General features: G+C 42.9%; 4 protein-coding genes across 9 annotated transcripts; 2 read left to right on the forward strand and 2 right to left on the reverse strand.

Annotated features, from left to right (window-relative positions):
• The first annotated feature begins 6746 nt into the window (after positions 1-6746).
• Positions 6747-52398, forward strand: ZDHHC20 (zDHHC palmitoyltransferase 20). Of its 5 annotated transcripts, XM_086621495.1 has the most exons (14): positions 6747-6891; positions 25715-25741; positions 30501-30595; positions 34190-34310; positions 35700-35769; positions 37007-37039; positions 37864-37984; positions 43110-43145; positions 44293-44425; positions 46046-46172; positions 47423-47512; positions 48651-48766; positions 49208-49285; positions 51329-52398. In XM_086621495.1, the coding sequence occupies exons 1-13, from the start codon at positions 6774-6776 to the stop codon at positions 49243-49245; spliced, it is 1125 nt and encodes a 374-aa protein (XP_086477621.1). In that variant the 5' UTR covers positions 6747-6773; the 3' UTR covers positions 49246-49285; positions 51329-52398. The 5 variants fall into 5 exon arrangements, with proteins under 5 accessions (XP_086477621.1, XP_086477612.1, XP_086477595.1 ...); XM_086621486.1 differs by lacking the exon at positions 43110-43145; XM_086621469.1 differs by lacking the exons at positions 43110-43145; positions 49208-49285; positions 51329-52398 and having other exon boundaries at positions 48651-49008.
• Positions 52399-58096: 5698 nt separating this feature from the next.
• MRPL57 (mitochondrial ribosomal protein L57) lies at positions 58097-59908 on the reverse strand. Of its 2 annotated transcripts, none has more exons than XM_086621522.1 (2): positions 59858-59908; positions 58097-58578 (listed from the first exon to the last, which is right to left on the reverse strand). In XM_086621522.1, exon 2 carries the CDS (start codon positions 58571-58573, stop codon positions 58262-58264), a length of 312 nt encoding a protein of 103 aa, XP_086477648.1. In that variant the 5' UTR covers positions 58574-58578; positions 59858-59908; the 3' UTR covers positions 58097-58261. The 2 variants fall into 2 exon arrangements, with proteins under 2 accessions (XP_086477648.1, XP_086477639.1); XM_086621513.1 differs by lacking the exon at positions 59858-59908 and adding an exon at positions 59174-59431.
• A 349-nt stretch (positions 59909-60257) lies between these two features.
• SKA3 (spindle and kinetochore associated complex subunit 3) lies at positions 60258-73517 on the forward strand. Its single transcript, XM_086613370.1, has 9 exons — positions 60258-60360; positions 61471-61535; positions 62405-62570; positions 64274-64694; positions 67778-67878; positions 68650-68837; positions 69034-69246; positions 69437-69546; positions 73346-73517. Exons 1-9 carry the CDS (start codon positions 60258-60260, stop codon positions 73377-73379), a joined length of 1401 nt encoding a protein of 466 aa, XP_086469496.1. The 3' UTR covers positions 73380-73517.
• Positions 73518-84811: 11294 nt separating this feature from the next.
• On the reverse strand, positions 84812-88568 carry SAP18 (Sin3A associated protein 18). The gene is made up of 4 exons (XM_086613382.1): positions 88456-88568; positions 88204-88313; positions 86002-86124; positions 84812-85305 (listed from the first exon to the last, which is right to left on the reverse strand). Exons 1-4 carry the CDS (start codon positions 88525-88527, stop codon positions 85149-85151), a joined length of 462 nt encoding a protein of 153 aa, XP_086469508.1. The 5' UTR covers positions 88528-88568; the 3' UTR covers positions 84812-85148.
• Positions 88569-113674: the final 25106 nt, after the last annotated feature.

Here is a 113674-nt window from a genome sequence, read left to right on the forward strand (position 1 = left end):
AACTGGAGTGCCCTAGCGCTGTCCTCGGGAGCCACGCTGCCGCTCCTGCACGCCAGCCTCCGCAGGGAACCTGCTTACCAGTGCACCCGCCTGCTGGGTTTAGAAAGAACACCTCATGCCCTGAAAAGCAACAAGCCCTGTTTTTCCACCCCGCATACCCAGGGTGAAGCTTGTCCTCTCCTTCTCTGCCCCTGGCTGAGGGTGGCCTGCCTTTCCACTTTGACCAGGTGGTGGAAGTAACATGGAAGCAAGAGGCTGTGGGAGCACGGGTGCTGCACCTTGGAAAACGTAGGGTTTACCTTGGCCCCATTTCTGACACACAGATTTGAAAAGCTGGGAGGAGGGATATTCTGTAGTTAATGCATAGGAATGTGTGGGAGTTTTTCCTCGTGATTTAAGACACCAGCTAGCTGCTCTGAAACATCCTCTGGAGGACCTAGCCTTTCTCCATGAACTGCAAAGGGTGCCCAGAAGATGAGCTTCGCTGGACTAGACTTGTATTTTGTGAATGCCATCTTTCTTCATCGTCTTTAACCACCTGTTCCTGCTAGATCCCGCCAGCTGTACCAAGGGGCTCCTCATGCAGCGTAACTCCTCAGTGGAGGTGGGGAACAAATAGTCCCTCTGCTACCTCACTGCCTTGATGTTGTCCTTGTTTAATTCAGCTCCTGTCAATATGGAAACATCATACAGAAACGTTACTGGACAACAGCTGGTCAAAAATCATCTGTTCTGGCCTAGGTTTATGCAGCTGTCACTGGCTTTCTGTCCTACCCAAGGCATTGGTCTGACCCAGAACAGAAATACTGGCCACGTCACCGCTTCCAGCTTTGCTGGCGTCAGACTCCTTCCAAACCACGCATGGTGGCTGTTCCTGCAGCTCACTACTGACATGTGCTAAAAGGGAGTCATGTCAACATGCACGTGATCCCACCAGTAGCCCCTCAGGTAAAGCTGGTGTCAGCATCAGCAAAGACTGGGAGAGAGAGAGAGAGTCATGTTGGATCACCTCATATCTTCCCTGGCACAGTGAATCATTTGCTAGTTAAGCCTATTTTTATTCATGGCTGTGCTGCTTAGTCTTCACGTTAGGAATTGTGCTTATTGTGAAGGGTCATGGGATTTTGTTACGAAAGTTGGCGGGAGCGGGGATGAGAGGAGGGTCGGTGTACAGTAACAGCCACACGCCGTATAAGTTGGTAAAAGCTGTTCGTACCTTTACTTCCCAGGTCCAGCTCCCTTCCCTTGAGATTGCAGGCTTGATTGAGAGCACAATGTTTATTCACTGACTACACTACTAAGAAACTAACACAGTGATTAAAAGCACACACAACTATAAAACTAATTATTGTTCTTAAAACTTGCGGATTACACCAATGATATTGCATTTCAGTCCTTGCCCCTTGTCTCCCCACTGCTCAGTATCAGGGTCCAAGCCTGTCGTTCCTCACTCTACCCTCCCACACCAGGTCCTTTGGGCAGAGAGCTGATGGGGAGCCCAGCAGGGCCATCCAAGGGGGTTCCTCCTGGTGTCCTGGTGCGTTCGGGTCTGCAGGTCAGCATCCCTGTGGCGTGGAGGCATCCACTCTCCTATCATCAGAAGATCCCCCTCTGTTGTTCTTACCTTTCCCCATTTTCTCTATTACTGGACTCACTTTTTCACTGCCCTTGTACCATCCTTTCTCCACCCAGCTCCTCCCAAACAAACACTCTGCTTGTGTTATCCTCCCACGCCACCACTAGCAGTAAGGCAACACACATACAACCCTTGCTGTTACCAAATACCACTGGAGTTCTCATTCTGCCTCCTTCCCACCGACACGTGGTGATACCCATGGTGATGTGCAGGGTTCAGAAGGTGGTGCACATCATGCATGCTGTGAAGTTGTTCATTTCCAACAATGGTGGTTAGACATAAGGTCTTACCATATGCACATGTTCCCCTTGTAAATCAGGTTCCCACAGCACCATATCCAAGACTTTCAGTAGGCTAATGCAAGGTTTTATATCCCACTGTTCATGTCCCTCCTTCAATACATCCCCAAACCACCACCCTGTCATTAAAGATCCATCCCTTTCCCAGGACAAAAATTGGCACCACTCCTCTGGTGCCCTCCTGACACAGGACTCTGCTGTATTGCCCATGAGAAAGGAATTAACTCCTTACAAAAAGCATCTAACCACTGGTTCACCGTTTCAGTCGCCAGCAGTTGTGCCTGGTACAATAAATAGCCAGAGATACTGTTTGAATGAACACCTCAGAGGTACCTTCTGTTAGCTCGGCAGTCGCTCTTGCCACATGCCACTTTTGGCTACCACAGGTGGTGATAACCACTTGTCGCTCCATCAGATAACAATCCCAAGTTTGCTACTGAATGACTTCAGATGGGTGTCGTGGTTTAACCTGGCCAACAACTAAACGCCACGCAGCCACTCGCTCACCCTCCTCCACGCCCTGGGAATGGGGAAGAGAATTAAAGGGGAAAAGGGAAGGAGACTCGTGGGTTGAAATAAGGACAATTTAATAATAATAATAATAATAATAATAATAATAATAATAATAATAATAATAATAATAATAATAATAATAATAATAATAATAATAATAATAGAATATATATGTAATGAAAATAATATGTGCAAACAAGTGACGCACAGGGCAATTGCTCACCACCCAGTGACCAATGCCTGTCCCATCCCAGCAAATGATCCCAAAACATGTAAGTCCCGACAATGCAAGCCTGAACAAGCAAGAAGCCTGAAAAGAGAGAAGAGAACTTCGAGAGACCGAGATTCCGGGAGAGTCCTCAGAAGAGAATTCCCAAGCTTCCCGGCCAACTTTCATCTGTATACCAGGCATGACATTGCATGATATGGAATATTCCATTGGCCAATTTGGCCCCCAATCCTAAATTGAAATCATAAGAGGAGTTGTGGGCTCTTTGTCCTGGCCGTGCTTCCCCTCAGCATGTTGTGCTCCTGCACACTGGCAAAACATGGGAAGCTGAAAGGTTCTTGATATCTCAGCACCAACTATAAACATCAGTGCGCCATCAACGTTCTTCTCACAATAAATCTCATACTAAATCCCAAATGCAGAGTTCTTCTAGCTGATAAAAAAAAAAATAACCCTGTCCCAGCCGAAACCAGGACAATGGGATTCAAAATTCACTCCTCTACTCTGATCACCCTGAGTTTAGCTGAGAGCATTTCAATATCAAATCAATTTAGGATCGTTAAATGTCAGATGTGCCCATACCTTCTACATTGTTTGCATGATGTTTGCCAGGCAGCCAGTATGCCAGGCAAGTTTTGCCAGGCAGGCAATACAGAAAAGGTACGCTCTGAATATGTTCCAGAATAACTAATTTCTGACATTCCCTATTTCATTCCATATATTACAGGATTAATACCAGGCTTTGTTTGGATATGCTCAGTGTCCCAAACTAACCTGCAGCATCTATAGGCTGATATAACTGAGTCCCTCTAGTATTACTTTGGTTGCAAAGGTACCATGCGGACTCCATGTAACTTCTGCAGCCGCCCCATGTTGTGCTCCAATAGAAAAAAACTGACTCATTTCTTCCATTCTTGCTCATTCCACACCTCTTTAAAGGTAAAGTCAGTTACTTCTAAAAGGGCTATTAAAAAATACTCATTACTTGGACACCAAGCATTTAAATGTTTCCATTGTCTTGAGGCTAAATGTTGAAACTCCCTTGAGATCTTGAGCGAAAGCACACGTCAGCAGCTGTTGCATGTTTTTATGCCTTTAACAAACAGAACAAAGATTAGAGGAGCTGCAATACTTTAGCAATATCCTCCATGTGCTAACCAGCACATCAGCCCAAGATTTTTCTAGTTCAAGTTGTATTCAAACTATTGTATCCTTGTTAGTACTTCTCTAGAGTGACTACTCCCCGTAACCAAGATGCCATCCATGCAATCAGTCACTCCTCTCACACCTTCCAGCTCTCTGCCAGGTATGGGCCAGACCAAGCTGCTCCACCAGCTCTCTCCCTCTTCTGTAAGCCCTTTCTTTAACATCTCTGGCATTATTATGTACAATTTGGCAATCCCCGTTCCTTACTGTCCTGGTCCTGCTCCCATGTTCCAGCATGCCCATACACTTAGAGTTGACCATAGAATCATAGAACGGTTAGGGTTGGAAGGGACCTTAAAGGTCATCTAGTTCCAAACCCCCTGCCATGGGCAGGGAAACCCTCCGCTACACCAGGTTGCCCAAAGCCTCAACCAACCTGGCCTTGAACACTTCCAGAGATGGGCCATTTACGGCTTTTCTGGGCAACCTGTTCCACTGCCTCATCACCCTCAGAGCGAAACTTTCTTCCTTATATCTAACCTAAATCTGCCCTCTTTCAGTTTAAAGCCATTACCTCTTGTCCTGTCACTACACGCCCATGTAAAAAGTCCCTCTCCAGCTTTCCTGTAGGCCCCCTTTAAGTACTGGAAGGCTGCAATAAGATCACCCCGGAGCCTTCTCTTTTCCAGGCTGAAAAGCCCCAACTCTGTCAGCCTGTCTTCATAGCAGAGGTGTTCCAGCCCTCAGATCATCTTTGTGGCCCTCCTCTGGACCCGCTCCAGAAGCTCCATGTCCCTCTTGTGTTGGGGATTCCAGAGCTGAATGCAGTATTCCAGGTGGGGTCTCACAAGAGCAGAGTAGAGGGGCAGAATCCCCTCCCTCGACCTGCTGGCCACGCTTCTTTGGATGCAGCCCAGGATATGGTTGGCTTTCTGGGCTGCCAGCACACATTGCCAGCTCATGTTGACCTTCTCATCAACCAGCACTCCCAGGTCCTTTTCCTCAGGGCTGCTCTCAATCCATTCTCCGCCCAGCCTGTACTTGTGCTTGGGATTGCCCTGACCAATGTGCAGGACCTTGCACTTGTCCTTGTTGAACTTCATGAGGTTCTCACAGGCCCACCTCTCCAGCCTGTCAAGGTCCCTCTGGATGGCATCCCTTCCCTTCAGCGAGTCCACAACACCACACAACTTGGTGTCATCTGTCAGCTTGCTGAGGGTGCACTCGATCACTGACCCCTGAGGAACACCACTCATCACTGGCCTCCACTTGGACATTGAACCGTTGACCACAACTCTTTGAGTGCGACCGTCCAGCCAATTCCTTATCCATTGAATGGTGCATCCATCAAAACCATGTCTTTCCAGTTTTGAGACAAGGATGTCGTGTGGGACAGTATCAAACGCTTTGGATAAGTCCAGGTCGATGATGTCAGTTGCTCTTCCCCTATCCATCAATGCTGTAACCTCATCATAGAAGGACAAAACCATCTTTCTATGGTCCTGGGGCACATCTCTTTGCTCCAAATCCAGGACACACAGTCGTTCTGTATATGTCAAGCTTAAAGGTCACTGTGTTCTTCCTCTACTCTGATGCCCTGATGAACAGAGACACATACGCACATTCCCACACAAGCTGGTGCCACTTTGGCATTTGCCCGGGGTGTCCCATCCTCCCCCCATTAGCTCTTAGAGCCTCACAGTCTTCTCAATTCCTGGTCACTCGGCTTAGCATCTTTTTCCATCATCTCACCAGCAGGCAAGGCCATAGCAGTTGCCCCTGCCTTCTGCCAAGACAATGCTGCCGCCGCTACCACCCGCTCAGCCTCAGCCCGATCCCACAGCCCAGGCTCTGCCCGCCCCCGCCCGCCATGCCCCCCTTGCTCTCTTTTCCAAACCTTCTCCTTTCGGGGCACCCCGAGCCGCACTTCTGGGCTGTTAACGCCTCACCCCTCGCCCGATGGGTTTTATCCTCCCGCCGCCGCCGGGGCCGGAGCGTGTCCCCGCGGCCGGAGCTCCCGGCTCCGCCCGGCGGTCCGGCTCAGCCCCGCCGGCCCCTCGCGCCGCCGCCAGGTGGCGCCGCAGCCCCGCGGGAGCCGCCGCCGGGGCCGCCCGCGAGCCGGGGGCGCGCACCCGGCGCGAGCGCCCTCCGGTTTTGGAGAGAAATGGGGATTTCGACTGGCGACGGGTCCTCCCGACGGCGGGATCCCCGGCGACAGTAACGCTACAGAAAGGCTAAAAGTTTCAACCGTTAAAAACGTCCGCGTTAAGGAGGATCAGCCCCGCGAAGCTGCGGCTGTGGCGATGGCTCCCGGAAGATCGTTGTGGTGCGGCCCGCAGTTGTCAGGCGTTCACCGAAGTTCGGGAAGCAGCATAGTAAGGTGTTTATAAATAAACATTGCTGCATCCAACAAACTATTGGAGCCCTATAAGTGCATGGTCTTGGTGAGGAGGAGGAGGAGGAGGTAATAGCTTGCCAGGGCCTGGGGTGTTGCTGCCCGGACCCGTCCCGGCGCCTGCGTGCCCAGGACGGCCGGCACCGACCCGCCCGCCAGGTCACAACCGCAAAAGAGCAACGCGGAGGTTCAAGACCATTTTTTTACGGCTGGAGGAGGATCCTGCTCAGAAACGGCCTGGCCGGTGAGGGGTGAAACCCCCGTGGCCGATCTCTCCCGCGAAAGGAGCACCCACTCGCTCGCCTCCCTCCCGGAGAGGGGCGGCGGGAGCAGGCAGCGGAGGGAAGCCGAGGCGTTCGGGCGCCCGCGGGAAGGAGGCGGTGGCGGACGCCGGGGCCGCCCCTCTCCCGCCCACTGCGGCCCGCCCAGGGCCTGCCCGCCCGCCCGCCCGGGGCCGGCTCCGCAGCGGCGGCCGTAGCTGCAGCCGCCGCCGCCGCCGCCCGTTGCAGCGCCGGCGCCGATGCCGATGCCTCCTGCGGCGACCCGGCAGGGAAGATGGCGCCGTCCCACGTCCTCAAGTGTTGCCAGAGGGTGCTGTCCTGGGTGCCCGTGGTCTTCATCGCCCTGGTCGTGGCCTGGTCCTACTACGCCTACGTGGTGGAGCTGTGCGTGTGTGAGTGGACGGGGAAGGTCGGGGCGCCAGGAGCTGCCAGCCGGGCGGGGAGCCACCCTCACCGCCCGCCGCCTGCAGGGCCGCCTTCTCCCCTGCGCCCCGGCGGGCTTTCCTTTCCCGTCGCCCGCCTCGGGCTTTCCTTCTGGCGGGCGAGAGGAGACCCGCCCCTGAGGTGCCCGCTCGGGGGCCGGGCTGACTTGTCGCCCCCCCGCCTCGGGCGCTCTCCCGGGGCGGCGGGCAGGGCGGTGGGAGCCCGCCTTCGGGTGCCTCATGGCGGCGGGGTCCCGGCCCGGGGTCGTCCGTGGGGAAGCGAAGGAGGGGGACAGGGAAGCAGAGGCCCAGGCGGTGGGTCGGGGGCGCTTCGTTTGGGCACGGGCCCCGCGGGGAGGCGGCGAGGGGCAGAGACGCTCGTGTGTCCCCCGGAGAAGTTTCCGCGCTCTGTTCTCCTGTCGTTAATCCGTCTTCCTGATGTATCAGATGATAACTCCTTGACCACCTTAGGACTTATTTATTCCCCCTCTCCTTCCGATTAAGAAGTCCAGTGTCATCGAAGCCTAATGAGGCTGGAAACATCCCGACTAAGCGGGCAGGGGAAAGGATTTAGGGCTTACGGGGTTTTGTCAGGCCGTGTCAAGGCTTTCTGGACCAGGGCTCGGCGTTACGTAAATCTTGACTTGCAGACAGTGTCCATCAGGATGATGTTTACCCTTTTCTGTCTTCAGGAGGGAACTTGGTTCAGAAGATGTTGGCTTTTTCCAGGCAGGGTAAATGGAGCGGCACGGTGATGCGCAGTATTTGTCAGAATTGGTAAAACATGGAAGCAGTGCAGGAAAACTAAGGAATGCGTTACTGAGCGTTCGGCATGTTTAAGTAAGGAAGTTGAAATGAAAAAAAAACCACAACCCCTCACAAAAGTACAAAGAACTATTTTAAACTACACGTAGGTCTAGTGGTGTCTGTAGGTCCTTGTACTTCTTGCTGTTTGTGTAAAATATGTGCTGCGATATCCTTAGCTAGAAATAAAAGGCTTATATTTTATATCTGGGCAAACTTGTGAAGTATCATCCTTCCATGATAAATCATCTGTTACTTTTTTTCTGCAGGACTTGGGTTTTCTATAACGTTTCTGAACGTTTGTGATATTTCACAGCCTTTTGTGTTAGCTTTACATATGGACTGGAGCTTAAACCACAGGCAAAAAGTTATTCAGACTTAAAATAGGAGAAATACAGTTGTAAAATAACACTTTTGGAGATATTACGTGAAAAGTTGACATGAGAGAGTTGTAAATGCATCAGTGTAGCCAATCTTGCCAGATCGCTATGGTTTAGTAGTCTGTTTGTGTGAGTAAATAGTACTGATTTTCTGGGACAATCTTGCTTATAACTGTAAATGCTTGGAACCAAATTTTAGACAGGCTTTAATCCTGGAGGTCTGGGGCATGGGTATTTGTTACAGTAGTCCCGAGAGGGGCTGTGTGAGGTTGTAGACTCGCATTTTGCAGGTGTGACATGAAGGTTTTCTGTAGCCATTACACTCTGACAAGTATGACAAAAGGCAGATTAGGGCTATGCATTTCTTCTTTTAAGCAAATAACAAAAAAAAAGAGAGTAAGAGACTTGTCCAGGGTCACAGATGGTCTCAGGCTGAATTGGGAACAGAAACTCCACCTCCCAAGTCCCAGCTCTGTGTCTTGATCGCGGAGTGGGTCAGAGCTGGGTGCTGGTGAATAATTTCTCCTTTGCAGGCATAGAGAAGCTGCTAAGAGTCCTTCTGAGTTCATTAGGGTTTCATTTGTGTGAAAATTATTGGAAGGGCTGGCTCCTGTTTATGTGAGAACTTTCACATCTAATAAATCTGGTTTCCAGACGTCTGGCACTTTTTGCTCACAAGTCTGCTTTGTGCTTAACGTCTGCACATACAGACTATTATGAAAAAGATGGTCATTTAATAAGAAAATTACTTACTGATTTTTATTGCTGCCACTAAATTTTAAAGTTGTTACCTGTCTAAATACGTGATAACCAAGGATTTTATTTTGCTGTGAGTTTTTTCTGTTGTGGGTTGTGGGTTGTGGGGTGTTTGTTTTTAATCTGTTGAATTTTCTTTACAGTCTTGATAAAAGGTAATCTCATCGAGAGAGAGGAAAGGGAGTTTGTGTTTGAGGTTTTTTTATGTTGGTTTTTTTTTTCCTTTGTATGCTTTTCTTTTACACTGCAGTTGAGTTCAAACCAGCACAGAGAGGTTTTGTAGCAAAATAGAGGATTTTATGTTTCTGTTGGTAGGTATGTTTACTTTCTCACGTTGTTCCTTATGTTTTGGTTTGATTTGAGAACGGTACTGTGTACTATGAAGAAGAGCAAGGATGTGCCTTTAGATATGGCTAATGAATGAGGGGATGTTGGTCTCTGCAGATGTTTGTATACGGCGGGTGCAGAAGCAGGGCTTATGGCTTGTGCTTCTATGGCTTTGGCAAAGGGCGCAGTATGCAGCTGATATGTGCCTGGGTAAAGGAAAGACTGATGGAGGAAGGGAAGATTTACAAAAGAGGAGACAAAACAGAAAATTTCTAGTAAATAATGAGAGTAAAGAGAAATTTAAACTCCACAGACACCAGTGTTTTTTTCAAAGGTTATTCTTAAAGGTTAAGTAACTGTTGAGATGTGAAGCTAAACAAGGAAACAGGAAGAGAGAAAGCCTTCATTCCCCCAACTATTTCTTTTTCCTGTTACGTTTTTTTTTTTCCTCCTTGTAGTCTCTTCTCATGTATTAAAGGTTAAACATATGTATTCAGTTAGCAGATCGAGTGGGAAGCCAAGCTTAATGTAGTATCATGAAAGATTCCTAATAATCAAAGTAGAAAATGATATAATAAAGTTTGGGCTGCTTCTTTCATCACATCACTCTTTTCCTGTCAGTTTTGCTTCTCTGTGCGGCTTGCCCCACCCTCCTCTGCTTGAGGTGCTGGCATATTGCTCAATGTCTTGCTTTTGGTGCCCAATGCACTCAGTCTTACTCTGTAATTCACTGCAAGTATGTATGTACTCACTTGGTTATGCCTCTTCTATAACCCTAAATTATATTACTTACATACTGGCTGTGAACACTGAGGAGGACTGGTGTGGGTAAGATGAAAGGAGATTCATGAGCTAGTCTATTGTTTTCCCGTGGAAACTGCCAGTGTTATTTTATCTCCCTGAAGCATTGCTGTTGTATGCTGGTGAACACTGGGTTATTTAGACCACTATTGCTGTGTAGTTGTGATCCATCAGGTAAATTAGCTATTAAGCTGATTGGAAAGGTGAAAACAGCCCTTTCTCTCCAAATGCATAAAAGTTGAGGCAATGTCAGCAGAGTGGAAAAAAAAAATCTGTGAACACGTGTAACTGAAGGAACTGCAGAAGACTTGAGGCAACATCTTATTCAGATTTTTTTTAAATGTTTTGAAGCAGAAAAACATGACTGAATGCTTTTCTTCCTAGATTATTTCTTCCTTTCACACATAACTTGCCCAGAGCTCTGTTTCCAAGAAAGCATACCTAGAAATATATAAAGGATATTGTAAAATGGCTTTTCATTAGTTTAAGACCATTTCATGTGTTCTTTCTTGTTATCAAAACATGTTTTCCTTTTAACATTGCTGTTGTAAACAATGGCTATATTATGCTGTTAGTGAATTGAACTGATTGTGTCTGTTTACCACATCCCTCAGAAGCTCAGAAAGAGTGGAGCTGTTCTCTTGTGGTTCGTTTTCACTTATGGCTGACTTCTTATTACCTATCCCGACCGTTTTTGTAGGATATCAGCTGTAATACAGACTGGCTAGGCGACGGTCAGAAGACACTGCTTTGACACACGTAGTAGGAGTCGGTGGATGAAGCCAGCCTGTTTCCTACAGGCAACTGTTTTGCTAAAACGCTAACAGAATTTGGTAGTGCAATCTGCACTGAGAAGAAGAGAAATAAACTAATTTTGGCTGAGTTGTCTGCAGATTGTAACTAAGGTGTATTGGCTGGTTTTATTAAAAAAGAAATAGAAAAACCTAACAATCTTGCTCAGGTTAGGATTTTACTTCTATAGGGAGAACAATATGCTCTAAAAATTGCAGTCCTGGCTCCTTTTCTGCGCTGAGAGCTGTAAGGGGAATTTTTTTGTTTACATGTTTACTAGTCTTGTAAGTGTATGAGTGTTTTCATGCCTCAGACTCCACAAAGTATGGAAAAATGTGATTTTGAAAGCTACAGGAGTAACTAGTTGTATGTTCTTTTCATAGCATCTACTTACAGAAAGATTTGAGGTTTTTTAATACAGTATAATGTCTAATACATCTAAAATCCTGGCAAACAAAGCAGTTTGTAATTTAGATTTCTTAACTTCATGTTAATGGTACAAATTGAACGCCTTACTCTTCCGGGAGACTGCAGTAGCTCTTGTCAGTCAGGAAATAGCTCTGATTTTCCCCAAAGCACAGTCCACATGAGAAGCACATGGTGATCTGTTGTAATGTTCTCGTTTGAAGAGTCTGTTGCATAAACAGAGAGAAGGTAATTCCATCTGCCTCATCCAGAAGAAGTCTCTAATGAAAATGCTAATGCAGTAGCTATCAAGCAATGGCAAGGTGATATTAACAGCGGTATGTCAGTAACTTCTGGTTTCAAACTACAGAAAAAGCTGAAGTATCAGCACTGAAGTACAACATTTGCATGTTAAGCATGCAAAAAGTGTTCCCGTAGGAAAAGAGGGTTACCGTTCAAGAAAAGGAACAGCAAATTAAACAGGTTAGATCATTAATAACAGTTAACTATGTTTATGTGCCTCTCATGAATTTAAAAATAAAGAAGTTGAACCACTTTAGATGCAGTTAGTTCTGTTGCAGTGTCTAAGCTTTTGCATACATGTTATCATCTTAAATTAGAACCTTTTCTGTTATTATAAATAAGTAGAATTCCTGTTGAAGTGCTCAGACTGGATACAAATGTATTGGAAAAGTAGACGCTCAGCTTGAGTAGAAAGATTATCTGTCTTATATGGTGCTTTGCACTGCATTGGTCATATTAGTTTATAAGGACGGGTGGGTGTGTGCCCTTTATATGGCATGAAATCTGCTCTCTTGGCAGTCCTATGATGAAAAAATTGTTCCAAGAGCAACAGAACTAGTCAGCCTGATTTCTTGGAGAGTCGTCTTGTGTCTGCTCTTCCTACTCTTCTGCCAGCAGAAGGTCTACATCTGCCTTCTCCCTCCCAGCCCTCTATCTGCAGTGCCCACCCCAGCCCCAACCCTCCGTCATCGGTTTTCCCCTGTATCTGCTAAACCATTCATGACAGCTCTGCAGTAGTTGGCATCTTTCCTTGATCTCTAGTTACCATTGGGTCAAAAGGAGGTGTGGTGTGGTGGCCAGTTTGGTGGTATTGATTAGCTTGCCAGGGGGCCGGGCAGAAAATAAGCACCTGAGCTCAGAGCAACTATTTCCTAACAGGGAGTGTGCACCTGTCTGTTCTACCCATGCAACAGCTTTGGTGAAACTTACTGGCATATATATAGTGCAGAACCTCCACTGAGCTTCAAAACTTGGCCGAAACTGGTCCGTGGGCAGGATGGCTTTGGAGTAGGGGAGGGAAGGGGCTTAGGGAAAGCAGGGAGCTGAGCACAAGTGTCTACACCCGCAGCAGGAACTCTGCTTGTGGTGTTACTGTCTTCTTGAAGCTGGGATCGCTCTTTGCTGCAGCGCTTCCTTACTGCCTTTTAGATGTGGACTATAAAGCTTTTGTTCGTAGTTGGAGGGGGCTTAGATAATATGGGTATTTAAGGTTATGAAAAATAACTTCTCTCAAATTTTTCTGTGGTAACAACAGTAGGAGCTTTCTGTATGGCTTTAGAGTTAGAAGAGTGAACTAAAAAGTCACTTTCATTTTTAATCAAGGGTTTTACGTTACTTCATCACTTACTAGTCTCCCAGTTTTCCTACAAGACACTATGGGAAAAGGACCAGAATTTCATATGTACGTTTTCAGTAGACATTACTTTGAGGTCATTGACCCTCTGCATACTGTGAACTTCAGGTTCTGCTGTCTATTGAAATTTAAGTAAGTAAAACTTTGTTCTCTTGAAGCTTATATTTTTATGAGTTAATGTAGACATGCTTTCCATAATCAAAGAATTTACGGTGTTAAAAAGATGGCTATCCGAGCTGAGTTCTCATACATCTGTGGCAGGTGAGACACTTGGATGGCACTGTATCTGCTTTTACTTTTAGAACTTCAGATTGCCTGTGATGAAAAAAGGGAGCAGGATAAATCCTGGTTGTCTGTCTAAAATTGGGCACGTAAATGCTGAGGGTTCGTGGCATTTGTTTTTCACCGATTCAATACATCAGTGTTTATCCAACTCTTTTTGTTCAACAGTTTCTTACAACTGTAAGAGTTTATGCTGGTTTAACATGTACTTTCCTTACAAGAGTTATGAACTATAGGTTCCTGAGTTTGCTGAAACAGCTTTTCTGGAATTTTCAACTCAGTCATGAACTCCTTTCTATCTGGTGCATATTCTTCCTGTAACAGGACAAGAGTATCCATTTTTCTCTCATTAGTATGTATTAAATTTAATAGAAACATTTGAGAATTAACCACAGGCCACTTTTCTCAGTGAGCTCAATCTCCACCAAGGTAAATGACGTATAAAAGGGGTAATGATACCACAACAAATACTTGTATTCTTTTAGCCACTTCCTCAATATTAACTCCTTCTGCTGTCACTAAATTGTTTTCTGTGGGATGTGCTTAACTCTTCCTGCCCTGGGTCAAGAAAAAAACCCAGATTTTTCCCCCCTCTTCTGCTCCCTCCACCCAATCCTCAGTCGAGTGCCTCCTACGTAACCTTTGACTGTCTTCTCTTATCTGTGCTAAAAAACAAGTTCCCTCCTCTGCAGCATTTCAAGCCTCTGCTTTTCCTTTTTTTCGAAAGACCAAATGGCTCATCCGTTCCTTATTCATGTTCCCTTTTGACTATTAAAATTGTCTTAGGAGATTGTGGAAGAGAACTGGATCACATGAACAGCGTGCTTTGCCTTAGCAGTTCCTGCAGTGCGCTCTCTGATGCTATATGTGGTGCAGCATTGTCTTAAATGTGAAGCACCGAACCATTTTAATCATATGATTTTCAGAGAGATCGAGTGAGGATTTTATGCAGGGTTTTTTTGTTTGTGGTATTTTTGTTATGCATCCTGATGTGTGTTTGTCTCCAGAGTGAGGAATTATTATGCATATTATTTGAAGTGCTAAGCAGGGAAATAGCTGTTTGAAATAGCTGTTTGTTTGGGGTTTTTTTGGTTGTTGCTTTTTTTTTTTTTTGTAGCCTATTTAGGGCAAAAAATTTTAGAGATGGACATCATAATTCATCTGTAATTAGGCCAGCTGCCATTGCAGAGAGAATGTAACAAAATTTAGATTAGATCTAAGCAACCTTGAGAGGAAAAGACATTACTTTGAAGAGACCTAAGCAGACAGTTATTTTATAAGCTGGTTTGCAGTTGTCTGTGGTAGACTTAAAACTTAGATTAAGTGCCTCGGCTACTGCCTTGTCATGGTGTGGGTGCAGAGAACCTGTTACTGTACCATGCTTCTTGACAAGTAGCCACAGCTTTTAGGTTTGTCAAGTTTGGATTAGAGAAACAGAGAAGTGAAGTGTATTTCCATAATGCCGGTATTGATGGTACCTGAAGGCTTTCACGTCTGTGAGTTTGTGACATGCAGACTTACCTGAACACTGCAAAGGAGCCTAAAACAGCAAAATTTGATTTCTGTTCTGTTTCAAAAAATCCTATGTAACTAACATGCAGGTCTTTTTTTTTATAGTATCTGGAAAAGGATGCAAGTTGTGCATAGGATTTTTGTGTGTATATATATTTATCGGTTTAATCTGTTGCTCCTTAATGATTATTTTTTTTTAATAATTATATATAAAAAAATGCTTGAGTTCAGTCTGGTAATTGCATACAGAGATTTTGTTGTGTTGCAGGGTAGGTACCTGCTGAGATAAAGCTAAAGCAGTAACTGGTGCAGAGGATAGGCTTCAACTTTTTAAATAAATCATAATTTAGACAAAGGGAAAGTTAGAGACCATTGAGCACTAGATTCAGCTATTTTCTCTTTGTGTGGCTTTTTTCTATTGACTTCCTCAAACTTGTAAAGGTCCTGTGTTTCTCCTTTCTTCCCACACTTGCAGAGCCACTTGGGAAACTGTTGCCAAAGACCTGTTAGGACTGGAAACAGGGATCTGTTTGCAAGCAGAAACGCACGTCTGGGAGAGCTCTTAGGCACATAGAGGGCATCGGGAGCAGTGCTGCCATGCCTCAGCTGCCTGGTTTTGTGATAGTCTCCTTTCCTACTGTGTGACAGTGCTCTCCTCTTGCTGCATGGTTTCTCTGGAGTCTTTAGGCAAGTCACTGCACCTCCTGATCCCATCCTGGTTTATGTTTCTGTGTGGCTTCTCAGGAGGCAGCAGGTTTAAGGGTCTGGGCCACCTTGCCCTTAGTAGTACATGTTTAGAAGTAGTCACTTTCCTGATCTAACTTTCCATAACGGTGTGGTTCCTGACTTATGTGCTAAACAAGCAGCAGTAAGCTCTTGTTCTTCACAAACATTATTTCCCACCAGTGTACCGCTCTCAAGTACTTCACCTGCAAACGTAGATTATCTTACAACTGTATTGCGAAACGTGATATCCTAGGAAGATGACAGCAAAAGTTAATTCTCTTGGTAAGTGTCATGCATACATCAAACCGTACTCATTTCTTGCTAGGCAGTTTGCCAGTCCTGCTGTGTTACATCCAGCGCTTTGCCATGGGAGCCCTAATGCATCTCTGAGGTGCAGTAGGCAGTGCTGTTTCTTCCCCTGGCACACATTGCATTAGGATTTACAGTGTTTCAGCTGAGCTCTTCACAGAGTCTTGAATTGATGCTTCCAAGAACATGTGGTGAACTGTCAGCAGGCAGGTGAGCTCTGAGGATTTTATTTATTTATTTATTTATTGGAAACAATATTTACTGAATGAGAGCCATATGGATGATATGCTATGCTCTTTTGTATGCTTCTCTGTTTGCTCTGCAGTACTTTTAAGTTCTAGTATAGATCTTCTAGGGTATCCAAAAATCCCTTTGCAGTGGCTTGTGCAGTCTTTGTGCTGTCACTTTTTCATGTTCCTAAGTGGTCTGGTAGTTAAATGAGATGCAGTGCAACAAAACCACGTCCTTCTCATCCTATTCTCTGGCCAAAACTTGCTGTCCTGTTACTCCTGATGTTTTTTTCCTCTCTGCAGCACCTGGTTCTTTTGTAATGTTCCTGGAGAGTTGCTGGTTATGTCTTCCTTTTTGCAAATAAACTAGAAGAAGTAGCTTTAGCTACAGTCAAGGTTTGTCCTGAGATATTTAAATCCAAGTAAGGTTTAATGAGTGACATTTTGTTTTGCAAGAAGAATAAGAAGCAAAGCTTCCAGCATCAAAAGATGGCAGCATTTGTTATCAACCAATTTGATAAGCCATATATGGACAGATTCTCTAAATCGCCATGGGAAGTTTTTGAACCTTTATTTATTTCATAAATAATTTAATAATAAACATAAAGTATTAAATATTTATTAATATTTACAAATCTGGTATGTTGAAGACATGAATTCTGCACCATTAAACTTTCCCACAACTCTTAGACATGTTTTTAAATGACATGTTTTTCAAAATAAAAATTCCTTAACGGGCTCTGTTCAAAAGCTTGGCTTAGTAGTACCTTGATAAGAGTTCATGTAAATTACATTACTGGCTGCTATTAATGTGTTTTTGGCAGAAAATTAGCTCTTCCTGTCACGGGTAGTTCCACATTTGATCTCAAGTGGCAAATACCAATCAATCTTGACCAGTGCTACAAAAAAATTGAACTTAAAACTTCGTTTGAGGAATCCAGTGACCTAATGCATGAGAGGAGGTCAGCTTGCTGGGCAGTTTAATTTCTCCCATTAGCCAATGAACTTGGCAGCAGCAGCAAAATCCTTCTCTCAGAAAACAGCGTGCCTAATACTTTGTAATGAGATTTCCAAGGAGGTTTTTATCCGTGGCGTTTTGCACAGAGATTTTTATCCGTGGCGTTTTGCAAGGAGGTTTTATCCTAATATTTGAGGAAACACTTGTTGCAAGCAGGGTCAGTAAGTAAGTAAGGAGGCAACTGGTTTTGGAAGCTTCTGAAGGCAAATGCAAAGAAGGGTGCCTGATTAACAAAGCGGATCCCTACCGTGAGCTGATGGATCTCACCACCAAGCAGTGGTTCACGTCTGCAGGTCACAGCAGCCGTGTCTGGAATTTTTGTTCCCCGTGAACTGACGCTTGTGCACTCCTGCTGTCATACCTCACAGCTGTGTGGGATAGTTAAATAAAGACTGTCACTCTCTTTTCATCTGTCTAGAATAGAAGTAAATGGATTCACTAGTAGCGTCCTGAGCCATAAGACACTCAGCTTTGAGTGACCTTAACATTCAAGGCAGGTATTGACTGTCAGTTAAAACCACAAGTTAGTGAAAGTGTTCTCTTTTTTTGAAAAGAAATGATAACTCCTTAATTACCTGAAAAATTCTGTTACAAGAATGAATTGTATGTTGTTGTTTTTTTCATTGGATAGGGTTTTTTGTTTGTTTGTTTTACTTTAAATATACTGATGGTTTCTAGCATTACCTGCAGAACACCTAATCTTTTGTATAAGACAACTCTGTACCACACATAAAACTAGCATTCTGTCAACACCAGCTAATTATCATGTTTGTGTCTCTGTCTCTTGCAAGTCTTAACTAGTGGAGTTAGTTGTAAAACAAAAAGCCCTTTCACAAATCCAGATACTTGAATGTAGTGTTACTATGAGCTTGATCTGGCCTGCCTGAGTGTAAATACCCCTCCTTCAAATGTAAATGTAATTAATTAGTGATGTGGACATAAGCTAGCTCCACTCAGATGCTTCTGAGTTTCCATGCCTTTCTGCCGATTCTGTTTTTTTCCCATTCCCCTTGTGCCAGAGGGAGCACAGCTCACTGACTTGTAAGTAAGAGCTCTCTTTGTCTTTCAAGAGGCAATATTGGAAACAACTTATGTGCAGCACTTCCAAATTACTGAGCGATGAAGCTGTTATTGTTATGATAAAGTGGAATTTTTCGGAAAGATCTGAATGAACACAGTCCAATAATTCCAGTAAGCAGCTGAGGAAAGCGTGTAGAAGTAATGCTAGGGCTTACAAATCCATCAAAATGCAAATGGAATGAGCAGTGGCAATAGTGATTAAATAGCTGAAGAAAATCAAGTTACATTAGGTTTCTTTGGGCAATTATGGTAAATTGAAAGTCAATAGTGCTTCTCAGGGAATAGGGCTTTTCAGGGACAACAAACCTGGTATGTTGCTGCAGCTGAATGCTCACTTCATATGCAGAAAAAAAGCCTTTAGTTATTTGGGCCCATGCATCTCTTAATACATTATGGTTCTTAGTGCGGACACAAGTGTGGGACTGTGAGGTTAAGACCTGGCAACACTTCCTCCTGCGTGCTAACCAAGTGTAACTCTTGGTTTTGAAATTGTTTAAAACATGCAGACGCTCTAGGTGAGAAGACCATTAGGAGGCTTTTGGTATATCTTTTAAGAATGTTTTGCAGAGGCAGAGGTAAGGAGTCATCTGTAGGATTTTATGGGTTCCAGAAGTCAGCTGCCTTCATAGCTGTGGTTTTGGACAGTGGAAGTGGTAGCACAGAATATTCTTTTCACAGAATATACAGCAGAAATCTTCAGTTTTCATAGCTTAATTCATCGCTAAATGTAAGTCGGTACCCCAAGGAGTATCTTGCATTGATTATGCTAATTTCTGCTGTAGCCCTGTTTGTATTTATGCACATGCTCTCTGCATTGAGGATGAAAAGACCTTGGCTAAATAAAAAACTCCTTTGTTACTGTGATAAGAGAACGTTTTCTGCGCAGCAAGCCTCTGGCTGCTCTAAATTACTCGTTACAGTGAAACAATTGTGTTAATATTGTTTTAACCATATAACAAATTGTAAGGATGGCTGGTAACAAATAACAAAGGTCTGCAGTGCAGCTTGAGCTGTCTTATTAATTCATTTTAGCTCTCCCTGTGATAATGCTGCTTTGAATCCTGTAGCAATGGGCATGGCGGTCATGACCATAGAAAACGTGGGGCGGTAAACAACAGACCTTCCCCCCGGCCCCGGCAGCAAGGTGTCTCTGCCCTGGCTGCATTTTCTTCCTCTCTTCTTCTCCCACCTCAGATTTCTCCCCCACCACGCTCCCTGCGGTGCCTTTGAAGGCATCATCTTGTGATCACTTGAAATGGCAAAGTAGTTCGCTGAAGTGATGTTGCTGCACACACTGTGCATGAGGAGTTTGGGCTCCGGCTCCTGTGCTTGTGGAAATGGCTGCACCGCTTGAAGGCCTGGGTGGCCCTGGCAGGGTTTCTTTTCCCTCCCATGACTGACTGTGCGTAACCCAGGACAGCATTCCCCCTTTGTCACTGCAGTTCCCTGCTGTTTGTGGTCACTGAGACTTGCCTTCGTTGGTAGCTCAGACCTGAGCTGAAGCGTCTGAGAAGGCAAGTGCCCGCTTCTGCTGTCTGTCTGCTGGAGGGGAGTGGGAAGATGGTTGATAGAGGTAACTTCATACACCCTTGTGCAAGAGTTGTCCACTGCAGGTCATGCCTCTGAGACAAGTGTTGTGTTAGACCTGGTGATGGTGCATCCGTGTGGCAGACCAGCCCCCGGGCAGTGCTACCTTAATTTCTGAATGACCTGGCAGTGCATTGAGGGGAAACCTGTGTCCTGTTCCTGGAGTAAAAAAGTGCATCAATCTAGCACCATATGAAGATAAAACAGTTCTAGGTTTGTATGGCTCAAATTTCTGCAGAGGGTGTTCGTTCCAGCTGGTGGCAAGTCACGTGTGCAGTTCCTGGGCCCCCGTAGCCTTTTGGCAGGGACCTGGCAGCATCTTCCTGCGTTGGCTTTTGGCTACATTATGCTGTCAACGCAGTCATCTTGAGTCATTTGTCTAAAAACAACTCCCTGCTGCCTAGTGAGGAAAGCACCTAGTGGGTGCCTGCCAGTCAGGAAATAAGAAATAGCTCAGTGTGGAAAGGTCACAGAATTACGACTTTGAGAGAACAGTGGAGCAGTGCTGAGGTCTTCATGCTCTGGTGCTGCCCCATTACAGAAGTCAGATGAGTATTTGCTCAAGGAAATTCACTCATTGTCCCACTTGTGTCAGTAAGTAATGTTTCTACCATCTTCTTGTGAGTGATTAAGGTCTGCATTTGCAAATGCAAATTACATTACCATAAATCTAAGTTTTGCTTTCAATTAAATGCCATTCTCTGAACAAATTAAAAACTTGGGATAATGTCAGTGGTGCTTGCCTTTGCAGATAGGGTAATGCCTTTGGGGAGTTTCTGTTGAGTTTAAGTACTGGTAACTTCTGGAAACATATATACGTGTGTGTGTGCGTATGCATGCATATATATATATATATATTAACCCTTTTCCTTAAAAACTGAGAAATGTTAAGGCTGTATGCCTGGTGAAGGGATGGAATTGCATGTTTTATCACTCTTTCTTCCCACCCATGAGTAATGTCAGCCAAAATTTGAATGTTACTCTTTTGATTCGTGGAAAAGGCTGTAATATCCGAAGTATGACTCCTGCTAGGAGCCATTGTGGGAGGGGATGGGGTGAAATAAACATAGCACATCAGTAACAAGATCAGTTCTTTTCCTTTTCTATACTTCTACATGAGTTGTTGAATTTCTTGCTCTGCAAGGAGCATATCTGACTTTGATTGGAATATGTCTTTTAGGAGAGATGTGGTGTGTGGGTTTTGTAGAGTGGTGAGTTTTTTTTCTTCCAAGGTCAAAGGCAAGGTCTTGGCAGATCATTCCACCTCTGCCTCAGAATAAAGAGATTTTCATTTTTTTTTCCTATTATGCAGTGATTTGGAAGGTGCTTGAATACTTCATAGCAATCCTGTAAATAAGCCTGAAACTGAAAGCAAGCCAGCTCCTTAAACATTCTTATTCTTCCAAGATTTCTGGGAGGTTTCCTTGAAACAGCTTTAAAAATTCTCCAAAGCTTTCTGAAACTTGCACCACTGTCAGTTCATATTCCAAGAAGAATGCTTCCGACAAATGACATTTTTCCCCCCAGTCTCATTTGTTATACAACTAATGATGTCTCTATGTCTGCAGGATTGTTTCCTGTGATAATCTGTAGGCTTCCGTGTCTCATTCCTGTGACATAGGTGAGATGAAAGATAACAGACAACAATGTAAGGAAGAGTATCTAGAAAGAGGTGCAATGGACAAGTAGGGTCACGAAGGAAAAAGTTTCTTTGCTGCCAGGGGTGATGCTAGATGTCTAAATCAAAACTAAGAGAACTTTTTTCCTCTGCTGAGGTCAAACCTGGAATTTCTGCTTGTCCTCTAAGCTGACTAAGTTAAAAAGTACATTTGAATCTAGCCTAATAAAAGGCTATCTCATATATTTTCGAGGTAGTAGTCTGTAGAAAGTGAAACCACATACTTAGTTTTGTGTGCTTCATATTGCAGTGGCCCCAGAGCGTTGGGAGGTCCCACGTGTAAGCTGCTCAGCGGTTCAGGACCAGCTAGCAGAGAGTATCAGCCCTGTATGTCCCTGGACAAGATGCAGCAGCGTGAAGTTCAGTGTAGGCCAGTTTACCTGTCTTCACAGGCAGGCTTTGCTAAGCCCCTTCCTTAGCCGGGTTGGTTTTGGGAACCCTGGAGGTGGCCAAGGTAAAGCTCTGTGCTGCAGTCAGGCAGACGGGGCTCATTCACGTCATTGGACTTGCTTGGTGCTGTAATGCTGAGACATTGAATCCTTTGCAGTTATGAGGCCGTTGTGGAAACTGTGCGCGTGAGCATGTGAGTGCCTGCTTCTGAGCTCTTTGCAATGAAGTGAACTGCAGCTTTCACTGTCTAGTCTTGTTTTTTTATCCTTCCCTAGCAATATCTGGCTAGAACTTTGTAAGTCTGATTGAGAAACCAGAAACTTAATATTGAGAAGCCCATCCTAAGAATATTTTTGCTCTTATTTTTTCTTTTGTGGTTGAGCAATAGACTGATGTCGTGGTTTAGGCCGCTTCAGCAACTAAACTCCTCACAACAGCTTGCTTACCCTCCCCCACCCTAGGGATGAGGAAGGGAAATAAAGGAGAAAAAGAAAAGAGACCCGTGGGTTGAGATAAGAACAATTTACTACTATTGCTACCTATATATATACAGATATATAAAATGATAAATATATACGATCAAGTGATGTACGGTGTAATTGCTCACCACCCCTTGACCGTGGCCCGTCTCGTCCCGAATCCCAAAACAGATGAGTCCCGATACCGCAATCCTGGACAAGCGAGAGGCCTGAGAAGAGAGAGAGAGCAAGACAGAGCACTCCGAGAGTCCGAAAGTGAGAGTCCCGAAAGAGCAAAGGCCCTTCTTTCCAGCTGACCCTCATTTTTATACTGGGCATGATGCTGCGTGATATGGAATACTAATTGGCCAGTTTGGTCTCAATCCTAAGTCTAAGTACAAATCGTAAGGAGAGTTGTGGACCACCTGTCCTGGCTATGCTCCCCCCCTATCCTGTTGTGCTCCTGCACACTGGCAAAAACATGGGAAGCTGAAAAGTCCCTGAGACCTCAGTGCCAACTGTAAACATCAGTGTGCTGTCAGCGTTCTCAGAGCAAGTCTCAGACTAAAACCAAAACACGGAGCTCTTCTAGCTGCTAAAAAGAAGAGCTAACTCTGTCCCAGCTGAAACCAGGACAGCTGATATGGGGATATATTTTAAAATCCTCAAGAGAACAATGCTTACATTTCTGAAATATGTACAGGTTTGTGTTGACTGCAGAGCTGAAGACACTAACTTGTGCGATACATCCAAACATGTAAATCATATGCAGTGCTTATTTCCCCCACCCCACCCCTTAAACAAGAAACTGTGTTTTAGAAATGTTTAAAGTGAAAATGCTGTTAATTTAGCGGAACCTGATGGCAATGTCTAAGTAGTTAGAAACAGCAGAGGAGAAAAGCAAGAGAGCTATGCTTGCAACTGAAACTACAGGCCAGGAATGGTAGGACACAATGATAATGTCTCGTTCTGTGTTTGTTTTTCCTGAACCAGAGTTCAAAAGCTATAATTGATTTCTTGATGGTATAAAGCTGCTTGTTACATTGCCAGCCTAGCAAATACTTAAAGGTCTGGTTTATGTAAAGATTAAATATTAACTTACTTAAAGGAAGGCTTTGCTTTGTAGTATGAAGATCCTGTAAAACTGTTGATTTGCCATTTGCTGAGTGAATTTGAACAAGTAGTAGGATTGTTGTTCATTTAATCTATCTGGTAATGGGAATAACAATGGTGAAAGGAATAGAAACAAACACTTGCATGAACTTCTGAGGCAGAAGAAAACTGATCATCTTTTATTTCATTCAAGGAAGATAATATAGGATGAAAATCACAGGTATTTCAGTGTTGGCTTTTACCTCAAACTGCAGGAGTTTGCCAAACTACAGTTGTTCTGCACAGTCTAATAACTGCATTCTGACCTAAGGGACCTAGGTATGAAAGCAAAAATTATCTTCCTGGTGCTATGAAGCTTTAATTAATTTTTATGAAGTTTATTTAGGGAACTTTTTGATGAAGTCTCACAGGTGATATAATCTTAAGCTTTTTTTGTCTGCATATAAAAGACTGTTCATTATTTTGAGTCTTCAAACATCAAATTTGGCTCACAATGTTGTTTTGTACTGAGAGCAGAAATGAGGCTACAGATTATGAAGTGCTTTAACCAGAATTACGTAAAAAAAATTTCCTGTAGTTTTATAGATAACGATGTTCTCTCATCCCGTTAGAGGATAATTAAGAATTTTTTAATTTCTTATCTAGGGAAATATGTTTGTCCAGCTGTGTGCAAAGGTGTTTACTTAAGATATATGAGGAGCCAAATACAAAGCTTAATCAAAATTACTTTTAATTTTTTTTTTTAAGTTGAGCAAACAACCCTACTCAGCAAGCTTGTTTTACTTTTCACTGTTTTAATGATTTCATCTTCTGCTTGTTTTGTTGAAAAAGTTTTAACTGGAGAACTAACACATTAGTAACATTTCAAGCAAAAACACTCCTGGGATTTGCTTTAAAAGAAACGCGGCTTCTATAGCGTGCCCTTAAGTAGTACTGAGACTGTATCATGATACAACTGGACCTGTTCTTATATTTACATGCATACTTTGCAGGTAATTGGGTGCTTCGGGTCTGTTTTTCTGTGTGCATTGTGTCCCTGTTTCCGACAGAAACACGGGAGGAGGATGTGCAAGTATGCGTAACTAATGTGAAATTAAGCTATTCTTTAGGCTTGACCTCCTTTAGGTTGAAGACAACCTTGTTCTCTTCTGAATGGTAATTTCTTCCTTCTTTAGGTGGAAGGAACCAGAACCTTTTTCATTAAATTTGTAGAGGCTTCCATGGACAGAGTGGATAGTTTAAGGAAGGGGGAGGGGGAGAAAGAAAAAGAAAAAAAAAAAAAAACAAACCCACAAAAAACACCCTACATATCTGAACAAAAAGGAGTCATCTATACATTGAGATATCACCTCATTATGCCTCTTGTGGACTATAAAAAGAGGCATGGTTGCATAATATAGTTGCAGGCCCCTTTACTATAGATATCTGCAGTTAAGTGAGATATATGCCACGTCTGTGACAAAAGCAACCCTTCAGAAGGAACTCTGCAATGCATACTGAAGCCAGGCAGATTTAAGACTCTGGCGTGCATCAGGAAAAAGCTCCTTTGAACTGGCACAGAGTGACGATGGTAGAAACGTCAGAGCTGAGAGAGAGGATACAATGTGGAGTGAGGTCAACTGCAGTAGACGAGGTGTGCTCTGTTAACCTTTTTGCTCATGCTGATGACCAGAAGCTTAAATTTGCTGTATAAGAAAAAGAGTCAGGTAAATATCCTTTCCTCATAGAATTTCAGGAATTCAGTGTCTAAAGAAGAGATCCAGCAAGGGGAGTGATACGAACAAAGCGACCCATTAAGTACAGCAGCTCTCTGTTCAGCATCTTACCTGAACTGATGAATGAAGCGTGAAGGTTTTGGAGAAGCCTGAAGGCAGGAGGATGTACTAGTCAGGCAGTGTACAAGGTAGATTTGAACAATAGAATTTGCTGGTGGGATAAAAGGAAATGAGGATATAGGAGAGAAGGAAGTGGAGAGGTTTAACTATGTCTGAAGAATTCAGGTCAGGGGAAAAAAGTCAAAAATAGCATGTGACAGGAAGAGAGAAGTGGTAGGAAAAAAAAGAAAGGGGAGTAGCTTGCATATAACAGTTTCACAGGGACTTCTATAAGAACAACTTTTATTCCATTTTCTGCTTTCCAATGGTACATTGTTGGCCTAGTTGTTGACATGCCTCAGGAAACTGCTAGGTGCAGATCTGATGAGAAACATGCATAAATTATTATCTAATTAATGTCTGTGAAAAGGAGCGTGCTCACTTGGTTAGCGCAGGGAGCTGGATCTCTTCAGCTCTTCCACTGACTCACCCAGGCTGAAAGGCTGGCACTAGGAACAGTAACTCCTCTTTTATCCCAGAGGAGGGTAGGGAGGCTCTGCTGACACCTGAAGTACTTTTTGGAACAAGTCAGCTATGTTGTATACCTCACTTCTAGCCAAACTTTTGATTCAATATGAATTTACTTACCATGTATCTTTTTTTTTCTCTTCCAGTTACTATTTCTTCAACTGCAGAAAAAGGTAAATTTTTTTTTTTTTTGAAGATGTGAATAGTTTTGTTGCACACAAGTCTTAAGGGACATAGATTTTAAATGTACTTCTTTATGTGTTAGCTCTGTGTAGTGAGTAGAATAGTGCTAAGAAACAAGGTAAATATTGTGAGGTTGAGTCTGTTTAGCTTCTAGTACCACAAGCTTGGAATGACAAGAAGACTGTGAGTAACGCAACTATAAGTTAGGTTTGCAAATATTTTTAAATGGGTACCTTCTAAGAACAGAAAAGAAGAGAGGAGCAACTGCAGCAGATCCAAAATTCCACTTTCTGTTTATTCCTGAAGAGACTCTATGACCTGAAAGACTTTTGGAAGAGGAAGAATTGTTGTTCTACTGCTTGCTGTTTTCCAAACAGCTTACCAAATTCTTCGGAACTCTGTTCTTTAGGACTGGTTAGAACTGTGCAAAACACAGCCATTTCAAAAGTGGCTGCAGATAATAATTTCCAATTTCCAGGTGAAGTGGCTAAGGCCTTGTTTTGACAAACGTTACTTAAGTCTCTGTATTGGCTTTGGCAAGTGTACGCCACAGTGGGTAGTACTTATAGGGATACAAACTGACCAAAAAAGTCCCAGCATTCTTGCTCTGCCACTTCTTTTAATTGAGAACAAAAAGTAGTATAAAGGATGATTCCAGAAGTTCAAAATACAAAGGTTTTCAATAAAACTGTTTTTTTTCCCCCTGTAGAAATACAAATGATTGATGGGATATCTGTTTGGGAGTTATTTCAGCTTACTGGGGGACATTAATGGTAGATTAAGCATAGATTTACATTTTGACTATCCACAGAGAGCTGTCTTCCGAGTGTGAGACCGCAAGTAAGAGGCTCTCATCTCTTAAATATTTTTGCAAAAGAGCATAGAATTCGGAGCTAATCTAGCAGTTTTCTTCCTGGTAGGAAACATCCAGGAGAACACTGTGAAAGGAAGGAAGGAACCTTCATAGAATCTATCTTCTTTCATCTTCTAATGAAGAAGTGAAAGAGTGGGAAAACATTCAAAACAAACTATAGGCCGTTCAAGATGAGACCTTTGTCTTACCCCAGATTTTTACATCACTTTGCACAGCTGGGCTTCACCTAGAAGTCACAAAATTCTGCAGATTGCTGCTGTGCTTTACTGTTGACCTGTATAAGAATCAGTTTCACTTTCTAGTTTCTTCCAGAAAGGCAAGATCCATGTCTTAGTTAAGGAAGCCTGGCAGAGCAGTGGTGTTGGTGTTGCATAGTCAGATCTCTGGCTTTAATACAAATGTGGTACCTGCCTGACTGAAGCAGGTGCTCTTAAATCTACCAGAGAAGAAAAATGCTTGACTAATTAATGATACTGACAGTACTGTTGGAATCTGACTATGAGGCTTTTAATAGCTGTCACCTGCATGCTTTTTGCACCTTCAGTTCTAAAGCATGTCACAGGCATCCTGCATGCATTAATTTCTTTACCATGGAGATTGATCTTCAAATGAGATGCGAAGTCTTTTTTTTTCATTTGAAATGAAAGCTATCATAAGTTTTGTAAAGATCTTGTAAGATAACTCACAATAGCCAGGAAATAATGTCAGAAGAGTCAAAAGGCCAAAGTACCAGTAACATTGCTATGAAAATCAATAAAGTGCATCTTAGCAAATATATTTTGCTCCATATTTCGGTGTACTGTGTTCAAATCCTTTTACTCCAGGACTTAATTACAACTTTTGATTAAATTAGTGGCAATTTCTTCACCTCGTTAAGGCAAATTGTTTCTTTAATTTCATATTCTTGTGTAGATTTATATCCATTAGGATAGGGGAATAAAGTCAACTCTGAATCTCTCTTAACAATGTAATAAACTTCTGTTATATATTATTACATCTCTGTAATCTGACTCTGTCTTGAAAGTAGTATTAAGAATGATTCAGAAAAGGATGTTAAGGACAGGTCTTAGGAGGGCTATTTTAGGAGCATATTTTAGGAGGATTCTAAGAGCATGTCTTAAGACATTGTCCTCCTAAAGGCATAAATTATGATTTAATATGCATTGGTGCTTTTAAAGAGAAGTGTCTCCACTTGGTCACAGCATGGCACCAAGAATCCTTGATTCCCTTATGACATTATGACAGGCATTCCTTATGACTCTAAGTCTGGCTAAACTGGCAGATATTGGGTTGTGAGGTTTTCAACATATTTTCCATCTAACTTGTAATTAGAAGAAAGTGAGCTGAATAGGAATGAGGTTGGTTTATATTTGTGTGGGAAACTAATGCAAGAGAGTTGGGGCTGTTCAGCCTGGAGAAGAGAAGGCTCTGGGGTGATCTTATAGCAGCCTTCCAGTACTTAAAGGGGGCCTACAGGAAAGCTGGAGAGAAACTTTTTACAAGGAGTATATGGTGATAAGACAAGGGGCAATGGCTTTAAACTGAAAGAGGGCAGATTTAGATTAGATCTAAGGAAGAAATTCTTCACTCTGAGGGTGGTGAGGCACTGGAACAGGTTCCCCAGAGAAGCTGTGGATGCCCCATCCCTGGAAGTGTTCAAGGCCAGGTTGGATGGGGCTTTGAGCAACCTGGTGTATTGGAGGGTGTCCCTGCCCATGGCAGGGAGGTTGGGACTAGATGATCTTTGAGGTCCCTTCCAACCCAAACCATTCTGTCATTCTATGCTTCAGGGATTAGTCCGCAGAGGAGATACTGCTACCCAAAACAGTGGGTAAATGGACTGCCAATAACTAAAGCCTTCAAAAATGGTATCTTCCCTGCCTCTCATTTCTTGGGGAGCACTGACAGGACGGATACCTGTTATCACAGTACAAATGGCAGCACAGGAGGGGGAAAAGAAGCAAGAATTTACTCAGTGCGGGGCCAGTGTGGACTGCCAGTTGCAGGCTCTTTCTCTAGACTGGGTGGTGCCTGTCACTGGTGCAGCTGTGAAAGTCTTGCTCTTCCTTGAGTTGGCCCTTGGCTTTTAATGATGGTGACAGATTGCAAGATCTCAGTTATTGCAAGAGCACTTTAAGAGCTGCCTCTCTCTAGTAAATACTGCTAGCAGTGGCGTAGATCCTTACCCTTGCTGCAGCCGGCCTTGGTGCCTGTTACTCTGTGTGGTGTTGGGGCATTTACAGCCTGTGACAAGACTTTGATGTTCTGCTATTTGGAGTATTGTGTGTGCACTAAAAATAATCCTTCAAAAGAATCTGAATTCTGGGTGTGATTTTTATGGACAGAATAGAACTGTTTACTGCGTAAGTTTTGCCGTGCCCTGCCCTCCCGTGTCTCGTTTTCTCTTTCCTTCTATTCCACTCCTCTCACTCTTTTCTCTTCTGAAGCTCTGATCTGTGCAGCTGATTCCACTCTAATTTTGAGTCCTTTTCTCCTCTTTTCCAAACCATTTTCTCATGCTTTAATTGCTTAACCACATTATGTTGGAATGTATATGGTATGTTTTTATTAAAAGACAATTTCTAATTATGCAGTGCCTGGTATAGGGATACACAAGTTCTTTCCTATCAGGATGACAATTTTAGGATGGCTTTAGAAAAAAGGTTTTGTTTCTTCCCTTTTCAGTCAGCTCCACAGCTGAAAATTTGCCAAATCTGACTGTAAGGTTGGAGGAGTCAGAAGCAAAGGTAAAAAGCGTAATTCTGTGAAGAAAGCTCAAATACAGTTTGTTTGGGTTTTTTACTGCAACAAGCAATGAGTATCCTGAAAGATGATAAATTAAGACCATGTCTTCTGTGACTGTGCACAAGCATTTTCTGAGCTGTTGGAAGTTTCCAAAGTTTTGATCCTGTTCTGCCATCCATGAAGTATGTCATATGGCTTCGTAAAGGACTCCCTTTATGTGCACGGGAAAGTAGGTCAGGTTTCCTTCTTCCTGCAACTGAAGATAATATAAGTGAAGATAATGTAAATATTTAGTATGATGACTTTTTTAAGGCTTACTACTCTGGCACAACTGATCTGTTTCCTCTTGACAAGTGGTAAAAGAAACTGTTAGAGGAAACAAGATTGGAAGAAGCTTACCGGATCATAAGGTCTGGGTTTCTAGTCTTTAAGGCAACCGTATCACACAGACCCATTCATAAAGTGATTGAGCTCTCTACTAAAGCCATCTACGTTTTGTTGCCACTGCTGTAATAGCAGGACTTTTCTGGATTATATTCCTCTGACAATTTGAAAGAAGATACTTGGACAATTTTTAACTTGCAGACAGCTCTCATCCCGGCATGCAGTCCTCTCCAAACCCCCGGTTTGGAGTTTTTACTGTCATTGATGACCAGTGCCTTCTACAATGGCATAATGCTGTGCTGTTTCTGTTAGAAGTAGAAATTAAATTGAATCCTATAGGTCAATTATCAAATACTTTACTATCATCTAGAATGGAATTGTAGCATTTTCTTTATCCAAAAAGGATAATCACTTACATGCCACAGGTGAAGACGTGTTCAGTTCTGGTTTTGTTGGGGGTTTTTTTGGTCGGTTTGGGTTTTTTCCCTTCGAAGTCTGTTTTGGAATCATAAGTAAAAGCATATTATTTCCTTGAGGAACAGCAACCATCACATTTGATGATTTTTAATTTTGTTAAAGTGACCACTCCTAGAGTGCTAAGTCTACTTAGGGAAAAGGGTTTAATATACCTTAATTTTATCAGGTGATTCATAGTGTGGTAGTTTCGCGCTCATCAAAGATCAGGGATTTTATTTCTTGTTCTTTTCAGCTATATTCACTGAACTCTTATTTGTATTTTATTGCAGTTGTCTACCTGGTGGTTTTTCATCTGTCGTTTGTCATGTTTGTTTGGTCCTATTGGAAGACAATTTTCACATCTCCTGCATCCCCCTCTAATGAGGTAAATATAACATTAGAAAAATACCAATGCCTTTTTTATAAATAGCTGATCTGTTTTCAGTGATGAAACTTGTTTGCAGTACTGCATGATTCACCTTTCCCTTCTCTTTATCTAAAATAGAACAGCGTGACAGTGTATCATAAATGAAAATTATAAAATTACTCTTAAAATACTGGATGCGTTGTGTAATGATGTTTCCTTATATGAAATGTGTGTTTAATTCATCACAAGTTTGACAGTCATGTACAGTGCTTTGCTGTGAAGTAGCTTGCATGAAACCTGGAATTTTTAACATGGACAAATACAGTGTCATCATTTTTGTATTTCCATTTTAGGCAGTTTTGGCCTTTGTTTGACTAAGATAAAGTAGTAATGCAATGTATACTCATAACCTGGAGGACTGAACCGCTTACTACTAAGTCAAGGGTTAAGAGTTAGTGACAATTGAGAATCAGATGCATAAAGGAGCTTTACATATGGCAAAAGAATGCATGATGACTGTAAGAAGTTTTGTTTTGAAAAAGAACAGTATTAATTGCAATAAGCCTGAGACGGATTTACAAGGATTACCTTGTTTTCTATTTTGTCAAAGGGGGGTGTGTGTGTAAGGATTAAATACTGGCACCAAATTTAAAATACTTCCCTTCCTTGTCTTTTTAAAGCTTTTAAATTGGCTAAACTGTTTGAGGTTTTGGTTGCTCTATGGGGGTTGAATTTTTATGCTGTTTTTGGCAAGACTGACTTTCAGTGCTAATGTCAACCCTAAACATTTTTGAAAAGAGTTAAAACTATGCTTCGAAGGAAAAGCAGACACTGCTCTGCTTTTTTGGCTTAGAGTTCTGTATCATAGAAAGCTACAGAATATAAATTGAAAAAAGCTAAAGGCTATTCTGCTGTTTAGCTAAGCAAAAAGAGTAGTACTGAATTATTAAACCTAAAAATTCAACGGGACTTGTTTTCAGGGTAGTTTGTTTTGGCTTTATCTGGACGGTTCCACAGAAAAATGATGAAGTTAACCAGGTTAGCTAATTGAAGTGTGGTTGGAACCATGTTAATCAGGTTTTGTAAAGCTATATGAGCTAGAGCTGCTCATAAAGCTAATGCCTAGTAACTTTTACTGTCTACATGGATTCTTCAATAATGAAAAACTTCTTCTGACAGTACTTATCCTGTGGTTACAGTAATGTTGTAGCAAGCTTTTCATATTCGGTGAGTGAAGGGGACAGTTTGGGCATATGACATGTAATGAATATTTCCTACATGAAACGTGGGGGTAGATCAGATTTAACACAATTTTCTTCTACAGCTAGCTTTAAAAAGAAAAAGAAAAAAAAAACACACACCCACAACAACAAACAACACACACCAAAAAAAAACCACCAAAAACCAACCAACCAAAAAAAAAATCACCATTTTTTTTCTCTCTGGGCAAATCCCTTCTGTTCGTGTACCAGTGAGTAATTTATGCTGGTTTTACTTAAAACCTGACTTCAGAATCTCCCCATTGTATGAGAGTGCGAATGTATATATTTTTAGTTATTCAAATTAGCCATTCTTGCAAAACAAATAGCATCCTGTGATCTTACTATTGAACTAAAAAAATATTTTGCAGCTGCTGTTGTCTTAGTGTAATCCCTGTACGTTTGTCATGAGAAAGAACAATCAACGTTACACAAGATCCAGAAAGAGGAAGGAAACAAAGGGACTCTTTCTGTTTTCAATAAGAACTGCTGGAACCTCATTGGAAATTCTCTTAGCTATGTGGTAACAGACAACTTTTGATGCCTTTGAACATATCCTGCTATTGTCCAGAGAGACTGTGGTCTCATGACTGTATTAATTTCTGAAACTAGAACAGAAATCTAGCTTTTCGGAAAACCAAAATCTTACTCAGAGTTTTTTGAGCAATATTATGATGTTACTTGGACAAATTAAAAAAGTTTAAAATCTTGTGATTTAGTTCCTTGTCTGTGCATTAATGGTTTGCCATAGAAATGTCATCTAGAAGTAGTATTTCATGTTTAATGCAACCTCTGCTTGATTGCAGGTCATGGAGACAGGCATTTGGTCACCTAGCAGACTCACAAGGGTGACAGGGAGGAAGGCATATTGCAGCTCAGTTTGGTGCTTCATATCTGTCTTAAACTTTTGATGTGAGCATCTCCAGTTTTCATATTTGAGTAAATATCTAGCTTAGGGACAGATATTAAAAGATTAGGTCAAACTCTTGTCGATGACTGAAATGCTAAAATTTAATTTCACTCTTTGCATAGTTTGATCCTTGTTTCTGATTATTTAAAAGGGGAGTATGTTTCATGTTTCACCCTTGAATGGTGGGTAGGCTCAATAACTGGCATGATACTGTATGTAACAGGAGACTTAACTAGGTTCTGAGACATGAGGCAACTTATTTGCATTAATTATTGAGTTAAAAAATAACGCGGAGAAATTGCAGCAATGTCGTCTTGCTTCCTCCTTTCTGTAAGTGGAGTCTTCATTGTTGCTTGCCAACTGACACTAATCCAAAAGAGGAAAAAGTACAGGCTGAGAGGAAAGTCCATGTGAAATAATCATATATGTTCTTGGTAGGAAAATATGGTCATATTAAACCACACTAAGCCAGTTTTTGTTCCAGTTGCACACACAGCATTTTCCACTCACTACCATGAATACTTTATGTGTGCTCATAAAAAGGGCTCTTGTAGTCCATGCGGGAAGCTCAGAGTTTAAAAATGCTTCAGAACAGAAAAATACCAAAGGAAATAGTGAGTTCAGCCCCAACTCTGCAGGGGCTTGTCAGCACACTGGGTTTTGTGGGGCTTAATGGTAAATCTGATAATTTCAGTGGATATCAAATGAGGTGTCTCACGAGTGGGTGAGAGCTCTCCAGGTTCTTCTGGTAAAGCTTTACGTTTCAGTGAGGCTTCAACAGGAATGGTCCTCATGCTTTACTCAGAATTGTAACTCTCTCTGAAACTGTACAGGCTTTGCTGAAATCACTTTCAATACAGCTCATGGATTTTGAGAGCTCATGGATTTTGAGACTAGTTCTGACTACTCCCAAGTAAAAATTCCAGTTAAACTCTTAACTTCTGTGTTGAAGCCATGAGGGCTCCCTCCCTTCCTTTCCCACTCTTCTATCTTGTACCCCTTTATAAGTCCAAGAAAGGAAGTGGGATAAGAGAACTTTAGTGCCCTGTAGCAACCAAGGACTGTTGCACCTTCCTCTTGTTCACAGATGGCTTAATTTATGCATATCAGGAGTTAAAGGAAAGGTTGCATCATCTTAAAACTCTCCTGAGTCTCTGGCTACCTTTGTGTTGAAGGGAAAATGCCATAGATAATGGAATAGAGATAAAGATTACTTTCTTCAAAACATGCTCGGGGCTGTCATGGAGTTTTGAGGATTTCCTGTAATTCCTGTAGCATTCTTTTTTCTTTATGTGGGGTTTTTGGGGCTGGTGGGTGGTAGTTGTCCGAAGACATAGGGTTAAGATACATAGCATCTTTTCCTTGGAGCTCGACACAAGTATTATTATTACACAAGTAATAATTAATCTCTTTCCTTCATTCTATTTTCTCCCTCTCTCCTAGTTCTGCTTGTCAAAAGCTGATAAAGAACAATATGAAAAAGAAGAGAGACCAGAATCCCAGCAGGAGATTTTGAGAAGAGCTGCTAAAGACTTGCCTATCTATACGACAACAGCATCGAGAGGTGAGATAGAAAGATAAATCTGTGCTTCTGAAGCTGCTAGTTTAATTCAGTGAAATTCATTTGATGTCACTGAATGTACAATCTATTAAGCGCATATTGCAAAGGCCATGACCCTGTTTTCTGATTTGTTTGGGCTGTTTTCTCTCCCTGCAAGAGAAACTGGAGTCCTTTGTTTGGGGATCTCAACATGTAGCCAGTATTTGGAATTAAAAAAAAACACAAACAAAAACCAAACAAATCCTCTTCTAGCAAGCAGATAGATGACAACATTTATTTCTAATTGTGGCTATAAAAATAAACACAGCAGAGAATACAGTCAATACAGCTAGAAACAGAGAAAATTCAACTTTTTTATACTCAATTTTATATAATCATTCATATTGCCCTTTAAACTTCTTTTTCTGAGCTGTCTCAGTTCAGCAGGAGCAGAAACGTCATACTTAAGGGTAGAATTTAAGAACAAAAACGTGTTGTTTCGTTCCCATCTGTAATTCAGTACAAAGCTAGTTATGGGCTATTTCTGTATTTGCCTTTAAAATATGTATAGGCATTTTTATTCCAACTTCTATATGAATGATCTGTGAAACTGCTGTCTTATACATATGTATATTCTTCAAAAAATCTAGCTTTTATACATATATATGTTTCTCTTTCTTGAAACTAGCAATGCTGTAGAGTTTTCCAAAAACATAAACTACTCAGAATAACTGTTACCAAAGTTTACTGTGACTTTCCAAACAAAGTCTAAGGACACCTGGCTTTTTTTAATACAAGCTTCCCTTTAAGGGAATACCAGTCTTAAGTTCCTGGAGTGGTCTGGGAAGCTCTTGCCAGCTCTTAGCAGTTCTGCTTAGCTGTAGGTGTTGGCTTTCCTCCTCCTTTCAAACTGCCTGGGCTGGTGTCTTATTTCCATTGAGAAGAGCCTGAAGGCTTGTTTAAAAATATCCAGGAAAGATGAGGAAGAGCTCATTTGCTCAACAGTCTGCTAGTTCCTGTTTGCTGAAGAGGATAAAGAAAGCTAATGCAGAAAGTTGGCTTGCTGAAAGAGTGTAGTTTTACATTGGGATGCCTGAGTACCCTATCCAGAGGTGAAAGAAAGCAAGCGATAGGGGATCAGTGCCAGAGGATGAAGGATGGGAAGACTGGGGAGCCAAAGAGTAAATGGAAATGGACTCAGTACAGTAGTAATAGATGAAAATGTTTCATATGTTACATTTCTGAAAAAAATCAAAAGTACATATCATATGAGAGTGGGTGTATCAAAGTCTGTGAGAATAGGTGTGGCAGGGGAAGGCAAGACGCTCTTCAAGATTCAGTTCATGTTAAGGGGGAAAACCTTTGTAAAATTGAATGAGTTCTAATGACTTGACCCTTGCCACTTGAATGCAGCAATCAGATACTGTGATCGATGCCAGCTAATCAAACCTGACCGCTGCCACCACTGTTCTGCATGTGACATGTAAGTTACCGAATCTGAAATGATGGATTTTCTCTCTCCTGTGATCATGACTTCAGTGTGTTCATGTCTTCAGTTTATCAGCCCTTGCTCAGACCCTCAGTACTTGCATTTTGTGAAAGTGAAGTTCCTCCTGTTGGTGCAATATTATTATTGCAGCCCCATTATCCAAAGTGGCAGAACTTTTTAGGAAACCTGCTTGTAGCTTTGTAAAACAGTGCTTATATTTAAAAAAATCAAAAATTAAAAAATCAGCTATTGAAAGCAAGGAAAGGCAGGTCTAAGATACAAGCATCAGCAAATGCTTATTATAGAACTCTTTTATTGTATCTTGCTTCTGCAGCCTTGAAATAGATGTGTGCTAATAATGCTAAAAATCTTTATCTCAAAGATTGACAGTGGAATTACATGCCTTAACCATTTCAAAGACATCACTGCTATTTCCTAACCTCATTCTGAGTCATCAGAGGAGTCTATAAGGGCACTGACAACTGAGGCTATGAGTGAGACTTCAGTAGGCTGAGCTTGAGGAGATCTAGTGAGACTGAAGAAGCTAATACACATCTTTTGGCTAAAGTAAAATTTCTTAGAGAATGCAGTGAATGTCTGTGTGTCTGAATGTCTAGTATCTGTCCTTATACTAAATCTGGATGAAAATACCATGTGGACTATTTAAATTACCCACTGCGCTGCTCTGTTCCTCAATTAGCTTGAAAAAACAAACAAGCAAGCAGGAAACAAAAAAAGGTAGCAAAAGTAGCTCTAAGGTAAACTTAGTTGAAGTGAATGCCAGGCAAATAATATACCTTATCCACACAACTCTGAAGGGTCCTTTTGGATTTGTTTTCTCTCAGTGTGCACATAAAACTAGTGTGGCTTAATGAACTATTACATAGTGTTGCTCAGTAATGCTCCCCATGTTAATTTAAGAGACTCTCTTCATAACTCTTCTGAATCTTATTTGGTCCTTTTGAGTGAAAGGATGGCTGCTGTAATGCAGAGAATTGGCATGATTGAAAAGGATTTCAAAAAGATACAGTGGGGCAAAATACTTAAAAACAAACAAACAAACAAACAAACAAAACCAACCCCAACAACCAAAAAAACCCAACCAAAAAAAAATCACCACCACCAAAAAAAAAAAAAAACAAATAAAACAATCCCTGAATCTGTAGAAGCTAAAAGTCTTAGAAAGAAAATGTAATTTTTGCTTTAACTTACTGGAAATTATCTCTTTCAGATGTGTACTAAAAATGGACCACCACTGTCCGTGGTAAGTTTATAAAAACAAAAAAAAAAGATTAGTATAACAATGATGAATGAGATCCTACATGATGCTGCTTCAAAAATGCAACTTTGAGGTAAAATTGGATTTTCACAGAACTTCTTTAGGCTTTGATATTTAAAAATAAATCTTGTTCCTTATGTTCTGCAACATAGAGTTGTAGACCCAGTGACCCAAATCATGCAGTTTCTCCTTGTACAGAGAAACCCTGGTGTTAACAAGGCCTACGAGAAATGGCATTTCTTTCTTTTGCTTAGTTTGGTGTTGTTACCAGCAGAGGAGATATCCACTACGCTGTGAAAATCAGGTCTCGATTCTAGATAAGACCCACTCGGACAGTTACTCTTCTGCAGTTTGTGTTCACCGGTAGCCAGTAAAACACTATCTGCTATCACCGTACATGTACTGCTCTCAGTTGTTGACTTGAAGGTGGTTTTGTAACCCAAGCAACATCCACTGGAGGTGATGGAGAGGCTCGTATTATCTTCCACGATGACTGCAGTTAGTTCAGAGTGTGTGAGACGCTTTCTGTACAGACTGTCTGTACCATACGCTTTGCCAGCTCATGTCCTGTCCTGTAGAACTTCATGGGGGGCAAATTGATGTGAGGGGCCCAGATCATTTGGCCTGGGAAAAGAGACTTCATTCAAAATGGTGGCTTAAAATGCTTCTGAAACACTAGTGACAGGCTGTTTTGGACACACCACTGACATCATACCCGTTATGCTCTGCAAAAGCTGAATGTATTGTGTTTTATTTCATTTATTTTGTGTATATCACAGTAACCTCTTTTCTCTTTCCCCTCCTTCTAGGGTGAATAATTGTGTGGGATTTTCTAACTACAAATTCTTCCTCCTGTTTTTAATGTATTCCTTACTGTACTGTCTGTTTGTTGCCGCTACAGTCTTGCAGTACTTCATAAAGTTTTGGACAGTAAGTTCTAAGGCTTTTTTTTTTAAGTTGTTATTCATTTGTTTAATCTCGCATGTTTTATTAGAGGCTGCATCAGCATGTTGTCACTCACCATTTACTCTGTTCCATAGTTCATTACAGCATCAATCAAAGTGACTGAAGCAGGAGAACCTTCTAAATATTAATGAATTAAATGTGTTACACTGGCCAGGATGAGTAATTGGGGGAAGAAGTTCCAATGAGCACACTGTGCAATTTCTGTGCTCCATCAAAATCGAGTGGCACAGCTCAGGTTTTTTTGAGACTATTGCATATAGATACATAGATACAGAAAGAACTGGCTATATCAATTACATATATTTGTGTATATATGCACACGTATATATAAAAAACACAAACATGAAAGATAAATAACAATTTAATATCTTTCTAGACTTGTTTATAGATAATCTACTACCAGATAAGGCAGATTAATTTCTTGGGAACCGACCAAGCTGCTTTGGAGTCCCTATGTAGGCGTGTCTGAACTTCATAGTAGTGGCTTTTATCAATCTGATATGGGTAGAATGCAGAGATAATAACATACAGTGTTAACGATACACATCTTCCTTGCAACTGTTACCAGTTGCCAAATGATGAATGCACATACATGCCTCTTACCAGATTTAATAAAATTTATGTGAAGGACAAGTGTCCTTGTATGTCAGTGTTATATTCCTCCTATCAGTTTTGTCCCAGTCACATTCCAGGCTGAACAGTGTCTTCTGGTGTTGTTCCCTTTCATCTCCAAAACCTTGTACTGTGCCATCCTGTCTCCAGACAGAAGAGCTAGCATCAGAATTCTCTTAATCAGTTTCCATTAACTAGCATGGGGAAAATCAGTGTGAGTGGAACGCTCTCCATCACATAAGTAAATAACAGCACATATTTCTTAGATGCTAGTTGCTATCAGAGTAGCTGGGAAAAGCAGTCATTATTTATAGCTGGAGAAATAAGCTTTATTGGAGCAAAAAGATGTTGCCACGTCAGGGTAAGAGGAGCTTGATCATGTGTTTAGAATAGCTGTGCTTTGAGACAGTTGGCATTAGACAGGTAAGATGAATGGTGCAAAAAGTGTGTTTGTATTCGTCTAAGCCTATGGGTCTGATCTGCCAAAGTACTGTGTTTCTCTTAGTCTGACAGTTCTGTATGGCAGCCTGTCACTGGAGAGCAGGGAACTATGTGGGAATTGAGCTGTCATTATTGTGTGAGATGAAAGCCATAAATGTATTTACCAGTCATATCTGTGTCTTGACAAATAATTTCAAATTAAATGGTCTGATTCTGCTGTTCAGTCTTGCGTGACTGTAAATAGTTAAATTTTTAATTTGTGAATGTGCCACTCCCAAACATCTGCCTGGCTCCTTTCCAGTGCTTTGTATGCCATTTCTAATGAAACTGTAGATGTGCTCTTACATATTTACCAGTAAGTGCTTGAGCAAAGAAAATGAATTTGCTTTGTCACCTCACTTCATAAGTGTTAGCGCAACAAAAGTCCGCAGGACATCTGACCACAATGAACATTAATATGAACATCTGGAGCAAGCCTCTTCCAAAGCCCATCTGACACAATATGAAAGTGGACCCTTGAGCAGAGGAAGTAAACTGAAGAGGGATTTGATATACATATGATTTAGTTGTTTAAAATGCTTCCTGCAAGAATGGGCTACTTCTGAAATGTGACAATAGACAATGTAGTTGTGTGCTTGCACTTGTTGCTTTCATTTCCGGTTACTTCCAAGACAGAATCTGGTGATGCCATGATCTTATCATTAGAGTAGGTCTCTGACTCACTTTACTCATATTAAATCACTCATTTCACAAAGCTAATGTTCCTCTGATCTTACAACAGCCTGATTAAAGTCGACTTCCAGAAAGAGGTGGCAGCACCATAATGTTGTCGGCTTGCCTGAAAGCTTACATACTAGAGACACACTAAATTTCACAAGTGCTGTTGACTGCAGAATAGAGTTTTGGAAGCATCTTTCTACATCTGTATCCAGGTCAGAGCAGAGTACTGCTGACACGTGCTGTCTATAGACTCCTTCAGTATATTGCTAATGCTCAGCTTTGTCTGCTGCACCATTGGACAGATTACTGTTTTGACGTTTTCTGTTGAGGCTCTCTAGATTTTTTTTATTTTTTTTTATACCTCTAATGCTTGGCTATCAGTAATGTTGCAGTATATCTGAATAAGGTAGTGTTTCTTTTTTGCTTTCTCATAAATGTTTTTCAGACAAAGTGTACAACAAACTGCTGTATATATCCAGTGTTGAGATCAAAGATGAACTGCTTCTTGAGGAGTGTAGCCTTGGTCACTTCAGAACTTGTAGTAATGAGGTTGTGAAGGTGTATGTGCTAACTACATAAATTTTAGCAATCCATTGTTTTGCACTGTTGATAATTCTTGCATAGAGCCACGACACACATATGCAGATACTTGCAAACATTGTGAGACGTGCACGCCTACCTGCCTCTTCTGTTGAAGAAAGTCTTTGTACTTTCCACTTGCAAATGCAAGACTTCTGCACAGCATCTTTCATGCTCTATGCAGAAGTGCTGAAGAAAGGTCTCGATACTGTTTGTACAGTGGTGGAACAACCACACTGGCTGTCATGTTTACTGCAGGCTTACATAGTGATGTGGATGTTAAAGTCTGTTTTGTAGATCAAGGGAATTTGAATGACTTTTTTTTTTTAATGCTCATAACTACTTTTCCTATACTCATGAAATTTTTATTTCTACCTAGGAAGTTGTCAAAGATGAGCAAATAAAACCTCAGTTTAACCAAACGTATTTGAGACAAACACCAGCCCTGGCTGAACGCCCAGTCCTTGATGCCTTGTTTACATAGTGCATGGCTGTACTTCCCAGTGTATTTGTATCCACTCACATACTTGCTGCACTCCCTTGCCCTTGAAACCTGTATATTTTCCAGATGTTCTCAGTGTCTTTCATTGTCCTCCAAATTATTTTGGCAATCCTGAGTATAGCTAATTGAAGGATGTGATGGGTGTTCTGGATAGATGGCACACGCTTCTGCAAAACTTTGGTTGTGTTAACAAAAAACAAACAAACAAAAAAAAACAACGAAAAAAGGAGAGTGATTCTAGCTCCTTAGTTATAACTCAGTCCTCTTGCCATATACACAGAAGGACATATACCAGGTCTCCTGAGTTTTTTCTAGATTTAAGCTAGACCTAGTTACTAAAAGATGAATAATGAGTCAGGCTCTGACAGCGCTTTTTTGTTGTGGGTTTGCAGGTTTTTGTGACCTGATACATGCTCTAATGACTCTGTGCTTGTGAAGGAGTTTGTAGGGAACTCCTTAGAATAGTGACTGGCTTCGGGCTATTAAATGTGCTAAGTAGCCCAAATTTAATTGTGCAAACTGCTTCACTTTGTAAGCTCTGCAGCTCTCTTAAATGCAAGTCTCTGCTTCTGTGCTGCCACTGCACATAATGATTTTAAGTAACTAATGTCTGAAGTTTCACTCTATTTTCACATGCTGTGGCATGTGGACTGCTGCTAGAACACAGCTGTGAATAAGCCTGTTAAACGCACTCATAGCCTGCATGCTTCTCTCCAGGAAGGAATTTGCCTTTTTTTGAAAGACACTTCAGTTCTGCAACTGTCGTTCAAGAACTGAAAACCAGTGGCCGAAACTGGGAAGTCAGACACGGTAAATGCTTCCTGAGGATCATGCAGATTAATTGTGCATAATTCAAAAAAATCCTTCTCCGGGTTATAGAGCTACTTAAGACAATGCAACTGAAATAAACTTATATTTTCTGGCTCACAGAAAACACAAAAACTAAGCTGATACTGCTCTTAGAGCTTCAAAATCAACTGGCCTGAGAAATCTTTATAGAGAACTATTTTGTTTAAATATGCAATTCCAAAAGAGTCATAGAAATAGAAATTACAAAAAATAATTAGGAAACTAGGAAACACTGCAGTGTGCTCTGAGGTAGAAGTCATAGCTTTAACATGAAGCTTAGAAATAAGCGGCAATTGAGTATGTAGTTTGCTAGCCTTGATTTCAAGGGATCACAAAACACAACATATCCCTACAGCAGGGGAGAGAGGGACTGTTGCACAAACTATCTAAGCAAAACTGCATTAAAAAGAAAAGGTAGTAATAAGGAAACTGAACTTACACGGCAGTTCAGAGAGCTGGACTCTGCTATCATTTACTTTAGCAGGACCTGATGGTAGCCAGCATTTTTGAAAATGCTGCCTGTATCTGCCTGACCCCAAGGTAAAAGCTTGGACCTTCCCTAGGCTTTCTGCACAGATTAACGTAATTTAAAAGCCATGCATCTTGCCTACAACTTTACGTCATTAAGTGCTAACATCTTAGCTAAGACGGCTAATACCACTCTGTAGGTATAAAGTTTGGAATTCAGCAGCTGATTTAAACTAAGCTTTCCTGTTTCTTGCTTTATTTTCTGAAGTACCAGTTCAATTTCAGATGTTACACTAAAGATACATCCCACAAGCAAATCTCAATATTGAAGGATATTAGGAAGTAGAAAAACTGTACTGATGTGTTGTGGGTTGTTTTTTTAAACAAAGAAAATTGTGCAAAGAATGGCTTTTTTTTGTTATGTTTTTTACTGAAACTACATCTAATGGTAATATATATGTTCTGAAGTCAGAAAGATTTTGTAATTTATAAACCATTGCTTTATACCTCTGGAGTATTCTGAGCTTTTCAGATCTTTATGAGTGGTTTCTTCATATAGAATATTCACATAAACCTTACTTGTGATGGAAACGACTAGCGAAGAACGCACGTGGTGTAGTCATGCTGTTCAAGCTAAGGAATTGCTTGAAAGTGATCCATCCACAATCTTAGCAGCAATACTTGTATGCTTCAGTAGAAAACTCCATGCCTTAGAAGTTAGTAGTGTGCTCTTTTGTGCTCTGTCCTCCATTTGCTTGGAGAACAGGGGCTAAGGCTGCTGATGGGCGTTGGAACTTGGCACGTCCGAGAGCACGTGTGCACACCAGCCATTTCTTTCTTAACAAAGCCTGTGCTGTTTTCAAACATTCGTCTTAACATAATACTAGTGTTTAATAAATTGTCTTTGTTTGCGCAAAGCTTTGCCGCAGGAAAGCTGCAGAGAATTGTCCAAAGGTAAAATCCAATATTGCTGTAATTATTTAAATACTGTTCCTAGTATAATTTTTCTAATCCGGTTATTCATATTAGATATTTACCCCATTAAGGAAAGGAGATTTGTAATCTGTTGCCTATGAATACAGGCAGTGTGCAGGGATATAGATACCTATATGCACTCGATCTTAATTGACATGTGTTTTAGACTTAAAAAAAATCAGCCTTAGATAAGTGGGTGTATTGAATGAGCTAATGGAAAAAGTAATGGCAATAATGCTAACCAAATAGGTGAATAAAAATAGCCTCTTTGCTTTCGTAGTGCTGTTAAAGGTCTGCTTGTTAAAAGTACTGTGATTTTTGAGGATATAGAGCTGGAGTAGTATTGTTACAAATCCCATTGGCCTCTTGAAAGTGCAGTCCTAAAAATAGTTGGGGTTAGGGGTGGAATCAACTATCCAATATGGGTGGGAGGTTATTTTTTATATAGTGGTTGCACTGAAATTGTTGTTCTTTATGTAGATCTTCTGGTGAATCACTTCTGCCAGATCAGACATGGCAAATGTCTTTTGCTAGGTGCATGCTGGTTGTTGCCTAAACTTTAGAGATCATCAAAAATTGAAGATCTGTCCTAGGTCTTGTCTAGGAGTTGTTTGGTCTTAGAAGCACAGTATATAACCGTTTCCCTTTTATGTTCCTTACACCGGTTCAGGAGTAGGTTCAGTATTATTACCTAGCCAGGAAAGGGTTTGGAAGTTTTTGCTGTATTTTCTTTCCTTCAAATAAAGTCATTTTGGACAATTTTTCCCTGTGTCTCCTTGGGTGTGGCTGCACAGTTAGCATTTTTGAGTACAGGAATTTTTTTTCCTTGCCTCCTACTGTGCATTTAAAAACCAGGCCTCGATTATACACAGTGCTATCAAACAGATGAACTTATGCACTCGTGCTATGAAGCTCAGGTGGAGGGGTACCCATCAGCGCGAAATGCTGTTACACGCCAGTTTAGCATGACATGGAAGGAAAGCCGGGCTTGCGCTTTTTTTCCTTTGTGAAAAGTGAGGTGAAAGACCTATAGCAGAATGGGTGTGGCAGAAAATGTTTAGCAATAATACTGCAGTAGTTGCTAAAAAGTGTTAATGTATTAATCTCTTTCTCTCTTTCTCCCCAGAATGAATTGCCAGATACCCATGCAAAATTCCACGTACTATTCCTTTTCTTTGTGGCAGCCATGTTCTTCATCAGCATACTGTCACTCTTCAGCTACCACTGCTGGCTAGTTGGCAAAAACAGATCAACCATAGGTCAGTTAATTAGAATATGGAACTGTTCCTTGTCCAGAAAACCAACAAGTCGATGAGAATGTGAGGCCTATAGGATATGCCATGACATATAAAAAGAATTTTTAAATATTGTGCAATAAGAAGCATATCTGGTGAAAGTAATTAAAAGTGAAACTTATGGGAAAATGAAGCATGTGTAAGGGTCCTCCAGTGGAGCTAAGCATGTAGATTCATGACGAATGTTAATTTCTTTTGTTTGTGTTTTTGAGATCCCTAAGCTGCTGAGCATTTTTGTTGTGTTTTTATATATTTTTAAGTATATAACGCAATTGCTACTTGCCAGTTACCCCACTGGTATAATACTTTGAGTATCTGGGTGGCCCCAACCAAGGTGAAGGCTCTACTGTATGTGAACGTACTACATTTGGAACCAGATCCAAAAGAGTATTTTTAAATCCTGTGAAATAAAATGGATCTTGCTATTAGGAAGTGGCTTGTAAAAGCAATGCAGTAAAAATGGAAACACTGATGCAAGTTTCCTAAATAATAAAAGAGATTTCTGTAATTTCTATGCCTAAATGTTTTAAATAGCATTGACCGGCATAAGCAAGTTATGTGCATTAGTTAAAATATCCGAAGTTCTTGCTAAAGCATTTTTGAAAGTGTTTTTTGTGGGTTGGGGAGGACGGGAACTGGTGGGTATTTCCACAACTAAGTAAGTCAAGACCTTTTGCCTTTCAATGGAAGTTCAATTTCCATCCTCAAAAATAAGTAGGTTGATTGAAAGTGAAATCATGTTCAGGTTGCTAGAATTTTTTGATGGAGAAAAATGCATTTTGATTGCTTGACAGGAGGGTCGTTTGAGTCCTTTTTCTTTTGACATATCTACAGCTAAGGAATATTCACACTCTTTTTTAGCTTTGAAGAAAATTTTAGCACGTTCCTTGCCCAAAAGTCAGTGGTCATAACTGGCAACACAGTCAGTACTTTCTGGATCATGATTGTAAAAAGAAGAGCTGTTGATATGGAGAGAGCAGTGAATCCTCTCAGTTCTTGGCCAAGGGTGTAACCCAACTGACTAGAAAAATGGTGGTGGTTTGCCGTAGTTCGTGGTGCATCCATGTTTCTAATTTAATAGAGATCATCTTTCTCTGATACCACAGGATGCTCATAATTCAACTTCGGACCTTGGCAGTAGTGGAAAAAACTATCCTGTATGGGTTTAGGTCCAGTAGTGTTTATGGTAAATTGCTTCTGGAAGAGGAAGTCTTCTGCTCAAAGGTGGCTTCGCAGGTCAAAGAGCAAGCTAGCCATCCATGAATAAGGGATGTGTATCTTTCACATGATGATGGTACTTGGCTCTGTCTCAGACCTTATGTTAAATGTAAAGAGAGAAAGATGACTGTTACGCTTACATGAAGTTTGTTATCTTTCATTTCTATTTTTGTCATTAACCCTGTGATAATTTATTTTTTAATGCTCTCTGATTACTTGAGGCGAATTTTTTTTTTTTCCATAATACACATCAGGATTGTCTCAGGTTGCCCAACACTGTTCTCCCAATAGAGAAGTTTGAGTCTGTTTATTCATCTTCCCATACTCCTTAACGCTTTAGAGATATTGGATATTTTTCTTTTACAGAAACATTCCGTGCACCCACATTTCGAAATGGCCCTGATAAAAATGGCTTTTCTCTTGGATGCAGCAAAAATCTGAGGGAAGTTTTTGGAGATGAAAAGAAGTATTGGCTGCTCCCTATCTTTACCAGGTATTCAGTCTGAATGGGAATGAACTGGGGAACAAGTTGATTCCATGACTTCCACCTTGCTTCCCTTTCTCCTAAAAAGTAAAGCACAACTGAAAAGCCAACTTGTAAATCCTGCACGATGAGTATTGGTGAAGGGAAAACGCGCGGGAGAAAACTGAGCAAACTCTGCACAGTGTTTTTATTCAAAGACAAGGGCCTCATTGACAAGGACCTTCTGAAAACAGAAGTTTGGAAAGCTTGAGAAGCGTATTTCAAAAATTGTACACCTTTTGGTAGTAGCATTAGTGTCTGATTATAGCAAAGAAATCTGCAACTCAGAGATCCAAATGCTTGAACTTCAGCTGTGTTGAAGCAACATCAGTTTTAAAACACTCCCTCTTACGGCTTTCCTTTTGTTGTAGGCAGCAGTTTCCATATTGAAAGCTGCCTGAGAAAGTGCATGTAAATAAGCAGCAGTGCAAAAAAAAAAAAATTCTGATACAATGCAAAATACTGGGTTTAAAACTTCATCTGAGTCAGTGTTAGGGAGTTGCAGATAAGCATCAGAGAAGCTTTATGAAGCAAGACTGACCTGCTGCCTGCTCCCACCACTCCAGAAAGTGGTGCTGTGTTTCAGCATTGCTTTCTGTGGGGGGTTGTGTATCAGTTCAAAATGTCGGTGAACCCATTCGTGAAGCTGAGATCTGGTAGCAAACAGCAGAGATAATAACAAGATCTTAAGTTGTCTCAGCTGTTTGCTCAACTACCGTGTTTTCATGTGATGATAAAAAAAAAAAAGACAGAAGCTATATTGTAGATGGATCAGTCTGTTTTGCCACCACATTTTATCCTGATTAAACTTGCTTTAAAAGAAGGCTTAGCTAACCTCAGAACGATGGGTGGAGGGGAAAGCATGGCCACCAGAATATTATGCTACAGCTTCTGGAGCTGTAAATACCAGATAGTCTACCTGTGCACAGTGGTTTGGGGGAAGACTCGTGCTATAGTCTACAGAAACACAGTGATGTTTCTGAAATGCATAAACTAGTGCTGTGCTCAGCAATCCATACTGAGTGATAGGGTGGGAATCATTTGGGCTTGAAGATTTCATTAACTGATCATCCAGCTTAGTGGTAGAACTGCCTGTCTGGAGTTCAGCGCTGCACTCGGTGATTGATTGGAGCCTGTAGCATTTGCTTTTTATGTGGGTGCTTGTTCAGTTCGTTTAATTCAGTTGCAGACAGTGATTTGAATCTTTGTTTCTGGTTTAGTTTGGGCGATGGGTGCAATTTTCCAACTCGTTTGGTAATTATGGATCCAGAGCAACTTACTGTCTCAAGCCAAAATGAACCTGCCAAAAGGTAACTATAGCATTTAAGATACTGATTTTGTGCTGTTACATACTTCATCTGGAGAAAAAATTGGTTCAGAACTTTTTTTTTATACTTCTTGTCATCTTTAGAGCGAGTTCGTAAGTCTTTATAGAAGAATAAAGACTAAAAAATGGTGTTGCTTGATGCAGAAAGGCTGTTTCTTGGTTTTGACCTTGAACAGAGGATATGGCTCTGTTGAAGTAATGCAGAAAGTAAGAGAGCTTACTGGCTCCTAACAGCAACCAAAAAATTCCTAAGGAAGACTGAATAATGGTCCATAGAAAAAAAAGTTTTAGGTATTTTTTGGAATGAGAGAAAGGCAAGGTGTATGTGTTATTTGTATTTCACCTCCTCTAGCATGCTTAAACAAGGGATGCTGAGACACAGTTTGCAACAGAGAGAGATCGCTGTGGCTGTTACTGGTCTTCAGCACTGGAGGGGTTTTAGCTCATTACTTTTTATCCTTTTTTTTTTTTTGCTTTATTTTCAGGAAGCCTTCTTTAGATTCAAAGACACAGGAGTATATGAAACTTCTAGGGCTGTTTACACTTGCCATTTTAGAAGCCTTCTGTAAAGTTTGGTGAATTTGTAGCTGAAGGTTGTTGTCAACAGCAGTCACCTGAGTTATCAGGCATTAGGGGGTTTCAAAGGCAAGACTGGAAAGAAGTTGCTTCGAGTGTAGCATAACCTCTGGAATTTACACAAGAGCAGGACCCTTGTGCAAACAGGAGCGTATCCTTTTGCATTAGGAAGATGTTCAGCAGAAGGCCCTAGCATTTACTAATGGGATAAGATGGCATTAGGTTGTTCTCCAGACAGTACTGATTAGGTTTTCTTTTTAACTGTGTGGCAGTAGCATTGTTGTCAGCATGCCACTCCTTGTCTATCAATCCATGCTTTTTTTCCATTAGAACTGTGAGTGGCCTGTGTCAGGGAAGGGTTTAGACTGATGAATGGAACAATTCTCCTCTAGGAGAATTAAGTTTGGGGGCAGGGAGGCATTTTTAGTTGGCAGTGTACAGTTTTTTGTTTGCTTGACTCTGAAGTAACTTCACTACGCTTAAAATGTCTGAAATAAGCAGCTGCTGCTATTACAGAACTCCTGTTGACTTTGCTTACTTTTCAGCTCTGGAGCCAATCAGTCCTTTCCTACTCGACCACTCAGTGAATCACAAAATCGATTACTAGCCAGTGACAGTCAGTGGGTGGAAAGTGGCCCTGAAGAGGAAAATGTTAAATCAGGTAGCCTGCACTGTAACACTTCTGATGATTCTATGGTTTTCTTTGTGGTGGGTTTTTCCCTTTTTTTTTTTTTTCCCCTCTTCAGCCTAAAAAATCCTTAGGGATTGGTTAGAGGCAAGTAGAAGAAAATTTGTTCCGTAGAATCAACTCAGCATGTTTCTAAGTTAAGGCTAACTTGTGTCTCATGCTCTGCTCCAAACTGAGGGATTACACTAAGGTAATGGATAGATAATTCCCATACACTAAGGTAAATGGATAGATAATTCCCACTTTCACACTTCCTGTTTCTGAGATTTTGGATCTTTTTACGTTTGATTAGGGGGACCAAAATATTTTTCTAAAATAGATACAATACAATAAATGTGCTTTCTAGTTTGAAGTCTCTGCTATTTGTTGTGAAAATCTGCAAAAACACATAATTGAGATTCTCTCACATTTCAGGTGCAAAAAAGCATATTATAGTTTCATTGGAAAGCTGATCTCAGCTTATTACTAACCAACCATCTCAATGGGAAACAGGTAAGACCAACATCATTGATTACCATTTCTGTATACGTATGAGTAAACTAAAATAGACATCTTGAAGTCAAAAGCCAGTAGTCATGGAATGCAGAGGAGTCCTCTGATGTTGGATGAGTAATAGAAAAGTCTAAGTAAAGCTCAGAATGGCTGTCCAGAAGACAAGAACGGGAGTAATGCCGTAGTGCAGGAAACATAGGCTGGCTAGATCAGAGGTGAGTCAGACTAATCCTGTCATTTAGATGGATGTGTAGTGCTGGATTTGTTACCTGACCAGGGAAAAGAATCTAATCTGCTAAACAGGCAATTTCAAGATAAAATGTTGTCTTGAGGAAGCACTGTTCTTAAGGAACAGCTCAACTGTCTTTTTTGTGCTCTGCTTTTATACTTTAAGAAGCTGTGTGTGCACAAGGAAGGTCAATAGGTAAATATAGGTGTCTGCATATGGACTGCTTCGTCACACCTGGAATTGACAGTGATCTTTCATGTAAGGGCTCTGTGCACACTTTGCTTTTAGGAAATACAGTCAGTGCTGCTGCATTTACGAAAACTTCCCATGGTGTATTTCCAGTGACTAAATTACACTTCTCTTATATTGACTTCTTATTGTGATGAGCTTATAAGATCCCATTACATTTTTCTCTCTAGAAGACAAAACAAATCTTATTTGGACAACTAGCAACCATAGATGCTATAGGCTGAGTCATTCACCTCCTCTGCCTTTGTTCTTGTTTCCTCCTTGTTCTTGTTTCCTCCTTTTCTCTTTTTTGTTAGCTTTCAAGAAAAAAAATCTGTCTAAAAAGTCTTTGTGAAGGATGGTGTTATGCTTGGACTGATGTTGGTCAGACTGCTCAGTGTAAACTCTTCCCAAACCAAAATTAGACTATCTAGTGGTACATCTGAAAAACCTACTCAACCATGAGAACCCACCAATGATGAGTTTTCCCTTTGCAACTTTCCTTAACACTTTATATAAGAATGTCCTAAGCAAGGGACTCTTTACAGCCTCTAGCTGTATAAAAACTAATCTGATCTAAACAAGTTACTAAGGCTTTTCTGTTCTTCATAGGAAGGAGCAGATATCTTCTGAGAGCAGTTCATCCCAGCAGCCTTTGACAGAGTACTATAGAAAGGTCTTAATCTTTCTTTCCACTGACCTAGGGAAAGGGAGCATAAGTGACTGTCTTAGGCTAGACAATTAACTGGTAATAGTTGGGGATTAATTTCTTTTCTATCCTCCCTCTCTTTCTAAAGTCAGACCAAATTTAATAAAGGAAGATTGTGTACTTCGTGTCACACTTGTCCAAACTGCTGTAGTTTTAAAAGTTGTATAAATAAATAGTGCATAATTGCACGCAACACAAAAGTATTTTAGTATGTGTTATCCCAAATAATGGTTAACTCAGTAGCACAATATTTCAGCCGTTCTGAGTTCAGTTAGATTTGATCACAGTTTCTGTAGGTCAAGGTGGTTAATTCCAGTCCCTCTGCAGTTGTAAGCAACTATGCAATAGCTGTGAGATCCAACATCTGTTCCGTGTACTTCCATGTACTCTGTAACAGACTGATAGTTGTATTTTTCAATGTTATGCCTATAACACACAGCAGAAGCAATCAAAGTTATGGCTGATGAGGAAAATTCCTGGATTATTCTAGACAAAAGAGCATGATTTCCAAAAGAAGGCCAGTCCCCCAGCCTCACCTAGGCAAATATGATTTATGTCCCCATTTCTATCAGTTTAATTCAAAATGAATGAGCAGTTCTTGCCAATCTGGGAACCAAGAGACTTAAGCCACAGGTCAGTGGTGATGGATTGATGTTCTTAGTGGAGATAATCTTGTAAAACATAAGAGGTTTAAAACAAAACAAAAAACCCCATACCTCCCAGAAGGCTAATTATGAGTCGAAGTTACCTTAACTGCTGTTCTCAGCCAGCAATCTGTAAATTACATGTTACCTAGCTGCATTCCTGTAATACACTATGGTCTGGTTTTTCAAAGCTAATGGTGTAATTCCACTAATTACCTTTTTTGTTTCACTAGGTTTCTGCAACACATTTTGTGCTTGAATATCTCTTAATTTTGTTTGGAAGAAGTTGATCAGTAAAAAATGGAACATGAACATTTTAGGAAGAGACAAGAAATTCACGTTTCTGCACAGTACAATGGATTCTTGTAAGCACTATTGCAGAGCAGGGAAGTTAAGACAGATGCCTTAAGATTCTTAATGTGCATTTATGCAACACTGAATTATATACTGCTACCAAAGGGCCAAATCCTGAAGTGCCCTGCTTGGATGCACAAGGTCCAGAGTGGGAACTATGCATTTCTGTTATGCTGCAGTGTTGAGGATAGATTGCAGAGACTCCTACCTCCTCACGGGCAAACTTCACACCTTAGGCACTGCAGAAGTCACTTCCACAGCAGGTCTCCTGGGTACAGAAAAAAGGAAAAGGGAGAGAGAAGAAAGGGGGGAAAAAAAAAAGGGAGGGGGGAGTGGGGAAGAAAATTCAACATAGAGCATGGCCGGTGAGTCTGAAGTGCGACTATACATAGCGCCAACACCAGGTGATGGGGAAGGCACTGGATGATGTCTTCTCCTCTCTTCCTATTAATCAATCTACCCCATGATCATAGCTCTCCAAGTCTTTTGGGCCTGAGGATTCCTTCTGCTATCTGTGCTTTGGAGCAAGGCAATGCTGACAACGTAAAAGCCTTTTACTTGGATGTTGCTCTTTTTTATATAGGATTGAGCCCTCTCATCATTTTAACTTGATTTATTTAACCATACCAAGAACAGAGCTCAAAGAAGCAAACTTGTTTTTTAGTTGAAAAAAGATGAATTATTGCTTTCCAACAATTGTCTCTCAACATACAAAGAGAAGCCAATCAAAAAAGGAATTAACAATTGGTATGTTTTCTGTTAATGTCTGTAGTGTTCTGTATGAGGCAGTCACTAAATGGTAAAGTACCCCGGAGAAAAACTTTATTGCAGTTGTGTGTTGTTAGAAAATGGAACTGGAAGAGTACTGCTTTTTCTATGGGACTCTTGATGGTTTATAAATACTGTTTTATACTTTTGTTTATCTTTTTAATAAAGGCACAAGGTTTTATTGGTTCTGAAGTACCATTTAAACAAATAGGAAGTACTTATGAGCAAGTTAGTGTTGGATCATACATCTGTGTTAACACACTGAAAATTTGTCTGCTTCAGTCTGCCACTTTCAAGTCCAGTTCAATTGTCGCTGAAATTGCTAAAGATTGAGTGCTTTGTGCAGTGGTGTACCTGTTCCCAAAAGGCAAAATGTGTTTCTTGTGTGAGGAATAAAGTCCATCCAAAGCTCAAGACCCACAGCAAACAATGTGGGGTTTTTTTTCCCCTCGCTCTGCTAACTCATCTTTGGAAGGTACTGAAATTTCACACCTGGAAACAGTGACACATACTATTTTCCTGTCTGTAACTTCTCTGATGCTCAGCTGATGCTGACTGCGAACAGACATGAGCCCTTTTGATACAGACTGGCAGTAGCCGAGTTGATCTGGACAAAAAGAACCTGTTTGGTTTCTCTTGCAGACTGATTGCTACAGAAATCAAATATGTTTATGATGGAAATACTAAGGAATCAAATATACTGTAAGGTTTAAAACAAATATTTTTTTGTCTTTGGAAAGAATAAATTTTGCTTTAATAGTAACCTTCTAGAACAAGAACTCTTTGAGAACCTATGAATGTGATTTGGCCACTGTTGGATGTTCTTGAGACAGAAGTAATGGTCCAAACTTGCATGTTTTATAAAAGTTGCAGAATATTTCTTCAAACTTCATACAAGAAATTTTGCATTTGCTAATTTCAAAACTTACAAAAACGTTTGCTACACATTAATCTGAAAGGCTTAGCTTTTTCTTCTCAAATGTCAAGTGAGAAGCGGTCATCTGAATATAAGCTCTCAGCAGTACTGCGTCAGCAAAATTTCTTGGGGAAGACAACAGAGACAGAAGACTGCAAGTTCAAACGGCCTATTCTGAATACCAAAATTCACAGCCCCAAACGCTGGTGGAACTGTAATGGAGGGCCCGGGATATCATCTGGCTTTTAGTGCATCGATGTATTACAGCTGAGATAGCTCATACATGCATAGACATCATCTAGCACAACTGTAAGCAAAATCTGTGTCTCTAATATGGTAAATACCACTGATTCAGCAATATAGGCTCTGCTCCCCCCACCCCCAAAGTGCTCGCTATACCCCCATATGAATGTCTATATACTGTCAACTAACATCAGTATAACTTGTTTGCATTCTTAAGTCAGGATAGTTAATCTACAGAAAAAAATGCAAGTAAACAGACAGGGCTAAATCCATGTGTTCTCCAACAAGTGCTGGTCTTCTGCAACCAGTTGTTTGTTTATCTGGTGGCTGTTTTTGTGGCTTTTCATGAAGCGCTGATGTTTCTGATATCTTCATGCAGATCACGGGTATGTTTTGTCCCGGATTTTTCTCATGTTTCAGATGAGAAAAGGAGGAGAGCAGTGTGCTCAGGATACTCTTGAGGCCAGAGTTACTGTTGGTGTAAAAGCAGGCATTGCTGAAAAGTCACTTTTGAGAAATATGAAATGTAGTAAAATGATTCAAATATGATTCTTCCAAATTCACCACCCCCAACCCCTCCTGGTTTTTTTTTCCTCTCAGAGAACTGGTTACTAAGAGAAACTCCAGACTGATAGAAAGGAATTAAGTTCTCTACGGGAATTGTATTGATGTACTCCAAGGGCACACCAGTGAGTGGGATGGGGATGCCAGGTTTTCCTGGCAGGCCCTGGCTGTGGAGAAGGTATCACATCTAAGGTGGCAGGACAATGTCTTCTGTCTTTCCGAGTTCTGTCCTGACAGCTCCCTCGCCATAAGCAAGGGCACTCTGTGCGGTATCAAAGAGTAGGCTAGGCAGGACAAGGGAGCGAGACAAGAATTAAGAAGGAGGTGAGGACCAACAGCTGTTTCGCTGTTGAGCTGCAAGCAGACTTGGGTATCACTGCCAGCAGAGGCAGGGGGGCTGTAGGGCGGTACTCCAGGAAATAGGTCCTTCCGGCCCATGGACTGAAGAGCTGAAAATTTCCAGTGAATGCAGCAGGAAGAGCAGCCCTACCTGTTCAGGAGGCCAGAAGGGCGATTGATCCTGAGAAAACAACTGTTTAGGATGCTGGGTTATGTTGTATGTGCCGGTTTTGTGCTTTGACCTACTCTGTGTCAGCAAGTCCTGAAAATACCTAGATGGTCACTAAAAATAACAGCCCTTAAGCTTTTAGAGCCATCAAAGTAATTCCTATTGCAAGCCATAAATAGTCTTATCGTTACCGTAGGATAGTTGACACTGGCTGCAATTACAAACTATGCTTTAGTGCTTCTTACTGCCTTTTCCGTTTGAAAAAATCCACATCCACTCAGGAGTCATGCACACAAAATGACATTAAACTCCCCGTGTGAGGACGGAAGCCTGATTTAGGGCAAGATTTCAGTGTGATTTCTCCTCCAGGCTTCTGAAATGTCTTAAGATAAAATCTGTTCCTATGAAGACATGGCAAGGAGATCCATAAATAGAAGAGTACTTAAAACTACACAGCTAATACTGGGGTTTTTTTTCCTTAAGATGATTTACTCACAGGCTGTACAACATACACATAATTGCTGCTCCTACCAAAGGTGTGTTGTGGGAAGAGGGGCAGGTTTCTCTTGTAAGTTGTTTCCTACAGTATTATCCCAAGATTCCAGTGTAACAAGTTAGATGTATCATAAGCCTTTGACTGAAAACTTCCACTTTCTGTATTCAGAGGGTTATTTTAGAGGGAGTTCAGGCACTTTTATTTTTAGTGATTTGAGTAGAAATTACAGTACCATTTTTGTTAAAGTTGCCCCTTGAGTGTGGAATTCACAGGTACCGAGCTACTTTCAGTATGCTCTTCTTAGAAGCTGGTCCTGTTCTCCAGAGTGCTCAATGCCTACAGTTTCAGGTACTGTTTCTTGCCCTGTTTGATCTTGTGTGGCTTTTCTGTGTCATAAATAATCTTTTGGGGTTCGGAAGGTTTGGTTAAGTTCCATGCTATTCGATATCCACTCGAAGAACTTCTTGATGTGTCTGAGGTACAGTCTGGTTGCAGCTCACCAGGGCCCCCAGAGGAGGAAAAAAGCGGCGTTTGCAGCAGCATTAGTGTCTGGCAGATTCACCAGGAGACGCATTGACTCTGACATACATTAACCACATCTGCCTACATTTGGAGCACTGACTGACCGCATTTATTAAATATTTTTTAAAAACAAACTTTGAGCTTTGCAGTGTATGTTCGCTAAGGACACTATCTAAAATCGCACCCAACTGGGGGATTCCAGTACACATTTGCAGAGGCTCCAAACAGCAGCTACTTTAAGAGCAGACTGAGAACACATCTTTCAGGGTACCTAAAGAATAGCTAGTGTGCAACATCAGAGGCTCTTCTGTCCCTAAATGGCACCAAAGAGAGCAGCTGCGTATAAAGTGATGTGTTACAATACTGAACAGGTTTACTACACTCATTTCTATCAATTCATTTTGTATATATAGACAGCTTTTTATATGCATTTTTCTTAACTACATAATTGTCATGAAATGTGATGATGCTACAAGTTGTAGTTAGTTTTAATGCTGATTAAAGCTGGTGTTTGGCTGTTTGTTTTCTGCAGCAATTACTTGAATCTTGTTTCCATTAGGTAGTGAAGTCTGATAATGTTTACAGGATTGATTGCTTCATTTTGGGGAGGGGTTTCCCCATCTTTCTTCCCATCCCCTGCCCCAAGAAACAGCACATATTCAGCAGTCAAGCAGATGTTGGGGATGAAGATATTGGGATGACCTTTATTGGCACCAAAGCATTAACAGTGACAGGCAGATTCCCTTCCGTTTACATTGCTTAGCTGACAACTTACATGCTTAGCTTGTTCCTCTCTGGTTTCTCGTGTCCTCTACTCTGTTGCTATCAGCTTTACTGTGAGAAACATCTTTCTGAACGAGTTTACAATCATAAAAACACCACAGAAAAGAGGCAGCATTCCCGCTGTTAAAAATCTGCCCACTCTCCCTGTCCCCTTTTTAACTTCAATGAATTAAACATCTCTGCAGTTATTTTTGTATTTGCCAGCAAGGGTCATCAACATTTGCACTAATCACAATGTCCCAGCTGTTCCACTTCCACAGTTATTTTTAATTGTGCTGCCGAAACTTGTATTTAAGTTTGAGGTGAAGTGTTAAAAGATGTATGTAATAACGACACATTTATTGTAATTTTTTTGTATGTTACAGATAGGACTAGTCCTATGCACAGAGAAAACGTGTTGCCATTTATAGTTTAATACTTGAAGTAACTTTTTAAAATGGGCTTTTATAAATGAATTAAATACAAAATCACATTGCTTTGCCTGGAAGTTCCTTCATGTTTTAATTGTATCGTGCAGTTTCCTCATATGTATACTTTTCCGTAAATGTTATCTTAAGCCATTTATAACCACTGAAAGTGCATTCAAGATTTTGTACATCAGTGTTCAGACCTGTTCATACTACTCTGAAGTATAATTCATGTTTAAATAAAAAAGTTGTACCATTTTAGGCCTCTTTTCCAAAAATGATAAAATACAAATGGACTCGACACTTGAATTCATCAGTGAATACAACATCAACTTAATAAAAGTCTGTGAAAGAATCTGAAAATTGCTTAGCTGTAGCATGTGTGTATTGGATCAGTGAGGAAATACTGCCTACCTGGGAAATGTTTTGTAGCTGTGCCAGTTTTTACACTCCGGTTGCAACAAACCTGAGATTACACTCACTTCTGACACATCTTCCAGGTCACTTGGTCTTGGGAGAGGAAATAAAAAACCTAACTTGTGGCTGACTGTATTCCTTCAGGACACTAAACATGACAGAAATCAGGCTGCCACTCAGCCGTGTTCCTTTTACATCAGAAATAATCTGTAAGAGAGGGCAGTAACACCCAAGTTGACACTGACAAGACAATGATGCTGGCATTTAAATTACACAGAATCACAAGAATGTTAGGGATTGGAAGGGACCTCAAAGGATCATCTAGCCCAATCCCCCTGCCTGAGCAGGACCACCTTGATCAGATCACACAAGAACGCGTCCAGGCGGGTTTTGAACATCTCCAAAGAAGGAGACTCCACGACCTCTGTGGGCAGCCCGTTCCAGTGTTCTGTTACCCTTACTGGGAAGAAGTTCTTCCTCATGTTTAAGCGGAACCTCCTGTGTTCCAGCTTATATCCACTTCCCCTTGTCCTATCATTGGATGCCACTGAGAAGAGCCTGGCTCCATCCTCATGACAGTCACCCTGTCACCCAAATTCAACAGTTCTTTCCAGAAAGTTTAAAAAATGAACATTTTACAATCCTTCATGAGTTCCTGCCTCACACACCTAACTTTGTAATCCTAGTTCATTTTGGTCCTTGCATGCTTGATGAAGCAAGCACTGTGTAAGTCACATCAGTTGTGTCTCAAGTATTGATGCATACAGAAGTACCCCTTCAGAAGGGAGAGCGACCACTAAGAGCCACCTGGTCAGTACCAGCAGATAATCCCTTCCAACAGAGCACACGTGTTGTTGTAGCTTTCAAAAGGAAATCAGTGACACTATACATCTAGTTCAAATCACCATCGTTGCACTTGCTGACTCACTGTTTTACGAAAAACCTCTCAAGAACAGAAGGCAGATGGTAGAGAGCCCCAGAAAGAAGTGTCTTTCTGTAAAGAGACAATAATAAGAAAACATACACTGTTCTGTAGGACTACTTTTAATGTAAGACTTTGTATACCATTGCAAAGTCTCATTTGTCACCCACCCTTGCTATACTGAATTACAAAACTCGCGTAATAGGTACGACAGCAGATCCCATGGCAGTGCAGAATACATGCCCAATAGAAATACGCCGTATCGTTCAAGACGTCCACCTTTTCGTGACATTTAAGTGGTTTAAATGATCGCTGATATATCTATGCTCAGGGAACTTGGCTTTCATCCGGCTTTTGAAAGCTTCCCATCTTGCACATCTCTCTTCTGTGTTATGTTTGTACTCCTGCTCCCGTGTCAGGTAAGGTCGACTCAGCCAATATTCATTCTCTGCTTCAATTTCCAGCCTTCGGATCATCGCTTGCTTCATTGAAAGGGTAACCACTCTTGGTCGCCTGTATTTTCCAATCCATTGTTTTCCAGGAATTCTCTTTCGGAGTAATACTGTTGTTAAAAACATTATGCCTTAAAACATAGACAAGAATACAAAACGCTCATTACATTAGGGACAAAAATTAAAAATTTGACAAGACAAATGGAAAATCTGCACACACTTACTCTACTGCCTTTTAGCTGGCTATTTTGAAGTTTGACGTTCCAAACCTGATACTCACAACCAACCGTTATGTACCATAGTCAGTACAATGAGACTGGAAACTTAAGACCAGAGAAGGGAGACAGGAATCTCTGTTTAGCAAAAGAGTTTACTGAGTTATCTTTACATTGAGATTAAAGCTTGCCCTCCGTAAATTATTTATGAAAAATCAGGTCCCAGACACTATTAAACAAAGGATTCACTCTTTTCATCTCTGCTTCGAATAGCTAACTGCATTGTCGAAACAGGGAATATTCCCAGGTCCATCCGCTAGATGCAGATCTGGCCTTTCCTCAGTATTAAGTTTTGAACAACAGTCTCTCCATAAACTTACTAGAACACAATTACCTAGTCTTGGTTTTGAACTAGGGGAAATCAGGCTTGTAGAGAAAAACAACATCCTACATTAGACCAACTGATGTGTCAAGTCGAAAGCACGAATCCAGTCTCCAACGTAATACCCACGTGTGACAAAGGCAAGAAAGGCCCAGCGACGTTTAGATTTGAGGGACGTGCTCTCCATTAACCTGCTGATTAGTCCTGAACACGGAGGTGTCTCATTACGCCGCACCTTCATCAAGCACTAAGTCCGCCAAGCACCTGAACCCGGCACAAACAGCACGGCTGCTGACAAAGGCCACCCCGCCGCGCTCCGTTCCCGTGGTGCACCTGCACGCTGCTGTTCCGCTCGGATCCACTTTGGAAGTGACGCTGCAGAGCTCCGCGGGGCACTGCTCCCTCCGCCGCCGGTTCCCCCGGCAGGAGCGCAGGGCGGAGCCGCTCGTCCCGCGGCGGCCGCCTCTCAGGCCGGCGCTCGCCGCAGCCTCGCACGGACCGAGGCGGCGCGGCACAGCAGCCCGCCGGGGCTCCCCAGTGCCGCAGGAGCCACCCGGGCGGCTGAGCGGCCGGCAGCTCCGGGCTGGTTCGGTCCACGCGGCTGAGCGCTGCTGCCCGGGGAGAAGGGACCCTGCCCGCTGCCCGTCAGGGCCATCGCCCGGTCAGGGCCGCGACGGCCCGAGCGAGACGGGGCCAACCCGCCCGCAGACACCCCTCGCCCGGGGCGAAGCGGCACTCCGAGAGGCTACGGCAGCGCTCCGAGCCTCGTAACGAACGAGCCCCTCCCCTCCCCTCCCCTCCGCCCTCACTCACCGGCTCCGGTAAGCGCTCCGGCCCCCGCGGCGGGCAGCAAGATGGCGGCCGGCAGCGGCGCGCGACCCGTCTCGCGAGAGCTCTTTGGGCGGGCGGGGCCTGGCGGCGCCAATAGCGCGCGCCGCCCGCGGTTCGAAGGCACCGGCGGCGGCAACGGTGCTGCGCGCTTCAGGGCCGCTCCTGGCGCTCAGCCGCAGCCCCGGGGCAGTCGTTAGCGGCCGTCCGCGCGGCCCGGGGCCGGTCGGGAGGAAGAGCGCTCGGGCGGCCCTCGCTGGGTGCCCTCGCTGGGTGCCCTCGCTGGGTGCCCTCGCTGGGTGCCCTCGCTGGGTGCCCTCGCTGGGTGCCCTCGCTGGGTGCCCTCGCTGGGTGCCCTCGCTGGCGCTCTCCTTCCCCGCGGGCCATGGACGTGTCGAGGGACTTCTTCGGCAAGCTGCGGGCCCTCGCCCTCACGCTGGAGAAGGAGGCGAGGCAGCTCGAGCGGGCCCTGCGCAAAGAGGACCCGGGTAAGCGCGGCCTCGCCTCTCCTTCCCGCGGCGGCCGAGTCCGCTGGGGCCTCTCCAGCTCCGGGGCTCCTGCTGGCGCGGCCGTCCCACCCCTGGCAGCAGGACCCCGAGCTCAAAAGGTGGCCCGGAGAGTCTCTCCCGGTGACTCGTGGTGGTGGCCGTCACAGCTGGGCGCCGGGGCTGATGGCCCTGCCGGGACGGGATGAGCGAGGGCAGCGGCTGTTCCGCGGGGGTCCTTGGTTCGGGTTCCCGCCCGTCCCTGTGTCCTTCTGGGCGTGCGAGGATGGGCCTTCGGTGGGCGGGTGGCTCCGGGGAAGGGCCCGGGAGTAGCTTGGCAGCATGTTATCCCTCGTATCGTTGTGTCCCTGAACTCCTTTGTGGGTGAGCTTTTATGGTGGGGGAAAGATGGAATGAAGCAGGAATCGCGTTCTTGCTTTTACTCTTTTCATGGATTGAGACAGAAAAGTGCGTTTGCAGGGCTTGTTCTCTCTCTCTCTCTCTACACAGAGAGCTCAAGCTTCTAATTTAAGTAATCACTGTGCTGTCTTGTCACGTAGCAGATGTCCTCTTCTACGCTATTTGCATTAACCTTCATTTCTTACGAAAGAAGTAATGACTGCTGCATGCGTGAACAATACTAATATCTGCCTGTGTGCAAATGAGGTGGAAGAATTCAGGGGTTTGCTGTGTGTTTTTTAAATGGTGTCTATATCACATTTTTAATTTTTTATTATTATTTCAAGTTCAAGCTCTTTAAGGATAAAAACTTAGCATAAATAAACCTTGACAGCCCAAGGACCTACCTATTGCCCCAAAATCTGCAATGCATTAATTTCTACAGTATTAGCTCCAATAGTAAAACAGAAGCCTGTGCAGTTTCTCTGTGTAGTTAAACATACTGGGCAAACTGCAGTCTGATGCTGTGCAAGACACCCGATATGAACGAGTTTCTCTTTGGTTTTCTGTATCTTGACTCTCTTTTCTCTAACGTTTGACTCCAGCATCTCTAATACAGGAGACAAAGTTCTGATGTAGAATGTACTTGCATGCTAAAATACCAATATCCCTTTTTTCTTTCCACACCCTTTTATGTGAACATGCATATCAAAGACTATGAAGATGAACCTCCAATAAGAGTCTTGCGTGACCTCCATTGTGAAATCAGGTCTCTGAAGGTAATGTCTTAAATCGCTTCCTTCTTCAAAAACTGCGGGGGGATGTTCCATAATATGGTTCTATTTTGATCATTAAGCCACAATACAACTTTGTTAGTCAGCAGTTCTAACTCTTATTTTTATTCATTTACCTCTAAAGCCTCATAATGGCTGTGGATGTCAGGATAGTGCCCAAAAAACTTTTGGGTGACTTAATTAGTCCGCAATCACTGTTGTCGCTCAGATCAGCAGGGGACAAAGGTAACAGGGAAGTTGTAGCTGTGCCAAAGCACAGGTATAGAGGAGAAAGATTCAGGAGCAGCAGCTCCCTGGCTTGTTTGTGTTCTATGACTAGCACTTAAAATAAAGAAAAATCTTCACAGAAGTTTCAGTACTTTCAGCCATTCAGTTAAACTGGTGAAGAATGTTCTTTATTTCTTTAATAGAAGTAGGAAAATGGGCTTAGAGAAATGAGCAAGTGTAGAAATAATTGAGAGGTAAGCTAGGATATAAACTTGAGGTTTCCCATCTTCTCTGCACTAATTCTTTGTACATAAGGAGTAAGAGTCCAGACTAATTGCTGTTATCCCATATATTTTTAAGGAGTAAAAACATATTGTTGTTTGAGAAGTTACTAGTAAGTAGTTATCATACTGTGTACTGTCATCTTTGTTTAACTTTTGTAAGTTTTTGTACACTTATGCCCTATATATTCCTGATATTTTGTAACCTAGTTTTCGGGTATGGATAAGAGTTAAATTTACTGCTTATCCATATCTGAATTGAAGTTCAATACTTATTCTGAAACACTTCATGTGTAAACAACTGCTACGTGGTGATTTCAAAACTAATATTTCTATGTTTCTGTCCCCTCCCTCCCACCCCCAAAGGAAGATGTTAATGCCAGTCTTGGTAAGAGCTGCTCTGAAAAACAAGCAATTCATGACTTTATGAAGGCAAGTGAAATATTGATGCAAAGAAATGCAGCAGATCTTGGAAAAATAAGAGAGCTGTTCCAGAAATATGGCTACAAACCACATGTCAAGGACCCTACAGGTAATATTTCTTGGCAATGCTGTATGTGAAGACAAATGTTATTTTCTAAAATATTTCTCTTTAGTATGTTATTTGCCTTATAATGATATCTAGAGGGTAAAAGATTCTGTTGTGGTTGGTGCCATAAGAATAAAACAAAATACAAAAACTTGGAGTTAGATCTCCTGGCATATTTTTAAGTTAGCGTAGTTTTTTGGGGTAGTTTTTTTCGGGGGGGGAAGGGGGGGGGGGGGGGGGGTCTTCCAGTAATAGTTATATTCAGAAAACATGTTAGCAAACATGTTTTCATAACCCAAAGACTTATGCTGCTTCAGCTTCTCATGCATGGGAATCTATTGTAGATGCATCTCAATTAGTTTCTATTCATATGTGATTACTATATTAACTTAAATTGCCATAAAGAAAATCTGAAAATAATATGCTCCATAGCACGAACGGGACAAGAGAAGCGTGTGTGGGGATTAGGTGACATGTGGCAATCTATGAGGCAGTAGTAGCTTGATCATTGGAAGGAGGCAGAGATCCTTAATCCAGTCAGAAAGTGCATACACCTGTGTGAAAAATCCAGGTATGCCAAATGAGATCCTTAATCCAGTCAGAAAGTGCACACACACCTGCGTGAAAAATCCAGGTATGCCAAATGAGTTTAAAATACTACAGCTGTCAGTACTACACGTACCCCTTTCAGTATCAAGGGCCCAACTGATCTTCAGGAAGCCCTTGTCAGGGCACACCTTAACCTTCCCCTGAGCATCATCCAGTCCTCACACAAAGCAAAATTGCCATCATGGACCACGTTCACTTCCAAGTGAAGCTACAACAAGTGTTTTACAAATATATGGCAGAAAGCTCTGATTTTATAGTACCTTCCTTCCTGTCTTCTCTCTGCCTTCAAAGAAGACTCCAAACAGAACTACAAGGTTAATTTATTTTTAAGGTATATTTTTAACATAAGTGTATCTGAATACATAATGCTAATGCTCATAAAAAGGTAATGCCTCTGCCATATTATTTTAAATAGCTTTATTTTTCCCCACTCTGCTGCTTACATCATGCAGAAATTCACAAATATTTTGGGGTGTTTCAGTTTAACTACAGAAATGTACAAATTACATGTTTGTTTATTTCTGCAGTGGCCTCTTGTTATTTAAAAAGCTACCCTCTTTCATGAGTTTTCAGTTGCTGCTTCATAACCTTTCTTCAATACTGTTTTTTCTGAAAAATGAGCATTCTAGCACTATGTGCAGCCTTTGCTCTTTCCCCAAAACCATTTTCAGTCCTATACAAATTTTGGTTTCATTGTTGTTTACGTTGTGCATTTTTAATGAATTTCCACTCCTGCACTGAAATGAAAATAAATATATTTAAGATGAGCGCTTTCTGCCTGCTCCATGATGGGAGATGAATTCTATTGAAAATACGCTTTTGTAAAAATCTTTCAATTACGTTTTTCCTATAAATAATATCTACTAATACAGTGAAATTCAGTAAATGTGCAAGCTATATTATAAATATAGCTTAGCCTGATACGAGCTTTTGATATCTGTTGTAGCTTCAGGTCAGTGCTTTAAAATGAAAGCAAGAATCTATTTTTTACAATAATAAACTTAAAAATTTGAATTTGAGGAAGGGAGGTCCCCATTTATTTTATAAATTCTTAAGACAGACTTCTGACTTTTTTTTTAATTACTTTTCTCAAGCAGAAAAGGATGAAGAAGTTAACAGTGATTCGAAAGTGTCCATCCAGAATAAAGCTGATGAAGAAAAAGCAGATGTACCCCATCTTCCTGCTTGTACTGAGAAGACACTGGTGCCCGAAGACCCACTGCGTAACCCCCAGCTTTCTGATTTTGGTCTTTCCCAATATGCTTTCGCCAGGCCATGGAGTGCAACGAAAGGTCGACAGGCAACAAATACATATCAAGAAAATGCAAAGAACAGGACTCCACTGAAAACACAGACCCCCTGTGTTTTGCCCAAAACACCAAAATGCATGCTGAAGATGGACGATTATGAGTGTGTAACACCAAAACTTGAACACTTCGGCATCAGTGAACATACCATGTGTATGAATGAAGATTATACGATGTCGCTCATGCGTAAAACTGCTCAGGCAAGCAAGAAGTGAGTAAATTACTAAGTTCAGAGTGTTTCTCTACTGAATTTTCTGTAGTTTCTTCTTGCCGTACTAATTCCTTGCTGCTATTGCCCTTCTCTTTCTCTTCGAGTGGGTGATATGTTGTTATCTACCAGCTGGTTAGTCCCATGTCTGTATTCAACTATCTACGTTTCTTTCCACGTACCCTTTGCAGTGCCAAATGGTGCCATAAAACACATCTCCGATGGGCCCGTTCCCTTGACTGCACCATGACACGAATTTTCAGTACGCAGTCTAGTTACAAAGGGGAAAACGCACAGTGTATCTCTGATCTTTTGCTTTCCTTAACTTTGGATTTGGATTTGAGGTGTGCTGTCTGCAGTAGATATTACGTAACAAATTTAAAGGTTTCAAAAGCTTTAGGAACACGGACCCAGAAAAAAATCCTAATGCATTCAGTAAAATGCCTCATTGTATAAACACGGTGTATTATCTCTTACGTTATCCATTTCCACCTCTTTTTGCTCCAGTCTTCTGTCAAAAAGACATCTCCAGGTTTTCACTGTTCTAATTAAAAGAATTTACAGCAGTGAGGAATAGAACACTTCAGTAGCAGAAGTGTTTTTCTGTACTTCTAAAGTAATGTAAAGGTAGTTAGTTCATGTTTTCATAGTTAGTATTAGCAACATGTTCAATTTTAAAAGCTAACAGTATTTAAAAGAAGCTCACTGTTCTACAGCTAAATATTAGGTATTGAGAAATTGTTCAAAACCCGAACCGTATTCAAAATAAGTTCTGGAATTAATCATTGAACTTCTTTTTTTTTAATCTCTGATATTTGCAATATAGACACAGGTGTGAAGTTTTTCACAGCGACGCCAACTTCAGTGATTTTGTCCCCAAAAGATCCAGTTTACTGCAATGGTTAAATTTTGAGTGTCTTTTTTTATTTTAAGATTACTGGGGTGAAAAAAAGTAAAAGTGAAAAGATACATTTTTCTTTTAAAATAGTTTTGAGATCTCTCCTTTTGAATAGTTACGTAAATACTATAATGTCTACAAAGCTTTATAGTATTGGAATTGTAATAACAGGAAAACTGTTACTGACTCCTGAGAGATATTAATTTAAAAATCATTCTCTCTTAAATGATAGCTTTATCTTATCACACAATTTAAGATCTTTTGTTTTCTATAACTGTTTGTGGTTTCGTAATGAGAACTGTTTTAAATGTGATTTTCAGCTTTAATGATGGCTATAACTTATAAATGGGTACATACACAAATGTAAATTCTATTTTTGTGGCTTCTAGTGAAATGATTAGACAGTCCACTAGAGGTGTTATATATAATACACAAAAAAACACACTAGCAGTCTTCCATACCCCTAATGATAACATTAAAATTCTGTAGAGATTTAATATATCATGATTGTTCTTTAATGCATCATCATTACTAATGACCCAAAGAGATGGACATACATTAATTATGACTCAAATTAAAGCTGCATATGGATTCAGAATTGGTGGCATGTGTGAGAGGTCATGACATTAAGTCATTAGAGTTAAAATGTTGCTTTACCATCTTTTAGCTTATTTGTTTTGTTTATTTTGCGTCACTAAGTTAGAGGTAGCTTGTGGTTTGATCAGAAAGGTTGAAACAATTAAACAGCTTGTTACCCCCAAAAAGCACTCATCTCGACTCTTCTAGTGAGAAGGCTCAGCATGTTAAATGGGCAGAGCGCTAAGCTAGCAAAATAAATAAAAAAAAATTATAAGAGAAAGTTATTTTTTCACTGCATAATAGGCAGAATCTCCCGAGGATCAGATAAGCAAAAAAACTAGTACAAATGAGGTAGCCATTATACCCATAGTTTCCACATACAAAGACAGGTAATAATTCTGACTTTCTTGGAGACAGCCCTGCTCTTTCATATCCCTTGCTTGTGCTAGCCAGGTCTTGTGCCTACTTGAAATCTGTCTAGAAGCTGTGCATTGTGTGAAAACCACTTGAAAAATTTATCTCAAAGTTCTTAAAAATATTAAGTAGATCTCAACTCCTTTAACTTTTTCACATTTTCAGTTTCGAAGCAGCTGAAAAAAGCCATATACTTTGGTGCACCTACTACAAAACTGAAACCAAAAGTAATTAGGAAAGAAAAGAAGAAGAGGGGGGAAAAAAAAGTGCCTGAACAAAAGTGGTTATTGTTATATGTGTTTTTCTCCCTTGTAAAAACTAAAAATCGTATGATTTCGGGTATCTATAATACTTCCAAAGCAAAACTGACTTGAAAAATTACTTTCCTTTTTTTTAACTCAAAATTTGAGATCTGTTCATTTGAGTAAAATATACTGCCTCAAATGGATTGTTTGGGGGTGTTTTTTTTAAGCTTAGGCTTTTTGTAGAGAAGCTCCGTATCTGGTTCTCATAGTCAAGATAGCTTTTTTGAACATGTAAAATCATCATCTTATAGACACATTTTGTGTAAAGTTTAGGTAAGCTTGCACTTTGTCTGGTATTGTCTCTTAACTGCCTACACCCTTCTTCCACTAGAAATCTTAGATATGAAAAAAGAATTTTTTAAATTTTAGTTTCTAGTGTAGTGGAGTTGATATTAAATGTCTTTTGACTCTGAAGTCAGCTAGTGATTAACACAAGTAATCTTACTCAAACTTGAAAATTGAATTAAAAATCTTTTAGTGTTCACAATAACATTAGGTTAAAAGCTAAAACAATTTCCTCTTGTTGTTTCGAATTTTGTAGGCAACAGGCAATTCAAAATAAAAAAGACTGTACCTACCCCTAACACAGAATTGATCAGGTGGGACAAAAAAAAAATTGATCCTATCCTGGACACTTGTTTTGCTTTGTTTTTTTTAATGCCTTGGATTGACATCTCTATATTTGATAATTTGTGGATGGACTGAGCATTCTACAAACTGCTACAGCAGAATCGTAGATGAAAAATCTATAAAAAATTATCTTCAAGGAAATAAATTTTTGACTTGCATGTTGATGAGCAAATACTAGAAAAGTGATCAGGTTGACAGTACTCCTTTAACTGTGTTTTCTTCGTGTTACTTGAGAGCTAATGGAGAGGTTTGGTTTTCAGGCTGGTTAAAAAAGATGATCATGAAGTGAATGTACGAGAAATGGCATCCAGGGAAATCATGGTTACTCCTCGGCCAAAACCAAAAGTGGCAGCTGAGAATGGTAAGATAAAAATATGTGAAATATATTCATGCACTTTTTACATAATGCATGTGTAAATGCATTGTAAACACATGGTAAACTTTTAAACTGTTTCTTGTTAAATACAATTAATCCAGGTCTAATCATGCTATGAGAACTAATCTAGAAAATGAAATGTTGGTGGCTTCTATGGGAAAGTTTCTCAGTTCATTATATATCTTCACTCATTCTTCTGCTCATATCAGTCTAGAATTATGCAGAGGGATCCATTATTTTTTAACTGCAACTTATCCTTATTTGAAATAAAAATACTGTTTTGCCAACTCAGGCTTTTCTCCTGACAATACCCGTTAGATCTGTTTAAAGATAGCCTCTTTCAAAGCAATTTATTTCCTAACGAGACAGTAACTTGGATCTTTCAAGAGCACTGCTAAAACTTTGAGAGATGTAATATGTTCTCTTAAAAATGTGTGAAGATCTTGGGACAAACATAGTGACAATTGAATATATGAGATGCTAAACAATGCTGATTTAAGTTGGGCTTTTTCAGTTATATTCAGTAATGGGACTAGATTTATTACTTTTTTTTGCATTTGCTGCTTTTATGGAATTCTGTACTTTGGATAGTTCTTCATACTAAAAATGTCAGCTAAAATGATACCGGTGTTCTAGAATATGTAAATCTGTGAAAAGCTAATAGACATAGAAAACTAAACTGGGGCACTGGAACTGATAATATTTACATATGTATGCCTATGTATATATTTTTATTCCTCTTACCTTTAATTTCAGCAGCTGACTGGATGGCTTCTCCTATGATATTTGTGTTCTGTACTCCTGATGTGAAAATCTCTTCCAGAACAAATAGCACCGTGTTATCCAAGTCACCAGAAACAAATGAACTGCCTCTTCCCAGTCGTACAGAAACACCACAGTTTCCAGATTTTGAAACAAGATGGCTAAAAACAGATGCTAAGGTAGTAAATACCTGTTATATAAATTTTCACACACTTCTTATGATAAGCAGTTTTTCAAATGTCACTTTGGAGTTCCTTTCCAGTACTACTTATGTCACTGTAGAAGATCTTTCTAATAGTAATTTTGTAAGAACACTTAATAAATACTTTATCTAAGATTAAGTAAATTAACTGAAGGCATTTAATACCTCTTTTGCAGCTGGTAAAGCAGGGGGAGAAGATTGAGTCGGTGAAAAAGAATGATGCAACAGATAAAAAGTACATAGAAGATAGCATTCCTTTTGCGCTGAACTCTGATGAGTATCTTAAACACTTTGAAGACCCTTCTCCTCCCAAAATAAAACACTATGAGCAGTTACTCAATACTCCTCCACCTCCAGAAATAACAAGGATACCAGATGATGTTCTACAGGTTAGCTTATATACTTCTTTTCCAAATAGTTTTAGTAGCAAAACAGTAAAATGAAAAGGGCTTGGTTCAGTCGAATTTTGTTCTTCAAAAAACAAAAGAGTTCTCTGCTATTTATTAAAAATGTATAAACTCCAATCCAGTTTTGAGTTCTTGGATAATACTTTTTATTCCCTTTTAATGTTTCCTGTAGATTCTGTCCAAGTATAATCATAAAGTAGACTCTTCTAAAGCCAAGGAAATGGAGACCAAGGCTACAAAACATGAAAGTGATTTCACTGATGACTGCAACAAAGAGAACAGGTATGATTAAATTTTACAAATTTGGTTAAGTAATTTTATTTGGAGAAGCTACAAAGATGCTTTAACGCACTTAGGAATTCATGCAGCTGCTTGTTCTTCAGCTGCCAAATTAGCTCTTGTTGTCATGACTAAATAGTTAATTTTTAGGCATGGTATCAGACTTTATTGTAAAGAACAAATATTGTAATTGACTGTATGTTTGTATCTTCCCAACTTTAAGAAATAATAAATGAAGGTAGAGTCTTACTGTTTTATCTGCACATGTATTTTGCTTCATGACAATCAAAGCATCAGTGAATACTTTCTTCTGAGTAAGTTATGCAAAAAAAATGAAGGAATTGGGGAAAACTAAATAAGTGAAACAACCAATTTTACAGTCTTTTTTGCATTTCAAAGAACTCGACTTTGCCAAGCCACCTTATGAATGATACCCAAGATACTCATCATAGACTGATTTCAATCTTTAAAGCTGTTATAGAATCATAGAATAGTTTGAGTTGGAAGGGACCTTAAAGATCATCTAGTTCCAACTCCCCTGCCATGGGCAGGGACACCTTTCACTACTTCAGGTTGCTCAAAGCCTCATCCAATCTGACCTTGAACACTTCCAGGGATGGGACATCCACAACTACTCTGGGTAACCTCTTCCAGTGCCTCATCACCATCACTGTAAAAAATTTCTTCCATCTAATCTAAATCTGCCCTCTTTCAGTTTAAATCCATTGCCTCTTGTCCTATCACTACATGCCCTTGTAAAAAGTCCCTCTCCAGCTTTCCTGTAGGCCCCCTTTAAGTACTGGAAGGCTGCAATAAGATCACCCCGGAGCCTTCTCTTCTCCAGGCTGAACAGACCCAACTTCTCAGCCTCTCTTCATAGGAGAGGTGCTCCAGCCCTCGGATCATCTTCGTGGCCCTCCTCTGGACTTGCTCCAGCAGCTCCATGTCCTTCTTGTGTTGGGGGCCCCAGAGCTCAACACAGTATTCCAGGTGGGGTCTCCTGAGAGCTGAGTAGAGGGGCAGAATCACCTCCCTTGACCTGCTGGCCACGCTGCTTTTGATGCAGCCCAGGATATGGTTGGCTTTCCGGGCTGCCAGTGCACATTGCTGGCTCATGTTGAGCTTCTCATCCACCAGTACTCCCAAGTCCTTTTCCTCAGGGCTGCTCTCAATCCATTCTCTGCCCAGCCTGTACTTGTGCTTGGGATTGCCCTGACCCACGTGCAGGACCTTGCACTTGGCCTTGTTGAACTTCATGAGGTTCTCACAGGCCCACCTCTCCAGCCTGTCAAGGTCCCTCTGGATGGCATCCTTTCCCTTCAGTGTGTCCACAACACCACACAGCTCGGTGTCGTCAGCAAAATTCCTGAGGGTGCACTCGATCCCACTGTCCATGTCACCAACAAAGATGTTAAACACCACTAGTCCCAACACCAACCCCTGAGAAATGCCACTTGTCACTGGTCTCACTTGGACATCAAGCCATTGACTGCAACTCTGAGTGCAACCATCCAGCCAATTCCTTATCCACTGAGCGGTCCATCCATCAAATCCATGTCTCTCCAATTTGGAGACAAAGATGTTGTGTGAGACAGTATCAAGGTCTCAGGTGGATAACATCTGTTGCTCTTCCCTTATCCACCAACACTGTAACCCCATCATAGAAGGTCACCAAATTAGGCAGGCAGATTCTGCCCTTAGTGAAGCCATTTTGGCTGTCACCAGTCACCTCCTTGTTTTCTATATGCCTTAGCATAGTCGCCAGGAGGATCTGCTCCATGATCTTGCCGGGCACAGAGGTGAGACTGACTGGCCTGTAGTTCCCTGGGTCGTCTTTTTTTCCCTTTTTAAAGATGGTGGCTATGTTTCTCCTTTTCCAGTCATTGGGAACTTCACCTGACTGCCACGATTTCTCAAATATGATGGATAGTGGCTTAGTGACTTCATCTTCCAGTTCCCTCGGGACCCATCAGGTCCTGTGGACTTGTGCACCTTCAGGTTCTTCAGATGGTCTTCAACCTGATCTTCTCCTACAGTGGGTGGTTCTTCATTCTCCCAGTCCCTGCCTTTGCCTTCTGTGACTTGGGCTGTGCAGCTGGAGCTCTTGCCAGTGAAGACTGAGGCAAAAAAGTCATTGAGAACCTCAGCCTTCTCCATATCCTGGGTAACCCAGTCTCCTGTTTCATTCTGGAGAGGGCCCATGTTTTCCCTAGTCCTCCTTTTATCACTAACATACCTATAGAAGCTTTTCTTGATGCCCTTGGCCAGATTTAACTCTATCAGGGCTTTAGCTTTCCTAATCTGATCCCTGGTTGCTCAGACAATTTCTTTGTATCCCTCCCAGGCTACCTGTCCTTGCTTCCTCTCTCTGTAGGCTGCTTTTTTGTTTGATTTGGTCCAGGAGCTCCTTGTTCATCCATGCAGGCTTCCTGATATTCCTGCCTGGCTTCCTCTTTGTTGAAATGCACTGCTCCTGAACATGGAGGAGGTGATCCTTGAATATTATCCAGCTTTCTTGGGCTTCTCTTCCCCATAGGGCTTTACTCCATGGTACTCTACCAAGCAGATCCCTGAAGAGGCCAAAGTCTGCTCTCCTGAAATCCAGGGTAGTGAGATTGCTGAGTGCCCTCTTCACTAGCCTGAGGATCTTGAACTCCACCATTTCATGGTCACTACAGCCAAGGCCGCCCTTGAGCTTCACATTCCCCACCAGTCCCTCCTTGTTGGTGAGAACAAGGTCTAGCATAGCACCTCTCCTCATTGGTTCCTCTACCACTTGGAGAAGGAAGTTGTCATCAATGCATTTCAGGAACTTCCTGGATTGCTTCTGCCCTGCTATGTTGTCCCTCCAACAGTTATCAGGGTGGTTGAAGTCCCCCACGAGGACCAGGGCTCGTGAACATGAAGCTGTTCCTATCTGTCTATAGAGGGCCGCATCCACTCGGTATAGCTGGTCAGGTGGTCTGTAACAGACCCCCCACTACAATGTCCCCTGTCCCTGCCCTTCCTTTAATCCTGACCCATAAGCTCTCAGCTGGCTCCTCCTCAGTCCCCAGCTGCAGCTCCATGCACTCCAGCTGGTCTTTGACATAGAGGGCCACACTCCCTCTTCCTTCCCTGCCTATCCTTCCTAAAGAGCCTGTATCCTTCCATTCTGACACTCCAGTTATAGGATTCATCCCACCATGTCTCTGTGATGCCAATAAGATCGCAGCCCTGCAGGCGTGCATTCATCTCTAACTCCTCTTGTTTATTCCCCATGCTACATGTGTTTGCAGAGAGGCAGTTAAGTTGGGCACCCGATGAATCTGATTTAGTGTCTGGAATTCCTTTCTGCTTCTCCTAGGTGCCCTCAGCTTGTCTTGATTGACAAAGCCTGATATTATCCCCCTCCCCCTTCAAATTTAATTTAAAGCCCTGTGAACGAGCCCCACTAGCTGTTGTACTAAGACCCTTGTTCTTCTTTGAGAAGGGTGAATCCCATCTGGTACCAGCAAGCCTGGTGCTGTGTAGGCCATCCCATTGTGGGGGGGGAAAAAAAAAAACAAAAATTGTGATAACACCAGCCACAGTGATGATAATCACAAAAACCCAGGATGAGACTGATAAAAGTAGGTATCTTGATAAACTTGGGGAGGGAACCCGTTTGAGTAATCAAATACAGCAAAGCTCTTACTTTAGCTGACTCTGCTTTTTTTTCTTGTCAGGATTATTTTTAAAAGTTTTCAATGTTTGTGTATTCTGCTAATTCAAAATATAATTGAAATAATAAGTTCATTAACTCTTCTGGATATATTTGCAGAGGATATCATGGATGTTTCAAGCCAAACATCTGAACTCAAGCTGAAGACCATGTTGAAACTGTTCCACATTCTTGGATCTGATCACTGAATCATAACAAGCTCAAAAAGCAAAAGAAAATACTGGTGGGAGGCAAGAGTCATACAAAAGAAGAACTTTTTTGGTGGAGAAAGTTTGGTGTGGATAATAAACTTCTTTGAACTAACAACTTGTGCTTAATTTTTAATTGAAGTTATTGGCAAAATATACTGAGGGCTTTTAAATATATGTGCTTCAAAGAGGAGTGGGGTCATGGATGAAGCATTCCTTCTGTTGTGTCACCTGATTCTCTTGTTTGTTGTGTGTGCTCGCATTTGCAGCAGGCTGTAGGGAAGTGTGGTGAGGTGGCATAAGGGGAAGGTCCAGTGTATGGCCCTAGAAAGTGAGTATCTCTGGCTGCTCGGGTGACACTGTACATCTTTTCAGGGATGAGTCTCAAGTGTAGGACTTCAACAGTATTTGATATCTTCAACAGAAACAACTCTTTTTTTTTTTTTTTTTTTTTCTGTGAAGAGTAAATCCTGCTTTACTGTTTGAAGTACTTCTGTGCTATTAGTCACTTCTGCAATGCTAAGTCATATCAGACATATTCCTGCATCAGGCTCTGTTATCTGTCTGACGGACAGGTATTTCTTATGCTGCTACTTCTTTCTTACAGGTTTTTTTTGCGTCCATGTCCTATTAGGTGCTATACATTTTCGTTTTGACAGTCTAACCTCTGTAGCTCTAAAAGGTGACTCTGGCTCGAATATGAAGTACTTGAAAATATACTGTGCAATTGGTACTGGTTTCGTATATATGTCTTAAATTGCTGGAAAGATTTGCTGGTGGGCATGTAGGTGATTATGTTCTCTCCTGTGCTGCTGCCACTTCTAAACATGCACATCTATCCCTGTAATAGCTGACCAAGCTTAAGTCCTCAGAGCAGTTAGGCACTTTTTTTTGGTATCTAGTAGTCATAGTAATTGGGATTTTTTTTTTTCCCACCAGAGTTTTTACTTTTGTCCACAAGAAATCCCAACTACATATCCTTGTTTGGAGCCAGTTTGTTGTTTCCATTGTCAGCTATTCTTCCAAGTGGCTCCAGGACTGCTATTACCAGCTGTACGTGGTCTTCCTGTTGATGGCTAAAATTCTGTCATTTGTATGAGGGCAAGCATGCAACACATAAGAAGGGAGAGACTCCCCCAGGAGATGGGGAGAAGTGTATGCTTTTCTGAACAGAGCTCCGCACTTTTTTGGAGTCCTTAGGGTATGCAAACATCTGGAGATGCCTGGAAGAAGTGTTTCTCCCGTTGCTTAGACTGACTTTATCCTGTCCAAAACCTAGCAAGTACAGGAGCGTTTTTTCTGCTGTTCCAGTGATTCTCTAGGATGGACGTACATCGAGTTAACTGGAGAAGCTGGTTTTCTACTAGTTCTGGCCTGAGCACATTGTCATTTTTCTGTGCTAGCTTCTGTTTAAAAATGTGTCATAATATGTGTTATTATGTGTCAGTCTTTGAGCTTGATCAACGCTTTTGAATTCTAAATAAATCTGTCTCAGGTGCTTGGTGGCTGCTTGGAAAACTATCTACTGTTATAAAAGCAGTTACTTGTTCTGCCCAACTGCTTCAGAGAGTGAAGGCCAGACCTGCTTCCAGCTAAAACCATTTAATGGGCTGGATGCTAGTAATGGAATTTCATGGTCTTAAAAAAGTACAGAGTATTCTGCTGCAGAGCATGAATCTTTCAGCCAGACAAATTTACCAGCACTAAGCAGGAGGGGTTTCACAGCCTGCATTCTGCTCCCACAGCACTTCATGGCTGCTTTCTTGTCCTGAAGCAATCCAGTTATCTTGAAAGACTCCATTTAATGAAATGGAGCAAGGAGCACTACTGTCCTGGACCTTGCTGTATTCCTGCCCCACCTCACCCTTTCAACTAACGAAATTCCAAAAAGGGCTTATAAATGTCTTTTCTCTAAACTCGAGAACAACTCTGCACTCGACTGTCCTTTCCTCCATTACAGAACTAGAGTTGTATTTAGCAGTGCTTGAGATTCTCACCATAAGCCACTTGCATCATTTTTCTGGCCTGTTAATGTTTTCTGCTACATTTCATAGCTATTTCACATGAAAGGGATTCAATTAATATTTTGCAATACAAATTATTTCAAGATGACAATTGAATCTTAAAATCTTCAGGTCTACTCAAGCTATTATGACATGATGCTGGCATGGGACTTTTTGGAATCTAGAAGTGAAGTTTTACTAGTTAGTTTTGTTTTCCTTGCCCACAATATTACCCTAATACAAGTAGTGTTGATGTTTGTATTTATGTTCTTTATTGCAGGACCATTGCTCTGATGCGGATATTATCAGAGCAGCAAAGCAAAAACTAGTTTTAGTTTGTCATGCTTTACCTTTGAAAGCTTTTTAGGTTTCAGTAAGGAGTAAGCAGTAGTTTGAATATTGAGGGTGGGGGAGAGGAAAGTTGGCAGAAGTGAAAGCATAAGCAGTGTTGGTAACTGGTTTGTATTCAAAATAAGCTGAGGAGGGGGTGGTGGAAAGTTTTGTGGTTTGATTTTTCCTCCTCAGATCAGTTCTCTCATACAGGTGGCTGCGTGGCCATCTGATAAACTGCGCATGTTCAAGCACTGGAACAGCCGAGGATGTAGCCACGGGGCTGGAGCAGGTTAAGGCTCCCCTTCAACCAGTGTTGCTGCTGAAGAAAGGCTTGCCCTGCAGCACGCTGAAGCGGTATGATGTCAGAGTGGGAATAATGCGAGAGAACTTGAAGTTGCAAGTCGTGGGATGAATCCGATCACAGCATTTGCCTGTCAAAGTGCAGTTTGGATATAACAGCAGCTAAATAAGCAGCAAGTGGAGTAGTTCTATAAGGGGCAGTTGTCACCTGAAAACAGTTGGAGTTGACTCAGACTGCAGTTCTGTGTTGTCCTTAAGCTGGTTTAACTGGGGACTCCTTCCACTAGAGACTGTTTCACCACTTCTTGTGCACAGAATGTGAAGGTCCTGCAGTTTTATGATGGATTCCTTCTATCTGCTGAGCCACTGAAAGACTAATTAATTTTGTTTCGTTTTCTAGCTTATCTTCCCTAGCAGTAATCTCAAACTTGGCTTCTGCCTGTGTGATCACCAGATGAGATGTAAGGGAAAGGTGAGAACAGTATCACATCTTCTAGCAGCAGCCTGCAGTCAGAAAAGATTGAACCCAGCACAAAATTGCACTTCAATATTTAGGGACATCTGGGAAGCAACCAAAAAAGCATAGCCTTTAGTTTTCCTTCATTTGCTGTGGTTCTTAGTGTTTTTTTTTTTTTATTTGTTTAGGTATATCAAATGTGTCAGCTAACAGAAGCTTCTCTCTATGATCCCGTTTCTTGTCAAAGGAGCATCCCAATTGTTCTTCCTTGGAACCTCTGTAAAGTGGTCAATGCTTTTTCATCTTAGAAATATTTTGCCCGAGGTTAAATTATAAATACAGATCTTGCAGTGAAATGAAACTTCCCAGATGGCTGTCAAATGGATAAATGACAAGCGTTGGTTTTAGTGCTTCCTGTTGTGCTTTTATGTATGTTTTTATAAATCACTAGAGCAATAACTGGAGTCCAGGCTTCCTTGGTTATTTAAAGCAACATAGATGCTTTAAATTTTCTGTAAGATGTGATATTTGCTTTGTTCCCTGTTGTCATTACTCAGATGTTCCAGTACTCATGGTGCTTGCATGTGCTCAATCAACAGCTGTAGTTGATGCTGGAGCCGCCTTGTGTTTTGGAGTACCCTGTTTCCTCATTTGACAGTAATACTGATGTTTATGAGGAGCAATGACAACATCCAGTGGCCAGACTATGGAATCGCATGTACAGTCCACAGGAATGCAATTTTCTACTAAGAGGACATCAGTCAATTCTGTCTGTGTTTTCTACCAACTTAAATACAAAACCTCATGCTGTTCTTACGGTAATATCCGCTTTTACAAAGAGGCAGTTGACTTCATGGTAGGGAGCTGGACAGGTCCGTGAATCTCTTGTCTAATTCAAGTTGAAGGGTTTAAAAATAAATAGCACAAATGTGCCCATGCAGGAAATGGTCCATGGAAGAAGATGCTGGGCTACATGGGCATTTCTCCTGGGGAGAGACCAAGCAAAGGATAGTTTGCCGAATACCCAGCAGGAAGGTGTTCAAATACTTTCATGATTCCTGGCTTAAAGCCCTGCAGTTACGCTCCCTAGTGATTGCTTACACAATTGTTGTAAACCAATCCAAGGCCTTGCTGCACAGTCCCGCCTTTCCTCTCCTCCAGCTGCAGGTCCCACACCCTCCATTGCGTCACTGCAGTCGTGGCTGCACGAGAATCCGTTCCTGCTTGCCCAGCCACCAGGAACTAATTGTTGTTTTCCAAGGTTAAATTATTCACAGGCTGCACGCTGACCCAAATCTCTCCTCACCTGCAAAGGCACTGATGGGTGTTGAGGCAAGAGAAAGGAAATGGCAGGGGGAGTGGGAGCCAGAGCATCCTTCACTGGCAAGTTAAGCTGTTCGGGGCTTTGGTGAGGTTTCCTGAGGCTGTTATTCCATGTGAACTTCCATGGCAGCTGAAGCAGTTCCTCTTCTTCACCCCACCACCCATCAATCCTGCTCCTGAACCCTCCCTGAGACAGCTGCTTGGGTGGTTGTGTGTGAATTAGGCTGGAGGTGACACAGCTGCTATGGCAAACCTCACCTTTGGAAGATGGCCCTACGGGTGCTGGGTGGTGTGGTGCGTTCATGGCCACGTAGGCTGTTGTAGTGCTGGTGGGACTGTATTTCAGACCTTCAGTACTTTCAAATGCACCTGCTACACTTCTCCCTGTCAAACAAGCCTCCGGCTCTCCAGTGCAGTTCTCAAACCAAAGGCAGCAGGAGTGTGGCATGCTCACCAGCAGGCCCTGAGCTAGGCAAGCGCTGTGGAAGGGTGTGCAGCCCCAGCTGAGAAGGCAGGTAGTGAAGGGTGTTGGCTGCAGGACTCCTGGGTCCCTGGGTGCTGTTCTTCAAATGCCCTACCTGGAACCACTGTTGAGAGTCTCCCTTCTTGTCCTCTGAAGCCTGGGATATATTCATAGAATCATAAAATGGTTTGGGTTGGAAGGGACCCTAATGATCATCTAGTTGCAACCCCTCTGCCATGGGCAGGGACATCCTCCACTAGGTCAGATTGCTCAAAGCCTCATCCAACCTGGTCTTGAACACTGCCAGGGATGAGGCATCCACAACTTCTCCGGGCAATCTGTTTCAGTGCCTCACCATCCTCATTGTAAAAAATTTCTTCCTTAGATCTAATGGAAATCTCTCCTCTTTCAGTTTAAACATGTTGCCCCTTGTCCTATCACTATAAGCTCTTGCAAAAAGTCCCTCTCCAGCTTTCTTGTAGGCCCCTTTTTGGTCCTGGAAGGCTGCTAGAAGGTCTTCCTAGAGCCTTCTCCAGGCTGAACAACCCCAACTCTCTCAGTCTGTCCTCAGAGGAGAGGTGATCCAGTCCTCGGATTATCTTCTTGGCCCTCCTCTGGAACTGCTCCAGCAGCTCCATGTCCTTCTTGTGTTGGGATCCCCAGAGCTGAACGCAGTACTCCAGGTGGGATCTCACAAGAGCAAAGTATGTGCTTTGTGGCCTTCAGCTAGAAGGCCTCAGCAGAAGATTAGAAGGGTCAGCTGTACTTGCTCCTACCTCTTTCTCAGCAACGGAGTGGTGGCAGGTCTTCTCCCAAATGTGCACTGAGGACCTGAGGACTCACAAAAGGAATACTTGGATTCAAACAGCATACACAGCGAGGTTGCCTGGGGCAGGTGCAGATTTCAGGCCCTTGTTAAAGACCTCCAAGCCTGAAGACGCTAACTCATGTTTGCCTGAAGCATGGGATGGGGAGTTCATGCCTCAGCCAGCACTGAGGAGCTCACCCAGAGGTGCCCTTGAAGCTGTCACTTCCAGTGTTCACTAGATTTTCTCACTTAGCGTTGAAGAGGTCGAGTGAGTTTTTGGGCCAGGATGTCTCCACTAAAGCCTGTCAGTTCTGCAAGACTGGAAATACTCCAGGGACAGTCCTGAGGACCCCAGCCCCTCTGACCCCAGCCCTTAGCCATTTTTTATCCAGCAGCTTGCCCCAGTATGGCAGCCCAGCACCTCCGTATGGCCAACAGGTTGCTGTGGCCAGGCACGGTGCCGGCTGTACACCACACAACAGGAGCGTTTTGCAATTGACGTTCCTCAGTGTCCTGTTCTGCCAGAGGGACTGACAGCTTTTATTGACCCCGCCGACCTGCTGTAATGCCTGGGCGTAAGGGCTAAGACGAGAGCACCAGGTAATCGTATCGCTTGGTTTTGGCGGGTGGCATCTTAGCTGTCACATTACTCACAGCATGGCTCTGTTGAACATAACTATGGCTGCTGATGTTCATGTGTTCTGACACAACAGGGTTTCTGAAACCTTCTCATTTTTCCATGCTTTCCATAGTAAGAGTGAGGACTTACTGATAATGCTTAATGTTTTCTGGTTGTATCATGACTTTTTGCTTTTTTCCAGAGCCGTAAAGCAAAACTTAAGTCTTCAACCTGCTCCGGTCAGATGGAGAAGGCAGTTGTGGAGTGAGGAGCGTGTTTGATGCAGCCCAGGTTATTGACAGTGTGTGCAAACCTTGTCCTCGCTGCTGAACTACGGAGGCAATTAACCCAGACACCAGCTTCTCCACCATGGACACAGCCAGCTGCTCCCAAACGCACTGCGGAAAAGGTTTTGTAAGAGTCCTGCTGCCATCTCAGGGAAGGAAACAGCTGCTCTTCTGCGGCTGTGCTCTGTTCCTGTGCATAGGTACGTCGGTGTGTACACACACATGCGTGAACCTGTAGTGGAGGTGTGGTGGAATCGGAGAGGGACTGTGAAAACGGAGCCCTTAGTTTAAGGCCTGAGCATGTCAAGAGGGATCTCTCCCCAACCCCCCTGCTGTGTTACATGAAAGCCTGGCTAATGATCAACAGCAGCAGCAAGATTTAGGTAAGGTGTAACAAGGTAATGGGGGGGTGTTTCTTGGTGTGGAAAAAAAAATAGCATTTTCAATACACTTTTTTTTGTTTATTAGATTGAAAAAAATGTTATTTAGGTGAACAAAATGAGGGGAGAAAAATAGTTCTAAGAACCAGGTTTGCTTGGGGAGGCAGAGCAGAGAGTCCTTCAGGACAAATCAAACCTGGACAAGCAGGAAAGGCACACCAGAAGGAACATGGAATCTGAAGCCACATCTATGGGAGCAGAGCAGCCTGTGGAAGCTGCTACTGAGAGCTGGAGACCTGCATGGGTGGCCTAAGTGTTTGTCACTGGTTAAAGGCAGAGAAAAACCGAGCCCCTCTCAGGAAGGACAGGGACAAGGTGAGACCTGGAGGGTCACCTACATGGGGGAGAGAGTAGGTGTGGTATCCCTGGAGGGGCCTGGGCAGGGAGTGAGAGCTGCCTGCTAAGTGCAGTGCTGTGCATGGGGTTTACCTCTAAGAAATGACGTCAGGAAACCTTTCGTGAAAACTATCATCCTGGTTCTTCACCTTATGCAGGTGGGAGATAAAAAGAGCTTTGAAGGGGTGGTTGCTGATGAAAGTGAAAAGATGAAAGGGAGTTGTTGTCTGTTAGGGCTTTAAGCATCCAAAAAGAAAAATGGAAAAAAAATGCATCTCACCCAGCTGTCTTGATAAGGGACAAAAATTCCTCATGCAATTGCTGCATACAAAGCAAGTCCTGTGGATTGACATCTCTGGATGTAGTGTTGTCTACGACTGTTTCCTGAGCATATGCGATTGCTCAGCTGTTGAGTTTTGAGACTGTGTTTTAATTTCCCAAACCACAGTGCTGTTCATATTTTTCGCTTTTAGGGACTGACATCTTTTCTCAGCTTTTATAGTTGCTTTGAGAGAGACACACAAGCTCGTTACTGTGAGTAAATTCCCTCCTGTGCAGTAGGAGCTCCACAGGTGACAACTGTCCCTTACCATTCCACGTCTTGGAACATCTGGATGGCTGTACCCTGGCGCTATCTGCTCTCAGAACTGCTGACTGTGTCCCAGTGTCTGAGTTCAAAGCTGCTGCTGTTTGCCTTGATGGCATAGTGCATTTTTGATGTAGGAACACGCACTGCACTGATTTCTCAAGTGTCTTTTCTCGTAAAAGTACAAAAAGTTGAACGCTCTTCACTTCTGCATTACCTTTCTGTGTGAAGTGCAAGTGGTCAAGGGCACATCTCTTTCTAGAGAGACATTTAGCCCAAAGCAGCTGGGGATGAGGTCAGCTGAGGTTTATACTTCCATGGGAGTCATGTGAAGGTGAACTCCACACCTAAGCACTCAAGCTGAAGGATTTGCTATGGAAGGCAGTTCTGCATGTTCCATTTCCTGGTGATTTTGCTTCATGGGCTGCCAAAGATAAAGCGATAGATTGTTCCTCTTTTTCTCTGAAATGTGTGAAGACCTGCCCCAGGCTGGGTATGCACTGGGCCATGCCTCTCATTCCAGCAGCAAAGCCAGGCCACCTCCCAGAGCAGCTGAGTCACAGACCCAGGCTCACTTGCTGCATATATTGACTACGTTTAATTTTTGAGAATTACCCTTAAAGGCATTCAAAGCAAAAAACCAGGACACAAAAATGAGGAAATGGCTGTACTCCTGTGTACCTCTAACAGCAGGGGCTGTCCTTGCCTTTGGTGGGAGGCTGTGCAATTCTATAAGTACATGCTGGTTTACTGCTGGACTCACCTCATTTTGCAGCATGGTGGCAAGCAGGCCACTTAGCAGTGGTCCTCTCTTTTCTGTCTGCCCAGGTCTATAACGTGTCAAAAACCAGATGACTGATCTGCTGACCACAACCCAGTACGCAGGTGGCAGAAGTCCTGACCAACCTGCCCCTGGTGACACAGGAGTCACTGAGCTGTTACAAAACTTGGGCTCCACACTGCAGCAGTATCCCAGAGTGCCTCCACCTTGAACCAGAGATAACTGCCCTGGCAAAACATCACCACCATCCCACCCCTGGCCACACAAGATCAGCTCCATTGCCACTTCCAGGCTCACAGTCCTTTATAAAGCACCGTTTATATTGTCTTTTCCCGACCTCTCTTTAAAAAAGGGTAGGGAGTATTTTTCAACATCTTGTCTTAGGAGAAGAGGTGACTGGGATGCAGGTGATGCTGCAAATGAGGCTCGTTCATTACAGCTGAAATTGCAGCTCCCTAACTAAGCAGCCAGAGAGAGGGGACAGGAGAGCATGAACCATGCTCTCCTTAAACCCCTCAGGCTATACTGCAACTGGAGAAAGTGAGGGAGTGAGAGTGCACATGAGAGAGAGGAAGAGAAAACCACATCTCCTGAAAGCAGGCACGCCTCGTCCTCAGCAGGCAGGAACACTCACTAGGTCTTAGCCTCTGCTCTGCTGAGGCCTTAAGCGAGGAAGATGAAGGCCCTAAGGAGCAGCTATGGCTTCTACTTCTCCTACTCCTGCCTTTCTCTCAGCACACAGGACACGACGTGCAGAAAACAAGCACCTGGCTTTCTCCAGACCAGCTAGATGCTCGGGGTCAGGCAGCAGTCATGCAGCCCGGGACAGCTGGAACATGCTGTAAGACCAGAGGCACCTGCGTGTCTCAAGATCACCTCCTGTACTGACAGAAGAAGCTGGCAAGCACTGAGCTGTGGGGAGCCATGGGCCTCATCTTCTGGGGTTGTGCTGATTTGCTGGGAAATGGGTCACCCTTTCTTTCTCCTGCTCCTCAAGAAGGTACCAGGCAGCAGCAGCTGCTTCCCAGAGAGTAGCATCCATCAGGCAGACCAGCCTTCCAGCTTCCCCATGGACAGCTGAGACTCCTTAGCTACCCCTTCCTCTATTCTGAGGTTCTAGAAGGTGGCTACTAGACACCCCTAACAACCTTCACCTTCCTCGGTACCTTCTAACACAGAACAGCCTTGACCTTTGATACCTCACAGCTCCTTGGCTTTGCCCTGACACTCAAGGGTTACAGTGAAATGAGAAACTGGCGCTCAAAACAAGCTGCAAGTCTTCGTGAAAGTCATCTTACTTGAGGGCTAAGCTGTGAGATTTACCCAGCTCCGACTTGTCAGTGTAGGGTCCAAAATTGGATGTATTCATTACATTGAGACAACTATGGGAAAGAGACTACACTATTCACCTTAAGTTCTGGAAGCCAAAATTGGGTGTTGTCCTCTTGGTCAGTGTACACTGACAATATATTGCTTGTGGTCACCAGCCCAGAAGATCTAGGTGTTTGAGCCAGCCTGCCTCCACCCTGCACGCTCCCTTGGCCAAGAAGAAAAACTAGTGGTCAGGGCCAGGACTCCCACACATGTTGCCAGAGCACAGACCTGCTCATCTGAACCGCAGGCAAGAGCATCTCTGGGCAGGTTGTGTTTTCATTAGGAAATAGTTCCGCGTGCTCCTTGCTCAACCTCCATCTGGAAACAGTGCATTTCTTCTGGCCAGGTCTCTGCAGATATTCCCATCTTCCAAAGGAGAGCGTGCGGGACAAGCCAAAGACTCTTAGAGAGTCTCCAAAGTGGTGCACACACAAGCGGGGTGCAGGAAGAAAACAGGTTTTGTACCATTAACAAATACAATTTCAAAGCTTTTAAAACTATTTCACCTTTCTTTTTTCACTGCTATTTTTGTGTAGTTTTAAAATGCACATAACATTAGTGCAGTAGTAGATGTATATAATTTGTAAATAATCCATTTTTAGGGTGCATGTTCAAAGATTTTTTACTGATAGGGGGGTGTGATCAAAAGAAGTTTGGAGAGCACTGTTCTAAGAAAAGCAAGACCTTCAAAGACAGGTTTATACCTTCCGTTTTTAAAGACAACACTAGTTCCTTCAGAACTCCAGTGAGGATGACATCCAAGTGTACTGAACCATGTCTTCCTCTGGTAAGGCCAGCAGCTCCCCTCAGTATCCTGGGATATTCTGGTGTCACTGAGACCACTGCCAATCTGTGGACTGTCGTCATCTTGGCACAAGATGGAGCAGCCTCTGGAAGCCACAGCAATCTGCCCTGGCTCCCCTCACTCCCCTGCAGGTCAGGCTCATCTCCGACTTTCCCTGTCAGCACAACTACATCAGCAGGGAGAGTAACACTGAGCTTACCTGCCTGGGACCACACAGCTCACCTGCTCATCCTCCAAAATCCAGCCAGCCGTGGTTTAACAAATCCTAATTTCAAGGAGATATATATACCTAAATTCAAGGTGCATTAGGCCACACACCTCTACTCATTGAGCCCAGAAGTTATCAGAAAAAGGCTTTGGCCCTCCTTCCGATCTCAACTTCTGCTTAAAAGCAGACTTCTAAGATATTCTGCAGAAACCCACTTTAAAAAAATACTAAAACAACCACCACCACACTATCACAAAGATTAATAACATCAATCTTTATTCCAAACAAGACAGAACTACAGAACACCTGTAATCCTTCCGGTCGTATTTTATGGACATCTTGAAACACTGGACACACTGACTTACTGTTCAAACTATAACAATCAGGGATAGGATGATGGCACTGCTAAAGATTAAGTGTTTCTTCTAAACAAATGAACTAAAAGTTAAGGTTTAAAAGTTAACTTTCATTTCTGATGCTTAGCTTTGTCTTCAGGTGTTCCTGCTTAGCAACAAAAGCAAAAAAACAAGCCTGCTTTAGAACAGCAAGTAGGAATAAACAGAAGATGTAATCATACAAAGCAGTAATAGTTTAGTATGGTCTCATGCGGCTTGATGGGGGTGGCGCACGATTTGGAGGAGTAATTGCTATATCCAAGTAGTCTCCTATCTGGAATTTCTGAGACTGCAATGTCATGGAATCATCTGTGCCCTTCCTGCCCGACATGGTACTGCCGATCTCCTTCACCCTGCACACAGGAGAGGAAAGGCAAGTTAGTTATCGGGGGCAAATCTCTCCACACGTCCAAAACAGGAACTGCATCATGTCATGACCACCCTCCCATGCCATGCTCTGCACTGTACGTAGCATTTAGCTATGTACGCACATGCTGTTTTTTTCCATCCAGTAGCAGGTGGACCAAAAGCCACACTGAATCCTCTCTCTGATGGGGCAAAGGGGTGGGGGAACCTTCTACCACATCAAGTTAAATACCAGAGAGAACCCCTTGCCCCCTTCCATACACACACAGAGCAAGACCTCACAGATTACAGAGCAGGATATATCCACTGGTTGCTGACAAAGGTTAGCTCATACCATTTTTGAAGATGGTTATCTGCAACAAGATCACTGCTACAACTCAAATGCATTCTCAGATCCAAGACCTACCACGCCTGGCATCACCAGAAACAAAGCTTCATCTCAAGCTGTACGTCCATGTTCTGGTTGGTTGCCAAGCACACAGGCTCATTGTTTTGGGAATACATTAACAGTGATGGCTACCAAGCAAAATCTAGAGTTTGTAGTGGTCATCATACAGTCTGTTATCAAGAACTTCAGAAATTTGGTATGTGGGTTCTGGACTTCAAAAATCTGTTAATGAAAAATAATTTACTGCTCCAGTGCCTGAAGTCTTCTATTAACCTGGAGAAGAAATGCCATTTACCTATATCCAGGCCTCTTGAGATCTGTAAAAACAATTGCAAAATTGAAGTGCGTGCCCTTCTTCCGTGCTTCCGGGTAGACTTCTTTCACTAAGCTGGTCAGCTCTTTCAGAGTTGCGTCCATCCTAGATTAAACAAACCCAAGCGGTTCATGTTCTCAAAAGCAACAACAATAAAAATCTTCCCAACCCCTGCTGAAGATGGAATCAATGTCTGGTTAAGTTGTAGCAATATATTTCCTTGCCTTTGCATGCTTCCTGTCAATACCTGAAGATGAGTAAGATCCTACATTTCAGCTACACTTATTTCACAACTACACGGCATTCCAAACAACATGTTTTGATCCAACGATCAAGTGACAAGAAGCTGCTCTAGTTACTGATTATAACACCTGGGAGAATTCACCACCTACTGTACACCGGAAGTACCTGGTCTAGTGCGAACATGGTTCTATGGCTTCTAATTTACTGTGATGTTACCTCTGCACCTCTGCATATGTTTCAGCATCTGCTTTTCCAGGCTCTCAAAAGAGTTACTATTTAAACAGCAGATAACTTTTTTTTTTAATGCATTTATAGAACAAACACTGTCAATGTCCTCTCACCTAAGTTGGTGTCTATGTTAAAATAGCTTCTAGAATACTAGAGGAAATGTAGAAATAAAAGCAAAAAAAAGTGAAAAGTTTTTCACTTCCATCAAGATTTCCATTTCTGCTCTAAGAGGAAACACTCCTCCTTTTTCCAGCCTTCAACCAGACCAGGGCTAAAAGCTCGTTTCTAGAATTTCAAGAACAAAAGGACTCAATCATTGCAACTAAAGTGACTCTAATTATACAGACTGTACACTTACTCCAAGCTTCAAGCAACCAAAGAGCAGTGTTTTGACAGACAATGCCCATTCTGACTTCTGCAGATGACAAACAGCCCAGACATCATCAAAAGCCTGGACTGAGTCCATAAAACCCATTAAGAAGTGAATTAGAACTGCACGCTTTGCTAGTCACAAAAATGGATTTATTCAGCCATACACAACATACAAGTTATAACCCCAACAGAAACCCTGAAGAAAAGACAAGGCTTAAAAAGTAGCATAACTGACTTTCAAAAGCATTCTTCAAAATACCATAAACAAAACCTAACGTGCTTGCAACACAGACGAAAGCAGATCTTCAAACTAAATTTGAAAGCAATTAAAAGCACCTCTGTTAATGCATTACTACCTGACCGGACAAGAAGAAACACACTACTCCACCCTCAAGACGCTCTGACTTAAAACCAACATACCACTCACACAACAGTTCAAGCCTCCCGGGACAACTACTTCTACTGAAAAAAACGGGCTGTTGGAACAAAATTCAAACACTGGTTAAAGAAGAATCACAGAATGTAAGGGATTGGAAGGGACCCCAAACGATCATTTAGTCCAATCCCCCTGCCGGAGCAGGACAGGCGCGGCGCCTTCCGGGCGCGGCGGGAGCAGGGCTGCCCGCTGTCCCGGCCCCGCGGGGATGGCCGAGAACGGGCTGCCCATTGTGGGTTCCGGCATTGACCTCACCAAGGTTCCTGCTATTCAACAGAAAAGAAGTGTAGCGTTTCTAAACCAGTTTGTGGTTCACACAGTGCAGTTTCTCAACCGCTTTTCTACTGTTTGTGAAGAGAAACTGTCAGCACTCTCTCTCCGTATCCAACAACTTGAAACAACACTCAATATTTTGGATGCAAAGTTATCCTCTATTCCTGGCCTAGAAGATGTCAAATTTGAAGTGTCCAGTGCAAATATGAAAGAAGAACCTCTGCGCTGAACAGATTCCTTGTGATGACCCAAGATATGCCACACCACAAGCCTCTGTACGTGCCCCGGTGACGGGCCCATTCAGCCGCAGGGAGTTTCGGCACGCAGCGATCAGCACTTGGCTGAAGTTGCGCTCTCACGGACAGAAGCGCCGTATTTCGGTGGCCGCCGCCTCGGCCTCCCCCCTTGGGGCCGCCGCCGCACGGAGCGCACAACTGCCCCCGCGGAAGCCTCCCCACGCTTCCTGCTTTAAACAAGGCCTACGGAACTCCCTCCCTCTGGCAGCGGAGCGTCAGACGAGGAGCTCAGGCCAGGCGAGCCCCCGACACCGCCCGGCGCAGCCCCCGCAGGGGCCCCGCTCGCCCCCTGCCCGCGGGCCGGGCGGGCAGGCCCGACCGCCGCCGCGCACTCACCAGGTGTAGATCTGCAGCTCGCTGGAGGGCACGTTGCCGCGGGAGAACTCGTCCATGCGGTGGTGCCGCCCGTTGTTGGTGGTGAAGACGCGGAGCAGCAGCGGGCACGTCTGCGGGGCAGAGCGGGACGAGGATGAGGGAGCGCCCGCCGTCCCAACCGCCCCCCCCCGCCCGGGGCCTCGCTGCGTCGCCACACACCGCCCTCACACCCGCCTCGCCCAGTAAGAGGGCGCACGGCACCACCCCCAGCACCTTTTCCCGGTCGATCGGCTTCTCCGGCTCCTTCTTAATCTCCTCCTGCGTGACGCGCGACTCCACCGCCATCTCGCCCGGCCGCGCAAACAGCCAGTAGTCCCGGATGTCGCGCCGGGCGCCTCAGGTCTCGCGAGAGGAGGGAGGGGCGGGGCGCGCGCAGGCCCCGGTGAGGCGGAGGAGGGGGCGGGGCGCATGCGCGTGGGCGGTGCAGGAAGGCGGAGGGCGGCCCTGTGGCGGGGGCCGCGCTGGCCGGAGCGGGGCGGAGCGGGGTGGGGCTGGGCTGGGTGAGCGGCCGCCGGGCCGAGCGGTGGTTTGCGGGAGCGGAGGAGGCGTGGCCGCGGGCTGCCCCACCGCCGCGGGCTGCACCTGCGCGGCCCCCTGCCCCATCGGGGCCTGAGGGAGAGGAGAGGGCGGTCGGCGCCGCCCGGGGGAGGCTCGCAGCCTCCCGCCCGCTCTCGGGGCCCTGGCCCGCCCGCGCACCGCCACCGAGCGGCGACTTGCGAGAGCGCGCGGCTGGCAGCTGCTCCTGGGCGGGCTGCCCGAGGCCGGTGCGGGGACCCGGTTGTGGCCGGGGCTGTGCTGGCTGCGGTCTGGCTGCTGCCTGATCCCGGGGCAGCGTGATGAGTAGTAGTTGCCTGAAAGGTCTTTCCCTGGGTCTTCCTAACACGTGTAAACATCTGGGATGGAGTCGCTGATCTGAGCGGAGTATCGCACTCTTCAAGCTCCGAGTTGTCAGGCCTGGGTCAGGGTGTGCTGCCGTGGGCTTCGCTCCTTCGGCTCAGTGCTATGCCCACATGCTCTCTGGATCATTGCCTGTGTTTTCTAATGCTTGGAAAAGCTTTTAATAAGCTACTGATATTACTGCCTCTTGGAAAAAAAACCTTTCTGTATGGAGAGAGATTTAAACAGATGACTAATGTAGGTAAATAATACAATCAACCACTATAACTAGCAGTAGATTAAAATAAATTAGAAAGGGGTTAATCATCTTTAGAATTTAGCTTCCCTTAATATTACATTCAGAGAAAACTCAAATGCATATGCTTTCCATTTATGGTCTTGTTTTTCCAAGAATAGAATCTTGTATTAGGTTAAATTTGAGTCTGTGGTTGTGTCTTACAAAATAAGTAGGAGAGATATCTGTGTTTCTGATGTGATAACTTTTAATGTTGAGGGTTGTTTGTTATTCATACTAGAATGAGGGGAGAGATTCTTCATTTGTTTTCACAGTACTGACACACTATTTCCTCAAGTGCTGTGAATTTATTTGTCACTTCAAGAATAAAATATTTTTTTTCTGTAAAATGATGCAGAAATGTATGTGCTTGCAGGTGCAAAATAAGCAAATATCGGAGACTCATAAAATTGCTGAGGCTGGAAGGGAGCCCTGGAGGAGACTGCCTGGTCCAAACCCCTTGTCAAAGCAGGATCAGCAGGGCCAGTTGCTCAGGGCTGGGACTGGGTGAGTTTTGAGTGTGTCTAAGGATGGAGATCTGTCTAGGAAACCTGCTCCAGTAACCTCACAGTTAAAGAAAAAAAAAAAGTGGTTTACTTTTCTTCTTATGTTTAAATTACATTTCTGCTATCGCAGTATGTGCCCATGTGCTCTGGTCCTGTCACTGGCCACTGCTGAGAAGCCTGAGTTAGTCGTCCTTATTCACCCCGTCAGGTATTTATACACAGTGATAGGATCCCCCTGAGTTGTATCTCTCAAGGCTGAACAGTCTCAGCTTTTTCAGCCTGTCCTCGTATGACAGATGCTCTCATTCCTTAACCATCCCATTAGGCTATGTTTGATGCTGTAGTATTACCCTGTTCCTATGCTGCTCATACAATTTTCTGCTCATACTTGCAGCAGAGTATAGCACAGAACTATGTGCTGCTGAAGCTGCATCTCGGGGCTCTCGTTCCACAGTGCTTCTGTGAATAAGGAGGTTCAGGGTGAATTTACATCCGTATTGGGCCGCTTTCCCAAGTATAAGTCTAGTATCAGAGAGGAACAAATACAATAAATTCTGCACCGTGAAAAAAGCATATGCTTTTTAAGGCGTTAAAACTGTTGAAGTACCTGTGCTCTAAGGGCGATGTGGTGGCTTGATGTCACGTTTCCAAACACTGTAGATACATGTTTCCAATGTATTATCTATTAAAAATTATGTAGAAAAAAAAATTAAAAAATATTCACTTACGAGGTTTCTGTATACACCATAAAGAAGAAAAAGGGTTATGAGTCCATACTATAAAAAGGAAAAAAAGCTCTTGCAGTTCACCTCTAATATAACCAAGAGCATTTGATGTAAAATGTTGATTTACGGCATACCTAATACAAGATAAGAGAACCAACAGCCTATTAGAGTTCACCCTCGGGTTTTATTAACTTCCTTTTGTGGTAGCCTGGATGGTATTGTACAGCTCCTAATCTACATTAAGTTATAGCATGCCATCATTTTATTACCAAAGGGAATGACTCAGCCTCGCCACCATTTGCAGGATTTGATTTCCCAGGCAACGATACAGTTTATTATGCTGCTAAAGTTAATTATATCTGCCCTGATAATACACGGTTTGGGCTCCATATCGTATGTGAACTGCCATTTCCAAAACAAAGGAATTTATGTCTAGGATCAGGTATCATAAAGGAACAGCTGTAACAAATAAAGCACAGTTCTGTTACAAATCTAAGCAGTCCCTTCTGTTAGAACTTTTTGAGTGCTTTATGTGGAAAATGACCTAGTGTGCTTGAGTTTTAAGTAAATTCAAGCATGACTTAATTTATTATTTGTGACCAGTCACAATTTATTTTCAGTCTAAAATCTTAGTTTATGTATTTGGAAGAGAAAGTTGGAAATTATTTGGAAATGAAAATGCAGTATGTGATCTGTAACCGGGACTGCATAACACGGTAAACTGAATTCCCACCAGTTTAGGCTGAGGTCCCGCGTGTACCTGAGTTAGTCTAACAGCTCGTGCCGAAGGATGGGAATTTCGCTCACCACTGCCTGTCCTTACTCTCAGTCATGTGAGGGTTTTTTCCCTCCCTTCTGCCAGGTGTGGCCATTGCTAGGTGCTTCCAAGAACAAGTTCAATACCCTAATTTAAGATAAAACTATCCAGTTGGAGGCTGGTTTTGTGTCGGTTTATTGCATTTGATGCTTTCTAGACTGGTTCCATGTTGCTAGACCTGGTGCAAGAGGAGTGGTAGAAGTGCAAAGCTGCCTCAGCCAGTTAGAGAAAAGCATGTTGGCCCATGAAATGCTTACCCTAAGTAACTTGTGATTGAAAGGGAAAAACAAAAGGAGCAGTTGATATTGGGTGACTTAGAGAACAGAAGAGAAGATAGTAAATAAAAAGTGTTCTTGGGAAGATACAGAAAGGAATGGTGCAGCTGGGCCTGGGATATCAACCATTGAGGTAAACTTCCAAGACACTAGAAAAATTATAACAGATGACTGGAACAAGGAACTCTGAACATTTCAGACCCGTAAGAATATTGAATCTCAGTTCAAAGAAGCTGAATTAGCTTCACTCTTCGCAGCATGCTGTTTTCTGGTTCCCAGAGTGCCCGGGAGTTCTGGCTTGTTGGGTGCATTTGTGAGTTCTTCCCAGCCAGGACTACATACCACTCCTTAATTTTTCATGGTTGTATGTGTATCCCATAAAGCTTGTTTGAGAGAGGACTTGACCTTTATCTTGGTTGTGGAAGATTCAACTACCCTGTTCTGGCCACAGCACAATGGTCTTTTCAGGTATCCTCACAATCTGCCCACCGAGCAGAGTCTCAAATTGGATGGAGCTTCTACTGCAAACTGGCTTTAACAGGTGGTGTAGGAACACTGTCACATCTTCTTTGCAGATATGATTGCTGGCATTTCCTACATTTTGTGTCACGGTAACATCACAGATCTGGTTTGTGTTAGGAATGCTTCATGTGCAGTAGATTTTGTTATAAGTGTTTCAATTTCCTGCATTTTGTACCAAAGTTAGTGTAGATTTCAAGAAGCCTGTAGTGCTGCTAGAAAATAATACTGTTTTCATTAAAGCTTCGCTTCCTGTTCATTGTCCTGTTTTGAATTGGGATGATTTGGGCTCACAAAATGCACCGTAACTGCTGGGCTCCTGCGGTCCTGTTCAGCTTGCACGTGAGCCAGCAGGCGAAGGAGTCAGTGTGGGAGTGGGCTGTTGGCCACAGTGTGTGGAAGGGCTCGCTGTGCTGTACGTGTAAAGCATGAATAGACCCTGAGGCCGTACCCCAATTCAGCAGCACCAAGACCTGACTGCCTGGGAGGAACTGCTTGAGAGACTCCAGTGCAGGGCCACAAAGATGATGAAGGGAGTGGAGCATCTCCCTTGTGAGGAAAGGCTGAGGGAGCTGGGTCTCTTTAGCTTGGAGAAGAGGAGACTGAGGGGGGACCTCATTAATGTTTATAAATATGTAAAGGTTGACTGTCATGAGGGTGGAGCCAGGCTTTTCTCACTGGCATCCAATGATAGGACAAGGGGAAATGGATATAAGCTGGAACATAGGAGGTTCCACCTAAACATGAGGAAGAACTTCCCAGTAAGGGTAACAGAGCACTGGAACAGGCTGCCCAGAGAGGTTGTGGAGTCTCCTTCTCTGGAGATGTTCAAAACCTGCCTGGATGCGTTCTTGTGTGATCTGATCTAGGTGGTCCTGCTCCGGCAGGGGGATTGGACTAGATGATCCTCTGAGGTCCCTTCCAATCCCTAACATTCTGTGATTCTGTGAATCTACTACTTGTGTATAGATTACAAGCATGTTTTCTTCTTCTTTCTAAAGTCATCAGAAGGATCACACATTTGACTGAACTATAATATTTTTTTAAAAACTGTGATTTTTCCATAGTCAGCAGAGGCAAACTAATACCAGGCAGCTAAATTGTATCTGATGTGTCTGGGTATGCAAGGGATTCAGAAAGACGTCCACAGTACTCCTTTGTTCCGCGACGGGGCACGGGCACGTGCCTGGGCACGGGAACTGGGAACAGTGGGGCTCTTCAGGTTTTTTCCTTAGGGTGCCGCTCCCCACAGCGGGCACCGATAAGGGATGCAGGATGTGACCCTGCCCGAGTCCCAGGCGGTGTGAGGAGGGAGCTGGAGAGCAGCTCTGCAGCACTTCAGGCCGTCCCAGTGCAAAACTGCAATGTAAATCAACAACAGAGTGTGTGTTGTGCAAGAGAGGTCCGGCAAAAATTGTAACGACTGCTCGAGTTTCACCTGGAAGAGACCAGAACAAACTGGAACTTGTAATTGTCAGCAGAGGAAGACAGAATTCAGTTTCAAGTGAAGAAAAAGGAAGCCCTGGTATGTTATGTAGAGTTATTTTCTTCTCTGTACAAATACACGTGAAGGTGTGATGGCGAGATGTACTAAATATTCTACTGATTTTTCCTGGTGAGGTAGTAGACTCGATTACAAAATGTAAAATTAAGGAAGAAACGTTGCCAGAATCTAAACCTGGATTTCATTAAAATGTGTTGTCATTTCTCTATAAAATACATCTGCTACAATGGTCCAGAAATTTTAGACACACAATAGAGTAATAAACTGCTTTTATAACTTGGGTAATACTCTGCCATAGATTCCTGATTTCCCCCCTACTGTTTGTATTAAATTACCTCAGTACAGAAACGTTCGTCCCCTGTAAGGAAGGAATAACTGGGTCGCCGTTGCAATAAGTGGAAATTTTAATGATTGTGTACAAGATGTGTTTTATGGAGAGGACAACTAACAGCAGAAGTTTGTCAGCCTGCAGTTCTCTGCACATCGTTAGGTTGGCAGCGTGGGCCCATGCCTACAATCCCCTGTAGCTCTGTTTCCCAGTTTGCCTTCACTGGGGCAGCTCCAGTAGTGGAAGCAGCAGTGGGAAACGCAGCCTGAAGGTTCCTTTCATCACTGGTGCTTTTCCCAGTTGTGGATGTTGCTGCCACCCGTCGAGCTGACCAGTTTGCCCAGGGAACACGGAGGCTGCCTGACCTGCAGTCCCTGCACCGGCTGCTCTGAGGACAACAGCACTGTCCTCCAAACACCCTGTGTGGCAAAGCCAGTGTGTCCCCTCGCAACATCATTGTCTGGAAGAGGTGTTCTTAGTGTTGTCTTCCATGTTTCCTGTGCAGACAAATCCCTTCCCTGGCTGCTTCCTGGATTAACGTGATCCCATCCTTGAACATGACACAAAAGTCTGAGAAGGAGGTGAGGACCTCCTTTGGATAGACACAGTCCTGCTCATGCTTTGGTGGGAACATTTCCACGAATAAGCATTAACAGATTAGGTTGATGGTTATTCCAGTGTCTTCCCCCACATACCTGTTCTTGTCCCTTCCCATCAAAGAATAACATTAAAAGACTCAAGCTTTTTCTCCTAAAGTAGAAAATTCCAAGAGATCTGACTGACAATACCAAAGTACATGTATTTTATACACAGCTCCCTGGCTATGCTGCTCTCCATACATCTCTAGAAGTTTCCAGTCTGTAACACAAACAGTTCCCATTGAAAATAGATGGATGAAGATGAATCCTGCACATCCAGAACAGATATTTTCTTCTTTTTGTTCTGCCCCAGGATGATGGGTCTTAACACAAAGAATCTCCCTGAGTCTGTGTCATTTTACATTGACTCTTTAATGACAACAGAGCTGTCGATAAATAAATCCTCTCTTGTCAGCCACAGCAAGGGTCATGTTTATTTGGTTTTGTTCTGGGGCTCACAGCGCCCCGGAAGGTTTACGGGAGCACTGCCATATCCTTCGTATCAAAGGTTGATGTTGTGTAAGCCATTACATGTGTCCTGCCTCCAGAAGCATCATCATAGTCGAGCAAAACTTTCTTCCCAAATAAGTAGTTCCATGTGGTAGGCCTTGTCAAGCACAAAGCAAAGCCTCAGCACCCTGAGACAGCCCAGCTACCCTGCAGAAATACCTTTTGTGGCTCAACACGCAGGTCAGAAAACATAGTTCTGTAACATTTTTTTTTTGTGGATTGTGTTTTTTTTTCCCTTGAGTGGCCACTTATGATTTAAATGTTCTGGCTGAGATAAATTACCTGCAACATATTGAATAGTGCAATATAAAACCAAATTATTTTCTGGATGCTGTGTTGTATGTATTGCAGTATCAATTATCTCAATGTTTTTTAAAGAAAGGAAATGTCCATCACTGGGAATTTACAATATGTGAAGTTTGAGCCCAGAATGAATTCTGACAGCTTGGTTAACATAAGCTCCTCAGAGACACAGTGCTTAGTGGAAACACTGACATAATCTTAACGATAGTGGTGGGAATCGTGCCAGTAAAACAGAATGTCCTGTAGGCAGAATGTCCGGCAGAATCACTTTGGCTCCTGAGATCACAATAGCCTCAAAAGAAAAGTTCGCAGAAAATTTGTGCACCCCTATTCCTTTGACTGAAGGAAAGAATGATCTCTGTATGTACCGGTGACTATCGTTGTCAGTTGTATTATGTTACATTTTGCACATGGCAAAACGTGCTGGGAAAATTTAAAGGACGTTCAAAACCTGCCTGGACACGTTCTTGTGTGATCTAATCTAGGTGGTCCTGCTCTGGCAGGGGGGTTGGACTAGATGATCCTTTGAGGTCTCTTCCAATCCCTAACATTCTGTGATTCTGTGAGGTTTTGTTGCAAACCTATGAATTCTTGCTGCAGACCAGTGGAGGCACGCTGGGGTTACAGGTGGGAGATCGTAAGGGCACGGGCAGAGGTGCACGCTGCAGCCAGGGTGCTAGCGGGAAGAAGTCACTGCTTTTACATTTCTTGCTGTTCCTTCTCCATCAGCTCTCTTGGCAGAGCTAGTCGTGTTGAGCTTTCCATGGATTTACTACAATGAAACAGGTTAGCAGAGGCTTCCTACTCAAATTGTTTACAATAGCCTCGTTGCTCTTGCCTGGAATGGGCAAGGAAGGGTTCACAGGTCAGTGGGCCAGCAGGGATGATGATAAAAGGCATCCTCTTGCAGTGGCTCAGCTGGAGTTGGAAAATGACATAACCTGGTGTACGATGCGACATTTTACGTGGCAGCGTGACAGAGCGTGGCATTTGGGATTGCTGCGAGCAGTGCTCTTTTTTTGTGTTCACAAGATGGGCAAGGAAGTGCAGCACTCCAAAAAATCAGTAAGTCCCTCACAAAACTGCTGGGGGGAAATCCTTGCAAATGAAAAAAGGGAAAGGAAAGAAAGAAACTGTTTAAAACCAAGTGGATTGGAAAGGAAAAGACCTTAGGCTGACCCTGCTTCACAGTCAGCTTATCCTTCATTACCCCTGTTACAAAGCTAAGAATAATTCAGATCAATTTCTATAAAACTTCAGGGCATAGAAGAGCAACAGAAACGGCTCTTCTACACCGCTTAGATTAGCTCTGTTCAATGTGAAGCATGATAAAATATGGTCTGCTGTTTTATTTGGGCTTGAGGAATGCAAAGGCATAATAATTACCAGCTCGTACACCAATTTAATGCAGGTGTGCAGATTTTTAAAAGACCATTATCACTTAATGTTACCTTTAAAAAGAGATCTCAGATTTTTCAATGAAACAAACACTAGAAAAAGAGACATCTTATATGAAAGGAGGTCAAACTCTCAAACACAAAAATTGCAAAAATTCTATTACTGGAGGTATGAATAGATTCCCTGCCTGTTAGAGATGAACAATTTGCTTAGCACGATGTTTTGAAAATATAGAAGTGAAATATTAAGAACACAGGGCTCAGTTATTGCTAAATTCTTAGGTACAAATTCTGATGTATGGGCCAGATCTTAAAATGCCAATGAACTCCAGCAGTCTGGCTGCTCATCACTTGTTTCAGGCTCGGCTCTGGCTTCACCCAAGCCGATACGGAGCTGCTGCTCAAATGTGCTTCAACCAGTAACATAGAATCATAGAATAGTTTGGGTTGGAAGGGACCTCAAAGATCATCTAGTTCCAACCTCCCTGCCATGGGCAGAGAAATCCTCCACTACACCAGGTTGCTCAAAGCCTCTTCCAACCTGGCCTTGAACACCTCCAGGGATGGGGCATCCACAGCTTCTCTGGGCAACCTCTTCCAGAGCCTCACCACCCTCAGAGTGAAAAATTTCTTCCTTATATCCAATCTAAATCTGCCCTCTTTCAATTTAAAGCCATTGCCCCTTGTCCTATCACTACTTGCCCTTGTAAAAATCCCTCTCCAGCTTTCCTGTAGGCCCCCTTTAGGTACTGGAAAGCTGCAATAAGATCAACCCGGAGCCTTCTCTTCTCCAGACTGAACAGACCCAACTCTTTCAGCCTGTCTTCCTAGGAGGGGTGCTCCAGCCCTCGGATCATCTTTGTGGCCCTCCTCTGGACCCGCTCCAGCAGCTCCATGTCCTTCTTGTGTTGGGGACTCCAGAGCTGAATGCAGTATTCCAGGTGGGGTCTCATGAGAGCAGAGTAGAGGGGCAGAATCACCTCCCTCGACCTGCTGGCCACGCTCCTTTGGATGCAGCCCAGAATATGGTTGGCTTTCTGGGCTGCCAGTGCACATTGCCAGCTCATGTTGAGCTTCTCATCCACCAGCACTCCCAAGTCCTTTTCCTCAGGGCTGCTCTCAATCCATTCTCTGCCCAGCCTGTACTTGTGCTTGGGATTGCCCCGACCCACGTGCAGGACCTTGCTCTTGTCCTTGTTGAACTTCATGAGGTTCACATGCGCCCACCTCTCCAGCCTGTCAAGGTCCCTCTGGATGGCATCCCTTCCCTCCAGCGTGTCCACAGCACCACACAACTTGGTGCCATCTGCAAACTTGCTGAGGGTGCATTCGATATTCAGAAAGGATTTTAGCCAAGACGAAAGATGAAATCAACACTGTAGAAGTTAATATTTGGTTTCTGATCAGAAATCATGAAGATTTGTCAGAATGAGAGATTCATGAGTGTTCCTCCATCTTGGGCTGCAAACAAGGTGGGAAGATTTGTGTATTTGTGTTAACATAGCTTGTAGTTCTTTGAACTATGGCCAGCAGATACAAATGATTTGGCGTACAAAGATGTTACGCATTTTTCACTATTTTATGTTTAGATGGCAGATAAAATCTTTGGTCAATCATGGAGAAGTTCTCGCTTCATTTGCACTTAGGGATGCCTAGATTTGGATGAACACCTTTTCATCCCATGTTCTTTGAGTGCTTTTTCTTGAGTTGGTAATTTTTGGTGGCATCTGTGGTGAAAGATCACCAAGAATAGGCTATGCACCCGCTTTTAGGGGCACCAAAACTTATCCTCCTCCTGCTGCCTCTAGGGTATGAGTTGTACAGCTACTTTAGCTCTGCACACACTGGATGCTCACAGATGAACTGCGGGAGATGTTACAGTTTCTTCAGTCTGCTTGAACGAGTCCTGGTTACTTGCCCAGACAGAAATCCCATGACCCCGGCCATCAGGATCAGGGTTGTGAGTGGCTTTATCAGAGACTAGCTGGAGGAGATAATAGGTAGTAAAAGGTACTTGAAAACAGCTGGTACTTTGTAGTTTTGAAAAATGTTGGATGCCAGTGTTAATTGGTCTTACCTGTGTGTCACTGATGGAGCATGAGCAAGGCTGCGAGGATACTGCTGGAATGTGGGAAATTGTACTTTTGCACTCACTGTTTCCTGGCCCAGCCAGGAGCGCAGCCAAAGCTATGACAAACAGCAATGCAGTCCTTCACTAATATCATAGTGAATTCATTTTAAAAGAATACTCCCAGAAAAGATGAATCCTGCTTTCCTGGTTATAACTATGCACGTTTACTTCCAAACTACCTTTTTATTACTTGGAACTATAAACAAGCCCTCTGACTTCTTGGGGAGGAGTGTGCAAAACACAGGGCTCTCTGCTTGATGGATCTGCGAAAACCCGCGCTCGCCGGAGCAGAAGAGGGATGAGACAGGCACAGCACGGGGAACGTGGCTGTGGCAGGTCTCCAGCCAGCTTGCTAAGTGGCACTGTGACACGTGCCTGTCCTGCTGCACCAGCACTGCCATGGGGGAATAACTGGGACGTTATACTCCCCTCACTGAACAGACCGTTTGGCTCCTGCACCGTCCTCATTCAAGTACATAACACGTTTTCCCCCCTCAAAGTTATTTTGCATTTCCCTAAAGTGTTCTTAAAATATCCATGACAGAAAGCGCAAAGGAAAAGCTGCAGAAATTTGGTCCTGCTGAGGGTAAGGTAACAATATGAAGGATATGAGGCAAGGTACCATTTCATTGTACTTTACTAGCACTTGTAATTTATATCTCGTCGCTTTCAAGGCCTCTGCTGCTAATATTTCCTTCGTCTAAGAATAGAGCTTAAAGGTATTTTAAGAATTCTGGTTGTCGTGCAATTAATAGCGTAACACTTTGTTCCAAGTAAAAAGATTTGCTTGTTTTGAGCAGTAACCGTATTTTGCATGTAAAAAAAGGGGAATGGGGAATGTTTTGTTGCCAGCACTTTTCCTTACAGGAGGATGAATCACTTACATTCTTGGCAACCAAGCTCAAATTCACAAGAATGCTCAGTTTGATCAACTTCCTTCAAAACACTAAGCTCAAAGTGAAGAGGAAAAAAGAGAGAAAGAACCTTGGATGGGCTTGGATGTGGAAGACATTACAAGATGGACATGCAAGCAGGAAGACAATAAATCTAGTGTACAAATTGTTTTGCCCAAAGCAAGTCGCTGACTTACTGTTACAGGAGGGTCCAGTCTAAATTAAGAGAATACTGGAAGGGAAAAAAAAAAGCAAGAAGGAAAAGAGCCAGAGAAAAGAAAGAAAACCCTGCCGATCTGGCAGAAGTGGCGGATGTTGTGTCAAACATGAGTTTATTTGCTAACAAAACAATGTGAAATTTCAAGAAAAATTACCACCCTTCCCTTCAGAATGGAAGATTGTGCTGAGAAACAAAATACGAGAATACAGTTAGTTTAGGTGTGAAGAAACTGCCCATGTTCAGGCTGCGGCTTCACGTGCCAAAGGCTGAGGGTCATGGGGGCTCCTCTTTGGCAGCAGCGTGGGGTGAACTAAGCTGTCCCCTGGCTGCTCCTCTCCACCCATGCAGCAGAACCCACTGAGGAAGGGATGGCACTGAAAATGGTCTCTTTTGATTTTATTCTAATGGATTATTTTTCAGTTGGATCGGTTCCCCAAACAGCCACCCATGGCACTGCGCGACATACCCAAGCAGCAGTGGAGAGGATGACAACGGGAAGGGGACATGTCGGAGGGGGAATGATGAACCTGGCCAGGCACCCCTGCTGCTACCGTGCCACCTCGGCCGCAGTCTTCAGCAGAGCACCAGTCTAAGGCACCTTTGGCCCTGCTGCTCCCTTCTGCTCAGATTCAGCCAGATGGCAGCTTCGGCCAGACCAGCACAACTGCTTGTTGGCTGATGTGAAAACAACCTGAGCAAAACTTAAAACTCTATTTAGTGTGGAATTCCTCTTTTCCTAGGTCAGGTTCTAGGTCATCCTGTGGTCATGCAAAGAGCTATGCCTCGTTATAAAAGCATGACTGTGAGGAGTGGTGGAAGACAAGGCAGGGTTGTTGGAACTAGATGATTTTTGAGGTCTCTTCAAACCCAAACCATTCTATGATTCTGCTGCTCCCCAAAATTACATGTTTCTTCTGTGTACTTGATACCTTTTGCTTTCCGCCTTCTTCACCCCGGTGCTCTGCCACCCCGCAGCTGCAGTGCGGTGCTGGGGCTGCAGCAGCGCGTGGGGCAGCTGCACCGCAGGGTGCTTAAGGTAAGTCTGTGTCACCCTGCAGCCAGCATAGGGCTGTGGAGACTGTCCAGGGTGCCCTCCTAAAATGTGTGTTCACTTAGAGAGCCTAATATGGGGGCAAAATAATAACTGGGGAAGAATGAGAAGGTAGAGGCCCAGGAGAGCTGAGCCAGGCCACAAAGGACAAGTGTCACTTGAAGTAGGACCCGAGATACTGCAGCAATGTCGATGTCTAATACCTGCGACAATACAGAGTTGCTCTTGTGTGTCTTCAGGATCATAGTTTCAGTGTGTTACCTGCTTCTGTCATGTTCTGCAGTGCCCACGCGGTAAATCCAGAACTTCTCTCCGGTTCTGTAATCAGAGATGTTGCTTATATGTAGTAAATCCCACACTTTTGGGACACTGTGAATTTACTGTGTATTCACCAAGCAACTGCGTCCCATCCATAGAATAAGATCAGTGCTTCCTGGCCCGGTTTCCTGCACACAGATTGTACAATAGGTCAGCACAGGTCCTGGGGACATGTCCAGGTTTTCCATGTGTAGCCTTCCTATCCAAGCTACAGTACAGACAATCCTCAAAAATCTGTGCAGGCCATTTTTCTGGGCAGAAAAAGGAAACACTGAGCAAATCTGGACACAGGGTAGCCTCGAGTCAGAGCCTCCAATATGACATGAAACACTGCACCAAGCTGCCAAGGAGAAATGTGTGGAATCTTTGCACTGTAGTTTTTAAGACTAGACAAAAATCTGCCATAGTGAAGAGGGACAGCCTAAACTAGATCCTTCCCAGCCTCACATTCCTGTGATTCCCTGTAAGGAAGGACTGGTTTGACGCTCCCCAGCACGAAGAACGGCAAGCACAGCCTGTTCTCTGCTCTGCAAGCTGCTCTTTCTCCAGCCTCTTGCTGGGACCAGGACAAACCCCAGGACAGACACTACTCAACCCAACAGGGCTGGGCACTGAGAAGAGGGAGATTTGTGTGCCACGAGTCTGTGTATTCATGCACGAGAGAAATTGTGGTGGCGATGGTGTTCTCTCATAGTAACACGGAGCAAGACGAAAATGTGATGATGGTTTTTTTTTCAGGATTAAAATAAGCAGAACAAGAACCAGTTGTTGTTTTGGGGAAAAGGAAAGCAGTTGCTGTCAAAACGTTTCACCGACTTGGCAAAAACGCCAAGCTGGCCCTGCCTGCAGCATACATGAACTTCAAAAGGCTTATCTTGAATAAGGATTAGTGGGAGTCAGATAGCCTCTTCCTACATGGATTCAGCTGAGGTTAAGTGGTACGCAAGGCTATACCCCAAGGGTGTGTTTTCCTTCTGATGCCAGCCAAGCTGCCGACACCTCTGCCTGTAAGTTTGTGGGATCAGTCTTGCTTTAGCTGCATACACCCAGAGGGAGCTCGGTTCTGACCCAGTGCCAGGACGAGCGGCTCACACTCTCACAATTGGTCCCTTCAGGAATGCTGCTCCACAGCAGGAATGCTGTGAAACTAAACGGTCAGGCCCCTGCTCCAGCGGTGAGCCGGCCGCTCACGAGGGGCGTCTGGTTCTCAAACAGGATGCAGGCTGAATAACCCTCCATTCCTGAAGAGGGTGGTCCCCGAAGGTCAGGGCTGTCTTCAATGGTGTGGCAGTGCGAGAGGAAACTGCCTCAGAGGGTGCTTTCATAATGCTCAGACTATGAATAAATTCAGCCTGTTGTACTCTGGGTTCCCAAGTGTTAGTCATCAAAAACGTGAATAGGAGAATAAGGTTAGGAAAAGAACAATTCTCCAGCTGAACTTTCATTACAGGGTGAATAGGGGTCCTCCTTCCCCCACCCTGCTTTGATTTCAGACAAAGGGCTTTGCATCTCTTGTAGGATTTCTCTTTGCTGCCTGGGAGGAACATATGGATGTAGGTGATACAAACCTGGTAGGGCCCAGCTCACAGAATCACTGAGGTTGGAAGGGACCTCTTGAGGTGACCTAGTGCAAACCCCTGCTCAAGCAGGGTCAGCTAAAGCAGATTGCCCAGGACCACGTCCAGATAGATTTCACGTGTCTCCACAGATGGATGCTCCACAGCTTCTCTAGGCAACCTTCTCCAGCTCCGAATGGACAGGCAATGACCAGAGACCTGATGTCAGTGCAGATCATTCTGACACTTCTCACCTTCATGGTAAATTATTAAATTAAAGTGCAACCTTAATAAATGTACTTGATATTCACTCACTGACTCTGGCTCTGGTGAGGCTGGATATAACAATGTGGGCCAAGGCTGATCCATACTTTACCCAGCTGCACAATTGTGAAAAAAAGACAGTCGAAGAGACAGTTGGGTGCTAGACGGGATTCACACATTGCAGCCCCATGGGAACGCTCCTAGTTCAGGACAGAAGCGACCATTACCCCAGCCAGTGCTGTGCTAATTTAGTGGAAGGAGGGCCAAGGGTCTCTGAACCTGCTACAACAATAAATCCAGAAACGATGGAGATTTTTCATCCTTTGAGACACAAAGAGTTTTCAGGGAATATTCGTCCCTTGAGCTCCAGAAGGTGAGGGGACAGACAGGGTCATGCTTTCTGTTCCCGTGCTTTCGAGCCAGCACTTTGCCCTGACGGTCACTGTTACCAGGGCATCTTCTCAGTTCTGGCAGGAGATCTTATCTGAAATCTTAATGGAGGCACATTTAGGCTATCCAAGGCAGTTTTATATTGCTCAAGCTAAAGTCACTGAAATGTTTTAATTAACGAGCAAACACAGACTGTCGCTTTCCTCTGTGTGACACACTAAATCTGTCTGCTTCCTCCCCAGGCACAGTACGGCATGTCTAAGCCACTGGCTACTATAATTATGATGGGGTAAGCATTTATATGGCACTATAAAGGTGAACTGGGTGCTTTGCAAATACAAAAACACTAAGCTCATTCTCAAAGAATTCAGAGTCAAACATGGTTAAGAAAAAACATGAGGAAATTGTCTTGAGGGAAAAAAATGGGTCTTACAGAGACCAAGAATCACCAGGGCAGGAGGTCTGAAGGACAGATCTGGAGAGGGGGAGTCCTGGGGCTGAATGACTGGATGCCATTCAGAAACACTGGAGTTTCGTTTCTAATTTGTCATAGACATCATAGGTGACCTTTAGGAGTTAAGGAATCTCTGCACAAGTTCTCCTCCCTGTAAAATTGATATTACCTCAACTCGTGCAGCTACCAAAATAAAGGCAGACGACGAGGTATTGTGGCAGGAGAGCACGGGGAGGCACACAGGAAGCGAGAGAGGAAATAGGGAAACAGGAGAGAAAAGCTCTGAAAAGCGAGGAGGCAGGGAGATGATGCCAAGGTTAATAAACAAGATGGTATCCTTCAAGTGTGAGGGAGGAGACTGTAGATTAACAACCTTTTCGTTAGGCTAAAGGGAGTACAGAAAAGCCTGAAGAGTAGCTGTCAGTGAATTACAGTAGCTGAAGCAAGTAATGGCCAGAGCACAGAGAAGAATCGTAGTCATGGTGATAGAAAAGCAAGGGCCACTTCAAGAAGAAGAAGATACTGAGACAGAAACTAAAAGCTTCAGATTAGGCCTTTAATGAGATACTGGTTATATGAAGTAAAATGAAAGAAGAGAAGAAACCTCCTTAAACCCAGAAAAAATGGAGGAAGTACTGAAAGCAGATTTAGAAAGAACTGATACTTTCATATCGAAAAAAAATCCATTTGAGGCAGAATGAATACATAATAGCAGCAAGGACTTCAGGAGAAGAAATTAAAAAACCCACGGGGATATGAAATTGGACAGAATAGGAAATCATTTCCACACTAGAAAGGTACGGGCAGAAATGATCAGATGCGTTGGCGAGGAGGGTGGAACGATCAGCAATGCCATGTTCCAGGGGTCACCAGACAAACAACTCCCACTACACCAGCACCGCCATTTAGTGTCACCCACCCTGTGCACGCACCTGCTCTCTTTTGCCGAGATGAGGATTTACCGTGGTGTTTCAAATGGACAAGAAGTGAAGAACATCAATAGCTCTGAAATTCCAAGCAGCCAAGAAAACACTCGTTGCACACATTGCACAAGGCTCCTTAAAAAGTAACCTCTGAATTTGCACACCCATATCGCTGTTACACAGGGGATGGCTAAACAGACCTGGTGTGCACAGAAAATCCGTGACCTAACCTGAGCCTGCCCACTTCCCACACACACACCAAGGGTTCGGTGGTGCAGAGAGCATTAGAGCATCTACAGTTACGTGTGATTATATGAGAAGTGGAAAATAGATGGAATAGCAATTAGACTGATTTTCTTAGGCTAAAGGGAGGACAAAGGAGCGTGGAGAGTAACTAAATAAGTTACAGTACCTGAAGCAAGAAATGGCCAGGGCACAGAGAGAGTTTGTAGTCATAGCAATAGAAAAGCAAGGGCCACTTGAGGTGTTTTTCATGCTGTCATGACATGCCGCTTTAAAACAATTTATTGTGACTTCTGCGTCTCCGTTCACTTTGATTTACAGTATAATAATATTTCCATTCGTGTGTTTGCCACATGCCAAGACTTACTGAAGACTTGACTCATTTAAGTTACAGACTCAGAATGGTGGTTCTCATTATAACCAAATTCTGTATTTTAGTTATTTGCAAATCACGTACTATCCAACCTGACGCTTTACTGACTGGTGATGAATAAAAGCCACCCCTGACATTCAGAGCCTTTTTTCTTAATCATGGAGTTGAGATTTTATGAGCTCTAGCACAGTATGCAAAGCCAACGTATAGCAGAGAAAATAGCTAAAAATCGAAAGTGTGTTTAGGACTGCTGTGGAGCTTTTAGACAAGCGAGTGTGTATTCCCGAAGTGAGCTAAAAGCAGTGGCTGGTGTGGGAAGAAAGTTCAAAATAGATGTAGGTTGAAAGACTCTGTGGAAGACCAGGAGACACACGGTGATAATGACAGTCATCAAACAGGAACATGTGGTGGTGAAGCATTTTTAGAGTGGAAAGTCTCTCAGTTTGGATGCTGTTTTCCTGTTACATTATTCCATGGTGATACTCTAGTACAGCATTATGGACAGTTGGGGATTTTCACAGTCTCCACGCAGGGGTCTCTCAGAATTTTCCTCCAACAACTTTTTAGGGGCTGTAATCCTGAACCTGATTTCTATAAAACTCTATCTTTAAAATGGATGTGTGGCACATACAGATGACAAGTCCCAACATGCAATTTTCTGTTTCTGTTGCAAAGGCCAGGCGATAGTTACCCCCAGCCTTCCATTCTGCTTGTGATTATACCAACTGGTCTACAGGATTCAGGCCAACTCATTTTATTCATGGAAGTCACTCACTCACCTCATAGACAATAGTAAATACCTTCTCTGAGTTTTCTGGTGTCCATCTTTGCCGATAAAAGTATGTAAACACACGCAAAGCATGCAGATTCTGAGCTCCCAGAGTACACAGAGGTGTGACTGTAGTTTTAACTCTACTCTGTATCTTTCTCTCTGCCCCAAGAAAACACGTGAAGTTTGTTGACTGGAGTTTCTTGTGCTGCTTTGAGACACCCTGCCAAGCTGTATGTTATCCTGCTTCCTTCCTGCAGGCAATCCGAACAGGGGAGGCTTCTCTTGGAGCCCTGCCCCTCACAACTGCACCACGCAACTGCTCAGCTCTCAGGCCCTCTTTTACGGCACCAGAAACGTGGTGGCTGGGTGCTGGGCTCAGCAGGAGCTCTGAGAACGTGCCACTTCTGTGGGCAGACCTTGAACAGGAGAGTGCCTCAGCCCCACTGTGCCCTGAGCTCCGGGGATGCTGTGGGCCAGCAGATGCTACCTCTCCCTGCTGCACCGTAGGGCGGCTCAGCGCCGCCTCGCAGATGTGGCAGGTGTGCCAGCGTAAGGATGGCTCAATTGGCATGGTCACCATAAAAAGTCAGTTTATTTAGGAAAACGAGACGCAGCAATAGGCTTACAGCACCACTGGAAAATTACTGTGTGTCAAAGAGAGGCTAAGCAGTGAGGATCTGAATTTCTGCAGGCTGTCTTGGGCAAGACCTAAGTCTTACAGGTTTCCCCTAGAGCTTCGTGTCTGGGCAATAGCCTAGAACTGAGAAACTGGATGTCCCCTCTGACTCTTCAAGTTTTGCATCCTTTTTGAATTTTTTTTTTACTGACAGCATGATCTAGTTGCTGATCATGAATCAGGAGATGAGGATTCTGATCCTGGCTTTGCCACTGAATTGCTTTGTTCCTTGTGAACATTCATGCACCCTAGCCACATTTCTCTGTTTCACTTCTCTGTCCATCGTCTCTGTAGACATGTAATCTCTGCTCTGAAGAGGTGGTCCCTTATTATGCATTTTTATTAAAGAGCAATTGCAGCCTTCCAGTGCACCATCACACACAGCAAGATTAACTGATATTTGCTCCATGCTTCTCTGGAATGTTCTCATTTAGTAGCTGTTCCACACGTGCGGTTGCCTTGCGTTAGCATGGTCTTACTTCTGTTTCTTCTTTTCATTTATGGTCACTTCTGTCACCTACTTGCCACACTCTGATACAAAAGCAGACTTTTTAAAAACAGAGATACAAATAATTCTCTTAAAATCTCACCAGTTCTATCTAGAGCTGGCATCCATCCCTGTTTCCACTGTAGTCTTACTCAGCATATCTAGAATATATGAATGCACATAGTTCAATCTTTTGCTGTTGGAATTCCATGTTTTATATTGGCTCATCCTTTTTTCCTTGTGCATGACTGATGTCAGTCTGTGATCTGTCTAGTTCTCTTCCTCTGCACTACGTGTCTTTTTCTTATCCGTGGTTGTACTTCCTTGCCCATCTGTACTGTTATTTTAATTGTCTTTGAATGCACACTAATAGTACTTCTGAACACATGCCAGTGCCCATTTTTCTACCCCATTCCTGTCTTCACTCTGTTCCATGTCCTGTTTTCTCTCAGAATTTAATAAGTTGAAATTCATTGCTGTTATTTTTTTTTCCTTTGAGCTGATTTAGTCATAATAACAAGGCTTACAGAGAAAGATCCAAGTCTTGTTGAAAGATCTGATTCAAAGCTCATTACCATGGTCACTATTTTTTTGATAATCTTCCAACTACACTTCCCTGCTTTTACAGACTCTGGCAGATCCAACAACGTCTTAGAAGAGGAATGGTTTCCTGTGAGTCCCACATCTAGCCCAAACTACACATTACGTTGGGAACCCAAAATACGTTCAAATGATAACCGATCTGACGCTTTCTTGTCCTTTTCCGAAGTATCGCTTTTCCTTGCATTGCTTCTGATAAGGCAGCCTATTAAAAGTGCTAACTTCTGACTCAGTTCTACCCTTAGCTGGGAGAGAACCATTTATGTGTTTGTAAGCTGAGGTGGTGGTAGCCTGTCTAGTTTTATTTTCCAAGGATACTGGACTGACAGCCCTTGCTGTTGATCTCCTTTGTTAGTGCGTTTACTCTCTCTAGCCATACCTTCTTGTCCTTCCTTAGAATAAGAAGGATCTTGATAAGTTTCTAAGATGTGGATGCCTTGAGGCTTTCTGAGACCGTCTTGGTTTTTGTTCTGAGAAGGGTTAGGAGTAATTGTGGTAAAACGCCTGTGACTCAGTCAGGTTTGCAACCAAATGGACGTGGGTTCCTAACTAACCCTAAGGATGTGAGCTGGGTGCACCTCCCTGCTGTCACTGCTGCATCTGGATGACATTTTGTCTCCCTGCTGGCACCTGTCTCTCAGGTTCCTCTGGTGAGGTGTCTAGCAGGTACGTTTCTAGTGGTGCTTTTGGCGAATGTGACATTTAGCTTTAGCGACCAGGCACTAATCGAAGGCAGGTAACTAACTGACAGTACCTTTTGTTCACTGCTGTTTTGGGCTTCATTTGAGGAGATCGCAGTCTCTGTCACATGAGTCATTTTTGTCTCTTCTTCCAGGGTCTTACCTAAAAAATCTCGGATTTCCCCTGTGTATCAGCTACTCAATGGACAAAGCATGTGTCATTTTATACTGACACATTAACTTATTTCTGTGTTCTCAGCTAAATGAGACGCCATTTTTTCTGCTTTCCAGATTTCAGTTTTTCCATAAAACCAATACATGACAGGAAATAGAAGACTTCTTCTCCTGCACTCAAAATTGGTAACAGAAAACAACAAAACACTGGATTCAGGTTAACAGTTGAAACATATTAAAGACATCCTTTTTTCCTTGGTAAAGCCACTTCAAAATATGTGTTGTTTGTTGTAGACATGTCAATATAAATTCCTTAGAGGCCAACAGTTTTTAAATCGATAGATCAGTCTAATGCAAAATGCGAATTTGATAGACACTTTAAAAAATACATAACTTTCTAATGGGAAGAGGACTTTAATGCCAGGCCTTGTAAATAGGTACCGTAAATTACCAGAGAAACAAACACAGCTTTCTCTTAAATGAACACTAAATTATGACACTGGGCTTTGAGGCATCAATTTAACATGATAGCTCACAGAAGGAGCTATTCATCCAGAGATTTCCTAGTCTTTCCAAGATGTGCAAATCATTCCTCTTTCCTTACAGACAGGGAAGCTGAAGTGGAAAAGTGAAATGGTTTGCTGACAGTCTCAAAGTGGGATAGCGAATGGTGAAATGCTGATCTATGCTACCTTTGGCTCAACAGACCTGGCCACCACCCCCTCCCACAAACCAACATGAAATGTTTTAGTGGATATCACCCTTTGAGTCCTTGGACAGTCTCTTACGGCTGCAAAATGCCCTTGGACTGGTGCGTGTATGTGGGGGGTGGGCAGAGGGCTGTTTGTAGTCTCCATAGGCTACACATGCGGCTTGTTCCTCCCCATGTGCTCTGGTGCTGATATTCCATCCTATACTCACTCCTCTAGGAGCTTCCTAGTCCCACATCCTCACCTCCATTCCAGTGGCTCTGGGAATTCCTTTGTATTTTCTTCTCCAGAGTACTAGAGAAGAAAGAAAAACACCTCATTTGTTCCCTCAGGGCAGGAGTTCCTCACAGCTCCCCCAGTTTTTTTCCTCCCCACATAGGCATTTTGGGAAGCTACCCTTGTGCTCCCCAGTTCCGGAGTCCCTCACTACCTGCACCAAGCAAAGGGCTTTGAATGTGCTCCTTTGTGAGTTCCTCCCACATCTTTTCTTTCTGTCTGTAGAGTGAATCACTCAAGCCGCCTGGGGCAGGAAGGGCAGAGCTGTGGCGGGGGCATTGTTATGCCAGGGAGATGCTAACAGCTACTGTGCCAGGCCTTTGATGAAAAGATAATTACAGGCCAGATTGATGGTTGCTGGATGCCCTCACCAGATGCCAGGGCTTCCTGGCATTACCTGTCCTGCATTACCTCCTTCTCATTTTTCCCAGGATGAGAAGGGCACTGCCTATGGATGCCTAAAAGTTTCCCTAAAATTTTGGAATTGGTTGGTTGTGATGTTCCAAAGCCATTGCATTGCATCTGAACAAAGGGATGCCATCGAGCTGATTGCAGGGACTTGAAAAGTTGGCTGGTTTATTCCCAAATGGAGAGCACAACTGGCTCATGCTGGTGAAATTCCACACAAAGTCCCGACATTCCTGCAGTCCTCTCGGGCGCTGCCTGGGCTCCGGCTGCAGTCAATGATTGATTTGAAATGTGGGGCTGGGGGCAGAGTACACCACAGGAACATGGGTCCTTGTGAAATTTAGAGTTTTGAACCTCTGTGTGAGGGCTATAAAGGCAGCCTGAGCATCCAGAACGCCTTGCCCAAGTTGACATGTTTCCTTTGCAAAGCTGAGGCAGTTTCCCCGTCGGATTTGTCCTATTTCACCTACTTTGTGCTGAAATCAAATTTGTTTCCGAAGTACCAGCTCTTGTGTTCGCTACACCTTTGCCGCCCCAAAAGAATGCTGTGATAAATGTCATAGATAGACCTGACAAAAAAAAAAAAAAAAAAAGGCATATCTAAACCATAGTTAGAATTTGGTTATAGTTTATTTTTTCAGCCACTCAATTATTGAAGCAATGAGCCTAACTTCAACTGTCACAAATGTAATTTTGCATCATGGTTAAACATACACATATAGGTTGTGTTGTCTCTACTGTGCTGGAGGACTCAGAACTCCTGTTTCTAACTGGTTTTGTACTGGTGATTTGGGAAGAATGATTCCCCGGCACCATTCTGCTAAGAAAATCAACGGATTAAAACAGGAACATTTCAGCAATGTGTACCTAAGTCTTTTTTCCTTGCACATCATTCATTTTGTGTCACGGTAGTTTGTTCTAGACATGTTGTCCTCATGAAGGATGTCACTGTCGGCAAATTCTTCATGTCTGCATGCTCATACACACGTATGTTCACATGCTCATAATCATTTTACATGTATGTGTTCCTCTTTCTGAAAAAAGAGTAGCAGAGAACTGACAATATTCTTGTTTTATCTTTCTTTTTCAATTTTTCTGAATGCGTTCAAGTTTTTATTGGCTACCAGTGCTGTGTAAAGAAAAAGTTCATCCACCCACATCACAATTATTTGGTTGCTAGGAATATTTTTAGCAGCATGATTTGGTAATTGGTTCCAAATACAATAGTTTAGAAAGAGTCACACTGTGGCCCAGCAAACAGTGAAACAAGCGTACAAGGAAGGGATGAGGCGACTCGCAGCGTTAGATGTGAAGGGATGGAGCTGCACAGAGCTCCCGTGTCCCTCACTGTCTCAGGTGAGTGGAAGGAGAAAGAATGTGAAATGGTGGAGCTATGCTCCCTCCCACCATACCCACACAGTGGGGAAGACAGCTGCTTGGGCAAGTCAGGAGGTGAGTGCTGTAATCACCGTAGATCCAGCAGAGTCACTCACTGAAGCGGAGCCAGGAATAAACACACTGACCCTTACTCATGGTAGATTATTATCTTGAGGTCTAGTCTGTGCACGGATTTGCTCATATTGTTCTTTTTTGTAGCATCTTTCCTTCTGGAGATATCTTACTGTGGAGAAGATAGTTGGGAGGAAAGACTTGACTGATCCACAGTAATCTCAAAAAAACTTCAGAGATATCGAATCATGTTTTAACCAAGTTGTTGTATCATGCCACAGTCCAACTGATTTCAATGTCCTTAGTATTTTTGACGAATGTGATTTCTGATAGTTTGTGTTTCCAAAGGCTAAAAGCAGAAATAGTCTACGGAGTCTCCTCATCTGTGGCAGACCAGTCGAATACTGGTACCTTCTAGAGAGTGGATGCAGCCCATCTCACCTGTACCTGCTGCTCGCTGGTGGGAATTCAAATGCAGCAACTCTTTGCAAATGCATGAAATTCAGAAAGTGCAGTTGGCTGGAACCAGGAGGTGAAATAGTGCAGCTGAGTTTCATTCCCAGATGGATTGGAATGCAAAAGAAAAACAGTTCTGAAGGAGAAAAATCAATGAAAATATGTGTTTTACCTAGATTTAAGAATGTGGATGACAACTAAATCTTACGAAAGAGCATATTAGCACAGAGTAAGCAATTTTTATCTCGATGCTGTTCCTTTAAACCAGCCTGAACTTTGTTGGGAAAAGGTCTCAAGCTATTGAGCAATCTCTGGTTTGGGCAATCATGTTGCTATGCTTCATCGGTTAAGCACAGCAGTAATTTAGAAAATGAAGCCATGCTGCATCTGTGATATCATTTAAAATTTACTTCAGTTTTGCAGGTATTTGAAGATTGCAAAATGAACCACATTACCCTGCAATATTCTACCGACATTGGAATCTGCCCTGAACCTAATGGGTTTCTTCAGCTCCTCAGAGTTGGAGGTTTCCTCTTCCCTGCAATATATTCCAGTCAATGACACTATTGAAATTCAGACAGTAATTTATATACAGTAACTGGCTGCCCTCACATGAGACGCTAAACAATTTCTGTGCAGCAGGCTGCATTTTTCTCATGAAACGTAGCGCTCTATTGGCAATCACTTTTTCTCCCAAACCACCAGGATTTATAAGCACTATTGATGCTTTGCATGGAAGGCATTTTAAAAAAAACCCCAACGATTATGCTAAACAAGCTCAGAGAAATATCCTTAGATAGGACTGTCCATGAGTAATATTACTTACAAAAATAGTCCCCATGGCTTAGAAAGGGCTGTAAATATAGCTCCCATCCTGGAGAGACAGTTCTGCATAGTCTTTGTGCATGCTCTCGGTCCTGTTGAAGACACTGGGACTTGTGACACGATTGAAGAGAACCATGTGTCTTAAGCGTTTGCAGGACTGATGTTTTCCCTGCCAAACAGCGCACCTCTACAACAAGCACCTCTCAGCTTTGCAACAGGATTTCAAGAATTTCTAAGTTTTATTTCAGGACTGCTGGCTTCTTCTGTGTTAATAATCTAAAGATATATGCGTATATATAGGAAAGCTTACTTTCTTATTGTTCTTACTCTGTATTAGTATTCCCTGGTTATGGCTGATGTGCGTACCTGTCATGCTGAGGGGTCAAAGCCAGCTTCCTAGATCCAAACAT

The sequence above is a fragment of the Tauraco erythrolophus genome, chromosome 1 (genome assembly GCF_009769465.1).
Source record: "Tauraco erythrolophus isolate bTauEry1 chromosome 1, bTauEry1.pri, whole genome shotgun sequence".
NCBI lineage: Eukaryota > Metazoa > Chordata > Aves > Musophagiformes > Musophagidae > Tauraco > Tauraco erythrolophus.

What these genes read in the sequence shown, in the direction of transcription:
- ZDHHC20 (XM_086621469.1), top strand. Translation starts at nt 6,774, where the DNA reads ATGGCGCCGTCCCACGTCCTCAAGTGTTGCCAGAGGGTGCTGTCCTGG. An exon ending in CGTGGTGGAGCTGTGCGTGT is followed by an intron (nt 6,892 to 25,714) that starts GTGAGTGGACGG and finishes TTTCTCTTCCAG; the next exon opens with TTACTATTTCTTCAACTGCA. An exon ending in CAAAATGAACCTGCCAAAAG is followed by an intron (nt 47,513 to 48,650) that starts GTAACTATAGCA and finishes CTTACTTTTCAG; the next exon opens with CTCTGGAGCCAATCAGTCCT.
- MRPL57 (XM_086621513.1), bottom strand. Translation starts at nt 59,285, where the DNA reads ATGAAGGTGCGGCGTAATGAGACACCTCCGTGTTCAGGACTAATCAGC. An exon ending in CTTTCTTGCCTTTGTCACAC is followed by an intron (nt 58,579 to 59,173) that starts GTGGGTATTACG and finishes CTATGTTTTAAG; the next exon opens with GCATAATGTTTTTAACAACA.
- SKA3 (XM_086613370.1), top strand. Translation starts at nt 60,258, where the DNA reads ATGGACGTGTCGAGGGACTTCTTCGGCAAGCTGCGGGCCCTCGCCCTC. An exon ending in GTGAAATCAGGTCTCTGAAG is followed by an intron (nt 61,536 to 62,404) that starts GTAATGTCTTAA and finishes CCACCCCCAAAG; the next exon opens with GAAGATGTTAATGCCAGTCT. An exon ending in TACCAGATGATGTTCTACAG is followed by an intron (nt 69,247 to 69,436) that starts GTTAGCTTATAT and finishes TGTTTCCTGTAG; the next exon opens with ATTCTGTCCAAGTATAATCA.
- SAP18 (XM_086613382.1), bottom strand. Translation starts at nt 88,527, where the DNA reads ATGGCGGTGGAGTCGCGCGTCACGCAGGAGGAGATTAAGAAGGAGCCG. An exon ending in AGCCGATCGACCGGGAAAAG is followed by an intron (nt 88,314 to 88,455) that starts GTGCTGGGGGTG and finishes TCTGCCCCGCAG; the next exon opens with ACGTGCCCGCTGCTGCTCCG. An exon ending in GAGCTGCAGATCTACACCTG is followed by an intron (nt 86,125 to 88,203) that starts GTGAGTGCGCGG and finishes TGTTTAATCTAG; the next exon opens with GATGGACGCAACTCTGAAAG.